The sequence below is a fragment of the Eurosta solidaginis genome, chromosome 1 (genome assembly GCF_040869045.1).
Source record: "Eurosta solidaginis isolate ZX-2024a chromosome 1, ASM4086904v1, whole genome shotgun sequence".
Lineage (NCBI taxonomy): Eukaryota > Metazoa > Arthropoda > Insecta > Diptera > Tephritidae > Eurosta > Eurosta solidaginis.
In genome coordinates, this window is record NC_090319.1 from 378,025,621 (window position 1) to 378,150,591 (window position 124,971).

General features: G+C 36.3%; 2 protein-coding genes across 3 annotated transcripts; one reads left to right on the forward strand and one right to left on the reverse strand.

The window, feature by feature from the left end:
- Positions 1 to 29,170: 29,170 nt before the first annotated feature.
- Positions 29,171 to 83,554, forward strand: LOC137238330 (uncharacterized). 2 transcript variants are annotated; one of them, XM_067763195.1, is made up of 5 exons: positions 29,171 to 29,861; positions 45,330 to 45,614; positions 45,733 to 46,075; positions 69,907 to 70,095; positions 83,190 to 83,554. In XM_067763195.1, exons 1-5 carry the CDS (start codon positions 29,856 to 29,858, stop codon positions 83,207 to 83,209), a joined length of 843 nt encoding a protein of 280 aa, XP_067619296.1. In that variant the 5' UTR covers positions 29,171 to 29,855; the 3' UTR covers positions 83,210 to 83,554. The 2 variants fall into 2 exon arrangements, with proteins under 2 accessions (XP_067619296.1, XP_067619295.1); XM_067763194.1 differs by lacking the exon at positions 83,190 to 83,554 and adding an exon at positions 78,667 to 83,160.
- Positions 83,555 to 93,929: 10,375 nt separating this feature from the next.
- Positions 93,930 to 124,274, reverse strand: Cpr97Ea (cuticular protein 97Ea). Its single transcript, XM_067763196.1, has 5 exons — positions 123,935 to 124,274; positions 95,234 to 95,406; positions 94,895 to 95,165; positions 94,551 to 94,823; positions 93,930 to 94,471 (listed from the first exon to the last, which is right to left on the reverse strand). Exons 1-5 carry the CDS (start codon positions 123,941 to 123,943, stop codon positions 94,124 to 94,126), a joined length of 1,074 nt encoding a protein of 357 aa, XP_067619297.1. The 5' UTR covers positions 123,944 to 124,274; the 3' UTR covers positions 93,930 to 94,123.
- Positions 124,275 to 124,971: the final 697 nt, after the last annotated feature.

Consider the following 124,971-nt stretch of genomic DNA (forward strand, 5'->3'; position numbering starts at 1 on the left):
CAACTGCCATATGTTGCGCATATAAAGGCATATTTTCATTTTTATAGCACGTGGTAAATTTTTAGCTGATCACAAAGATTTTTTTATACAACATAGATCATAATATTGGGTACGTTTATATGTTATTAACTCAAAAGTCATGTTTTTGAGTTATGACACTATTGAAGTAAATGAGCGATATTTGTAAGTATATACCTAGACAGTACATAGCAGATCTATCATTTCGAGTACCTCAGTCAAAAGGGAGGTAGCCAAATATCTGAAATTTCGAAGTTATGAGTACCGGGCTTCCAAACTAAATACCACCGAAATGTATATTCGATTTTTTAAAATCCACGAGCTTGAAGAACTTCCGCTATTTACCTCAGCTAAGTTTCAAGCTGCAGTAAGAAGCTTGAAAAATAATGAGGTACAAAGGCCAGATAGTATCCCAACAAAATGCATTAAAGGAATTGCAAAAATGCGCCCAGAGGTAACGCCACATATGTGACATGGAAAAAGCAGCAGCTTGCGTCAATTGGTAAAGACAATGTAGACCATAACTCGCCATCAGCATACCAGACTTTGCGCATGTTCAAAACAGTCGGAAAAGTGTTTGAAAGGCTCCTAAAACTACATAACGCAGACGCCATTAAGACTTGGGAAATTCTATTTTGGTGCAACTGGAGACGTCTTTACAAGTTATGCCAACTCCAAGCGAGATGTTTTGCTTGCAACCTTAGACGTAAGTCACCCATTCAACAGCGCGAAAAGGATAAACATTCTTGACGCCTCAGAGCAGTGCCTCCAAATACCATGCTTCATACACCTTGACATCCGAAGCTATCTCAGTGATCGGACCCTTATATATCAAACCAGCAGCACAGGGATCGATTCTTGATGCAGACCTACGGAATGTCAGTTATGATACAATTTTTAATATTGGAATGCCTGATGATTTATCTTTAGTTGGATACACTCATAAGAGTGGCTGGACTCGCTCCGACTGGGTAGCAAAAGAATTAATAATCCTAACAAAAAACATATACTGCAAGAAGTTAGCTTTGAAACCTTTACCAGAATTCTAACATCAGAAAAGGCAGTCAATTAGTTAGACGTTATGTCAAACGTCCGATTCACAAGTTCAACATGCGACTGAGAAAGCATACAAACAGGTATCGCTGCTAAGCAGATTGATGACGAACGTCGTAGGACCAACATAAAGTAAAACGAAGCTGCTTATGGACATCACACTATCCATGTTGTTGTTGTTGTTGTAGCAATGCTCGCCCCACCTAATAGCCGCGACCGATCACAAATTGTCATCAATATCCTCTAACGGGAGTCCAAGGAAACTTGCCGTTTCAACAGGGGTGGACCATAAGGAAAGGGGTGTAAGAGGCGTTGGTTCCACATTACAATTAAAGAGATGGTTGGTGTCATGTGGGGACACATTGCAAGCGGGGCATACATTTTGTATGTCGGGGTTGATTCTGGATAGGTAAGAGTTTAACCTGTTACAGTATCCAGAACGAAGTTGAGCAAGAGTAACACGCGTTTCCCTGGGGAGTATGCGTTCCTCTTCCGCGAGTTCTGAATATTTTTCTTCAAGTACTGGATTCACCGGGCAATTCCCGACATAAAGGTCCGACGCCTGTCTATGGAGTTCACCAAGGACCTGCTTGTGTTTTTTCGCTTCATACGGCTGGGTTCTCAGGTGCCGTATTTCCTCAAAATGCTTACGGAGATGACTCCTTAGGCCCCTAGGCGGTGCTGGTTCGTCAATCAGATGTCTGTTGGGATGCCCAGGTTTCTGGGTATTCAACAGAAACCGCTTGATCAGCATCTCATCTGGGGACATAAGAAGACAGCCCGTGGCGATTCTGAGAGCAGTATTTTGGTAGGCCTGTAGTTTCTTCCAGTGGGTAGTTTTTAGGCTTGGCGACCATATGGGTGACGCGTAGCACGTAATCGGCTGGCTAATTGCTTTGTATGTGGTCATGAGCGTTTCTTTATCTTTTCCCCAGGTACTGCCAGCAAGAAATTTGAGGATTTTATTACGGCTCTGAATTCTCGAAACAATTGCGGTTGCGTGCGCACCAAAATGTAGATCCTCATCAAACGTCACACCCAAGATTTTGGGGTGTAGGACAGTCGGTAGCGTAGTGCCATCGACGTGGATGTTCAATATGGTCGACATTTGGGATGTCCATGTTGTAAATAAGGTCGCGGAAGATTTAGTCGGTGACAACGCCAGGTTTCGCGAGGCGAAAAAACTGGAGAGATCAGGGAGATAGCCGTTTATTTTATTGCACAGCTCATCGATCTCTGGGCCTGGGCCTGTGGCCATTATTGTGCAGTCATCGGCGTAGGAAACGATTGTGACCCCTTCCGGTCGTGAAGGTAGCTTAGATATGTAGAAATTAAACAAAAGTAGGGATAGGACACCGAACGAAAATCATACTCTACAAGTCACTTATCGTACCCGTCCTGCTATATGGGGCAGAAGCATGGACCATGACAACAGCAGATGAAGCGGCTTTGGGAGTGTTCGAGAGAAAAGTTCTTCGAAAGATTTATGGACCTCTACGCGTTGGCGATGGCGAGTACCGAAGAAGATTTAATGATGAGCTGTACGAGCTATACGCAGACATCAACATAGTCCAGCGAATTAAAACGCAGCGGCTGCGCTGGCTAGGCCATGTTATGCGAATGAAAGATGATGCTCCGGCCAGGAAAGTGTTTCTATCGGAACCCGCCTATGGAAGCAGAGGTAGAGGGCGGCCCCCACTCCGTTGGAAGGACCAGGTGGAAAACGATTTAAACTCCCTTGGTGTGACCAATTGGCGCCGGTTGGCGGAGCGAAGGAGCGACTGGCGCGCCTTGTTGGACGGCCATAACCGTTTAGACGGTTAAGCGCCAATTAAGTAAGTAAGTAAGGGATAGGACACCACCCTGTGGCACCCCCTGTTTAATTCTCCTTGGTTTTGATGTTTCGTTTCTGAATTGCACCGATGCCTGCCGACCACCCAGATAATTTGCGGTCCACTTTTAAGACATGGGGGAAGGGTAGACCATTCCAGGTCTTGCAGTAACGAGCCATGGTTGACCGTATCAAAGGCTTTTGGTAGGTCTAGCGCTACGAGTACTGTTCTATGGTGGGGGTATTGATTCAAACCGCAATTTATCTGGGTGCTAATGACATTTAGCGCGGAGGTAGTGCTATGGAGTTTTCTGAAGCCATGCTGATGAGGGGCTAGCTGCAAATGTGCTTGGAAATAAGGGAGCAAAATGGCTTCAAGCGTCTTTGCCACTGGCGATAGGAGAGATATCGGACGATATGACTCACCTATGTTAGCTGGTTTCCCAGGCTTTAGTAGCGGGACCACCTTGGCCATTTTCCATTTCTCGGGTATGACAAAGGTGGAAAGAGACAGGTTGAAGACATGCGCTAAATATTTGAAACCCTCTTTCCCTAGGTTTTTAGGCATCGGCATGGCTATGCCGTCTGGGCCCACTGCTTTGGATGGTTTAGCGCGACCAATGGCGTCCTCAACCTCTCTAGCGGTGATGGTGACTGGTGACGCGCTGAATTTGTGTTTATGTGCGTGTCTATTGGCTCTTGTCAACCGTAGGATGCATTATATATTGTCGGCAGAAAGCACTCGCGCATTTTTTCGCATCCGACAGCACCTTATTGCCAAAGGCGATGGAAACTTTGTCTTTGTGCTTAGTCGGATTCGATAGGGACTTTACGGTGGACCAAAGTTTACCTACACCGGTAGAGAGGTTACAACCTCTTAGGTGCTCTTCCCATTTCGCCCGCTTGTGTTCGTCCACAAGCAATCTGATGCGTTGGTTTATATCCCTTATTTGGGGGTCGCCTGGATCAAGCTGTCTTATAAGGTCGCGTTCCCTCGCTAAGCTCGCGGCCTCCGCCGGCTATCCATCTATCCATCTTACTGTACGGTTTCGAACTGTAGGCAAACACACTCCGTCCAACAGCTGTACAACGAACAGCAGCTCAGAGAATACCCTCCATTACTAGAAAAAGTGGGCTAAGTGAAGGAAAAAAGTAGACGAATTAAGTGCGCATGAATGTCTTTACCAAAGAGAGCAGAGAAGGAACCTTAAAAATGTGACAAGAACGATGAACAATAAAAAAAGGGCACACGTACAGTGAAACTAATAACAGATGTTGAAGAATGGAGCACAATAAGCTTTAGCAAGGTAAATTACTATGTTACCTGAATGCTCTCTCTATATGGGTAAACTTACAAAAATACATGTACCGAATAAAAACGCCTAAAGACACTAATTACGTTTACGGCGATGCAGACTAGGATGGATGCACTTTCTTCAATAAAAATAGAAAAATCTGAGCAGCTCAGAAGTTGCCAAATCAATAACTTTATAGAAATTACACTCAGAGCAAAACGGAACAACAGAGGGCCCTTAAAAACGTTAAAGCGTAACCTTAAAGTAATGTGAAAGCGGTCCCGTAGTAGGGGATGGTTTCAAGATGGATGGAAGGTGTTGTGGAATTATGTGTCTTTATAAGGTATCTTTTTAGTTAGTAGTGTAGCTATTAATGAATTCATTACACAGTTAAGTCTGTATTCAAATATGGAACGCTATAAAAGACATAACCTTAAAACTGAACAAATTTTAGTTAGCTGCCTTTCGCTCAATGTGTGCTATAAACGACTTAATCGTCACCTTAGATATTTATGTTAACAGAAATGCAGTTCCATGTATATACATATGTACGTATATATATATACATACTGTGCAGTAATAAATATTTGGCAAAAGTCTAAATACACAAGTGCCATGGCTAAAGCAATAAAGTTTCAATCAAAATAGTACAATAAACTAATAAATGCTAGACAAAAAATAAAACAATCCCTACTTAATGTATTTAGTCAAAAATAGTGACAAATTTGGGATATATTTTAATGTTGTTTCTCTAGTAAATGTAAGTATGGGTTTTGAAACAAACATAGCTAATGTCAAATGAGCAAATGTCAAAGCAACAAGTACGAGTGGGTAACTTTAACACCATTTTGATTTAACCTGCACTTTAATTGAGCACTAAAAAATTAGATTAGTTTGAAGTAGCAGGCGAAATCAGAAATAAGTGCAACTAGGAATGTATGTTAGGTTGTCACTAGCCATAGTTCTCGGAAAGTACGAGTTTAACGTATATAAATAAATACTTGTGCGATTTATCTCCGAGGAAATCTAGATCGAGTTTCTCTTCCAGTTTGCGTTGTGTTCCTTCTGATTTGATCATATCGAATGATCGTTCAGCACTAGCTGTAGTCACAGGAATTGTAAGAAATAACAGTTATGCAGTGCATATTTCCAAAAAACTTTAAGAGATAAAAGCAAGGTATCTAATGCGCGACGATTTTTCTTCGGAAAGTGGGTCGAAAACTGAGAATTTCTCAGGCAAATGATTCAGATATGTCTTTTTTATATATCTCAACAAATTCTAAAGCTTTTTTTTAAGATCAGTGTCATTTAAAACTTTTATAATATATATAATGATGTCCAATACTCCATAAAATATTGTCATTTTGAACAAACTTTCCGGTTTTTGGAGACGCTCACCTTCACAAAGCTCATCAAAAGGGTGTTTTACGCAAAAGCGAGTTTTAGAAATTTCAGTGGTGATGGACCATTTTTCTGATGCACAACTCGCTTCCATTTTTAAATTTTCAAATTCATGCGATACCTTTCTAATTATTCTAGACATATTTTAAAACGTTTTAAGGCATTTGGAAGATCGGTGACTTTAGACTGAAGTGCTTTAGATGCTGCATCGATAGTTAGTAGGATCTTGCAATGAAAAACCAATAACACAACAAAATTGTAGTTTTTGATCTTCTTTTTGAGTGAAACAGCTTTCTTTCATCTAATTTGCAATTGAACAAAATATTTTCGATAGTGCATTTTGGACTTCAACAAACCGAACTTTTAAAGCAAAAACGACATCATAACTTCCTGCCAATCTAGTAGAGTTTTATGTTTTTAATGTTATTGAAGTTGAATACTCACTTTTTTTATACTCAGTTGAGCAGAGCTCACAGAGTATATTAACTTTGATTGGATAACGGTTGGTTGTACAGGTATAAAGGAATCGAGATAGATATAGACTTCCACATATCAAAATCCTCAGTATCGAAAAAAAATTTGATTGAGCCATGTCCGTCCGTCCGTCCGTCCGTCCGTCTGTCCGTTAACACGATAACTTGAGTAAATTTTGAGGTATCTTGATGAAATTTGGTATGTAGATTCCTGGGCACTCATCCCAGATCGCTATTTAAAATGAACGATATCGGACTATAACCACGCCCATTTTTTTGATATCGAAAATTTCGAAAAACCGAAAAAACGCGATAATTCATTGCCAAAGGCGGATAAAGCGATGAAACTTGGTAGATGGGATAACGTTATGACGCAGAATAGAAAATTAGTAAGATTTTGGACAATGGGCGTGGCACCGCCCACTTTTACAAGAAGGTAATTTAAAAGTTTTGCAAGCTGTAATTTGGCAGTCGTTGAAGATATCGTGATGAAATTTGGCAGGAACGTTACTACTATTACTGTATATGTGCTAAATAAAAACTAGCAAAATTGGATGAAGAACACGCCCAAAAATTTTTTTTTTAATTCAAATTTTAACAAAAAATTTAATATCTTTACTGTATATAAGTAAATTAAGTCAAAATTCAACTCCAGTAATGATATGATGCAACAAATACAAAAATAAAAGAAAATTTCAAAATGGACGTGGCTCCGCCCATTTTCATTTAGTTTGTCTAGAATACTTTTAATGCCATAAGTCGAACAAAAATTTACCAATCCTTCTTAAATTTGGTAGGGGCATAGATTCTATGACGGTAACTGTTTTCTGTAAAAATGGGTGAAATCAGTTGAAGCCACGCCCAGTTTTTATACACAGTCCACCGTCTGGCCTTCATCTCGGCTGTTAACACAATAACTTGAGCAAAAACCGATATATCTTTACTAAACTTAGTCCACGTACTTATCTGAACTCACTTTATCTTGGTATAAAATATGGCCGAAATCCGACCATAACCACGCCCACTTTATCGATATCGAAAATTACGAAAAATGAAAAAAGCCATAATTCTATACCAAATACGAAAAAAGGGATGAAACATGGTAATTGGATTGGTTTATTGACGCAAAATATAACTTTGGAAAAAACTTTGTAAAATGGGTGTGACACCTATCATATTAAGTAGAAGAAAATGAAAAAGTTCTACAAGGCGAAATCAACAGCGTTTGGAATATTGGCATGAATACTGTTAGTCGTATTGCATATATAAATAAGTTAGCAGTACCCGACAGATGATTTTCTGGATCACCTGGTCCACATTTTGGTCGATATCGCGAAAACGCCTTCACATATATATCTAAGGGCCACTCGCTTTTAAAACCCTCATTAATACCTTTAATTTGATATCCATATCGTACAAACACATTCTAGAGTCACCCCTGACCCACCCTATTGGCGATATCTCGAACAGGCGTCCACCTATAGACCTAATGCCCCTCCCTCTTAAAATGCTCAGTAACACCTTTCGTTATTTACCCATATCGTACAAACATTCTAGAGTCACCCCTGGCCCACCCTAATGGCGATATCTCAAAAAGGCGTCCACCTATAGACCTAATGCACACTCCCTCTTAAAATGCTCAGTAACACTTTCCTTTGATACCCATATCGTACAAACATTCTAGAGTCACCCCTGGCCCACCCTAATGGCGATATCTCGAAAAGGCGTCCACCTATAGAACTAATGCCCACTCCCTCCTAAAATGCTCAGTAACACCTTTCGTTTGATACCTATATCGTACAAACATTCCAGAGTCACCCCTGGCCCACCCTAATGGCGATATCTCGAAAAGGTGTCCACCTATAGACCTAATGCCTACTCCCTCTTAAAATGCTCAGTAACACCTTTCGTTTGATACCCATATCGTACAAACATTCTAGAGTCACCCCTGGCCCACCCAAATGGCGATATCTCGAAAAGGCGTCCACCTATAGACCTAATGCCCACTCCCTCTTAAAATGCTCAGTAACACCTTTCGTTTGATACCCATATCGTACAAACACATTCTAGAGTCAGCCCTGGCCCACCCTAATGGCGATATCTCGAAAAGGCGTCCACCCATAGACCTAATGCCCACTCCCTCTTAAAATGCTCAGTAACACCTTTCGTTTGATACCCATATCGTACAAACATTCTGGAGTCACCCCTGGTCCACCTTTATGGCGATATCTCGAACTAAGGATTACTCCCTTTTAAAATACACATTACCACCTTTCATTTGATACCCATATCATAAAAACGCATTCTAGAGTCACCCCTGGCCCACCCTAATGGCGATATTTCGAAAAGGCGTCCACCTATAGACCTAATGCCCACTCCCTTTTAAAATGCTCAGTAACACCTTTCGTTTGATACCCATATCGTACAAACATTCTAGAGTCACCCCTGGCCCACCCTAATGGCGACATCTCGAAAAGGCGTCCACCTATAGACCTAATGCCCACTCCCTCTTAAAATGCTCAGTAACACCTTTCATTTGATTCCCATATCGTACAAACACATTCTGGAGTCACCCCTGGTCCACCTTTATGGCGATATCTCGAAACGGCGTCCACCTATGGAACTAAGGATCACTCCCTTTGAAAATACTCATTAACACCTTTCATTTGATACCCATATCGTACAAACATATTCTAGAGTCACCCCTGGTCCACCTTTATGGCGATTTCTCGAAAAGGCGTTCACCTATAGAACTAAAGCCCTTTCCCTTTTAAAATACTCATTACCACCTTTCATTTGATACCCATATCATACAAACACATTCTAGAGTCACCCCTGGCCCACCTTAATGGCGATATCTCGAAAGGGCGTCCACCGATAGACCTAAGGCCCGCTCCCTCTTATAATGCTCAGTAACACCTTTCATTTGATACCCATATCGTACAAACAAATTCTAGAGTCAGCCCTGGTCCACCTTTATGGCGATATCCCTAAATGGCGTCCATCCATAGAACTATGGCCTACTCTCTCTTAAAATACTCTTTAATACCTTCCATTTGATACACATGTCATACAACCACATTCCAGGGTTACCCTAGGTTAATTTTCCTACATGGTGATTTTCCTTATTTTGTCTCCATAGCTCTCAACTGAGTATGTAATGTTCGGTTACACCCGAACTTAGCCTTCCTTACTTTTTTATACTCAGTTGAGCAGAGCATAGCGGCCACCGTGGTGTGATGGTAGCGTGCTCCGCCTGCCACACCGTATGCCCTGGGTTCGCACCCCGGGAAAAGCAACATCAAAATTTTAGAAATAAGATTTTTCAATTAGAAGAAAATTTTTCTAAGCGGGGTCGCCCCTCGGCAGTGTTTGGCAAGGGCTCCGAGTGTATTTCTGCCATGAAAAACTCTCAGTGAAAACTCATCTGCCTTGCAGATGCCGTTCGGAGTCGGAATAAAACATGTAGGTCCCATCCGGCCAATTTGTAGGGAAAATCAAGAGGAGCAGGGCGCAAGTTGGAAGAGAAGCTCGGCCTTAGATCTCTTCGGAGGTTATCGCGCCTTACATTTATTATACTCAATTGAGTAGAGCTCACAGCGTATATTAATTTTGATTGGATAACGGTTGGTTGTACAGGTATAAAGGAATCGAGATTGATATAGACTTCCATATATCAAAATCATCAGTATCGAAAAAAAAATCGATTGAGCCATGTCCGTCCGTCCGTTAACACGATAACTTGAGTAAATTTTGAGGTATCTTGATGATATTTGGTATGTAGATTCCTGGGCACTCATCTCAGAGCGGTATTTAAAATAAACGATATCGGTCTATAACCACACCCACTTTTTTGATATCGAAAATTTTGAAAAATTGAAAAAGTGCGATAATTCATTACCAAATACGGATTAAGCGATGAAACTTGGTAGGTTAGTTGAATTTATGACGCAGAATAGAAAACAAGTAAAATTTTGGAGAATGGGCGTGGCACAGCCCACTTTTAAAAGAACGTAATTTAAAATGTCTGCAAGCTGTAATTTGGAAGTCGTTAAAGATATCATGATGAAATTTGGCAGGAACGTTACTCTTATTACTGTATGTATGCTTAATAAAAATTAGCAAAATCGGAGAACGACCACGCCCACTTTTAAAAAAAAATTTTTTTTAAAGTCAAATTTTAAAAGAAAAGTTAATATCTTTACAGTATATAAGTAAATTATGTCAACATTCAACTCCAGTAATGATATGGTGCAACAAAATACAAAAATAAAGGAAAATTTCAAAATGGGCGTGGCTCCGCCCTTTTTCATTTAATTTGTATAGGATACTTTTAATGCCATAAGTCGAACAAAAATTTACCAATCCTTGTGAAATTTGGTAGAGGCTTTCTGTGAAAAAGGGCGAAATCAGTTGAAGCCACGCCCAGTTTTTATACACAGTCGACAGTCTGTCCTTCCGCTCGGCCGTTAACACGATAACTTGAGCAAAAATCGATATATCTTTACTAAACTCGGTTCACGTACTTATCTGAACTCACTTTATCTCGGTATAAAAAATTGCCGAAATCCGACTATGACCACGCCCACTTTTTCGATATCGAAAATTACGAAAAATGAAAAAAAATGCCATAATTATATACCAAATATGAAAAAAGGGTAATTGTATTGGTCTATTGACGCAAAATATAATTCTAGAAAAAAACTTTGTAAAATGGGTGTGACACCTACCATTTTAAGCAGAAGAAAATGAAAAAGTTTTGCAGGGCGAAATCAAAAGCCCTTGGAATCTCGGAAGGAATACTTTTCGTGGTATTACATATATAAATAAATTAGCGGTACACGACAGATGATGTTCTGGATCACCCTGGTCTACATTTTGGTCGATATCTCGAAAACGCCTTCACATATACAACTAAGAGCCACTCCCTTTTAAAATACTCATTAACACCTTACATTTGATACTCATATCGTACAAACAAATTCTAGAGTCACCCCTGGTCCACCTTTATGGCGATATCCCTAAATGGCGTCCATCTGTAGAACTATGGCCCACTCCCTCTTAAAATACTCTTTAATACCTTCCATTTGATACACATGTCATACAAACACATTCCAGGGTTACCCTCGGTTCATTTTCCTACATTGTTATTTTCCCTTATGTTGTCACCATAGCTCTCAACTGCGTATGTAATGTTCTGCTACACCCGAAATTAACCTTCCTTATTTGTTTATTAAATATAAAACCTGATAAAATATTCCGTCTTTTGATACTATGCCCAAAAAAACTTTAAATTTGTTTAATTGTTTCAAAAAAATATTGCATACCAATAACCTCTCTCATGTGTACATCTTAAAAATGAATTAACACCTTTTTGTTTAGTTTGGTTGAAATGCTCAACTATAGACTTGAAATTGTATTATGGTCTTTATATTTTATATTTTAATGGACGTTGTGGCAGCGCGCTGCCCTCAAGTGGCCCAATGAAATCAGGAACCCAAAAGTTCACTTCCTTCAGAAGGAATGGGCTCAAAATTGATCCATTTAAAAGTTTTGTCATAAATATTAACCCAGCATTTCACTTCGACTAGCAAGAGTTGGAAGATTGATAAGCTTTAATCGTTTAGTATAAAGTGGAATAATAGTTAAAGGGTCCCATTGCAAATTTCTTAACGCAAAAAGTAAAAATTGTTTTTGCATTGATTCGAGACTGACTGCATGGATTCCAAATTACTGAGCCGCATTCTAATATTGGCCTAACTAATGTTGTAAAAAGTGCTTTAGTTAGTTATGTATGTCGGTAAATTCTTTTGATCACCGTTTAACAAATGCAAAAACGCCTTTGCCTTTATTCACTGTAGCATTAATATGAAGATTGAAGCTATGTTTGGAATCCATCATGACTCCCAAGTCAGCAAAATTATTTACAGTTTCTAGACTATAGTTGTTAATTGTATATGAAACTGGTGGCGAAGTTCTCCGAGAAAACACATGAATTTTCAGGTACAATGTAAAATAAATATTTTTGAGCTCACGTCCTCTTGGCTCGGGGACATCTTGGGTCGGGGGCCCGTGGCATTTTTCCAGCCCTGCCATCCTATAGTTACGAAACTGGATGCAGACAGGGGTAGGGCCCGGTATTCAGCACTGCTTGTAGTGACTTTATCAGTAGTACTGGGAAGCAATCTTTTTTAGGCGCGCTGACCTTGCAGATAGAAGGTGTTGCTGATATACTTGAGCGTGGATCGCAGGAAGCCCTTGTTCGAGAACAGCATGTGATACAAAATATTTTTAAAAAATTTGGATAGAGAAAGTTTGGGAAAACCCAGTTCTACCAACTCACGCTGACAGTAATTCGATTGAAATAAATTTATCTTTCTCCGGCAGCCGCAGCAGAGCCACTCCATAAGGCAGGTGCTAATTTGGATGCCTTCACGGAGCAAGACAGCAAGCAACAGTTCAGCTACAAGGAGCTTCTCAGAGGGTTCTCTTAAAGTAGCAGACTTTGGTGGGGATTAAAAAGCCAAGTCACTTCGATATTTGTGAAGAAGGACAATCATCTTCTTAGCCTCAGATCTACTTTTATCTTTTTTCTTAATTTAAAAATATAAACACTCCGTACGCTCTATGAAAACAAATAATGTTCAGCCATAGTTTTTCCCAAAAAAGCCCAATTACCACAAATAGTTTACAGTTATTTTGTAAATGTGAGATTCCAATGAATCTTTCAATTTTAATGCTCACTCATTAATAGGCAAACAATTTTCATAAAAAAGAAAATAAAAATGTAAAAAAATTCAAAATCAAAATATGGAAATTAGTGCAAAAACTTCGAAACTAGTCAATGGAACGTAAAAAAATTGCAAGTCAAAATTACTAGTACAGTCTCGCATATTTCGGTTACTTCCGCAATACTTCCGATTGTCACGTCGTGATTAACAGGATCATGTCAAGAGGTTTCCGTAACAGCGGTAGTCAAAGCGATGTAGTCCGTCAACGAAAGACCAGCTCATTCCCCATTCGCTAACGCAAAGTCGTTAAATCAGCAGCAATAACAAAACTCCACGGAAACAACAAAAATCTTGTCATTTGGGGAAAAAGTTGTGAAGTTGGTTTCCGAATTGGGGAAGTGCAGCGAAGGCGACATTAACAGCCACTTACAATGACACTAAAGCGCACAGCTAACAAAATGTGAACAAATAAAAATTGGCCTGTCTGGCTAAGGGGGTTTATGCGGCTGGCGTGTGACTGTCATATCGCCAAACTAACTGGTTTAATATGAAACGGCGCTTCATGCAACGTACTCTTGCACTTGAGATGAAGTAACCACGTTGGGACATTCACAACTGCTTAGCAGAAAGTTTGTAGTTTTATATAAATAAGGGTGGACCAGAAACAATTTGTAATAAGTCCTACAATCTTGGTACAAGAATTTATATAATCATAAAGTTTTTAAGGCAATGCCAGTTCGATAACATTTCTGCACTAAGTAGAGGTTGTTTCCGGTCTATCGTGGGATTCTTCATACAACTTAAGGCTTTATTTCGTTTCAAGTGGTAAGTCACTGGGCGAATGCCGCTTCGTTTTATTACTAGAGCTATTTAACGATCAAATTTTTTGTATTCTTTTTTTTTTCAAGTAAATTTCGAAATTAGTTTTGTCTTTTGTCACTGCATGTATTGATTTTTTTCTATAAGCGATTTTTACGTTAATAATGACTTCTCTGTAACTTAAGAAGCTTTGTTGAAATGTTACTTTTTTATTTCGGGTTTTTCTTTTTCAACGATGAGTTCTTTTTTCATCTAATACCTTGTTTTATATGAGAGGTTTTGTGAAGCAATTGACTTTCGAAACAAGTAATTTTTTCTGAATCTGTTATTTATCTTAAAATTATCACCAAAGCAATCACGAAAATGTACCAAAAACATATTTGTCTAGACCCTGGAACAAGGTTTTCTAATCTAGTATTTTCAACTAAGTGACTGTTTAATCACTCTTTCTCCTGCCAATTTTTTTGTTTTGCTATGCCTTAAATTTTACCTTTAATAGTTTTGTTGTGACTTTAGACTTTGTGAAACTTTAATCCACCGTGATTTTTTTTAACGGTGCTTTTTGGAATAAGTGATTTTTTTGCAGCCATCACTCTTTTAGCGATTTTTTAGGTGGTGACTTCTTTAGTAGGTGATTTATTCCTAAACTGGTATTTTTTCGGTTTTTTACATTAAAATAACCTGTGTAACCTGTAACTTGTAACCTGTGACTATCTTTTAATGAACAACAACAAAACATGAACTCTGAAACAAATATTTTTTTTTTTGTATGAACGTAGTGACTATTTTATAATCAGAGATTTTCTGTGGTAACTAGTTTCTTTTGGAAACGATGCGTTTTTGATAATAATTTTTTTGCTCCTTACATATTTTAATCGCTTAGGGAGTTTTTAAGCAATTTTTTTTTTTTTTTTATATGAATGATTTATTTTAAAGCTTATTAGCAGTTAGTTATTTAGGGCTTCATTCTGCATTGCGAACGATAGCTGAGACGAACGATTCGCCTCCAAACATTTTCGTCCAGCAATGGTATTCTAAACCATTTTCGTTCGGCTTTTATGTTTCTTACTTTATGTCAAACAAGAAGGTGGAAGCAAGTGTCAAATGATCTACTGCCATCGTTTAGCATAGTGCAAATATACTAGCGATTTGTCTCTGAGGCGAAACGAACGTTCGTTTCGTAATAGCGAATAAGGCCCCTATTCTGAAGTTAGCCTCGAAACAAAAAAATTTTCTATGAAAACCCTTGCCGACGATGAAAGCTTGGCGTTAATGAAATCAGGCGCATGTTCTATCAATTTTCTGGTTTCACAGCTCAGAAGGGCGTCAAGTTTCAGTTGTGTTGTACCACAAGGTGTCATCATTCCTTCTGCATCCTCAAAGTTTGTTCAATACGTTGTAGTCAGGGGCTAAGGATTTATTATCGAAATGTAGATCATAATCGGCAGATCTCTTTATTACGGGTATTTCTATCAACAACAACTTCTCGGTTTTCTCCACACCATGGTCTGAGTATAACCATGTTCAATGAGAATCTCATAATTTAATGGTGAAGTGCGGCCTGCAACTCGACAGAGGTAAGTTAAATTGAAAGATGCAAAGTCTAAATTTGGAAGAGAAGCAATACTAAATTCCAAGCAATATATGGCTCACCCTGTTATCCTAGATAGACTTCACAAAGCGAACCACAGAATGCGGGCTACCGAATTTTCAAAGCTACATACTACCACGTTCGCTTATATGAAGTTCAAGTTGGAAAATTAATGACTACATTCACACATATAAAAAGTGATTGCGCAATATTCCTCCGACAGGAAAGTTTTTGTTGACAAACCATGAGGGTAAATTGAAATAAAATTAAACATGAGGACTATTAAAATTTCATAGTCGAAGTGCAAAATGTTTGTATAGCATATGCTTGACAACAAATAACAGATATGTATACATGTGTACAGCCATACAAACATACGTATGTGTGTGTGACCATATGCACTTGGTAAATGTATGCGGATCACACAATCGACCAATCTCATAAATTATATTTGTTTCAGGAAGTTTTTGGGTGTTTGATATATTTATTTTTAAATATATCTGTTATCCCGTTAACCTAGTCGTAATAACTGAAAAACATTCAAAGACATTGTTTACAAAATTTATATTTAATGTGAAACGATTAATTCTTCCTGAAGTATATGAAAAATGTGTGACTGGATTTGAACTTCGCTTCCTTGAGTTAACGAAGCTGAGCCGGGTACGATACATTGGCGCTCTTAATATTCATACGAAAAATTTTAAACTGTTTAAAGACATAATCCAATACACATTAGGAATGAGAATCCTGTGATACCGGACTTTTGCAGTTCCTAGAAGAGTCGGAATTATTGGTCTGAAGTCCCGGGACTGTTGAAAATAATTTTAAACTTCTTCCATATATATTCCCTTTTTAAAAGTGAAACAAAGAAATGAATATCCTAAATAGATAACATTAAATTAATAATAGTGCCAACTTGCACTATGGCAGGCAGGTCGGGGTCTTATGTCAGTCCGATGACACACTGCTGGGTCTGGAATTCATAAAAGCGCACACCAAGAAATGCCATGTATCAACGGCTCTAAATGTGGGGCTTTTCGCCCCGAGAGATTCAGAGCTTACAAGGATGCACTAGAGGATCACGGGAGGTTTCAAAGCAGCCACCGCTTTAAAAAGTGAAGAATAAAATGGGACCTCAAAAATTAAAGGTAAAGAATCGTATGTAGCATTCACGACAGGATAAATAAAAGCTAAAGTCCCTAAACACAGGCAGGGTGAGTTGCTTTGGACATACAAACAGCCGTATCGACGGAATTCACCCAGAGCGGATAATAACAAGGATTCAGAGGGTTTTTTAGCGCAACCTCTCAAGAGATTGCCAGCGCAATTCATAGCTTAACCAATTTTCAACCTCACCTACCCGGGACTAATCCCTTCCTGGCGAAAAGCAGCCGAGGCCCTGGCCACCTTTATTTGCTCACAGAAAGAAAGGGTTCGTGGACCTAAAAACTTCAATGTAGATCGGTCTAGTACATCAATAGTGTTATTTTCCGGAATGTACAGGAAAAATTTCCTGCAATGGACCACCAACATCGCTTAAGCTTCCCATAACCGTCAGGGAGTCTCCTTATCATTACAAAAAAGAGAAGACCGGTAAGATGAGTACTGCTAGAGGGCAATCTGTTGGTACTGATGCTCGAAGCTGGAGCCGGGAAATTATCTCCCAGCGGGGCTGACTCACAAAAGGGCGTTAAAGTCGTAAACTACGGTAAAAATAAATTACTGAATTATTCAGCTGAAACTATCCACTTCCTCGGCGCTCTCAAGGCAATACTTTCATTTAGGAGATTCCTTTCTTCAGGCTACTGACCCTGTCAACTGTTTCAGTTTGAATGCCGCCTGTAGTAATGGCAGCAGAATCTACATTAAAACTGATTGAAAAACGAAAACAAAAAGCTTAGGACAAACGGCGGTCTCGGTAAACACTTCGATAACTAGAACAAGCGAATATTTGCATGGCTGAGTCGTTATGTACGGGTAGGGATCCCTGAAGATATTTATCTGTGAAGACAGCTCCAATTTTTTGAGGGAAGTCGCTAGTGGATACAGCATCGAACTGGTAACTCGGCGGCTATAGCGACACGAATGCAATAGGTGACAAAAGCAATTATGCTACATTCAGAAATAGAATTAGAGAGGAAGAGAATGACATCACCTTTAGCACAGATTCTTCCATAACCAAAATCGACAACTAAATATAATATAGAATGTAAGTGTGGGCGTATGTACGGCATAGATACGCTATATGAAAGAATATAGAAGATAAGCGGTTTTTTATCGATGAATAATCGATTCTCATCAACGAGTTATCAGTTTTTTATAAGTGTGTTGTCAATGTCGTATAGACAAGCTATCAATTTTTTATTGAAATATTATAAATTTGTTAGCGATAGCAAAGGTCATTAATTAGCTGCCGATTTTTTAGCGACGAGTTATCGGTTTTTTGTGGAATAGCTCCGATTTTTTATCCAACATTTATCGCTTTGTATTGAGAAAGTTTTCGTCAAGTAATCGAAATGTATCGATTTATTTTCGAAAAGTTATCGATTATTTATCGCAAAGTTATCGATATTTTATGACGAGCTAATCGAGAAGTTACTGATGTACTATAAAAAGTTACAGATCAATAGTAAAAAGTGGTAAATTTTTATCGGAGTGTTGCTGATTTGTTATCGACGGCTCACAGGCTTCTTATTGATAATAGATTATTGCAAAATTTGCACATGGTGGTAGTTACACGGATACATTTCTGAATTTCACTTCTTCATTAACTAGCTTTTCGGGTTAGCTGGGTTTCAACTCCAGCTCACCTACATTCATACTGGTATTAAGCTTATTATTCATTCAGCCATTTGATTGCCCCGCTGCACGGCTTGTGTTTTAACAAGCCGATAAAAACACTCTGTTTACCAACCAAAAACTCGACGATAATAATTCGCTATCGCTAATAACAAAAAAAGATTCAAAGCGCGATAAACTCCGAAGAGAATTTAGACCAAGCTTCGCTTCTTATATGCGTCGTACTCCTTTATATTTTTCCTACAAATTAGAGGTACGGGACTTACATATTTTACGCCGAGTCCGAACGGTATCTGCAAGGTCGATGAGTTTTCACTGAGAAGCTATTCATGGCAGAAATGCACTTGGAGTGTTTGGCATACACTGCCGAGGGGCGATCCCGGTAGAAAAACTTCTTTTTAATTGAAAAATGTGATTTCTAAAATTTTAAATGTTGGTTATCTCGGGAATCAAATCCAGGATCTTAGGTGTGGTAGGTGGAGCACGCTAACACCACACAATGGCGACCGCTGATATTAAAACCATAATTTGTCGTTATGTTGTTGTTGCTATTGTAGCGATAAGGACATTCCCCGAAGGCTTTGGGGTGTTATCGATATTGATGGTATTTTGCCGGATAAGTACCGGTTTTTCTGGTAACAAGCACCATTAAAGTACTAGCCCAATTATTTCGGGAACGATTTAATATGACCACTTGAAACCTTCTAGGTCATACCGCCTCCCACCCCCCTAGATCTATGAGGAACTTGCGATCGCCAGAGCCTCAGCTGTTAAGGAAACAAGATTCGCGACGGGTAGGTGAGGTTGACAATTGGGTTGGAGAAGCTACATATTGCGCTAGCAAACCCTTGAAAGGGTTGCGCTACACAACCCCTTGGATCAACTTGGTATTTTAGTCGCCTCTTACGACAGGCATACCTGCCTAATTAGGTAGGAATTAGGTACTTCATTAATTTATGTATATAGTACGGTTTAATACCGGGCTATAAAAAGCCTATCTAAATTTAATACAAACACAATTTCACTCACACATAACATTTCTCATCGTCTATTCATAATAAATAAAAAAATAATAAATAAATACAAAGCTAGATTTTAGGCCAATCTCCTCTTCAAATTTTTCCTATAAATTACCGGGACGGGACCAACTTGTTTTATGCCAACTCCGAACGTCATCTGCAAGCAGATGAGTTTTCACTGAAAATCTTTTTATGGCAGGAATACACGCGGAGTACTTACAAAATCCCTGCCGAGCGGCGACCCCGCTGGGAAAATTTGTTTTCTAATTGAAAAAAACTTTTTTCTAAAATTTTGATGTTGCTTTGCCCGTGAATTGAACTTAGTATCTTCTACGTGGTTGGCGGAACACGACACCAATACGCCATGGCTGTAGTCATCATCTATTTACTTTTCATATTATATTTAATTAATTCAAATCGCATACCAGACAAACCTTATTAAGTACAATACATACGGATTACGTCACATGTTTAGCATAAAAGCTAAAAGCAAACATAATTTAATATACAAAGAAAAACATTAACTAAATGAATTGAATAAAAGTTCAACGACAATGACAAAGTTCATTATCACTGTGTCAGCAGTCACTGAAATCACCAAATAGTGTGGGGCAATAAGTGATTTTTGTATGCTTTGAAATGCACACTAAAATTGGAACAATGTAAAAGCTAATTAAAGAGAAGTTGGAAAAATGTCAAAAGCCAATTGTTCATTTCACATAGTAACATTTACGACACTTCCTGCGTAACCCAAGTAATATGCCACAGCTGAGCTGCAGCTGCACAAAGTCAAGTTGGATTAGTCCAAAAGTGCATTAAAACATGAATGCTGAAGTCAACGGTTTGCCTGTCCACAGCGTTTGCCAAAATGTAAAGTTGAGCAGTCGTATAATGACAATTGCGTTCAATTTTGAAGTTAATGCACATTAGCGCAAACACACATATGGCTATACATATACATATGCACGCTGTTATTTTAGCCAATACAACAGCAAAAGAACGGATTTATATGAATAGCTGGGGCCAGATCTGTGGTCGTGGAGACATACATATGTATGTATGTGGATTGAGGTGGCCCTTGAAAATCAAATAAAACTCATATGTTCAAACGGTTTTTCATTTGCAAACATCTTAGCGGGTGGTATGAGGGAATACAGTAGATGGGCGTACGTCTAGTCACTACGCTATAGCGTAATGTGGGAACAACACAAGGGGTAGAGTTGACATGAGCAAAATCAGATGGGAAATCAGTTAATGTAAATTAGCGGGAGAGAGTGAAACAACAGAGAAAAGAAAGTAAACAGAAAGACGACGAGAAGAAGATGAGGAAGAAAAGTAAAAGTAATTTCGAAAATGACCTCGCTGGTAATCACGAAGCCAATGTAAGATAAGAAAAGGGAGGGACAGGGAAGGAGAGGGAAGGATGGGAAAGAAAGGGAGAGAAAAATAGATACTAGAAATCAGCGACGGTTTGTTATCGATAACATATAGACTTGTTATCCATTTATCAGCGAAATATAGACGAATTATCGATTTTTTTTCGAAGTGTTATAAACTCGCTTTCGATAACAAAGGTTATCGATGAGTTATCGCTTTTTGTCGAGTATTTGTACGTTTGTCATCGAAAAGATATCGTTTTATTATGCAAAACTTGTCGGCAGCTTATCGAAAAGCTATTGTTATGTTATGAAAAAGTTTTAGATTAAAAATTGAAAAGTTATCGATTATTTATCTAAAAGCTACCGAAATTTTTTATTTTTGCTTTCGACATGTTATCGATTTACTATCGAAAAGTCATCTCTTTAACATATTATTTATTTTTTATTTTTATTTTCGATACGTTATCAAACAGCTATCGATAAAATATCGATTAGCTTTCGAAAAGATATAAATTTCACATAGAAAAATAGTCTGTTTACAATCGGAAATCTTAGACTATACATCATAAAGTTACCGTTGGTATCGAAAAGTCATCAATTTGGTATTGTAGTGTTACCAATACGTTATAGGCGTGCTTTGGAGTTGTTATGGTTGATTCAGCGGTTGGGTATGAAACAGTACATATAAAACATCCAAGTAAAATCGATGACCCATCTGCAACCTGTGGATACAAAGCCGATAAGAAACCAATAACTAGGCGACAATTTCACTTTATTAACAAGCCAGTATAAAGCCGACGATGCTCTTTCCGAATAAATCGAAATTGTTGTTTCCTGGTGAAGTTACCTATTTAGTTGAACTTCAACTCCTGCAGAGCGCTCTTCACGAGTACTTACATGGTAATCACATAATACCAAAAATTTATAGTACTATATTCTAACAATCTTATTAAGTTTTTAGAGACCATTAAGTCGTGTTTTCTAAAAGATTGTCTGCTTTTTGATCCAAATGCGAAATGCCTATATTTTTTTTTAATCGAGATGATAATTAAATGTTTACGTTTGTTTTTCTATTTCTTGTCCGTTCCCTTCAATTTATTTCCATTTAACTGCTCGCTATCCTGAATCCATTCTCACCAACTACCGTTTCCAATCCCACTCACACTCCCACCCCCACTCTCATACTCATTCCTGCTCTTACTTTGTTTCCCCTCCCTCATCCTCTCTATATTTATCTTCCTTTCACCCTTCTTTTTCTTTCAGTCTCCAATTACCACACTTTTCTCTTATTTTCCTTTTTCTCTTATTCAGCCTATAGCTTTTACCAACGGATTTTGCTTTCGCTTTTAGAAATAAGTATAACCTATTCGAAAGGCTGCCGCTGTCGTCCTTAGTTCACTTTCCGGAATGAAAAGTTTCTCAAATTTTAACTTGGCCCAGGATATACCCATGCACGGCATTTCAAGAAAATTGCACCTTAAATTAGATTTTTTCGGATAAGTCGATCCTTGGTACACTTTCCGGAAAGAAAAGTTTCGTTCATAAGTTCGTCAAAGAAGTACCCCTGTACCAAATATGAAGGAAACCACCCAACAAGTTTTTGACCGCCCCTGGCTGAATCCCCGAAAAGATAAGAAGGAAAACGGACCCCATTTTAAATCTTAAGCATCTTCATGAACACACATACAAAATTTCATCAAAGTCGCTTAAGAGTTCAGTCACAAACACACGTACAGAAGAAATATATATCCTAAGATATTAAGATATTACCGCTTAAAAATGTGAGACTAGAAAAACTCGCTTATTTAACTTCTAAGCACCACCCTAATGCACACTATACGTTTATCTGCATATGATTGTTTTTTTTTAGCTGCGTGCCGCTAACACCACTCGTTAAAAGCGTATCTGCATCTGACACTACAATAAAATCATGCAAATTTGTGGCGCAACGTAAGATTATGTAATACCCAAAATGAAAACAAAAACAAAAACGACAACAGTGCACTAAGTGAACTGTTTTGCCAAAACTTGAGTGCTAACTCGACCAAAACTAAGAAATTGCATTTTATTCGCATACATCTGTATATCTTTCATGCAGTGACTCGTATTAAATATGTACGAATTTTTTGTTTTTTATGATTTGCTTGATGCACTCATAGCCAAAGACACACCCGGCGGTAATTACACTGTAGATTTAACTACGTATGTAAGTTAATATAACAAGACAAATTACTTATTTATGTATATACATGCACTTTAAAAAATCAATGAACACAAAATCGATAGAATTTTTCTTATAAGTTTTCTTTCCTCAAAATACGAAAATTGGCTTGACCAATTTTGTCAATTGTTTTTTGGGTTTCCTTCTTTATGCTCCAAGTTTCGTTTAGGAAAAAAAATTTGCGAAAGTAGTAGGGAGCACGTTCCTTACTTACTTAATTGGCCCTTAACCGTTTAAACGGTTATGACCCTCCAACAAGGCTCCTTCTCTCCGCCAACCGGCGCCAATTGGTCACACCAAGGGAGTTTAAATCGTTTTCCACCTGGTCCTTCCAACGGAGTGCGGGCCGCGCTCTACCTCTGCTTCCATATGCGGGTTCCGATAGAAACACTTTTTTTTCCGGAGAGTGATCTTTCATTCGCATAACGTGGCCTAGCCAGCGCTGGACTATGTTGATGTCTGCATATAGCTCGTACAGCTCATCATTAAATCTTCTTCGGTTCTCGCCATCGCCAACGCGTAGAGGTCCATAAATCTTTCGAAGAACATTTCTCACGAACACTCCCAAAGCCACTTCATCTGCTGTTGTCATGGTCCATGCTTCTGCCCCGTTCTTCTTGTTTGCCGAGAGAGGACTTTACTTTTCAATTGCCTAACCAGTCCAAAGTAGAATTTATTGGGAAGAGTGATTCTATGCTGTATTTCAGAGCTGATGTTGTTGCTAGTGTTGATGCTGGTTCCCAAATAAATGAAGTCTTTTACTATTTCGAAATTATGTCTGCCAACAGTAGCGTGGTTGCCAAGGCGTACATGCGCTGACTCTCTGCTCAATGACAGCAGGTACCTCGTTTTGTCCTCATCCGCCATCAAACCCATCTTTATCGCTTCTTTTTCCAGCTTGCAGTAAGCAGAAATAACGGCGCGGGTGTTTAGGCCGATAATATCAATGTCATCAGCTTACGCCAGTAATTCCACGCTTTTATAGAATATTATTCCAGAGCGGTTAAGTTCTGCAGGTAGTAAAAGTTTCTCCAGCATAGAATTAAAGAAATCGCACGACTCCCTAGGTCACCTTGTTTGAAACCCCTTTTAGTTTCGAACGGTTCGGAGAGGTCCTTCCCGATTCCGACTGAGCTGATGGTGTTGCTCGACGTCATTTTACACAGCCGTATAATTTTTGCGGGGAAACCAAATTCAGACATAGCGGCATAGAGGCAGCTTCTTTTCGTGCTGTCTAAGGCAGCTTTAAAATCGACGAAGAGGTGATGTGGGTCGATTCTTTTTTCGCGGGTTTTTTCCAAGATTTGGCGCATTGTGAAAATCTGGTCGATGGTAGATTTACCAGGTCTGAAGCCGCACTGATTGATTCACGGTGGGCTTCAATCTTTCGCACCTTATATGCGATACTAAGAAGGCTGATTCAGCGATAGTGGTGGCCAGCGTGGTGTGAAGTTAGCGTGCACCGCCTACCACACCGTATGCACTGGGTTCACACCCCGGGCAAAGCAATATCGAAATTTTTGAAATAAGGTTTTTCAATTAGAAGAAAATTTTTCTAAGCGGGGTCGCCCCTCGGCAGTGTTTGGCAAGGGCTCCGGGTGTATTTCTGCCATGAAAAGCTCTCATTGAAAACTCATCTGCCTTGCAGATTTCGTTCTGAGTCGGCATAAAACATGTAGGTCCCGTCCGGCCAATTTGTAGGGAAAATCAAGAGGAGCACGACGCAAATTGGAAGAGAAGCTCGCCCTTAGTTCTCTTCGGAGGTTATCGCGCCTTATATTTATTTTATTTATTAATTCCGCGATAGTTGGTGCAGTTTGCAGTATCCCTTTTCTTGTGGACTGGGCAAAGAACACTTAGATTCCATTCGTCGGGCATGCACTCGTCCGTCCATATTTTGCTAAGAAGCTGGGAGTAGGAGTTGAAATGAAAGCAATTGTGGGTAAAAGAATAAGAGTGGGAGTGAATGTTGGATACAGAAAAAACCAAAAAGGGGTAAACAAGAAAGACGACAAATGGAAAATAAAAAAAGAGAGAATTGTGTGAAGGGGGGAATCCGAGCCCACATTTTATACTCAGTTGAGCAGAGCTCACAGAGTATAATAACTTTGATTGGATAACGGTTGGTTGTACAGGTATAAAGGAATCGAGATAGATATAGACTTCCATATTTTAAAATCATCAGTATAGAAAAAAAATTTGATTGAGCCATGTCCGCCCGTTAAAACGATAACTTGAGTAAATTTTGAGGTATCTTGATGAAATTTGGTATGTGGGTTCCTGGGCACTCATCTCAGATCGATATTTAAAATGAACGAAATCGGACTTTAACCACGCCCACTTTTTCGATATCGAAAATTTCGAAAAACCGAAAAAGTGCGATAATTCATTAGAAGCGGATAAAGCGATGATACTTGGTAGGTGAGTTGAACTTATGACGCAGAATAGAAAATTAGTAAAATTTTGGACAATGGGCGTGGCAGCGCCCACTTTTAAAAGAAGGTAATTTAAAAGTTTTGCAAGCTGTAATTTGGCAGTCGTTGAAGATATCATGATGAAATTTGGCAGGAACGCTACTCCTATTACTATATGTGTGCTAAATAAAAATTAGCAAACTCGGAGAATGATCACGCCCACTTTTAAAGAAAAAATTTTTTTATGTCAAATTTTAATAAAAAATTTAATATCTTTAGAGTATATAAGTAAATTATGTCAAGATTCAACTCCAGTAATGATATGGTGCAACAAAATACAAAACTAAAAAAAAATTTCAAAATGGGCGTAGCTCCGCCATTTTTCATTTAATTTGTTGAGGATACTTTTAATGCCATAAGTCGAACAAAAATTTACCAATCCTTGTGAAATTTGGTAGGGGCTTAGTTTCTGGGACTGTAACTTATTCCTGTGAAAAAGGGTGACATCGGTTGAAGCCACGCCCACTTTTTATAAACAGTCGACCGCCTGTCCTTCCGCTCGGCAAAAATCGATATATCTTTACTAATCTCATTTCACGTACTTACCTGAACTCTTTTTGTATTGGTATAAGAAATGGCCGAAATCCGACCATGACCACGCCTACTTTTTCGATTTCGAAAATTACGAAAAATTAAAAAAAATGCCATAATTCTATACCAATTGTGATGAATCGTGGCAATTGGATTGGTTTATTGACGCAAAATATAACTTTAGAAAAAAACTTTGTAAAATGGGTGTGACACTTACCATATTAAGTAAAAGAAAATGAAAAAGTTCTGCAGAGCGAAATCAAAAGCCCTTGGAATCATGGCAAGAACACATTTCGTGATATTACATATATAAATAAATTAGCGGTACCCGAAAGATGATGTTCTGGGTCACCCTGGTCCACATTTTGCTCGATATCTGGAAAACGCCTTCACATATACAACTACCACCACTCGCTTTTAAAACCCTCATTAATACCTTTAATTTGATACCCATATCGTACAAACAAATTCTAGAGTCAGCCCTGGTCCAAATGGCGTCCACCTATACAACTATGGCCCACTCCCTCTTAAAATACCCTCTAATACCTTTCATTTGATACACATGTCATACAAACACATTCAAGGGTTACCTTAGGTTCATTTTCCTACATGGTGATTTTCCCTTATATTTTCTCCATAGCTCCCAACTGAGTATGTAATGTTCGGTTACACCCGAACTTAGCCTTCCTTACTTGTTAAATATAGGCAACTCATTTTCGGACAGGACAATGTCTGCAGGGAACCCTTACTAAAACTAAATATTTGTTATTAATAAAAAAACCCTGTGAGTATTTAATTGAAATTTTGCATTGTGAAAAACTACTTCCATTTGCTTTGATTTCAGAAAATTTATTCAAGTGTATATAATGCACAAATATGAATTTTTGTATATAAAAACATGCTGTCAGCTGTCATGGCATATAAAATAATTGCGCAACAAAAAATTATTTTTTTTAATTTTACTTCTTAAAAATAGTTAAGATATTTAATCTTACATGTGTCCTCACATGTGGAATTGCTTCTAATATGGAATTGTGCTGCAGCGTGGAAATTTAAAAATCTTAGACACATTTTTTTTTTACTTTATATATGTATAAGTTTTAATTATTGCTCAAGGACATATCACTGATTAATTCAATTCAAATCAAGCTAGAACTATTAAAATAAACATATACTTGTTGCTGTTTACTTCCGAAGGTCGAGCTTCTCTTCAATTTACGTCGTGCTGTCGATTCGTTATCGCCGCCTCCAACCGCATGTTCAACCATCTTAAACCCCTATGATCAAAAATACACTAATTTTCTGCAAACCCCGGCATCGTCATTCGATACACCGCTAACCGAAATCCGATCACAGATTACAGCAGCAACTGGAAGGTATCTGTGAACCGAGTTACCTATTCCGACCCCTTTCAACCGGTTCCATGAGCAGCCGGACGTTGTCCATTCATCCTATACCTGTGACCCCTTTCATTAAATGGTTGTTTATAACAGGTTCCTTGTGATACTACAACTAGACGCAATTATCCGCAACGGTCCGCTAAAATCAAATACCACCAACAAAGTAAAGCACTATCCCAGCCTTCGATGAAACCCTCCTTACAAAATTGTATTGCATGAACGTTGCTTCGTCATAAATTTTGAACGAAAATTAAAAGTTTTTGTTAAATAATAATTATTTGTCAACGTTAAGTTTTTATTTTTCCTACAATTATTATTTGTCAACGCTTATTTTTTACTTTGCTTCATTATAATTACAATCAAAAACTTATTATTTTCTTAACTCAGCAACAACATGGGGTCTTTCGCGGGCATAGACAAAGGTCGTTAGACTAATGGCAAATGTAATTACAACAAATCGGAAAGCAGCAAACGGAGATGGAAAATTTCACAACCAAATTCATGACTCAACGATCAATCAGTGACAAAATCGATAAAATTATCATAAAAAATTGGCAATACTTCGACAATATTTCTACAAAAAATCGATAACTTATTAGTGCAACATCGATAAATAAGCGTTATATTTCTATAATTAGTTGATAACTTTTGAAAACAAATCAACGACAATTCCATAACTTTTTTATAAAACATCGAAAATTTTCGAAAAAATATCGATAGCTTCTTTACTTCTAGATTACAAATCGATATTTTGCGATTACGAATTGATAACCAGTAAGTCGATAACCTCTCGATAACAAGCGCTTGATAAAAAATCTATAGCTTTTCAATATATTTACCATGTTGATAATAGTAAATTTATAACACCCCGATAAAATATTGATAACAAATCACAAACTTCTAGATGGAAAACGGATAACTCTAAAGTGATAAATATATAACTTCTATTTCAAGTTTATAACTATCGGACAGTTAATGGATAATTTTTCAATAAAAAATCGATAACTTTCTGATTACAAGTTGATAACTATCCGGCAGTAAGTCGATAACCTTTCGTTAACAAGCGGTTGATAAAAAATCGATAACTCATCCATAACCTTTGTTCCAAATAGTAAATAATAAATCTCGCCGATAGCACACCTTTAACATTAGTGCCGATAAATAAGTCATTGATTACAAAAGGCTTCGAATTTGACTTCTAATATTTCCTTTTCTCTCCCCGGCCTTTCTTTTGCTCTTTCCTTGTCTGTATTGGTTTGCTGTGATATTTCGCCTATATCGACTCTACTGTAGTGTAGCGACTTCACTTACGATTACATTTCGTATTCCCCCGTATTACGAGTAAAGTACGTAATCCGTTACTAAGATAATTATCCACTTCCTCAAATTTGTTTCATTTGCAAAATCAACCAGGACACCGCTGCGTAAGCGTTTTAAGTATTGTGTAATTTAAATTGACTTCCAATCACCTACGCAGTTCAAAATTGCTATTGCTGCTGTTATAAAAATCGGGAACTCCATGCAAATGCTTCTCTTATAATCCATAGCAACAACCAATAACGAGTATGTGTCTTAAGTCTTTTGTAATTTTCTCACCAGCTTTAATGCGTTGCATTTAAGTGTTCAAATATCAATGCTTGGGCAAAAACTATAACAAACAATAATAAAAATAGCAACAAATGCAAAACAAAAAAAAAAACACACGCTTCCACTTATACTAAATTGCAACATTCTGATATCAAATGCACAGCTAATATAATAATCGGCACAATTGTGGAGCGTCAAGGAAATGAAGTGAACTCAAAAATTATTTAATTTAATTACACGAAAAGCAACAAAACACATTTTAATGAATTGACTATAGTAGCACAAAAATGAAGAGTACATTATTTTTGAGCAAAGTCATGCATGTGCCGAGCAAACGATTGTAGCAAAGAGTAAAAAAATATATATTTCCATACACGAAGCGCACGCAGGCCACAATAGTTACAAACGATAAATGCCACAGAGATACAAATCTGCAAATTAATAAAAGAGCGCGCTCTTCAAGCTAAAGAAAAATATTGCCAGCTAATGCAGCAACATTTACTTTAAAAGTCAAAGGAGTTACAGTGGCGAACGATAGATTAGTGGAATACGTCGAGATAGCAAGAGCTTAAAGAAAGCGGCGGTGATACCAGTGACCTCACAAAACGAAAACGCGCGGTTGTCGGTGCCAAAGTGCGGTAACAAAAGCGCAAAGCTGAAAAATAGTGTCAACTCAAGCAATGCAATAAATTACATAAATAAATAAAATGAAATAACGAAGAAGTGCCTGAATACAAAAACAAAAAGCAGCCAAAAAATTCACCAAAAGTGAAAAGAAAGTTATGTGAAACGAACCACAGAAAACGCAAAGTAAACGAAGAAACAAATAGCGCACTTTCAGTGAAAAGCAAAACAAGAAAAATAATAAATTGTTAATTTACAACAACAACATATAGATATTATGAATATTGTACAAAGTTGTTTTTAGCGCATTTTCGGTTTGACTTTTACGGTGTACATTTAATCAATACAAAGAGCTGTCGCAAGTAAAAGTGATTTCATTATTGAACACAACGAACGTCGCCAAGCGTCTTCTCTATTAGTGCCAAAGTTTTTCGCAGTTTTGTTACACTTTTATTTATTTTAACGGATTTTTGACACGCAACAGCGCATAGCTTCGCCAAACGAATTGGATATTGGTCAAGGCAACTCGATTTGAAATAGCTCCCGTATTTGGACAAAATATTCAAAATTAAAAACTAGTCGCACGCCAGGCTTTTCTCCAACAACAAAATGAAGGTAAGTGGATCTAAAGTTATATTGATTAAATGAGAGTAAGAGTATGACATTATTTGCTATTATTAAATACTAAAAACCGCAAAAGTGCAATCAGCAATAATGACGCAAATATATTTAAAGCGCATGCGTATTGCATTCGAAGCATGATGTCAAAGATATTTAATAAAATATATTTGCGCTTATGCTGAAATCAAGTCTGAATGACAGTGAAAGTGTTAAGTCAAATATAACGGGAATTGAACGTAATGAATCGAGAAAAATATCACTATCTTAAACAAGCCATATTCAGCATCAAAATCAGCTGTCGTCAAATAAGTTGAAAGAAGAAAAAATTGCAACACCGCATTTGTTTGCATTAAGAGAAAGGCTCAGCGAGTTCATTCACGCATGCGCTCAATTTTATTCATCTCTCTATCAGCAGATGCTGAAGTGTGGAAATTTTCTTTAATTTGTAGATATCAAATCAAAAGCCACTAGATAATAAAATATGTTGGTGCTGGGGATTTCGTGTAGTCGGTTTCTTGCCGGATTTTTCTGTATAAAATTTTGCCCTAAGTAAATTTGTTCTAAGTAGTACAATTTTAACACGCCTCTGAGTATAAGTAAGGGTCTATATCTTGCGGACCCACTACATGACCGGCATTGTGGCGGAATGCAAAAATATATAGGCATAGTTAGGGAGCACTTGATCCTAAGATCTCTTCGGACGTTATCGCGCCTTACATTTATCATTTATTTTAAGACACATTTTTGTCTGCTTTGGTCCATTTATTAATGATAGTTTTTACACTTTTTTGTTGTATGGAAATGTATGGCCAAAAAGGGCCTGAATACTCACTGGCCTTTATTCGCTACACTCTTCACTAAATAAAAAAATTAGCGTTTTTTTTAAAACGTTACAAATGCAGTTCCGCTATTTATTTAAAAATTAATTATTTCAGTTTGTATATAAAAGGATATTCAAGTGCACCACTACAACTTGTATGATAACAAACGTTATGTTCGCGAGCGTGTTCGCGATTGCCGGCTAATGATATTAGACTGCTGGTTGCGATGTATAGTTGAGGACGATGATAGTGTATGAGCGTTGGTGCCTTTCCACTCGCCGCGCACGGCTGCGCATAAGAATCTCGCCGCCGTCCAAATATTGATGAAGGTGTCTTTAGCAGGCCCCTTATCAACCAAGCATTAATGCACGTGATAGGATCTCGTCTTCTACAGAGGCCATATGAACAAAAGCGCAATTTTGAACCAAGGAGCTGGTTTTGTGGTGGGAAAAAAGCTTCTTCGTCAAGAACTGCCGCTAATAGCTGTGATACACCGTCTTGTCGCGATCCTTATCAGTGGGAAGTTTTTCAATATAACATGCACCAAAAAACGATGCGTACGGCAAGGAAACTCATTCTATGAGAAACTTAAAAAGATATACCATGAATGACCCCGATATGATATTAAAATAAGGCATGCACATTTGACAGCAGGGTGAGGCAGGAATGGCTCCTTGGTCCCAACAGTCCGAAAACTTAGCCTCCAACATTTAACAACCCCAACGTTTTGCAGCTGATTTACTTCGGCGCGGCTCGAAATATAGCCGTCTGCTCTACCAGGTACCAGCACACAAAACTATACATCGAGCTACTTAGCTGTCGCCTGGTTGAGGAACATGCAAGGAAGTAGCTCACATAATGATCAATAGCACGCATAATTCCAGTGTCCTAGATGTGCGCGCTTTGCGAGATCCTAACATTAACTTGAACCACTTCAGTGTGGCAGCCAAGTTACTTACACCCCTCTTTGCAGCGGACAAAATGCGCGCATCTTCACAAGAAAACAGACAGTTGATGATTATTCTACTCAGACGTACAGAAAGTGATTAAGTTGTGAAATAAGCATTCCCTTCATTGCTAGCTAGCGAGGAATAAGACGAACCTATAATTCTATGCACAATATGGTCGGACCAGCGCATGCCTCTGGATTGGAATTCAAACGTGTTCTGTCTAATCCATAAGAAAGGTGAACCGTAAGGTTGTACCTAGCGTACTGTGTGAAAGAGAGAAGCCTAAAGTCAACAAACTGATTGGATCTTATCAGTGCGGCTTCAGACCTGGTTAATCTACACTCAGAAAAAAATTTCTCCCGATTGAAGAAAAATGGGAATGAAATGGCACTTAAGAAATTTTTTCCATATTCGCATGGCCAAATTTCTTCAAAATGAGGAAAAGATCTTCAAATTGAGGATTTTTTCCTCATTTTGAAGAAATTTTGGCCATGCGAAGAGGAAAAAATTTTTTAAGTGCCATTTCATTCAAGGTTTTTCTGAGTGTTCTATTGATCAGATCTTCGCGACGCACCAGATCCTGAAGAAGGCTAACGATAAGAGAATCGAAACTCTCTCTCTATTTGCTCACCTGCCGAATCCCTTCAAAGTTAATAAAGCTCTGCTAAATAAGGTTGAGCAACACCGCCAGCTGCGTTAAGATAGGTTAAGACCTCTGCGAGTCATACGAAACCAAACGCGACCTTAGAGAAGGCGATTTCCTTTGGTGCAATTCCTTAGCCAACTGTTAGAAAAGACAATTCTTGCAGCTGAGCTAAACCGTGATGCCACTATCTACTATAAGAGCGTACAATGACTGACGTATGCTGATGATCATGATATTATTGGCCTTTACAAACGCGGCGTAAATTCTGTCTTTTCTGGATTAGATATAGAGGAAAGAAGTGGGTGTTTTGGTAAGATCCTAAACAATGTCAGATGAATAACCAAATGGGTAATAGCCCTTGCCTAGAAATGCTTCTTCGGACTGGGGAGGCTATTGAAAAGTAAAGTTCTATCGGAAAAAATCACGCCCTACAACTCGCTCTCTATTATTGTTCTGATGTATGGCCTGGAATCGTGGACGGTGTCAAGAGAAAATAAACTGGCTTTTGGAGTCATCTAGAAAAAAATGTCTCCGAAAGATTTTTGGTCCTTTCAGTGATGCTGACGACGATTATTCCAGGAAGTATAATAATGAGCTTTACATATATATGAAGAAAGTGCAGCGTATAAAGAAGAAACTTCACCGACATTTAAACATTTCATAAAGTGGTTGAGAACTGCCTGTACATGTACTATAATCTGGCAACACCATGGACATACGTAAGGTCTTTACTAAGTGATCAAGTCAACCGAACCTAAGCTCACACAAAATTTCATTTCATTCTGAGCGGCCAACTGATAAAACGTTCACAAATTCACTTAAATCTTTTTTGATCAAAAGTACGTTTACTATAATTTTTTGGTGTCTCATTCGTATATCATATATTTGAAATTGTGAAATTCCTACAGGGTGCAGTACTGGTCTTACCTTATTTGATAAATATTTCCTCAAATATAACCGAAACTAATCAACTATAAGTTTTTAATTTCTTTGCATTACAACAATAGCCGTTGCGAATGTATTTAATTTAAAATTTTTCAAAAACTCTCGGCACTCTACTAACGAACAAAGCAATGTTTGCGCAAGCATTCGCGCATGCGCCAAGTGCAACGCAAATTGGCAACAAGTTCAAGTGCATGCAGAGTATTTCATTCGCTTTTCTTAAAAATTTCTTTCTTTCAATTTACTTACGTTTTTATTGCATTTTATCTTTACACAAAGTCTGTTTTATGCTGGAAAAATTGTTTAATTTTGTTTGCGTTTTTTTTTATGATCGCATCTCGATTTCAAGTAAAAGTGAAAGAGAAATGTGCAAAGATTTCGTGGTCGTCGGCATTTTCTGCAAGCTTAAATCGGTTTTATTTGCATTTGTGTTTACGAATGATGGCTTCAGCATTTGTTTGTTTTTTTTTTTTCTTTTATTTGCTTTGTTTATAATTCACTTAGTGCTGTTAGTGCATTTTATTTTATTAACTCTTCCGCTTTTCTCGCTTTGCCTTTTCCTTTTGTTGGGGGTTTACTCTTTTGGTGTGCACAACGTAAGAAAGTTTATTTGCCGATGTTATGTCATGTTGTTGTTGCCATAGTATATATTGTTGTTGTTTTATTGCATGTTCGTGCTAGTTTATGTTATTATATAATATTTTATAGTGTTCGTATAATCTATACGATTCATTTTCGTTTGAAGTCAACTACCTGTCTGTTGATGGTAGTAATAGATAATGAACTCGTCGATTTTGCCTTAAATTTGTTGTGGTGTTATAGCTGAATAGAAAAATTACAGACAATTTTTCAATAAATTAATTTAAAATTAATTAACAAATATTTCTTTGTATGAACAAATCCAATTCTTCACACTTCACTATTAGGAAAGCCTGATTAATTGGATGTAATTAAATTAAAAGACTCACGTATTAATCATCTAATAGTTTTAATCTTTTTCAAGGTCAATTATGTAAGATAGTTAACAAATAGTACTAAAACAAAAACACCTTCTTAGTCGCCACAAAAAGATCAAGTTCGCTTCTTAAGTATTTCATTTCTTTTGTTCGCTTGTTAGATAATGAAAAGTTGCTTTTCCACATTAACTTCACTAAATATTCCAGATCAATTTGATAAATTTCCAAAAACTTCTTGTTTATCTATGGGTGCTTTCATAAAAAACACAACTGTTGATCAACCGTCGAGTGATCACTTTGAACGCACCCTGGATTATATTTGATCCACTCAACCATTTCGGGTTTCCTTCAAATCATATGTTTTTCATTACATTCACTCAATGGGTTGCGGTCTGGTGTGTGGAAGTTATTTGACATTTTTAAGTGTTGGCTATATTAACAATAAAATTTTTCCTTTTAATTATTAAAGTGGAGTGTGAAAAAAGACGTGAGTACAAAATATTCGTGAATTTATATATTGTGACAAATATTATGATCACTAAGCCGATACAAAGCAATATGTACGTAAAAAATCAATCATCATGTACACACATACATAAAAGGTAGCAGAGAGATACTCTCAAACGCATGTCATTGTCAGCCGAGGTAGTATGTGAGTATATGGATACATATTACAAATATGCATGTGTATAGCTGGTAAACAAGCATAAAGTTCACGACATTACTAGACCTCAGGAGAAATGGGTGAACGAGGCAACAGAGAGTATAAAAGCAGCGAAAGCTGAGTAGTCTGAATCAGTCTGATTTAAACATGCTATCAGTTGTGAAGTGAAGTTTAATTGTGAAGTATAATTTTACTACTCCCAACGTAGTCTAATAAAGACCATTTTCTATTACTGAATATTGGAGTTATTTATTCAACAGTTTAGCGATTCGAACGTTAGCAGAAGGTTTGAAATAAGCGGAATTTCCCTAAATTCGTTATAATTGGCGTCAGAAGAAGAATTGTTGAATAAATTCCGAAGATTTCGAATACAAAAAGAACGTGGCAAAGTGGAGTGAATTGAAGATCCAGCAACTGAAGAAGGAGTTGGGGAGCCATGGATTGAATACAATCAGCAATAAACTCGAACTTCAGGCACGACTGCGAGAGGCAATGGAAGCAAAAAAATTAACGTGGAAGGGTATGTCTTTCATCTTGATGGCGACGAGACAACAACACAAATTGAAGAGAAAAGCGAAACATCGCAGACAGTTACGAGCACAGACTTGAACATGATTTTGGCTGCAATATCTCCTCAAAGATCGAGAGTAACATTCAAAATGGAAGCACATGAGGCACGCATTTCAGAAATGTCATCGCAAATGTCATCTCAACGAGAAGAACAGAAAACATATATTACATCTCAGTTGGATGAGCAGCTGAAAGCACAAGAGGCCCGCATATCTTCGCAGCTGGAGGGACAGGAAGCAAAGGCATCATCAAAACTTGAATCGTAGGATGCAAAAATTGCACAATTTCAGGCAGAAGTCGGTGATTTAAAAGGTCGTATGAAGCAATTACAACGAAATGGCCCGGCTGTTCTAGCGAGCAATCCGAAGGTAAGAACTCCATCTTTTGACGGTTCTGTTCCTTTTCAGGCCTTTAAGCTAGAGTTTGAAAATAACGCAGCCGTGAACAACTCGAAAGCTGAAAATAAAGTTGTAGCTCTATTCGTAGCATTGAAGGGGCCAGCAGCCGAGAGCGGAACAATTATGAAGCATTGATGGCTGCTGTAGAACGACGATACGAGAGCGAACACTGGAAGAAGATTTATCAAATTGATTTGCAAAACTGCTACCAAAAAGCCAATGAGACTCTGCAGCAGTTTGCGTCAGATGTTGAAAGACTGACCCATCTAGCAAATGCGGACGCACCCGTGGAATATACCAAGAGGGTAAAAATACAGAACTTCATAAATGGCATACGAGACGAGGAAACAAAGCGAGCTACATACGCAAACCTAAAGCCAACATTTTCAGAAACGGTATCACATGCATGGACTCGGGACACTGCCTCGCTATTGAGTAAACCAGCATACAAAGCTCATCGTGTGGAAGTAGAAAGACCAGAGTGGGTTTATGCAATTTTCGAAGCTTCAAAGGGAACGCAATAGAAGAATAGTTATGCAATCAAATGCTTTAAGTGTGGGAAGTCAGGGCATATTGCACGTTATTGTAGCACCAACTCCAATAGTTCCAACTTGGCTGGTCGTAAACGCAAAGCTGGAGGAGATAAGTCAGATATAAAAATCGAAAACTTGCCCCCGCTATTGAATGTACTGTGATATCTATCTCGCAAATTGGAAGAAAAGCGAGCAGTCTTACCGTCAGAGGGAATGTGGATGGCAAGGAGCGTGTACTGCCTGTAGATACAGACGCATCTCATTCCTTAATCCGAGCTGATTTGGTCAATAGGAGAGTAAAGCCATTACCTGGAGCAAGGTTGCGGCGGTCACTGGCGACTATAACCAAGTTCAGGAGAAGTGATATGTGAAGTGTTAATTGAGAAGGTCACGGTTCTACACAAATTCGTTGTGGCGGAGATCGTTGATGAAGTCATATTGGGAGTGGACTTCTTAGTTGACCATGAGATCAGGATCGATATACAGAAAAGGATTATGCAGTATAAGAACAAAGAAGTACCACATAACTACAGTTTAGAGAATGGGTTCAGCAGTAAGCGGGTGCTGGTGGAGGAGACTCTACAAAGACCACGAAAATCGGAGACAGAAAGCCGGACAAAGACATGTGGAACGAATGGGTCAAACAAACCAAAACCGAAGGTACCGGCGAGAGAAACAATGGCATTGACAAACCTTAATGGAAGCATTAAAACAAAGGAAAAATTTCCCAGAAAGAATGCAAGGGTGGTTTCAAGCCAGGTGACACTACTGTTGTGAACCGTCTAGACGATACTGATGTTGCAAAGTAAATTCGATAAGATCAAGCTCTGCGAAGTAGTTCCTTGGCCAAACAACAGAGTTTGAGGGAACGGTCCAGGATAATGAATAGTAGGATGAAACACAGGTACGACAAGAACAATAATTCGGAAGGTGTCCGGGAGGGAAATTTGGTACTGCTATACAACTCTCACCGGCAGAAAGGTGTTCTATCCAAATTTTGGTGCAGTTGGGAAGGCCCGTGCAAATTTTTGAAGAAGATAAGTGATACATACCGCACACAAACCATTGTGAAACCACGAAATAGAAGGGTGGTTCATTTGGAGAGGCTATCAGATCAAGAGATTTGTGTGATCGGGACGATCAGACATAGATGGAGGGAAGTGTGACGAATATTATGATCACTAAGAGATACTACAATCACTAAGCCGATACTAAGCAATATGCACGAAAACAAATCAATCATCATATACAAACATACATACAAGGTAACAGAGAGATACTCACAGACGCATGTCATCATCAGCCGAAGTAGTACTCACTTACACACACGCATATGAATACAACCAACAAATATACATGTGTATATCTGGTAAATAAGCTTAAAGTTCACGAAATATCTAAACCTTAGGAGAAATTGGTGAACGAGGCAACAGAGAGTATAAAAGCAGCGAAAGCTTAGTAGTCAGAATCAGTCTGATTTAAACACACTATCTGTTGCGAAGTGAAGTTTAATATCATATTTATATTTCATATTTATTTATTCAGTCTATGATTTACAATTATCTTACAGACTAGAATAACAAAAATTTCTTATATATAAGTAGAAAGTGTTAAAAAATTAACATAATATAGAGAATAACATATTTTTAACCCAAAAGCGTGATACGTAAAAATCAATACAATGATCATTGTTTAATGAGTTGATGGCAATTAGAGCGCGTATGATCGGCCCATTTAGAGCATAATTAGACTTAAACTGATCAACAGAAAACATGTTATGTTGCCGCAAATTCCGTGATGGAACGTAAAAGTTCAAAGACTCCAAAAGCATGGGACAATCGATATTGCCATTAATAATGTCGTAGATAAATAATTGTGAAGTAAAAGATATAATGAGTACTACTCCCAACGTAGTCTATAAAAAGACGATTTTGCATTACTGAATATTGGAGTTATTTATTCAACAGTTTAGCGATTCGAACGTTAGCAGAAATTTCAAATAAGCGGAATTTCCATAAATTCGTTACAATATGTAAACATACAGCTGTAGTTCTTGAAATGTAATGTTCTTAAATTAACTAAAGTTTGCCAACGGGTTTGAAGTTAAACTACAACATATTGAGCTTTACTTGATACAGGAATATGCATTTAAAATTTATATGGATTAATAAGTGCATAACTTTATCTACACTTATGAAATTGTTGCGCATAAAATTAGTACTAAAAAGTGTGTGTCTCCACTATTCTCCACTTTAAATTTTGATATGCGTAATACACTGTGCTGAAAAGGTTTGTGTCGTAAATATAAAAAAACACAGCAGCTATCAGCTTATTATCGAATGCGAATTTTTATTCTCGAGTTATCCGTTTTTTGTCAACGAATTACCTGGTTGAGGATATCGATTCCATACTGAAGTCTTGTTTCTCTCTGTTTCACAGCGAAGTTTTGAGTTGCTGATGGCAAATCGATAGCACGCCGATAAAAATTGTTAAAGCTTCTATAAAACTTCAAACATTTTTCGACATCAAATTGATAGTTTTTTGATTAAAACTCGATAACTTTTCAATAAATTCTTTTGATAAAAATAGGTAGAAACTTTGCGACAACATATCGATTATTGTTCGATAAATAGTTGATAGCAATTTTATAGCATATCTACAACTTTTTAATACTGCATCGATAAATTTTCTATAACGAATCTATAAAAATCTATAACATTTTGATAACCACCAATTATTTGATATTAAATTATCGGCTATCTCTTCCGGATATCTTTTCATCGGTCACCGACTGGGATTCAAGGGGTTGATAAAGGCGATACAAAGCTACCTCAAAACTCGAGTGGAATGTAGCATACATATTTAGGGGGCGAGGCCCTGGCGATCCAAAGTTCCTCATTGCACTAGAGTATTAGGAGGGCTGTATGGCCTCGAAGGTTTAATGTGGTCATACAAATCTTTCCCGATATGGTCGGGATAGTACCTTATGGATGCTTTGTTAATGGAACGTACCGGATCTATATCCGGCAAAGGACCATCAAAATCGATAACATTCCCCAAAACTTTCGGGGAGAGTCTTTATATATAATACAACAACAACATCGGTTTACTGGCCTGCCGATAACCAATCAACGTGTTTTAGGATACCGCTTCACCTTCCATCGAACTATAGGTAGTTTTGGTACCATCCAACGGTTGCTTGCTCACTATTTAAGGATTCACCAGTTATGTAATATCAACTCATAGATTACCTAGTTATTACGGATACCGGATACTAGTTTGTCGATCACCGATCCGTGTTTTGAAATTTGTTAGCGGACCCACCATACCTTTTAACAGCGCAAACTCAAGAAGTTCAGGGGTATAATACCAACACAGTTCTTATCTATAGAGGTGTTCTGTTTTCTTCTACAAATTGTACAGAAAACTTAAAATTTTGTTTGTACATAAATGCGACCTACTCAAAAAATCGTTATAATTCGAGTAATTGAGTAATGAGCATTATGAATTTGTTCGGGTATTTTTCTGTCATACTATATACTTGCTGAGTATAAAATTTAAGCTTTTTTCTATTCCTGAATAAAGTAAAATAACTTTTCAAAGTAAACAGATCCAACGATTTTTAAATATCGGAAATATTAAAACCAAATATACGCCTATTAATAGCTAACTGTCATAGACAAAATGGTAGAGTTACTTAAAATATGTTGATTAGTGACCTTAAATAGTTGAATTTATCTTTATTATACATGTAACATATATATACATATAGTTTAAGGTCAATTACGGCTATATCAACGGTTAGTTTTATGACCACTTGGCATTTGTCGTTTAGTTCAGCGAAGAAGCGACTGGTGCGATTTATTAGACATCGAAAATCGTTTCGTTTATTAAGCGCCAATTAATAAAATAAGGAAAGATTAGACCAAACCAAAGCTCTCTATCAGAGTAGAGTATGCATTGAATGCTAATAGCCTCTTCCATATAATTGAATAAATTATCAGCTAGCAGCTTGATGCAATCAACGAGTTAAATTAAGATTCAGATATGATACAAATGCATTTCAATTAGAACAACACACTATTAGTAAAGAAAAATGTAGGTTAAATTGAAAAACGCTCGAATCACTTAATCAGTGAAACAGATCTATTCGTCTTACGTCTAATGTCAGGTTCCAAGTGTGAATAGTTATAAGCGCATGCGCGTCACTGTCTTATTAATGGGGAAAACTAAGAAGAAGTATCAAACTAAAAAATATACCCATACGTTTACCATTTTCTCCTGATCCTTTATGTACTACTCCTTCGTTCGCCTATCAGTTATTTTACTTCACCATTACTTCAGCTACTTTTTCGCACAAATGTTATCGATTTGTCTCTGCCCTTTTAGCTTTTACTTTATCTATCTTGCTCACCATTTATTCGCTTGCTCGTTTGTCAAATCACTTTCACTTATTTGGGGTGTCTTAACATGATGTTGCAATATTTTTAGATATTATGTACTAACAACAAAAAATATAAAACTAATATTGAAAATAGGTTTAGCGTAGTTTTATAGTCGAATCACATGCGGTTGTAAAGTGGCATTAACTACAAGTTCAGAGCGAAAGATTTATTTTTGTATGATCAAACACCTTCGCTCACGAAATGGGGGAATCTAAAGTGTAAGCGGTAGGTAGGTGTGAGTATAAGCGTATTGTTTGGAAGTGGATAGTGCGACTGTAGAGTATGTAGTGTAAGTAATTGTAAGGCAAGTGTAAGGGTGGAATGGGATGCAGCTGGAGGGTTATTGCAAGCGTAATATGTGCAAGTGATCGGAAGAAATGAAAGGGAAAGAAAACAGAAAAAAGGGGGAGGAAAGACAAGATGTATCGACGGGATATATGCGTTTTCCTTTTCCTTGAGGTGTTGTCGGTTTGTCATTCGTTTGCGGTCGGTTTGTTATCGAAATATTATAAATTTGTTATCGAGCACAAACGCTGTTTTTTATTGACGGTTTATTGATTTTTTCTTATTTGGTGCCGATTTTTTATCGACTAACTATTGAAAAATATCGACTAGTTAGAGCTTTATATTTGTTATCGGAAGGTTAATGATTTTTTCTTGAAGAGTTTGAACAAGTTATTGGTTTGTATTAAAAACATCAAAACAAATCTATAATAAATTATTCTAGAAAATAGTTTTTAGCATATCGGTTTAGATCAAGTACCCGCAGGCATGATGGACTATAAGTCATGTCCAACTTGTTTTATTGAAGAGACTTTTATGGTTACTGAGCATTTGAAGATTGGCGTAGTGAGTTGCCTTAACACGTATCCAAAGTAGTCCTGAAATCACCCCGTTGAAGCCCCGAAAACAATTTCTTTTTGATTCGAAATGATCTCAAAATACTATTCCTGAAGAAAATGCCGATATGATTACAAAATATTCAAATGGAAAATACTGCTGTACCCAATTGATGCCATGATAGTGTCGAATTTATCTAAAAAGTTATTTTTAATTTATTTGCAAACTTTAAATTTTCCCAAAATAGCACAATTCCGTAACCATCAAAAGAAAAGATAATGTCAAATTAATAATATAGATCATAATAGCTGACCTGAAGGTATCTCTGGCACACCAACATAATTTTTGAGAGTCTATTAAGTTCGATAAGGGCGCGGAATATTGGATTAAATTGCTTTTAATTGGCCCGACTAGCAGACAAATAAAACAGTAGGAATGACTCCAGAGGTCTTTGGGGCACATTAAACGGTATATTGCGAAGAAAAGCTGGACATCCAGACAGCCTGTAATGAGGTCATTGACAAACTTGACGAGCTGCACAGTTCTCCTTGTTTTAAGTGATTGCAAAGTGATAAGTTTTCAAAAAGAAGAATAAGATGGCAGCGGATCATGAAAATTTATAGAGCATAAGGCAAAGAGAACAAACTTTCTTTGAACTCTTTCTACTCTGGTCGAATGGCTATTATAGATTGGGTTCCAAATAATGGAAGCATATTCTAATTTAGAGCGCACCAAAGAATTGTATAGGGCTTTCTTGGTATAAGGATCTCTAAAGCCTTTAGGATATGTGCGAAGGAAATCTAGATTTATGTAGGCCTTTGAAAGGACACATCAGATATGAAGGTGAAGTTGGTATCAAAGACAACACCTAGTTCTACATATTCGTTAACTGACGCCAGTTAGCCGGCTCAAATGCCATAGGATGAGGAGGGGGAGCGGTATGGTTTCGAGAGTGATATGTTGAAGCATTCTTGGGGAAATATTGTTCGGCACGACACCAGTCAACTAGATCATTAATGTCGTTTTGAAGAAGGAAACTAGAGTTTTTGAAGCAGAAACCAATGGCATTATTAAAAAGCACAAATAGTATGGGACCAAGAATACTACCCTGCGGTACTCCAGATATTGCGACATAGAGGCGAGACTTAAATCATTTTCAATTTCAATGCACATGAGCCTATACGTTATGTAGGATTCTAGCCTAAATAAGAACACAGAATGGAAGCCGGTACACTCATGCTTATATAAGGGGATATGGTGGCATACTTTGTCAAAAGCATGCGAGAAGTCAGTGCATAGAGTATCAACTTCAGAGCTGTCCTTGAATGCGGAGATAGAAAAATCAGAAAAGGAGGTCAAGTTAGTAACAGTAGAGCGTTCAGCAATATTTATATGTTTATTTGGTTCAACGGTGCTCTTAACGATAAAAGAAAATTTCTCCTTTATAACTTTTACGAAAAGTTTCGAGAAAGCAGTAAGCTTTGCTTTAATTTGAAACATCATTTTTGTGTCAGTTTTAGAAATCGGTGTTATAGAACTGAATTCCATCTATCAAAAAAGATACCAGAATACGAAGCTAAATAAAAGATATACTATAAAAGGACACATAAAAAAAAATTGCAATGCTTCAGCACAAAAGCATAGACACCATCACTGACGTATTCCACTAACGGCTCTAGTGTGAACATGTCATTACTTACATCGAGTGCGAAGATCGATAGAGATAAAAAGTCTAATCGTTGAAAAACACCAGGCAGCAGATTCGGAACAGCAGTAAGGTCTTCACAGTTGGATTTAAAGAAATCGGCAGAAAACTCAACTGAGTCGTCCAGAGACTGGGGGATTTTGCCGTAAAAATTCATGCAAGTGGGTATATTAGTGGAACCAAGTTAGCTCCTACTCATATATCTATTGTACAGAAATAATTCAAGGTTCGATTCGAGCTCAAGGCCAGAACAATAATTTTTTTCTAATGATAATTAATGTTATTTTTAAAATTTTCTAAATTTGATTGCTGTGGTTAGCACAGCGTGCCTAAAGCGTACTGATGATGAAGGCTTAGCACCCTTCGAAACGGACCTATCTACACAGCTATGACAGATTGTCTGAAAAATTGTCTACTTACTATTCCAAAAACAAAATACAATTTTTCAAATTAAGAAAAATTAAAAAATAACAATAATTATCATCAGAAAAAAATTATTGTTTTGGCCTTGAGCTCGAATCGAACCTTGAATCATGTGGTATAGGCCGGTAAAAACAAAAACTATTGTACAAAATTTGCAGAGCACATTAAATTATTTGACACTATTTATATACTGTCAAATTTCGAAATTTATGTACCATGCATATTATATATGAAATTATTTAATTTTCGAAAGAGGTAATCTCGGGCACTTCTGCATGGGTTGGGATGAAATATTATATATATAAAAAAAATTCTTATACTTCTAAATCTACAGAGACACCTACTTAAAATAAAAATGAGCTCATTTACTTATTTCTAATATATTAAAGAATTAAGTTTTAAAATTGTTTACACTATGCACAGCGTTGCTATTAACGCATTCAATTTAAGTGCTACAGCGGAAATATGAGTAATGGTGTGAGTAGTAAATCAACTACACTTCGTTTTTTCGGCTAACAAATTGCTTTGCCGTGTTTGTTATTCACGTTCATAATAATTTCACCAAACAGTGAGCGCATTAAACTTTTTTTTTTGTACTGTCTCAGAACTGTTTTAAGATCATATCGGGGCTATAGGTAGGAGCTCCATATGTGTCTCCGAAAAATAATTTTTCGATACTAAAATTGATGATTTGCGCGCTCTATTACAAAAACCGGGCAGTTTGCAGGTTAAGCGAATTGGCAAAAAGTAAGTTAAACGAAATCGGGCGTGAAATTTGGGACAACTTTTATACTAGATATGTAAATAATTGTGTGATTATTTAATAATAATAAAAATTTATAAAATAACAATACGAAAAAAAGGTAAAACAAAAAAAGGTAAAAATAAGAAAAAATTACCCAAGTGTAAACAACGATTACCAAATAAAAATAATATTACATTATTATTATGAAATTCTATAAATAAGGGGAAAAGTAATAAAAACCTGTAAAGACATGACTACAAATTGTTAAATCGTATGTGATGCATTTTAAGTATGTACTAAAACTTTTTTAATACACGCATTTACAGTTTGTTATTTAGAGAATTACGTGCGCAAGTCTAAATTTACTTGCAGAAAATTTCTATTTTCTTTTAATGCTTGCTAATTGTTAATAAAAACTTGATTCGCTGCTTGCAGCAAAACTTTGGCGTTCATATGCAACGCTGAATGCATGAGCAACTGGTGACACTTTCGCATTATTGCGCCATATGTAATATGCACGCTGCAAATTTGCACCTCCACGAATAATATTTTCCGATTATATCACAATTGAAGTGATGCAATGTTCATTTTGATTTAAATTTTTGTAGAAAAATGTGTCATGCGCATAACATTTAATGTTGCGCATGCGCGCACACATCTAATGCTGTAACTTGTTAACGACACAAACAATTAATATTGCACAGCTCAGCGCATTAACAGCTTTTGGGTGATATTTGTCAATAGCTCTGTTAATAACAAATCTTTATTTAATATACAAGCTGTCTTATATCACATAGTTACTGTGTTTTCTTTCTACTTTTCAGCTATTCTATGCTCTGCTGCTCACATTACCTCTACTCAGTCACAGCTATCCTGCACAAAGTGAAGATAAAGCTACTTCATTAGAAGATGTTGAGCTGCAAGATAGTGATAATGCTGCATCAGATAGTCAGTCGCAAATACAAAAACGCTCAGGCAGTTTTGATTATGTTGCGCATATAAAATCTGGTTTACTAGCGAGCATCGGTCAAGCTTCAGCGTCCATAGCATCGGGCAGCTCAGGCGGCAGCAGCGGTGTCGAGAGTTACAAGTCATACGAATCGGCGCATGTACATACATAAATAAATATATTAACTTTATATGCCATTAATTAAAAATCAATTGCAAAATATAAATATTTTAAATCTCGTTTTTTTCTACTTTTTTCTGTTAATTTCAACAATTTAGGGCAACTCCGTTGAATATAATCCGTGGTCGTTTAAGAAATCAATACTCAACACCATTTTTCAAGCGGTAAAAGCAATTACTGGTGGCGTGACAGCGCTCAAGGGTCAATTGATTAAAGGCAGTGGATATGCTTTGAGTGCTAGCGGCAATTTGGTTGCTGCATCTGGTGATAAAGTGACTGATGTTGGCAAATCCATCATCAATTCGGCGCAAATTAACACACACAGTTATGGACCAAGTGTTTCTGTGCATCCATTCGCTAAATACAGTTCATTATCTGGCGCTTCGTCTGGTGGTAGCAGCAGCAGTGGTGGCAAGCCGGGTCCTGTTGTGCATACAGAAAGTGAGTGAATTAATAATGTTAAAATTTAATTTAGTATCGCGGAAATTTTTTTAATTAAAGCATATCAACTTGTGAATGTAAATGGGTCAGAGATTATAAAATTTGAACTTGTTTATCTGCTTTTAAAATTTGAATGCGAATACTTTTTAACGGCTTGTGATGCACTTCAAAGCAGCCCTCAATACCAAGTTTAAGAAATTTGTCCAATCTATTAGGTATAAGGGTGGGCCAATAAGAAAATAATTTTTGTTCCCATTTTGGTATATTTAAAATATTGTTCAGGACATCCAAAAACATATCATGTAAAACTACCAGCTTTTTTGTTTTAATGTTTAGAGGTGCCTTAACGCAACTTTAGTTTTTCAAAGGTTTAACCTTTCGTACCCAAACCACTAACTATACACATCCTTGTAGGGAATTGAACAGGTCTACGAAACAGGTTCAAAATGATTTTTGTGAACTTGCCTCGTTTAGTACTTTTACGAATTCAAAATTCACCTCAAATCAGCAAAAAAAAAAATAGAAGCTTTTACAGGCTACCTTTTTGGATGACCTGAACAATATTTTTAACATACCAAAAGGAAAAGAAACATTTTTTAGACCCACCCTATAAAGTTTGTACCACTCTGATTTAAATCAACTTTTTTATGTGTCAAAATGTAATAGCTTTCGTTAACAAAGCGATTGACAGCGGTTCAGTCGATTTGGAGTAGACAATTTTGACTACCGAAAGGTGGCGCTGAGATCTGACTATTTCATGTTTAGGCTGTGTGCGAGTTGACCTAAATATTTACCTAAATAGAGGAAAAACCTAAATCAATGGAAACTGTCGGCAAGCAGTGCAAAATAAAAATTTAGAATTTGAAAAGTATTTCAAACTAAATTCAAATGTCATATTTCAAAAACAAAAATATTGATTTTTCAATATTGTATATGCAAATAAATGGCTCTTGTCCATTCAATTCAAGTAAATCATAGATCATACAGCTATGATCCCTGCTGATATTAAGGTCCGATCGATTGTATGTGATGGTGAGCTCAATTTTGTTAAAGCTGATGTTGGCGACACAAAAATTGGATCCTTCCCAAATATGGACCGCAATCTGAACATATGTATGTACATATTTGGCAGCCAAGTGCACTAATTGGCCTAAAGAAGTTATTGGAGGTGTACCCACATCAAGGTATTGAATTCGAGATTATAGAAAAGGTCATTGTGTACGTACTCCACTGTGCCCCAAAAAAAGCCTTGTAAAACGGAGCCACTGCATTTTCCTGAACTGCCATCTTGGGATAGGTACTTACCGCGGACCCTATTTGACCTCTGTTCTTTTAAGTGTGAAAACGCATCAAAAATACCAAATTTCCTGTATTGTTATTATTTTCTTACCAGAAATAAACAATTTAGGTTTTCAAATCAACTCGCACAGTTTTGACAGCCTTTTCCTAAATTATTGCAGTGCTGGAAAGTTCCAGTGGAATATTAGTTTAGGTACCTAAAATTTAGGTCAACTCGCACCCAGCCTTAATATAATTTAATATAAGGCATGCAAAGCCTCAAATAAGAATATTTGAATGTATTTGTGGAAAACACAGAATATGGGAAAGGAGAGCGGGGTGAAGAGAAGGGATGAAGAAATAGCGCAAAGAAAAATGACGAAGGCAAGAGAAACTGTTATAGAGGGAGATCGGAGAAAAACAGCGGAGAAAGTTTAGTGCATGGAAGAAAGTATAAAACAGACAAAGTGATAGGTACAGACGAATATGCGGCCATTTTGTGGAAACCATAAGATACGAACAAAAGGATTACAATTGTTTCTTGAAATATGCATTGCGGTCATTAAGATTGCGTTATCCAGTTCGTTCATAAAATTCACATCTATTGTAAACTCATCTAAATTCCTTGGAAAAAACAAGCGCACCTTTCTCTCTTTCCTATTTACATATATTTTCAATACTCGCTTAAATAATATTTCCGGACCGAAATTTTCTGGAGCTTTAATGGATGTAGATATTAATTAAAAGATAGCCGGTCAATTATGTGTGAAACAGCAGTATAAATAGGCTTTTTGACCATTATTTGCTTAGTGAGTGTAGATATTGTTCAACATCACACTGCACAACCGTATACATTTCGAAGAACACCAAAACTCAGACCTAGCGGCATAAGATCACCTCATTTTCGTGCTATGGAACTTGGCTTCTCGTATGAACTCGTGCAGCCACGTTTTGCCTAGAATTTTTTTTTTTGTGGATGTACAGATTTTTGTGTCACTTGTTTTTAGTTTTGGTATATTCCCGCCATCATTTTTTCCCAACTTGTTATATGGAATATATATTCACAGGAGCGGGAAAATCGATTTTCCGAATCATTTGCCATTTCTTTGAATTCACATAAAAATATGAGCAAATCGTGCTCGAAAGTTCTCTTCTACATCTCAAAATCGGTCTATGAAACCAAAGTAATTCAAAATCGGTTTAAAATAAGGTTCTGCAAATATTAATGAAACAAAATATTCAGTAAGTACCCAATTTGCGGTGGCACCATACCGTAAAGGTAAAGAGAAGGAGGCGAGGATGTGATGGCGAGGAGCACAAAGAGAAACAGGATGGTAAATTCCTGAAATTGAGAAAGGGATGTAGAGATGTGGGAAAATAATAAAGCAGTTAAAGAGATAGCGAACAAAAATAGGTAGAGAGGAAAAGAGAAAAAAAGAGAGGAAAGGAAATTCAAAAGTGAGCGGAAGAGAACGAAAAAGAACGAAGCAGATGGCCGTTTTTATTTTAGACGTTTAACCCAACGTTTTGAGTTGCTCAGAATATACTCGCGAAAGAAGCCACTAATATCCACAGACCCGAAGATACGAGAGGAATAAAAATTGTTCGCGAGGCAGTCAAGCTGGTAGCAAAATATGAGAATAAGGTTAAGATAGTTGTCAAAAACGCATGATATTATTTGTTACTTGAGCTGTATGTTTCGAATTGTTTATAAGGGTCGGCTTAGATTGCTCGTACAGACTTTTTAGTTTCGTGCTTTTACTCTTACTAAATTTTCTCTATTTATCACGCTTTTTGGATGCTTTTTATACTCAGTTGAGCAAAGCTCACAGAGTATATTAACTTTGATTGGATAACGGTTGGTTGTACAGGTATAAAGGAATCGAGATAGATATAGACTTCCATATATCAAAATCATCAGGATCGAAAAAAAATTTGATTGAGCCATGTCCGTCCGTCCGTCCGTCCGCTAATACGATAACTTGAGTAAATTTTGAGGTATCTTGATGAAATTTGGTATGTAGGTTCCTGAGCACTCATCTCAGATCGCTATTTAAGATGAACGATATCGGACTATACCCACTTTTTCGATATCGAAAATTTCGAAAAACCGAAAAAGTGCGATAATTCATTACCAAAGCGATGAAACTTGGTAGGTGAGTTGAACTTATAACGCAGAATAGAAAATTAGTAAAATTTTGGAAAATGGGCGTGGCACTTTTAAAAGAAGGTAATTTAAAATGTTTGCGAGCTGAAATTTGGCAGTCGTTGAAGATATCATGATGAAATTTGGCAGGAACGTTACTCCTATTACTGTATGTATGCTTAATAAAAATTTGCAAAATCGGAGAACGACCACGCCCACTTTAAAAAAAAATTTTTTAAGTCAAATTTTAACAAAAAATGTAATATCTTTACAGTATATAAGTAAATTATGTCAACATTAAACTCCAGTAATGATACGGTGCAAGAAAATAGAAAAATAAAAGAAAATTTTAAAATGGGCGTGGCTCCGCCCTTTTTCATTTAATTTGTCTAGGGTACTTTTAATGCCATAAGTCGAACAAAAATTTACCAATCCTTGTGAAATTTGGTAGGGGCTTAGATTCTAGGACGATAAAAAGGGCAAAATCGGTTGAAACCACACCCAGTTTTATACACAGTCAACCGTCTGTCCTTCCGCTCGGCCGTTAACACGATAACTTGAGCAAAAATCGATATATCTTTACTAATCTCAGTTCACGTACTTATCTGTACTCATTTGCATTGGTATAAAAAATGTCCGAAATCCGACTATGACCACGCCCACTTTTTCGATATCGAAAATTACGAAAAATGAAAAAAATGCCATAATTCTATACCAAATACGAAAAAAAGGATGAAACATGGTAATTGGATTGGTTTATTGACGCAAAATATAACTTTAGAAAAAAACTTTGTAAAATGGGTGTGACGCCTACCATATTAAGTAGAAGAAAATGAAAAAGTTCTGCAGGGTGAAATCAAAAGCCCTTGGAATCTTGGCAGGAATACTGTTCGTGGTATTACATATATAAATAAATTAGCGGTATCCAACAGATGATGTTCTGGGTCACCCCGGTACACATTTTGGTCGATATCTTCAAAACGCCTTCACATATACAACTACCACCACTCCCTTTTAAAACCCTCATTAATGCCTTTAATTTGATACCCATATCGTACAAACAAATTCTGGAGTCACCCCTGGTCCACCTTTATGGCGATATCTCGAAAAAGCGTCCACCTATAGAACTAAGCGCCGCCCTTTTAAAATACTCATTAACACCTTTCATTTGATACCGATATCGTACAAACAAATTCTAGACTACCCTGATCACCTTTATGGCGATTTCCCTAAATGGCGTCCACCTATAGAACTATGGCCCACTCCCTCATAAAATACTCTTTAATACCTTTCATTTGATACACATATCATACAAACACATTCCAGGGTTACCCTCGGTTCATTTTCCTTCATGGTTATTTTCCCTTATGTTGTCACCGAACTTAACCTTCCTTACTTGTTAACAATAAAGTTACTCACGAAAATACACAAAGACGTGGACCCAAGCGTGGGGCTGGAAAGTGTCTAAGATCATGTGTAGGTCTTACAAGCTTAGTTCAACAAAGTTACTCCTATCATTAAAAAGAGAGGACTGTAGATTCATAACAGGTATTCTGACTGGATACTGCCTTGTGGCGTCTCATGCCTTTAATTTAGGCTTGGTCAGTGATAGTAGATGTAGGAAAAGGTTGGAGGAGGAATCGATTGAGCACGTTTTGTGCTAGTGCCCTGCGCTGGCCTGGCTAAGTGTCTAGCTGTTTGGAGTGATACGGCTGTCAAATCGAGAAGCAGAAAGTGGTATAGGTCCAAGAAAATGTCCAGTATTTTCTAAGAGAATAGAGCTATTTTGTAACAATAGCCCTGGTTTTTATGGGGTTTTTCAGTTTAGTAGCAGGACAAGCTTCTAGTAACACTACGAACTCATGCAGTTTACTAAGGGCCCTCATGGACTCTCAGTTCAACCTTACCTAACCTCGTAGATTTCGCAAAGCTATATGGTACCTCTTGAGGTTCTAAATCTCAGCTTTTATGTCAGTTTCTTTTGTTCTGCTTTTTCCGTACAACACGGTACGACTTGCATATTTTATGCAAACTCCGCAGGGCATAAGGATTGGTCTTGTTGTTGTTGTGGTTGAAGCAGTGCTTCGCCCTATCTAATAGATGCGACCGATCGCAAATTGCCATCATTATCCTCTAACGGAGTCCAAGAAAACTTGCTGTTTCAACCTATTTCAACAGGGGTGGACCATAATGAGAGGGGTGTTAAAGACGTTGGTTCCAGAATACAGTTAAAGAGATGGTTGCTGTCATGTGGGGACACACTGCAAGCAGGATATATGTTTTGTATGTCGCGTTTGATTCTGGATAGGTAAGTGTTTAACCTGTTACAATATCCAGATCGAGGTTGAGCTAGAGTGACTCGCGTTTCCCTAGGGAGAGTGCGTTGTTCTTCTGCTAGTTTTGGGTATTGCTCTTTGAGTACAAGATTCACCGGGCAATATTTCATTTGTTTCATTAGCCATTAAGTACGCTTGTAGTTCGCAGCTGCGGGACTTTTCAAAGCAAAATAAGGTGGCTCAACTCGCAGCCAATACCCTAGAGACCCCAGTGTGCGCCCCCAATGAATACATACAAGGTGTAACAGGTTATTAGCATCCTCTGTTCTTCTACAAGAGAAACAAATAAAATAAAAATTTAGAATAACATACAGTACACTAAAATAACAAATAAAACAATTATAAAAAAAAAAAAATTATTCGCCCGCCGAATCACCATAGCTTATGCACTCATTCATGTTTAACAAACTTTCATGGCTCCAACATAGGTATATTCATGAAAATTTTACAATGTTCTTAAAATATTCTCTAAAACTCAAAATTTCAAATAAAACTTTTTCAAACGCAAGGGCAATCAATGCCCTCTTGCATCTAAGTTAAATGGAAATACAAAATTGCGGCAATAAATCAACGTTAATGCTGTAAGTCACAGAAAATAAATATGAACATTATATACTCAGCTGAGAGCTTTGGAGACAAAATAAGGGAAAATCAAAATGTAGGAAAATGCACCTAGGGTAACCCTGGAATGTGTTTGTATGACATGGGTTTCAAATAGAAGGTATTAAAGAGTATTTTAAAAGGAAGTGGGCCATAGTTCTATAGGTGGACGCCATTTCGGGATATCGCCATAAAGGTGGACCAGGGGTGACCCTAGAATGTGTTTGTACGATATGGGTATCACATTAAAGTATTAATTAGGGTTTCAAAAGGGAGTGGCCCTTAGTTGTATATGTGAAGGCGTTTTCGAGATATAGACCAAAATGTGGACCAGGGTGACCCAGAACATCATCTGTCGGGTACCGCTAATTTATTTACATATATAATACCACGAACAGTATTCCCGCCAAGATTCCAAGGGCTTTTGATCTCGCCCTGCAGAACTTTTTCGTTTCCTTCAATTTTTCAATTTTTCGAAATTTTCGATATCGAAAAAGTGGGCGTGGTTATAGTCCGATATCGTCCATTTTAAATAGCGATCTGAGATGAGTGCCCTGGAACCATACCAAATTTCATCAAGATACCTCAATATTTACTCAAGTTATCGTGTTAACGGACGGACGGACGGACGGACAGACGGACATGGCTAAATGAATTTCTTTTTTCGCCCAGATCGTTTTGATATATATAGAAGTCGACATCTATCTCGATTAGTTTATGCCGTTACGGATTACCGTAATGCGAACAAAGTTAATATACTCTGCTAGCTATGCTCAGCTGAGTATAAAGAGAAACAACAAAGTACAAATGTTAGTACATAAGTACCTATTTATAATAAATGCCAAACTAACAATTGAGTTTTCAGCGGCAACCGCACCTGCTGTCTCAGCATATTTCATTGCGGCTGCTCTTCCATCTTGCCGCCTACTCTAAACCTTTTAATTTTATTTTCTGCATTTGTATGGCATCTTGTGTGCATGAAATCATGCATACAAAGGTACATGTGTGTGGGTGGACATGATATTAGATGTACATTTATTAATATGTTTTGGCTTTGCGATACGTTTTTTATGCACTTCTTTTATTACTTTTTTCTCTAAAGGCAATGCATCTTACATGCACCTACATACATAAATACACAGCTGTTGATAAGACTTGCCCTAAATTCAGTAGCCACTACATCGATTCAAAGGGCAGCTGGTCGACAAGCACCGAGAAATCCCCGTAATTTCTAATATACACCAATTTTCCAGGTGTTGCAGTTACGCACGAACCTTTCGGTATATCGCAACAATTGTCTGCTCTAAATCAATGTCTGTCATCCCTCCCCCCTGGTGGAAAACTAGAACTTTTGAATGGCTTAAACTCTCGCAAAACAGATACCTGTGCAAATTCAATGAAATCGTCATTTTAGTGCTCGCACTTCAATCAGCGGGAATGGATATATGGTGGAAGGAGCGCTGTCATAGCGCGGGTCGCTCTTCACCTAGATAAGGACGACAGCTACTTTCCTCATCCGCCTTGATGTTGAGAGTCCGCTACCTCTGTGACCAGATAACCAACTATCGCTTCAGCCATAAGCCGGCCCATTTGAGTGAAGTGGAATCGTTCTGAACAAACCTCTACCGCTCAAGCGGACTGGCATACCCGCTTAAGCTGGCGTAACGCTACTTCCAAGTCGATACAAATAAGGTAGCGGGCAATTCCTAGAGATTGCGTTGCCTAGCGACGAAGCACTTTTGGTCGGGTATATTTAACTGCTCCTGCTAGCTATCTGCTAATAACCGGAGTCTGTTCGTGGTGCGAGTCATCCCTCTTCTTGCATAGATGACTGGGCGAATGCATTCAAGCTCCCCGAGTCGTGTCCGCCCACGGGCAAGTCTACGGAATTTCGATTGGGAAACCCCGCCCTTCATTGGTACATTTTATATAGCGTGCTGAGCTGAAGCCGGGGTGTTCAGCCGCCCACGACTACCGTTGGTTTTGTCACTGTGACTACTGAGCAAGATGAAGCTTAAAGAGATTCCGCCATCACTTCGCCACCATCGACGATCCTGTCCCTTCAGTTCCGCCCGTGGAACACGCCCCCACACCTACTGCCGTTATTGACCGCACCGCTATCTGACTGGTGGTCCTGTTGTCATACCATCATCTGTCAGTTGCCATTTTGACGCGCTATTCGGGCCGCTATCCAACTGTTACCGTCGCTTATCTCTTGCCATTATGATGCGCTCCATCGCTTACTTCCACTATCCGACGGTTGCCACCGCTGCCACATCGTAGACCATCTGTTGTTGTCAGGACACCCATTACAACGGCCGTTGCCCGCCTGCTTCAATACTGCCGTTCAGTCGTTTCCGCGCTGATTATTCGCTACCGTTCCGCCGTTTAGCCGTTGGCATGCTAATACATCCCTCAAGCCTTTGTCAAAACTTTTGGCCGACTGCACATAATATTAGCGTAGGTGAATCTTCAATATCATTTGCTCTCGATTACTTCATCTACTTCATACCACTCCCACTAACTTGGTCCGAAAAGCTGCTATCCCAACCAATTAAGCCATATGCATGTGTGAAAAGCCGTCCTGAGCACACAAACACTTTTTTTGTTTTTATTAAGTGGGGGTTTGTGAAACCTCTACTGTATACTGGATTGACTGAGTGCTATTTCGCTCTCCGAAGAAATCTACCTCTTAGTTTTCGAAAATAATGAATTTTCCAATAGACCTATAATGGGCGGTTTCTATCGAATTTAACTTTCATTACTTGTTACGTTACCTCATGTAACTTAAGTATACCAAAAAATATTTGTACATCACTGATCAGCAAGCACCACTTAAAGTGCAAACGCTTTATTCGTCCATTGACCCAAAGCTAAACGATCGAATAAATGGAACCAACCGCAGCAACAGGGCCATGGCGGCTAAGGCAGCATACGATAAATGGTCCGATTTTATGGTTGAATGCTTAAAGAGATGACATTTTTTTTTTTTGCTTGTTGTTGCCTTTGTTTTTTGTTGCATAGCTGGTTTACTACATTAGTTTTTGTTAAATACCTTTCTTGCCATGTTCAAACGTCAACTTTCGATTTCAGTTGGACTATTTTTAATCGTAGTTTGTAATCATAGCAATAAAATAATAATCTGTGCATGGATTGTAAAAGATTTGTGAACAAATAGCAAAATCAAAAAATGTATCACTTATTTTCAAATGAAACCAGAGCAACCAGTTTCCCAATTGGTTTTTATGCCAACGCCACATGGCCATTGATCCTCTTTGCATTGCCGATCAACCTGCAGCTGTGCTCTCATTGTGGTTACGCGGTGTATGTCTACATATGTGTGTCTAAGGCCCGGTTTATAGTAGTTGGTTAAGCTAAGCTTAAACTAAGTTTGCTTAAACTCTAGTCAAATTTAAACTCCAGTTAAACTACTCAGCAATTTTTCAGTCAATGTTTAAGGCTGCCTTTGGGATAGGTTTTTTGTGCGGCAGCTACATTGGTTTTTTTATTATCTAGATAATTTGCAGATATGGAAACAGCTGGATTTTGTTTACTTAACAAACATGGAAAAAAATTTTCTCCAGCGAAATATTTACCTAGTTCCCGAGGAGATATCCAAAATCATTATTTAATTATTTTTAAACCAGATAGTTCTCGAGTTCATATCGAACTTCATTCTCGAATCACTACCTTTCACAAATTTTTTAAAATTTAGAGTTTTTGAGTTGATCTCTAATGTCATTAATATTTTCCAATTATTATCCAACTTTCAAGAGATTTTGAGTAATGTACAGTCCTCGAATGAATATTCAAGACATTTCTCCAGTTGATATCTACTGTATATCGAGTCCAGGTGAGTTGAAAAAAATCCCCAAGGTGGTACCATCAAAACTAAGAGCAGTTTATTGTGGGAAAAAAACACCTGGTTGATAGCAGTAATGAAGCGAGTGTACTCAATCAAAAATAAATCATATATAAAAATACTATAGTATAGAAATTTTACATTTGAGTCCAGTTAGCGAACCCCACGTTGTTAATAAGATTTTTTCAACTTAAGTAATAGCGCTTTTTGCTTTATAAAAAATTCCATCTTTTACTGAGTACGCTATGATTCTCAAGTTGAGCCACTACTTCGAAACAACTTCTGAGATTTTAGAAATACGCCTAGTTATGAACAATAAGTCTAATTCTACTAAAGCCCAAATGGTTGTTGGGTATATTCGACGCCATTTCTAACGAATGCAAATAACTGGTAGGTTAGCTAGAGTTTAATCCTGCCAGATCGGTCGCTTAAGCTTAGCTTAAATTTCAGTTAAAATAGACTGAACAACTGCATAATAAGTTTAAGCGTAGTTTAACTGACAAACAGAGTTGAACTTGTACTGAAAATCGGGCCTAAATACGCATTGGATAAATAAAAATTAACACGCTTACGCTCAAATTTATAGTGAATTCATGTTTACCTAATGAGGTGTCTATGCATTTTCATTATATTAAAATTTCATCAATGGGACTCGTGTACTGGTTTTTTGTACGCTGGGAGCTATCATACATTTGAAGATATTTATTACGATAGGTTGTTTATTTTGTGCAATCGTAAATAATTAAATTTTACGCATTACACTGTCATTTAATTTTGATACATTCTCACAAAAATTTCACAAATTGCATATCTAGAGGACTATGAATGAAATAATTGTTTATTTTTTTTTTATACGTCAATGAGTTGACGAAATGGCGCCCAATAAATCTTCATTTATGGACATGTCACACAAAATAGCCAAACCTAACAAATTAATACTTTAGTCGTATTGACCCTACCGCACCCCAACCTCACGTACACTACACATTTCATTTATAAATCAAAATAAGAAGCAAAATAATAAAATGTCGTTAATGAGGTTTTGATTTATGTCTGCAAAAACAGTCATAACATTTTTATTATAATTTTGCACGACGGATACTTCTCAATTGGAAAATCATTGTCAAAAATCTGTACACCCGAAAGCATTGTGTAGAAGGCAAGTGTGATATCTTATCTGTCAGCTGTCTGTTCAAGATGGCTCCCCCTTAGCGTTTTGGCAGCGTTTATACAGAATGTTTAATATGGTGGCGCATACGACGGGTTATCTTCAGTGGGTTAGAGAAAAGAGACGCATGAGACCACGATAGTATCTTTCAAAATTAAGTAACTGTTTCTATTTGTAATTTTGACCTATATGCTTAAGAAAACACTTATCCACAATGCCCGAAAGCCCAACATGCAGCAGCGAACAGATTAATATAAATATAGTTTAAAAATAACTAAATTTAAAAAATCGCAAATATGGTTCCGTTTTAGTATCTACAATCCACTTAGATATCTGATGTTCATACCACCACCAATAATTGCCGCTAGATGGGTCTAACTCTCCTTTGCCCGCCTAGCCTAGAGAGTTACAAACAAGCACACATACAAGTGAAGCTAATATAAGCGTGTTAAAAATATCAATTTTTTTAAATAACGTCTTTTCTTTTTTTTTAAACTCTTCTTTTTTATTTTCGATATTTTAGGAAAAATTCCCATGAATTTTGTAACTGAAACTATGCGAACCAATTTCAAAACATTTATGAAAAAATTCGATAATATCTAGAAAACTTTACAAAAATTTTAAACTATTTATTTGGTGTTATTTAAATTGTTTGAATACGCTGAAGCCCAAACAGTTCTAGTCCATCAAAGTACAAGTTATAGGTCTATTGTTGTTGGAGTTGTAGCAATTAAGGTACCCCCCCCCCCCCAAAGTTATGTTGTTGTTGTTGTTGTAGCGATAAGGTTGCTCCCCGAAGGCTTTGGGGAGTGTTATCGATGTGATGGTCCTTTGCCGGATACAGATCCGGTACGCTCCGGTACCACAGCACCATTAAGGTGCTAGCCCGACCATTTCGGGAACGATTTATGTGGCCACATTAAACCTTCAGGCCATTCTCTCCCTCTCCACCTCCAAGTTCCATGAGGAGCTTGGGGTCGCCAGAGACTCTTCTCTTAGTGAAACAGGATTCGCTGCGGATAGGTGAGGTTGACAATTTGGTTTGGAGAAGCTATATATTGCGCTGGCAACCTGAAGGGTTGCGCTACCCAGCCCCTTGAATCTGGTATTTTAGTCGCCTCTTACGACAGGCATATCTACCGCGGGTATTTTCTGATCCCCTAACCCGCTGGGGGCCACAAAGCTATAGGGTGTGCTAGTTTCATGATCTTTTGCCGGATATAGATCCGGTACATTTCGGTATCTGAATAAAGTACAAGAACGATTTAATATGACCATATTTAACCTTCTAGGCCATCTTGCATCCACTCCTTAATTTCATGAGTAATTTGGGGTTGCCAGAATCTCGACTGCGAAAAACAAGATTAGCCGCGGGTGTAAATGGGGTTGGCAAATAAGTTGGAGAAGCTATAAATTACGCTAGCAAACTCTTGGAAGGATTGGGCTTACACAACTCCTTCCTCCATTTGGGCACTTTAGATGTCTATTACGATATGCACACCTGTCGTGGGTATATTCTAAGCCCCCTAATCCGCTGGTGTTAAGTCTCTCAAAACTCGCATTGCTTTTTGACATTTTTTTTTCTGGAAGTGTGTTTCAGATTTGCTTCCATATAAAAGAAACAGGATGAACTTCGTGAGGAGAAAATCTAAAAAAAAATCCTGCGGAAAAAACATTGTTGAAATCAATGCGAGTTTTGAGAAACCTATAAATTTTACTTTGTGGGGGAACTTAATTGATTTGGCTAGAAAACACCATTCTTTAAAAAATTTAGAAAACTCCTCATTGCTTTAGTAAAATTTTCTCAAGTTTTCGATCTTTTTTATTTTAAACAGTTTCATTTCAAGGCGAATAGAAGTTTTTTCGTAAAATGTTGAAGAATTTAATTGATGAAACTCTCACTGCTATATTTATGTGCGTAGCTGTACGAATATTTGGTGCTCTATGTACATTTTGATGCTAAAAAAAATCGAATGCGTTATGTTTTTGTGAAGCATTTTGGGAATGATTACGATGCTCCAACTACCACACCGATGGTCCTGACTTCAAGTCCCAGGCAAAGCAGCACCGAAAATTTAGAAAAAAGTTGGTTCAATTAGAAAAGAGTTTTTCTAACTGGGCAGTGACTTGACAGTAACTTGGCAAAAACTCCGAGTGTACATATTTCTGTAATGAAAAGCTTCTAAGTGTACATTCGTTTGCTTTGCAGTTGCCATTCCGAGTCGGCATGGAGCATGTAGGTATCGTCCCGCTAATATGTAGAGAAAATTAAAAAAGGTACAACGCAAATGGGAAGGGAAGCTCGGCCTAAATCGGAGGTAAATAGTCCCAAGATTTTTTTGTTTTTCATCCGTTGTCAATTTGTCAACATCACTGAAATGTATTCGAGTTCATTTGGGAGTTATTTTTACACTCCAAAAAATATTTCCGAAAACGAGGAAAGTAGCTTTAAGAATAAGAAAAAATGTTTGCGATATTTCGTCATAGCAATGCTTCCCTACATCTCGGCAAGTAATTTTCTTAAAAGCTAAACCTTTTTTTCATTGCTTGTAAGAATAATTTTCTTAACAATAGAGAAAATCAAAAAAAAAAAAAAAAAAAGATTACAAAATATCGTCGCCGTGAATTTCTAGTCGATGTGCTCAACTATACAGTCAAGTGCTTTTATTTACTGTGCGAACTCGTGCTTGTATGTAAATACTGTGAGAAATATTCAAACAAATGTTCTTGATTGAAAAAATAAAAAAAATTGTCTGAGATAAATTAAAAGTATTCTACAAGGACTAGAAATTCTTACCCATAAAATTTAAACTTTCCTCAATTTAAAGATTTTTTTTCTTTTTGTAATGTTTACTTCGTTTAAGGATAATCTGTTTTTCTGAGTGTAGAATTGTTAGGGTAGGATAGGATAGGTTAGGTGGTAGCTGCCCTGATAAGGATAGCTCACTTGGACAACACGAAAGTCCGTTGTGATGCCACATACACCAAAAATAACGGTGACTTAGATCTAGCTACTTAGAGAATCGTTGGGTAGCAACGATAAAGCTCCGAATGATACCGATCTCAACTTTGGATAAATCCTCGGGAGATTCATGGGAGTCGTGACCGAAGTACTTTCGCCTAGTTATGGCAAAAGCTGAGCAATCAAGCATGAAGTGATTTGGTGATTCCACCTCATCATCCTCCATACAGCTACAGCAGGATGGAGTTTCCAGTATATTGAGACGTACCGCATGGATACCCATAGGATAGTGCTCTGTCAAAACCCCAATGACCATTGATAGGTGAGCTTTAGTGAACCCAATTATTTCAACAGACCTCCTGCCAATTGTTAGGGTACTTTTCAAGAAAATTATTTTGGAAGAATTTTTTGTCATATCTGAATTTTTTTGTGATTATTTAAGAACAGCTGAGGAGCTGCATATCAAAACGCTAAATTGCTATTCTCCTTTCCAAGATATCAACTGAAAATTATAGTCTAACTTACTTAAAATTCACTTTAAAAAATTTAATTTGTACTAAGAATATAGATTATTTGATTATATTTTCTCACTTTTCTCCAACCTGTTCAATTGTAATAATTGCATTTTGATTTGGGGCTGCTCAATTAAAAATTCACATTTAAATTTAATTTATTTTCCGATATAAAAATATAGTTTCTTGGTTCTTGGTAAATCTTTAGAAAAATGGCCAAAATAATCCCAAGTTAATAACGAATCAAGAATACGTGATTGAATATTTTTCAAAATATTTACATGTACAAGTTAGCTTAATGAATAAGTGCACTTGACTGTAAAATTGAGCACCTCGACTATAAATCCAAAAGTGTGAGTTGGGCTAGCATGCCAACATTAAGGGCCAGATTATGTATGACGCCGTAACACTTTGCGTCGCAGTCACATAATTTGCACCTAAATTAACTGTCTTTATTGCCTACGAATTTTTCAATTTCCGCGAAATATTAATGGAACGCATACTTATGCAAATATAGCAGTAGGCAAATATATTACGGCTAAAAATAAATCTATATTTTTTTTTTAATTAATGCTCGTGTTGTCAAGTACAGCAGATTAAATTAAGATTTGATGGGTTGCACAGAATTTGTTTAAAAGGTTATGTAATATAATACACCAATTCTCAAAAATATTGCCAGAATATATTTCGTAGCACTCAAAGTTTGATTATTTTTGCTTAACTGACTTAAATAGTACGTTATTAGAAATGCATTTGAATAGTCAAATTGCAATGCATTTTAAATCTGATATAATTTTCACACAGTTAGGCATTTAAAGGCAGTAATTAATGTAAATGAAAATAGTTGAAAAATTTATACACATAAAATTTCTTTTTGAAAATTGTTAAATTTAGTCCCGGTTTAAGTAGTAGGTTAAGCTAAGCTTAAAGTAAGTTTGCTTAAACTCTAGTCAAATTTAAACTCCAGTTAAACTACTCAGCAGTTTTTCAGTCAATGTTTAAAACTGCCTTTGGGATAAGTTTTTTTGCGCCAGCTACATTGGTTTTTTTATTAACTAGATAATTTGTAGATATGGAAACAGCTGGATTTTTTTTACTTAACAAACATGGAAAAAATTTTTCTCCAGCGAAATATTTACCTAGTTCCAGAGGAGATATCCAAAATCATTATTTAATTATTTTTAAACCCGATAGTTTTCTAGTTGATATCCAATTTTATTCTCCAATCACTCCCAACCTCTGAGAAATTTTGTAAAATTAAGAGTTTTCGAGTTGATCTCCTACGTCATTCATATTTTCCAATTATTATCCAACTTACGAGAGATTTTGTAATGAATATTCAACACATGTCCCCAGTTGATATCCTACATTGGATATCGAGTTGAGGTGAAATTGGTAAAAATCTAAAAGGTGGTAACACAAAAACTAACAGCTGTTTATTGTGAGAAGTAAACACCTCGTTGATAGCAGTACTGAAGTGTAATTAATCAAAAATAAATTATATAAATTTTATTTTATTTTCGTGAAAATACTTTAGTATGGAATTTTACATTTGTGTCCAGTTAGCGAACGAAAGGTGTTAATTAAATTTTTTTTACTTCAGTAATACCATTTTTTGCTTTATAAAAAAATCCCTCTTTTGCTCTATGATTCCCGAGTTGAGTCACTATTTCCAAGCAATTCCTGAGATTTTAGAAGTATGCCTAGCTATCATCTTGAGCTCTAGTGGTACTCAAGCCCAAATGCTTGTTGGGTATATCCGACGCCATAAATTACAAACTGAGTTGAACTTGTACTGAAAAACCGGGTCAAATCAAATATAAACTGCTTCACACAAATATTTCGTTCATCTTTATGAAACATGCGCGGCATTGTGCCATCTTCAGTGACATTATTTCATTTCGGTCTGTCTACGCCTAATGTACAACATTTAGCTACCGCGTGGAATGATTTCTTCGAAAATGAAAAGTATGCGAATCGTTCTCTTACTCAATTGTTTTCCCTTATAAACATCTGAAACAAATCGTTCCTTTGTTAAGCAACATTGTTAATCAAATTGTCGTGGGAAATTAAAAAAAAAATTGATTTGAATTGACAAGAAAAACTTGAATATGTGTATGTATGTATGTAAATCTCGTCTTATTCTTAAAGCACCGAATACTGAAATGATGTAAAATTGCAAATTCAACATAATTTGCCGTATTATAATATTTCCGTTTAAAGGAAATAGGATTGCGATAAATTGTAAAAAAGTACCTACTTTTTCTACGCTATTCAGTTGAAATTAAATAATCGTTGAAATAATGCAGCACTAATAGAAAATGCTGACTTGTGTGTTGATATATATCCCGCAAAAAATGCGATTAGTCTAGGACGAATCGCGGATGAGTCGCAAAGGAGTACGCGACCATTGCCATTTTTGATCTCTTTGTATGTTGAATGAGTTGAGCTGTTTCCTTTCGTTTGAGCATGTCCTTTGGAGAGACTAATTGTACCCCGTTATACCCGAAACTGACCTATAGGACCAATCCCATTTGTACTCATATGGGAACATATGAAGAGTAGTCCCTTTTGGTTTCAATAAGTACTCAAATAGAGAACAGTCGCATTTTTCACCCCTATGGTAGTAAAATGATACTCACCGATGTAATCCATTTTAAAATAAAACAATAATTAAAATTGTTTTAATGGTAATTTCCGATCAGTTTTATTAATTTATATGTAGTTTTTCAGCTTTACTGATCTATTAGGGTCAAGTGCAAATAACAAATGTTTAACCATATTAGAGTTCTGCTTAAAAGAAAATAACTATTTCATGTACAATAACAATATTTACCAACAAACTTTTGGAATGCCGATGGGTAACCCACTTTCCCCCACCATAGCGGACATTGTGATGGACGACCTTATACACAATATGTACTCTGAGCTGAACCAACAACAAAACACTGGTATCAAATTTCTTGTCAAATACGTAGACGACGTATTTGCAATAACAAAACGAAGCGACACGGAAATTATCTTAAGTACACTGAACAAATACCACAATAGACTGCAATTTACCATTGAAATGGAAAAAAACAACAACATCCCCTTCTTAGACACCCGCATATATAGAGCTAACAATAAAATTATACTTGACTGGTACACAAAACCTACATCGTCTGGTCGCCTAATAAATTTCTTTTCATCACAACCCTTTAAGTATAAATTAAATACCGCCAAAAATTTTATACATAAAGTACTGACCATCAGCAATCAATGTTTTCATAACGCTAATATAGAAAAAATCAAAATGACGCTAAGAAGTAACAATTATCCCAATAAATTAATATGTAATCTAATTGACCGTAAACAACAAGAATTAATAAATATTCCCACACAAACCACAACGAAAGAGTCGCCGAATGAACCAAAACAATATTTTAGTACGACCTATATTCCCAGGCTCTCAGAAAATCTAGCACAACACATAACAAAAAACCCAAAAGTAACACTGGCTTACAAATCAAACCACACTCTATCAACATTCTTTACAAAAACAAAAAGCCCGATCGACATACAACAACAAAGTAACGTGGTATACCAAATAGAGTGCAAAGGAAATGAAACTGAACATTGCAACAAAATATATATTGGCACTACGAAGAGGGCGCTAAACACACGACTTGCAGAGCACCAAGCCGATATCAACAAAGAACAAGTAAGGAAGGCTAAGTTCGGGTGTAACCGAACATTACATACTCAGTTGAGAGCTATGGAGACAAAATAAGGAAAATCACCATGTAGGAAAATGAACCTAGGGTAACCCTGGAATGTGGTTGTATGACATGTGTATCAAATGGAAGGTATTAAAGAGTATTTTAAGATGGATGGACGCCATTTAGGGATATCGCCATAAAGGTGGACCAGGGATGACTCTAGAATTTGTTTGTACGATATGGGTATCAAATGAAAGGTGTTACTGAGCATTTTAAGAGGGAGCGGGCCTTAGGTCTATCGGTGGACGCCTTTTCGAGATATCGCCATTAAGGTGGGCCAGGGGTGACTCTAGAATGTGTTTGTACGATATGGGTATCAAATGAAAGGTGGTAATGAGTATTTTAAAAGGGAATGGGCTTTAGTTCTATAGGTGAACGCCTTTTCGAGAAATCGCCATAAAGGTGGACCAGGGGTGACTCTAGAATATGTTTGTACGATATGGGTATCAAATGAAAGGTGTTAATGATTATTTTCAAAGGGAGTGATCCTTAGTTCCATAGGTGGACGCCGTTTCGAGATATCGCCATAAAGGTGGACCAGGGGTGACTCCAGAATGTGTTTGTACGATATGTGAATCAAATGAAAGGTGTTACTGAGCATTTTAAGAGGGAGTGGGCATTAGGTCTATGGGTGGACGCCTTTTCGAGATGTCGCCATTAGGGTGGGCCAGGGGTGACTCTACAATGTTTGTACGATATAGGTATCAAACGAAAGGTGTTACTGAGCATTTTAAAAGGGAGTGGGCATTAGGTCTATAGGTGGATGCCTTTTCGAAATATCGCCATTAGGGTGGGCCAGGGGTGACTCTAGAATGTGTTTGTACGATATGGGTATCAAATGAAAGGTGTTACTGAGTATTTTAAAAGGGAGTAATCCTTAGTTCTATAGGTGGAAGCCTTTTCGACATATCGCCATAAAGGTGGACCAGGGGTGACTCTAGAATGTTTGTACGATATGGGTATAAAACGAAAGGTGTTACTGAGCATTTTAAGAGGGAGTGGGCATTAGGTCTATGGGTGGACGCCTTTTCGAGATATAGCCATTAGGGTGGACCAGGGGTGACTCTAGAATGTGTTTGTACGATATAGGTATCAAACGAAAGGTGTTACTGAGAATTTTAAGAGGGAGTGGGCATTAGGTCTATAGGTGGACGCTTTTTCGAGATATCGCCATTAGGGTGGGCCAGGGGTGACTCTAGAATGTTTGTACGATATGGGTATCAAACGAAAGGTGTTACTGAGCATTTTAAGAGGGAGTGGGCATTAGGTCTATAGGTGGACGCCTTGTCGAGATATCGCCATTAGGGTGAGCCAGGGGTGACTCTAGAATGTTTGTACGATATGGGTATCAAACGAAAGGTGTTACTGAGCATTTTAAGTGGGAGTAGGCATTAGGTCTATAGGTGAACACCTTTTCGAGATATCACCATTAGGGTGGGCCAGGGGTGACTCTAGAATGTTTGTACGATATGGGTATCAAACGAAAGGTGTTACTGAGCATTTTAGGAGGGAGTGGGCATTAGGTCTATAGGTGGACGCCTTTTCGAGATATCGCCATTAGGGAGGGCCAGGGGTGACTCCAGAATGTTTGTACGATATGGGTATCAAACGAAAGGTGTTACTGATCATTTTAAGAGGGAGTGGGCATTAGGTCTATAGGTGGACGCCTTTTTGAGATATCGCCATTAGGGTGGGCCAGGGGTGACTCTATAATGTTTGTACGATATGGGTAAATAACGAAAGGTGTTACTGAGCATTTTAAGAGGGAGTGGGCATTAGGTCTATAGGTGGACGCCTTTTCGATATATCGCCATTAGGGTGGGGCAGGGGTGACTCTAGAATGTGTTTGTACGATATGGATATCAAATTAAAGGTATTAATGAGGGTTTTAAAAGCAAGTGGCCCTTAGATGTATATGTGAAGGCGTTTTCGCGATATCGACCAAAATGTGGACCAGGTGATCCAGAAAATCATCTGTCGGGTACTGCTAATTTATTTATATATGCAATACCACTAACAGTATTCCTGCCAAGATTCCAAACGCTGTTGATTTCGCCTTGTAGAACTTTTTCATTTTCTTCTACATTACCTACACCCATTTTACAAAGTTTTTTCCAAAGTTATATTTTTCGTCAATAAACCAATCCAATTACCATGTTTCATCCCTTTTTTCGTATTTGGTATAGAATTATGGCATTTTTTTCATTTTTGGTAATTTTCGATAAAGTGGGCGTGGTTATGGTCGGATTTCGGCCATTTTTTATACCAAGATAAAGTGAGTTCACATAAGTACGTGGACTAAGTTTAATAAAGATATATCGGTTTGTGCTCAAGTTATTGTGTTAACGGCCGAGAGGAAGGCCAGACGGTGGACTGTGTATAAAAACTGGGCGTGGCTTCCACCGATTTCGCCCATTTTCACAGAATCATAGAATCTATGCCCCTACCAAATTTGAGAAGGATTGGTAAATTTTTGTTCGACTTATGGCATTAAAAGCATTCTAGACAAACTAAAGGAAAATGGGCGGAGCCACGCCCATTTTGAAATTTTCTTTTATTTTTGTATTTTGTTGCATCATATCATTACTGGAGTTGAATTTTGACTTAATTTACTTATATACAGTAAAGATATTAAATTTTTTGTTAAAATTTGAATTTAAAAAATTTTTTTTTAAAAAGTGGGCGTGTTCTTCATCCAATTTTGCTAATTTTTATTTAGCACATATATAGTAACAGTAGTAACGTTCGTGCCTAATTTCATCATGATATCTTCAACGACTGCCAAATTACAGCTTGCAAAACTTTTAAATTACCTTCTTGTAAAAGTGGGCGGTGCCACGCCCATTGTCCAAAATCTTACTAATTTTCTATTCTGCGTCATAACGTCAACCCATCTACCAAGTTTCATTGCTTTAACCTCCTTTGGCAATGAATTATCGCATTTTTTCGGTTTTTCGAAATTTTCGATATCGAAAAAGTGGGCGTGGTTATAGTCCGATATCGTTCATTTTAAATAGCGATCTGAGATGGGTCCTCAGGAACCTACATACCAAATTTCATCAAGATACCTCAAAATTTACTCAAGTTATCGTGTTAACGGACGGACGGACGGACATGGCTCAATCAAATTTTTTTTCGATCCTGATTATTTTGATATATGGAAGTCTATATCTATCTCGATTCCTTTATATATGTACAACCAACCGTTATCCAATCAAACTTAATATACTCTGTGAGCTCTGCTCAACTGAGTATAAAAACACAGCACGGCGTTATCACAACACGCGGTAAACAACAAACACACAGTAGATTTCACAACAACAAAAATAATTGACAAAGAGACGAGAGAAAGAACAAGGTACACACTCGAGAGCCTAAGAATAATGCAAAACAGAGAAAAGGCAATGAACAAGAAAGAAGATACACAAGACATAGCCGCGACTTACTTATTATGCCTATGACACAGATAATTAGTTTTAGTTTGACAAGTTTACCATATAGTGATGGTAGCATTTAATTAATTTTTTTGTAAAGTAATAATAAAATCGTTTTTTAAATACCAATGTGAGTGAATATAAATAATTGTTTGTGAAGTAATATTTCATGTAAAATTCAAATTTATAATTGTGAAAAACTTTGTTTGAAACTATGTAATTTAGATCGTTTAATTTTATTTCTAATGTTGTTTTTGTCTTTTGTATTTTGTTATAAACAAATATAGACCGCCCCTGAAGAAGATAAGGATAATTATCGAAACGTTGGGCTAAATGGTGGAATAAATAACATTTTATTTGCACTTGACCCTAATAGATCAGTAAAGCTGAAAAACTACATATAAAATTGTTTTAGCTTCATTTCCGGTTTATATTGAAATAAGCAATTGCTAAGGCAGTTAACTTTTTTGCTGCTGTTTGCCAATCCACCAAATCTATTTGGTGTAAGCTGTTCGCCCGCTTTTCAAAAAGGAATAAAATATATTCTCCGAAAATTTAAACCTAACTCCGCCGTTAAGTCCTAGTAATTTAGGTTCGGTATAGGGCCCCGCATTTTTCTTTAATAATTCGATTCAATCACTTGTAATCTTCTTTATTTTACTCATTTCGTTGCAATTTTTTTTAATATTCCTTAAAATGAACTACATAGATTTCAGAGTGACTAATCGCAACTGTACCCGAAAGGAACTAAAGGTAATCAATTATACCCAAATGTAGACAAAAGAGATCAATAGAAGATCAATCTCTTTAGGGATTAATGCCTTTATTTATTGCAGGGTATGTACTTCAGACCAACTTCATTATTAGTGTAGTGCTTAAGTATGGCTGAGTATTTATATAATCGATTTTGTCCATACCGTTATTGAGGAGGTATATATTGAAATACCAGTAATTCATTTATTCTCAATAATAATACCATACAGCACCCGGTGGTCAAACAAATCACTCCCGGATAAACCGCGCTTGTATCGAATTCATATCCTAAACCTTTTTGCTGATAGTACGATCTTACATTACGGTACACGATCAGTCAATCTAATAAAAATTTGGAGAAAAAAATGTTTCTGCAAATGCAAGAATGTATGTTGAATGTAAACTTACAGACCTTTCCCTGAAAACCTCACCAATGAAACTATGGACTATCGATAGGAAAAAACGTTGGCTCTTGAAAAACAAAATTATCGATACAATCGTTAGTGCCATCTATAGGTTTTGCTGCTCTACTGTACATTGAAGATATTAAAGAAAACATTATATCAGTGCTCATTATTAGACCCACATAACCCAGTCGTAATATTTGGGCGCGAAGACATCTAAAGATTTTCCTTCAAATAAATTGCATGTTTTTTACAAAAGATAGGAAAATTTTACTTATTCCACAGAACATTTTTTTAATTCATAAAAACTTGTGCAGGATATATTTTACTCATTGAAATCATGTGTTTTTTTTTCTGAGTGGATGATTTCATACCTTAGAAAGCCTTTCTTCGATTATTGCAGCAAGATTATAGTTAATCAGATCTGTGCATCCCTGGCGCCATAAAACTCGATAAATATTACATAACAAATGTGGCTATATCTATGACGTTAACCACTTAACAAATTTTGCATAACTTCATTACATTCACATATCAAGTTTAATGCCTACGCATTTTAATATCAACCGCATTTATTATTATTAAATTTTTAATATTTTTTATACATTTCTACAGCCATCACCACATACGAAATACCGCCCGGCCACTATGGTCCGCCCTCGAAACCGCCAAGCTACAGCTCAGCAACGCATCAGTACTTGCCACCAGCGTCGGGCGGTTACACTGGCGGTGGTGCACCGTTTAGCAGCGGACATGCGGCATTCGAAGCACCGGCAAGCAATTATCTGCCTAGCGGTTATGACGGTGCGTACTTACAAACAAATGAAACTTAAAAAAAAATATTTTCAAAAAATATAAAAAGTTATATCCCAACAAGTTTTGCTGCATTAAGCAAATTGCACGTCCATTTGTATATATGTAAATAGCACATATTTATAATAATAATTATTATGTGATGCACTTGTGCAGCAAATGTAATAAAAAGTTAAATACAAATATGTAACGATTTGTATATGTGTACAGGGTGCTTATGTAAATATGTAAATTGTATTCCTTTGGTGTCGGTTATTGAATGTTATTTGGTTTTTCCGGTATTGTGAAAATATTTGTAATCAAATATCGATCTACTAACTTGCTTGTTATACACAGAGTATATTAACTTTGATTGGATAAAGGTTGGTTGTACAGGTATAAAGGAATCGAGATAGATATAGAGTTCCATATATCAAAATCATCAGTGTCGAAAACAAATTTGATTGAGCCATGTCCGTCTGTCCGTCCATCTGTCCGTTAAAACCATAACTTGAGTAAATATTGAGATATATTCACCAAATTTGGTACACTAGCTTATCTGGACCCAGAATAGATTGGTATTGAAAATGAGCGAAATCGCATGATAACCAAGCCCACTTTTTATATATATAACATTTTGGACAACACAAAAAACCTGATTATTTAGTAATTAGTACACCTAGAATTTTAAAATTTGACGTGTGGACTGATATTTAGACTCTTGATAAAAATTTGAAAATTTTGTTTAAAATGGGCATGACACCGCCCACCTGTGATCAAATCTATTTTAAAAATATTATTAATCATAAATCAAAAATCGTTAAACCCATCGTAACAAAATTCGGCAGAGAGGTTTCCTTTACTATAAAGAATGCTTTGAAGAAAAATTTACGAAATCGGTTAAGACCACGCCAACTTTTATATAAAAGATTTTTAAAAGGGTCGCAGACGAAAATAATAAGCTATATCTTTGCAAAAAAAGAGCTTTATATCAATATAATTTTACTTTCTAAATTGAATTATAACATTAAATTGGAAAACACAAAAATTTTTGAAAATGGGTGTGGCACCGCCCCTTTTATGACTAGGCAATTTTCTATGTTTCGGGAGACATAACTCGAAGAACAATTAACGGATCTTAATAAAATTGGCTACACAAATTTTCCCTATAGTAGAAAATATTTCTAGTAAAAACGGACGGGATCGGTTAAAGATCACGGCAAATTAGATACAAAACAAGTTTAAAAGGGTTGTAGATTAGAATAATAAGCTATAAATTAGCAAAAAATAGTTTTGAATCAATGATATTGAACTTATCAAGTTTTATTGTAAGAGGAAATGGGGAGAAATGTTTTTTAAACGGGCGGTGCCACGTCTTATGTAGAAAAGTAATTTATCTGAAATGAAATGTGCAATTGAAGCTCACGCTGAGTATATAATGTTCGGTTACACCCGAACTTAGACACCTTTACTTGTTTTATTTACTTTTATATCTCATTTTATCTTTTCAACTCCTCCCCTACTAACACATACCTACATATGTTTTTGTTATAACTGTTAATGCACCTTTTTCAGTCTTGTGGTTTTATCATAAAATCCGCTGTGGCTTCTTGCAAATTCACATGTTAATCATACGCTCCGCTGCAACTCTTACAATATTTAGTTTGACGGGTGATAGTTGTTATTATTGTTGCAATTTTGTTGATGTACATATATCTCTTATTTAGCGTTTTTTGTGACGTGTGTGGGCAATCGTTAATAACATTACGCGCTTTCCATTGGAAAAATTTCAAAGCAAACGACATAACTAAACTGACACTTCCGCGTGGAAGGAAGTAATTTTCGATCTTACGGTCGGTCAATAGTTAAAAAATTTTATTTTTGGTGTTTTATGTTAGCAAATGTGTATGTGTAAAATTCAGTCATGGGTGATCTACGTTTTATTTGCGTGAACACGTGAAGTGCACTTATTTATTAATAAAATTTTCGCTGAAGGTGAAAGCGTTATTTCGACGAGCCCGTACACCCATTTTATGCTGTGAGACTAGATTTAAATATTTCAAAACTATTAAGGACCATTGACAACACAATAAATGGATAAGATAAAACATAGTCAGCTAGGAATGTGGAAGAGGGGCAGCATTTCATACGACATCTATAATGTAACTGTATCTGAAAATTGGTGTTTTTGCCAGCCACTTTAACTTGAATTTTTGGGCGGGTGTGTGCCTCATAGTATGGTTGTAACAAAAGTGATTTAACCAGAACCGGAATCGGAAGTGGAACTTCAAAATTGGTTTAGTCTGAATCGGAATCCGAGCTGCAATCAAGAGAAAAACATTGTAATTTGCACTGCCAAACTTCTTGCAGATCTTTGTTACTATTTCTCTCTTTCATTGCACAAATATCATTGTCATATTTTTGACCACAAATCACAGTTTGTGGATACACTGAAAAAAAAAAACCAAATGAAACTGTATTCTTGTTGTTTTATTAACGATAAAGGCACACCCCGAAAGCTTTGGGGAGTGTTACCGATTTTGATGATCTTTTGCCGGATATAGATCACGAACGTTTATTTGACCATATTAAACCTGCTAGGCCATACCGCCCTCCCCACCCCTAGTTCCATGAGGAACTTGGGGTCGCCAGAGCCTCGGCTGTTTATGAAACAGGATTCGCCATGGCTGAGTGAGGTTGAAAATTCGGTTGGAGAAGCTAAATATTACGCTGGCAACCACTTGAGAGGATTGCGCTATACAACCCCTTGAATCAATTTGGTATTTTACACTAAAAAAAATGGTGCTAGTAAAATTAACAAATCGGTTCTGTTGTTCTTGACTTAACGGAGATTCGGTGAAATTGATCGAATTTTGGTTAACTCGACCGAGTTCTTTGTCAAGCGAACAAATTAGTTTAGTAATTTCAACAGAAGAGAAATTGTCGCTCTTAAGTTAACAAAATTATGTTAAATTTGACAGATTCCTTATCAATCTAACTGATTTTTTTGTTAACACAACTGATCTCACTGGTCATTTCAACAGCGATCAACACTCAATACATGAGCAAATTTCAAAGAGCATTTAACGCTCACTGCGCTCTCTACTTTGTACTTATGTATGCTGTGGACTATATGTATGCACATATTTGCGTATATACATGGCGGCCGCCGTGGGGTGATGGTAGCGTGCTCCGCCTACCACAACGAAGACCCTGGGTTCACACCCTTGCCAAAGCAACATAAAAATTTTAGAAATAAAGTTTTTAAATTAGAAGAAAATTTTCTAAGCGGGGTCACCCGTCGGCACTGTTCGGTAAGCTTCCCGAGTGTATTTATGCCATTAAAAGATTTCAGTGAAAACACATCTGCCTTGCAAATGCCGCAACATAGGTACTTTCGTACAAAGCTGTCGCAACAACTCTTTTTGTTCATTTGACTACTAAAACGGTCAATTACGAATCGACGATTTGTGCGCAGTTGATTCGACATCTTCTTGCGATGGATACAAATTTACCAGTCTTTTTCTTTCAGTGTAGTCGCCTCTTAAGACATGCATACCTAGAAACTATGTTCTTTTCCATATATATAATTTATTTCACATTTAAGGCTTTTAGATTTAACAAGTTATATGAGCTTCTCTCAGACTAGTCGCAATAGACGCTACATGAACCCATGATATCAGTGTCGGAGCACGACGCAAGGGCAGGGTAGTATAACTTTTGCTGTGGACGCTAGTCGTCAACTAATTGCTCAAATTTGGAAAAATGATAAATACAAATAATTGCAAGGCACGATAACCACCGAAGATATTTGAGGACGAGATTCCCTTCTAATTTGCATCGTGCTTCTTTTAATTTTAACTACGAATTGGCTTGATGGGCCCTACATGTATTACGCCGACTCCGAAGGGCAACTGCAAGGAAGATGAGTTTTCGCTGAGAAGCTTTTCAAGGCAGAAATATACTCGAGGTGCTTGCCAAATCACTACCGAGGGACGATACCACCTAGAAAAATTGTTTATATGAATAAACTCTTTTCTGAATTTCTGATGTTGCTTTGTCTGGGACTTGAACCCAGGATCTTCGATGTGATAGAGTAGCACGCTACCACCACACCTCTCGGCGGACGCCAGGCAAAATTGCAAATGCTGGCTAATAATTAGACAGATCGTACACTTCGGGCATTAGATGCCTGGGCATCTGGCGTCAGATTAACCGTCAATGCGGGAAAGGCCGATAGCAGGTAACGACACTGTACGCTTGTCAGAACTGCTGGTGTTTATGTAGTGCCTATCGACCTTCCTCTTTCATGTGCGCTTGTGAAATCTATCTTTTACAATTTAGTTGCTTTTTGAGGGAAAAGACATTCTTACTTACTTACTGGTGCTTCAGCGTTTAAACGATTATGACCCTCCAACGTCTTCGCTAACTGGCACAAATTGGACACTTCCTCTGATTCCATAGGCGGGATTCATTAAAAATACTTTCTTAGCTGGAGCATCATCTCTCATTCGCATAGCCTAGCTAGCCTAGCCGCTGCATTTTAAATCGCAGGACTATGTCATATGCTTATAAATAAAGCCTCATCAGAGATAACAGAAACGGATCAGCGCATTCTGTGTTCATTCCTCATACTCGGCAGCTTAAGGCTACAATTATTAAATTCAATACATAGATATCAAAGCTCGAAACTGCAAGAAGGATAGGTTATAAAAGTTTCTTGTATTTGGCCTTGTGGCGGATTTATATTTATCATCCTAGTCCTTAATAAGGTTTTTTAATTTGGTACCCGAAGAAACTTCTGGAACACTTTACACACATTCAGTCCATGTGAGGGCTTTACGGGAGTGTCTGTTCAAACAAACCCAACCCATGCAAATCGGTAACTCTACACTCAGTATTTTTCCGATTTTGCTGATACTTGCTTCTACAATCGGGACTTCCGACTTATTGGAACCGGAATCGAAGCTCTGTTACATCCCTACTTCATAGGTGTTTACTTACCTATTTATTTTAAATATCTTCCCAAAAGTATCAGTATGTGCCTTCAAAATCACCAGAATATGGGTTCAATGAGTTTAGTCTTAGTATGTGCATTTATATGTGTAGCTTCTGCGGTTACAGCGATGTAACGTTAGAAATTCTACAAACGAATTTTTCAGAAATACTGTGATATCGTGGGCGTGGCTCTCCACCGATTGCTCACATTTTGACAGCAAGCTTTTAGTGCCAAAAAAGTAAAATTTGTTACAAAATTCGTTGTGATGCGTACGACTTATTATCATAAGTAGAATAACAATCTGAGATACCATAGATTTAAAATTTCACTTTATTATATAAGCTTTAGATACTTTTCAGTTATGTATGTATATTTTTAAGACAGCTGCTAATATACTAAATAGTCTTGTATATAATTAGTAATTTATGTGAATAAATGAAATGTGTTTAACTTCTTACCACATTGTATAAATAAACACATACATATATACATTAGTATAAAGAGTGTTCCATATAGTGGTTTTCTTCTGCAAATCAAAAAACAAAAAAATAATAACACTAAAATCAAATTTTTCTTGGACGGAAATAAAATTTTTCATCAGAAAAGTTTTATGTATAAAATGGTGTAAAAAAAGGTGGGGCATAAATGTTACTTGCCATTGCCAATTTCACACAGAGGCTTCATGAAATAATTAGACTAGTTTTCTGCACTCAAATTTTCGCAGGTGGAAAGTGGCCTCCAACGATTAATTCCTTGATGGATCGGGCGTTTCGTGATATAAAAACATGGGCATCTAATGTCGGGCTTTGAGCCAACGCAGAGAAGACGGTTAAGGTTTTGCTTACTAATAGATGCAAGGTGCCGAATCGGACCAGGCCTAACTTAGAGGGCGTGACCCTGCAGGAGAAACCTTACACAAAACAACTAGGAATTATCCTAGATAGTATATTGTCGTGGAACCTCAACGTGGAGTAAAGAATGAAGAAGGCCTCGACGGCACATATGCATGTAAAAGAATGCTGGAGTGTACGTAGTGCTTATCATCCTCTCTCTCTCTAATTGGCTATTTACTGAGACTGTTAAGCCTAGCCTCTACTGTGGAGTTCTTGTTGGGGTAGCCACACATAAAAGAACCTTTCCCAAAAATTAGAGGGGGTATACAGACTATCAATGCTTGGCATTACGGGAGCCATAAGAACAACCCCGCCGTCTGCATTGTATGCAATTTGAATGCAATGCACATTGCACGTGTAGACCTGGTGGCAAAGCAAATAGCGTTGAGCACTGCAACGAGTCTTAGTGCCTCGGGGCAGATTGAGCGCAGACCATATCGTCAAAGTAGAATTGCACCATCAATAGCAGGACTACCAGACTGCCTGATCCCGCTTCTGCGCTTCGAAGGGGCTCTTAGAGCCACAATAAAAGTCGATGGTTTGTGCAAGAATGTCCAAATAGCGGACGAAGCTATACACGTGTACACCGATGGTTATAAATTACTGGAAGGGGTAGGGTGTGCAGTATGCTGTGCTTATCTGGAAATAAACAGGTCCTACAAGCTGCAGATCACTGTAGCGTTATTCAGGCGGAAGTTGTAGCCATAACCAAAACAATAGGAACACTGGAAGAGTATACCTTAAACTGCACCCGTGTAAAATTTTTTATTGACTGCCAAGCAGCAATTCAGGCAATAATCTCGCGTACCGCTGCATCTAAAAGTGTGTTAGAAGGTAAGCAATCTCTGAATCGGGACAGGGGAGCATACATCTATATTGGGTACCAGAGCATATGGGAATAGATACGAATGAAAAAGCGGATAAGCTAGCTAAATAGGGCGCATCCCATGAAATTTGCTCCCTAGATGGCCCAATTAGATCGAGCGAGATTAACAGAAGCCGAGAGGTGCACATTATCGACCAAGCGGGAAAGATGTGGAGCCTAGCGTGGAGCTATAAAGTGTCGAAGATTATGTGTAGTTCTTGCAACCTTAGACTAACAAAGTTATTCTTATCATTAAAAAGAGAGGAGTTTAGACTGATGACGAGTATTCTGACTGGACCCTGCATGGCATATGTAGGTACTGCGACTTGTAGAAAGAATCGATCGAGCACATTCTGTGCTCGTGTCTTGCGCTTGCCATGTTAAAACTACAGTTATTAGGAGTGATACAGCTATCAGTTCTAGAAGCACCAAGTGTTAAAGGTGCTAAAAAGCGTCTAGCATTTACCAAGAGGACGGAGTTTTTTTAGAACATAGGTCCTGGATAGGGATTTTCAGTTTGGTCACTAAGCAAACTTCTGGTAATTCTACGGACTCATTCAATCTATGTGAGGTAGTCATGGACCGGCCAGCTCAACCTAACTAACTTCTGCACTAAAGCCCTTACTGAACCGAATCTTCCATATAAAATACAAGTTCTTAATTATCTCATTATTGCTTTATTGAAAGCCTAATGAACTTAAAAATTTAGTCTGTCTTGTTTTGTGATTCGGGTTTATTAGTCAATGTGAAAATCAAAAATAAATTATTTTCAATAACAAAGACCGACAAATTTTAGACGCAGAAATGAGCCAATACTATTCTAGGGGTTTTATGATGTTTTTTCCATAAAATTTTACAATTTTAATTATAATTTTAGGCCTTCAGTTAATTTAAAAACGAAAGTAGACGTAGAATAAATTTACAATTTTAAATATATAAAACAAAACATTTAACATAAAAAAAAGCTATGCATATCGACTATTTCATCTGCCACACAACCCCAACACTAATATAAGAAAGTCTGCCTGTAAGTTTGCTACACATTTTGCTTTTACAGCAATCGAGGGCGTAAAGTACAAAATCATCCTAGTAAAAAGTTTTGTTAAAAAGGATGTATCTCTGCGAGGTCTTTAATAAAATCGTATCTCAGAAGATCGCTTAAAAAGGTTTTAGCAGTCGCTTTTTGTTTAGTTTTCCGCCCCGCTTGGTTACATGATTCGTCACCTGAAAAGATGCTATAAATACGTTTATTGAATCTCGCGACTTTTTCAAGTTGATTGTGGAGCTATCTTTCACAACTCTGTACAAAATTATATCAAAATAGTTTTCCCATAGTAACCCGTTAGGTTATTATTCAAATCAAAGATGGTTAATCAAGTTTTCCCGATAGAGTTTTTCCGGTAAAAGAAAGGTGCGATGTGGAGAACATTGATGTGCTGTTTTTAAAAAGAAGACACACTACATGGAACACCCTATTTTACACAAACGCGTTTATAAATATAACACAAATAAGTAATAAGCAAAAACAAGCATTCATAGACGCTATCACTTCATTCAATATCCTTTTTTCATGTACAAATGTAAACTTACAAAACTAAATTTCTGCAATTACTCAAAACAATGCCTAATCAAGCGCGCATTGTAAATATATTAACACATATTACATACATACATGCACACATACAATATGAATTTATAATTAATAATTTTCATTTTTCATATCATTACACAAACAATCAAAAAAAACCAACCAACACACGCACAACGTCTTAACGTCCCACACGCTTTACGCACACACTCACACCGGCGTGTTTTCAACTACACAGGACATGATGACTTCAATATTTACGGCCGTCATCAGCCACTAAGCGAAGCACAAGCACGAAAGGCTGCCGCACAATTACAGGAAATACTCAGCCTGCTGCCAATTGGCAAAACCGAATTCACCGCATCAAAAACTGTGGTCTTAGATACCAACAACAACAATCAATTGCCACATACTGCAACAGGCGCTGATTTGAATAATGAAAGCGCCGATCTACAAACATATGGTTTGCCGAATAATTTGGGACCCTTAGAATCGCTCTCTCATACCGAATCGATAACAGCCGCTTACAAACAAAGGCCAGAAAATCCCTGGGATATTTATCGTCAAATGGCCAAAAAGCAAACAGCAGAAGAAATTTATTTACAAAAACATCCAAATGAAAGTTATGATTATAGGCCAACAAGTCCGACTACGAGCACGAATGATCATCAACAAAATGTTGCTTACAAATATAATAATTATCATGCAGCAAGTAATGCTTTAAAAGATTTAACTCCAATTATAGCAGCGTTAGAGGTAGCCAAGAGGCGTGGCACGGCGCCAAGCGGTCTGGGCGTAAGTAAACATTTTACCGTGGAAAAGAGCGTTTACAAAGTTCCAGCATCACAGCACACTGCTTCGAAATCAAGCAATCAATTCAAGTATTTGTCACCAACAATACAAAAGACAAAACACATTTATTTTGATCCAGCGCAAAATAAAGTTGATAACGAATATAGACCAACCTATGTGCCAACGCCATCGACAGCGGCACCACCAGCACCAGCGCAACAGCATAAAGTACGACGTCAAGTGCCGAATGATTCGGTGGGAATGATTAAGGTGCACACCAAACCGGGACCATATTTCAAACATCTCGACTACGAGATCCACGATCCGCTAATGTTCAATCGCATGTTGACGTTCTAGATTGGTTGATTGTAAACAATTTTCGTCGCAACAGTTGGATGGTGTCATCATGGATGGCGTCATGAATGCATTTCTTAATATAAGTTTATTTATTATGCATACTTATTGTTATTATTTATTACATTGTATGGTATTATTTAAGTTTGTAAGTTTTCCTAAAAAATTTATACCAAAATAGGCTATAGAGAAGGATTCAAACGTGGCTCAACTGAATTTTTATTTTTTATTTTTTATTATTTTTTAAACATTTATAGGTTTGCGAAAACTTATATTTTGAATTGCTGGTACTTTCAAGATTTTAGCACAGTTAACTTTTTTTAAAACTTCAGAAAGCATAGCTCCCCAACTAATTGCAAACTCCTGTTAAATCTTTTTTCCCAAGAAAGAAATTTCCCCTTAGTTTTGGTGCCGGTTACTATTTTAGAGTCCGGTCGCTTTTTGTGCAACTTTTTGGAAGCGTCTTCTTTTATAGAGCCGGCTTCATTTTTTGAAACCAGTTACCGTTCCTGTGGCGGCTACTCTGTAAATATATACCTTTACTGAATAAGTTACCTTTTTCGAGTTACTTTTCTGTTCGTTTAACATTTTGGAATCGGTTACTTTTACTGAGCCGATCATTTTCTTGAAACTGGTTTTTTGTTAAACTTTTTATGAAACCGGTTACTTTTTCTACGTGTTACTTTATTTTGTGAGCCGGTGGACCTTTACCTTTTAACGGTTACCTTTAAACCAGGTTTTTTTTTAAATCTGCTTTTTTGAACCGGTATTTTTTCGCTACTGCTTCCTTTGTTTTTGGAACCGGTTACCATATTTTTGGAACCGGTTACTTTTTCGAACCGCTTAGGTTTTTAATAGAAACCGTTAACTTTTTTGCTATCGGTAACTTTTTTGGAATCGGTGGACTTTCGTATCTGGTTACTTTTTGGATCCGTCTACAATTCGAACCAGGTTACCTTTTAACAAGTAAGGAAGGCTTAGTTGGGGTGTAACCGAACATTGCATACTCAGCTGAGAGATTTGGAGACAAAATAAGGGACAATCACCATGCAGGAAAATGAACCTAGGGTAACCCTGCAATGTAGTTGTATGACATGGGTATCAAATGTAAGGTATTAAAGAGTATTTTAAAAGGGTAGTTCAATAGGTGGACGGTTTTCGAGAAATCGCCATAAAGGTGGACCACGGGTGACTCTAAAATGTGTTTGTACGATATGGGTATGAAATTAAAGGTATGAATGAGGGTATTCGAAGGGAGTGGCCCTTAGTGGTTACGAAGCCCTTTTCGAGATATCGAAATCGATATCGCCCTGCAGAACATTTTACAAAGTTTTTTCTAAAGTTATATTGTGCGTCAAAAAACCAATCCAATTAACATGTTTCATTCCTTTTTTCGTATTTGGTATAGAATTATGGCATTTTTTTATTTTTCAAAATTTTCGATATCGAAAAAGTGGGCGTGGTCATAGTTCGATTTCACCCATTTTTAACACCAAGATAAAGTGAGTTCAGATAAGTACGTGAACTGAGTTTAGTAAAGATATATCGATTTTTGCTGAATTTATCGTGTTAACGGCCGAGCGGAAGGACAGACGGCCGACTGTGTATAAAAACTGGGCGTGGCTTCAACCTATTTCACCCATTTTCCTAAAAAACAGTTACCATCGTAGACGCTATGCCCCTACCAAATTTCACAAGGATTGGTAAATTTTTGTTCGACTTATGACATTAAACGTATTCTAGATACATTAAATGAAAAAGGGCGGAGCCACGCCCATTTTGAAATTGTCTTTTATTTTTGTATTTTGTTGCACCATATCATTACTAGAGTTGAATGTTGACACAATTTACTTATATACTGTAAAGATATTCAATTTTTTGTTAAAATTTGACTTAAAAAAAATTTTTTTTAAGGGCGTGTTCGTCATCCGATTTTGTTAATTTTTATTTATCGTACATATAGTACTAAGGGTAACGTTCCTTCCAAATTTCATCATGATATCTTCAACGATTGCCAAAGCTTGCAAATCTTTTAAATTACCTTCTTTTAAAAGTGGGCGGTGCCACGCCCGTAGCCCAAAGTTTTATTCATTTTCTATTCCGCGTCATAAGGTCAACCCATCTACAAAGTTTCATCGCTTTATCCGTCTTTGGTAATGAATTATCGCACTTTTTCGGTTTTTCGAAATTTTCGATATCGAAAATGTGGACATGGTTATAGTCCGATTTCGTTCATTTTAAATAGCGATCTGAGATGAATGCCCAGGAACTTGAATACCAAGTTTCATTAAGATACCTCAAAATTTACTCAAGTTATCGTGTTTACGGGCAGAAGTACGGACGGACGGACATGGCTAAATGAATTTATTTTTTTCGCCCAGTTCATTTTTATATATGTATATACGAGAGTTGCAAATTTCTTAACAGTCTCACACAACTATTTTTCTTAGAAAAATGTTACGTAAGTGCAGTGTTATTTCAATACATGAACTTGATACTTTAAATGTTTGAGTAACCTTAGTTTTTATACCCTGCAAAACTTTGGATCAGAAAGCAGTCCCAACTTGGAGCTTTTACGCTTATTATGACTTCATTTAGATGTCCGAAGTGAGTGTAGTCCGTCTCCGCAATGTTCGTCAAATATGAGTTCAAATAACTTCATCATATGAGTCCGATGTGACTCCTAATAGACTCACAAACAGCTCATATTTTGCTTCTTATATGCCTCTATTGAGACATTTCCAAAGTCGTTTATGAGCCTCATTGGCCTAATATGCTTCTTTTTTATATTAATGTGTTACTTGGTCAGGAGGGTGATGGATACATATCAGAAGAAAAGAATGTTAACATGGAACATTTGGAAGGACATGCATAGTTATTACACTACACGCCAAACAAACCATCCTGCGGCTACCATATAGCAATATTGCACAGACACAAAGACCGGGAAAAGGGTGGTTTAAAATGTAAAACGAATAAACAGAGCAGAAAAAGTGCCAAAAATATATATAAAATCTGGTTTTAATTTTGGCTTTTTTTAATATGCACTCTTGGCATTGGCGCAACTTTCGCATCATATTGGAGTCAAATAGGGCGTTTTATGCTAAAATTTTTATAAATTCTAAAACTTCAATTTCTAACATAGTTTAGACTCCTATCGGACTCATAATTATGAGCGCTCTGAAAATATTAACATATATATCTCAATGTACATGTATTTATTTATTGTTACCTAAACAGACAAGTCATTAGTTATAAGTACAAACAAAAAATATGAAATATTTGCAAAATTTCAAAAAAAAAATATTTTAAAGAAAAATGTTATTAAATCGATGTTAACAATTAAACGAATAATCTAAATAAAATGCATAATTAAATTGTTTTTTATTCTCTTGCATCCCAATTTTTCTCCGCTTGATTCCATAAGTCCTCTGGTAAACGTATTTAGCTCCGTAACTTCACATTCCCATACAAATTTCCAGCACTGTAGTTTAGTGGTTGTTCCTGCCTCCTACCATTTCCCTTCACTTATCAAATACCTTCCGCAATGTAAAAACATTTAATATATTACAGAAATAATTTTAATAATATTTCAAATTCACATCTTCTTTCCAGGGTACTATTATCAGTTCTAGTGTTCTTCAGCTACAGCCTCTTACCATATGTCTGTTAGCAATGCTTTTGGGTCAAGTATACGCCATGGATGTTCTTTGTACTCTCATTGACTTGCAATTCTCTGTTAGTTGATGAGTACAGCGCTTGGTTGCCGCAGCTCGATTATGTAATTTTCACTTCAACTGGTTAATATGAGGCTTAACTCTTCATTATTGCTTAATTTTTCGTATCTTCATGATTTCTTCTTTTGTTTTTGTAAGGCTGGTTAATTTCACTTCTATTTACATATGTACGTATATGTATATATATTTTTATATTGGTTTAAGTATTTATTATTTTAACACATATGGCATTTATTGGTACTTAATTGTTTGTAAATACAATAAATGAAAAATAAATTGTGTCTGAAATCGACGTTAATTTTGTTTTATTTTTTTTTTCAGCCTAAAAGTAGGCAGCACATTTCTTATGAAATGTACAGTGATGTCGATATCGGAATTACAGTGACTGTTTGAAAAGCAGTGTAGGCTTAATTTATAAAGAGATTTGTGCTTTCAGCTTGCGTTAGCCACGGTTGCCATCTTTTGTAATTAGTTACCAAATTGTGTAATTAGTTACCAAATTGTGCTAATTAAAAGAACGAAATTCATTTGCAATTATCCGAGTAATGTATAGAATGAATGCACCTTATATACCTCAGTACAATTCGCCAAGTAAGGAAGTTAATAGTAAAATGTGGGATTTGTCCTCAATAATGGTCTCTTATGCCTGCAATCGCTTCCTTTATCATATATGGCATATTTGTCAAAGGCTGCGAAATTAAAGCTTCTAAAATTTCGTAATGAAATCCTGTTGCTACCATCCCTGTCCGTATACATATGTGTGGAGGATATTAATACCACCTGCCGGACGAAAAGTAATGAATCGCATTATAGAGAGAGCGGTTCATATAAGTGGAGTATATGAAAATGTTGGACATTCAAGTTGAGCTCATCAGAATATTAAATTGTCTGCTGTTGATTAAGCTTTGGTCTTAAAAGCTACCATAGCTATTACCAATTCTATTATCAAACCCTTTAACTATGTTGTGGAAAGCTTGTTGTAGGATGTTACGGGTGATATTCAAATTATCATTGACTAGACCATTAAATAACCCATGACTATTTCGAACATGCACGTTAGATCTTAGTAATTTTCCTAAGCACTACACCCCGGTACATCGTGCCACGTGAAAATTTCTGGTAATGAAGCAACTGACCGCTAAGCCAGCATGTGCTCTGAGCAGGCAATCACTGGATGACTGTACCGTAGCTTATAAAATTGTATACAATTTGTTAAGTCATAATTTCGTCAATCTCAGAAACGTTTGGCCAGTTACGGAAGCAGGACCTTTTAAGCCATTTTTTTTTTTAATTTGGTTTGGCCCTTACATCTCGAAGGACTAATTACTTGGCGGAGCTATAGGTATTGACTAACGTCATTTGGAATATACGTATGAATGGTTCAGGGAAACCATGCATAGTAGTTTAAAAGCAGCTCCTTATGAACTATAAAACATGCTTTGACATCAAGTACAGGATTTGACATATTATATGATTGATAAAAGACCTAACAAGTGTGGTCTTGCAGTGCTAAGATCCAATCTAACCAGGATTACCTCTTTGTCAACAGGCATTCAACTCCTTTTCCGAGAGCGCTAGTATTTCACGTGCCAGTTGGTCTTATGATGTCGCTGGAACCTTATAAAGTCATCATAAATGAAATGACGTAATGTATGCATTAGAGATATATGCCGCCGAATGTCAAAAATATCGGCGCGGCGGCGGCGGCGTCTGGCACGTTACTATATTTTCTACTCATTTAAGACAGTTTAGGCCATTTATTGTTCATGCGAAAATTGGTCGGATATGGTTGGAAGTGATATCAACGGCTGCGCAACACTACCAGTTATAAGAAACTAAATGCGAAATTTAACTCTTTCTAACTGTTCAAAAGCTAGATAAAACAAATTAATAAGGCTAAGTCCGGGTGTAACCGAGCAGTACATACTCAGCTGAGAGCTTTGGAGACAAAATAAGGGAAAATCACCATGCAGGAAAATGAAGCTAGGGTAACCCTGGAATGTGTTTGTATGACATGGGTATCAAATGTAAGGTATTAAAGAGTATTTTAGAAGTGAGTAGCCATAGTTCTATAGGTGTACGCCATTTCGGGATATCGCCATATAGGTGGACCAGGGGTGACTCTAGAATTTGCTTGTACGAAATGGGTATCAAATGAAAGGTGTTAATGAGTATTTTAGAAGGTAGCGGGATATCTATTTTACAAAGTTTTTTCTAAAGTTATATTTTGCGTCAAAAAACCAATCCAATTACCATGTTTCATCTCATTTTTCGTATTCGGTAGAGAATTATGGAATTTTTTTCATTTTTCGTAATTTTCGATATCGAAAAAGTGGGCGTGGTCATAGTCGGATTTCGGCCATTTTTTATACCAAGATAAACTGAGTTCATATAAGTACGTGAACTAAGTTTAGTAAAGATATATCGATTTTTGCTCAAGTTATCGTGTTAACGGCCAGCGGAAGGACAGACCGTCGACTGTGTATAAAAACTGGGCATGGCTTCAACCGATTTCGCCCATTTTCACAGAAAACAGTCATAGCGTCTCTTCCCCTACCAAATTTCACAAGGATTGGTAAATTTTTGTTCGACTTATGGCATTAAAAGCATCTTAGACAAATTAAATGAAAAAGGGCGGAGCCACACCCATTTTGAAATTTTCTTTAATTTTTGTATTTTGTTGCACCATATCGTTACTGGAGTTGAATGTTTTACTTATATACTGGAAAGATATTAAATTTTTTGTTAAAATTTGACTTTTAAAAAAAAATTTTTTTTTAAGTGGGCGTGTTCTTGATTTTACTAATTTTTATTTAGCACATATATAGTAATAGTTGTAACGTTCCTGCCAAATTTCATCTTCAACGACTTCCAAATTACAGTTTGCAAAACATTTAAATTACCCTCTTTTAAAAGTAGGCGGTGCCATGCCCGTTTACCAAGATTTTACTAATTTTCTATTCTGCGTCATAAGGTCAACCCACCTACCAAGTTTCATCTCTTTAGCCGTCTTTGGTAATGAATTATCGCATTTTTTCGGTTTTTCGAAATTTTCGATACCGAAAAAGTAGGCGTGGTTATAGTCCGATATCGTTCATTTTAAATAGCGATCTGACATGAGTGCCTAGGACACCAGCATGTTAGGGGATCAGAATATACCCGCGGTAGGTAAGAGGCGACTAAAATATCAGATTCAAGGGGCTGTGTAGCACAACCTTTCAGGTTGCCAGCGCAATATATAGCTTCTCCAAACCCAATTGTCGACCTCACCTATCTGCGGCGAATCCTGTTTCACTAACGAGGCTCTGACGAGGCTCTGGCGACCTCAAGCTCTTCATGGAACTTGGGGGTAGGGAGGGAGGGAATGACCTGAAGGTTTAACGTGGCCACATAAATCGTTCCCGAGATGGTCGGGCTAGCACCTTAATGGTGCTATGGTACCGGAGCGTACCGGATTTGTATCCGGCAAAGGACCATCACATCGATAACACTCCCCAAAGCCTTCGGGGAGCAACCTTATCGCTACAACAACAACAACAACATGAGTGCCTAGGAACCTACGTACCGAATTTCATCAAGATACCTCAAAATTTACTCAAATTATCGTGTTAACGGACAGTCCGGTAACATTCTCTAAGGCCGGGAGTGTCCCGTGGTCTTGCGATTTCATTGCATTTTTATTACTCATATATATGTGTTGACTAGCGCTCGGAAATTCTTCTTAATATAACTTCTGAAAGGCCGAAAATAAAAATAAAAACAACAGCAGTTAACATCTTTCAACTTAAAATCGGTCGACTTTGATTGTAAAATATCTATTTGTTTTAACGAAGACTATTGAAATCAATGTTGTGAACACAAACGTCTGCAAACTTTGGTCTATATTTTAAAAATTTTATCCAGGGTCCTTGTAAAATTTTAATTATGTAGATGCGCTGAGGATTATACGATTTTCAACCATGACTTACGCAATGACATAAACTTAGAGTGCTTATGATTTCGAGGGCGGCATCCTTGGCCGAATAGTCACTCCCTAACGTTTCAAGGTGTTTCTCTGGTATAGCTCGGCAGCATTGCGCGACAAACGCATCCGTTAGAAAGTCTTCGGAGCTACACCTAGAGCTTCTAGGAAAGTGACGTCGACGAAGGTGCATATGAGGTAGCGACTGGTGGTAAGGATTGCTACGGTTCGCACATCGAGAATTGTAGCTCTTAATAACTGGGAATTGTAGCTTGAAGAAACTGAATGCGCCCTGTGCCATGATAGTCATGAGTACTAATAGACCAAGTCGCCTTTGCGCGTGACCGCCAAGGAGCCACAAATGATTTAAAGAAATTGTGTTCGCGACGATTATTAGGAATTAACCCCAGGTGAAACTACACTTTGCACGAGATATACAGACAAAAGTGTGACCATTTTATGTATCTTTATTCCTTTTCAGCAGATGTAGCATTACCAATTCCCAAGACCGGGGTAAGGTTCTAAGCCTCTCTGGAGTAAGTGAGCGAGCGGCAGTACCTCCGCAAAGAGCTAATCGTGAAAATGTTTTAACGATCTGCGAGATTTTGAAGCAAAACGTTCATTTCCTTAATAACATACAAACAAAACCTTTCCTAATTTTTATTCTTTAATAGAAAAATCAGGCTTTTTAAAGTAAGAACACCGGCGTACGCCGTCGCGCCTCCCACGCCTCCGCCGATAAAGTGATCGGCGTAAAACTTTAGTATGCACCCGCTATATGGCTACATAGTTAGTTCAAATATTGCTTCCAGAATGCAGGCGTTGAGGCCGAATATAATGTGGCCAAACTTTGCATAGAAGGTTCAATGTGGTCATATTAAATCTTTCATCTAAAGGCAATAATACTCGACACCAAATTAAACTCCATATGGAATTCAGTTGATATGATCTACAATATTAGATGTCATTGCTGAAGGTCGTGCGACCATTATTGGGTTTATTTTCAGAAAAATAATTTAATAATATTTCAAATTCACATCTTCTTTCCAGGGTACTATTATCAGTTCTAGTGTTCTTCAGCTACAGCCTCTTACCATATGTCTGTTAGCAATGCTTTTGGGTCAAGTATACGCCATGGATGTTCTTTGTACTCTCATTGACTTGCAATTCTCTGTTAGTTGATGAGTACAGCGCTTGGTTGCCGCAGCTCGATTATGTAATTTTCACTTCAACTGGTTAATATGAGGCTTAACTCTTCATTATTGCTTAATTTTTCGTATCTTCATGATTTCTTCTTTTGTTTTTGTAAGGCTGGTTAATTTCACTTCTATTTACATATGTACGTATATGTATATATATTTTTATATTGGTTTAAGTATTTATTATTTTAACACATATGGCATTTATTGGTACTTAATTGTTTGTAAATACAATAAATGAAAAATAAATTGTGTCTGAAATCGACGTTAATTTTGTTTTATTTTTTTTTTCAGCCTAAAAGTAGGCAGCACATTTCTTATGAAATGTACAGTGATGTCGATATCGGAATTACAGTGACTGTTTGAAAAGCAGTGTAGGCTTAATTTATAAAGAGATTTGTGCTTTCAGCTTGCGTTAGCCACGGTTGCCATCTTTTGTAATTAGTTACCAAATTGTGTAATTAGTTACCAAATTGTGCTAATTAAAAGAACGAAATTCATTTGCAATTATCCGAGTAATGTATAGAATGAATGCACCTTATATACCTCAGTACAATTCGCCAAGTAAGGAAGTTAATAGTAAAATGTGGGATTTGTCCTCAATAATGGTCTCTTATGCCTGCAATCGCTTCCTTTATCATATATGGCATATTTGTCAAAGGCTGCGAAATTAAAGCTTCTAAAATTTCGTAATGAAATCCTGTTGCTACCATCCCTGTCCGTATACATATGTGTGGAGGATATTAATACCACCTGCCGGACGAAAAGTAATGAATCGCATTATAGAGAGAGCGGTTCATATAAGTGGAGTATATGAAAATGTTGGACATTCAAGTTGAGCTCATCAGAATATTAAATTGTCTGCTGTTGATTAAGCTTTGGTCTTAAAAGCTACCATAGCTATTACCAATTCTATTATCAAACCCTTTAACTATGTTGTGGAAAGCTTGTTGTAGGATGTTACGGGTGATATTCAAATTATCATTGACTAGACCATTAAATAACCCATGACTATTTCGAACATGCACGTTAGATCTTAGTAATTTTCCTAAGCACTACACCCCGGTACATCGTGCCACGTGAAAATTTCTGGTAATGAAGCAACTGACCGCTAAGCCAGCATGTGCTCTGAGCAGGCAATCACTGGATGACTGTACCGTAGCTTATAAAATTGTATACAATTTGTTAAGTCATAATTTCGTCAATCTCAGAAACGTTTGGCCAGTTACGGAAGCAGGACCTTTTAAGCCATTTTTTTTTTTAATTTGGTTTGGCCCTTACATCTCGAAGGACTAATTACTTGGCGGAGCTATAGGTATTGACTAACGTCATTTGGAATATACGTATGAATGGTTCAGGGAAACCATGCATAGTAGTTTAAAAGCAGCTCCTTATGAACTATAAAACATGCTTTGACATCAAGTACAGGATTTGACATATTATATGATTGATAAAAGACCTAACAAGTGTGGTCTTGCAGTGCTAAGATCCAATCTAACCAGGATTACCTCTTTGTCAACAGGCATTCAACTCCTTTTCCGAGAGCGCTAGTATTTCACGTGCCAGTTGGTCTTATGATGTCGCTGGAACCTTATAAAGTCATCATAAATGAAATGACGTAATGTATGCATTAGAGATATATGCCGCCGAATGTCAAAAATATCGGCGCGGCGGCGGCGGCGTCTGGCACGTTACTATATTTTCTACTCATTTAAGACAGTTTAGGCCATTTATTGTTCATGCGAAAATTGTTCGGATATGGTTGGAAGTGATATCAACGGCTGCGCAACACTACCAGTTATAAGAAACTAAATGCGAAATTTAACTCTTTCTAACTGTTCAAAAGCTAGATAAAACAAATTAATAAGGCTAAGTCCGGGTGTAACCGAGCAGTACATACTCAGCTGAGAGCTTTGGAGACAAAATAAGGGAAAATCACCATGCAGGAAAATGAAGCTAGGGTAACCCTGGAATGTGTTTGTATGACATGGGTATCAAATGTAAGGTATTAAAGAGTATTTTAGAAGTGAGTAGCCATAGTTCTATAGGTGTACGCCATTTCGGGATATCGCCATATAGGTGGACCAGGGGTGACTCTAGAATTTGCTTGTACGAAATGGGTATCAAATGAAAGGTGTTAATGAGTATTTTAGAAGGTAGCGGGATATCTATTTTACAAAGTTTTTTCTAAAGTTATATTTTGCGTCAAAAAACCAATCCAATTACCATGTTTCATCTCATTTTTCGTATTCGGTAGAGAATTATGGAATTTTTTTCATTTTTCGTAATTTTCGATATCGAAAAAGTGGGCGTGGTCATAGTCGGATTTCGGCCATTTTTTATACCAAGATAAACTGAGTTCATATAAGTACGTGAACTAAGTTTAGTAAAGATATATCGATTTTTGCTCAAGTTATCGTGTTAACGGCCAGCGGAAGGACAGACCGTCGACTGTGTATAAAAACTGGGCATGGCTTCAACCGATTTCGCCCATTTTCACAGAAAACAGTCATAGCGTCTCTTCCCCTACCAAATTTCACAAGGATTGGTAAATTTTTGTTCGACTTATGGCATTAAAAGCATCTTAGACAAATTAAATGAAAAAGGGCGGAGCCACACCCATTTTGAAATTTTCTTTAATTTTTGTATTTTGTTGCACCATATCGTTACTGGAGTTGAATGTTTTACTTATATACTGGAAAGATATTAAATTTTTTGTTAAAATTTGACTTTTAAAAAAAAATTTTTTTTTAAGTGGGCGTGTTCTTGATTTTACTAATTTTTATTTAGCACATATATAGTAATAGTTGTAACGTTCCTGCCAAATTTCATCTTCAACGACTTCCAAATTACAGTTTGCAAAACATTTAAATTACCCTCTTTTAAAAGTAGGCGGTGCCATGCCCGTTTACCAAGATTTTACTAATTTTCTATTCTGCGTCATAAGGTCAACCCACCTACCAAGTTTCATCTCTTTAGCCGTCTTTGGTAATGAATTATCGCATTTTTTCGGTTTTTCGAAATTTTCGATACCGAAAAAGTAGGCGTGGTTATAGTCCGATATCGTTCATTTTAAATAGCGATCTGACATGAGTGCCTAGGACACCAGCATGTTAGGGGATCAGAATATACCCGCGGTAGGTAAGAGGCGACTAAAATATCAGATTCAAGGGGCTGTGTAGCACAACCTTTCAGGTTGCCAGCGCAATATATAGCTTCTCCAAACCCAATTGTCGACCTCACCTATCTGCGGCGAATCCTGTTTCACTAACGAGGCTCTGACGAGGCTCTGGCGACCTCAAGCTCTTCATGGAACTTGGGGGTAGGGAGGGAGGGAATGACCTGAAGGTTTAACGTGGCCACATAAATCGTTCCCGAGATGGTCGGGCTAGCACCTTAATGGTGCTATGGTACCGGAGCGTACCGGATTTGTATCCGGCAAAGGACCATCACATCGATAACACTCCCCAAAGCCTTCGGGGAGCAACCTTATCGCTACAACAACAACAACAACATGAGTGCCTAGGAACCTACGTACCGAATTTCATCAAGATACCTCAAAATTTACTCAAATTATCGTGTTAACGGACAGTCCGGTAACATTCTCTAAGGCCGGGAGTGTCCCGTGGTCTTGCGATTTCATTGCATTTTTATTACTCATATATATGTGTTGACTAGCGCTCGGAAATTCTTCTTAATATAACTTCTGAAAGGCCGAAAATAAAAATAAAAACAACAGCAGTTAACATCTTTCAACTTAAAATCGGTCGACTTTGATTGTAAAATATCTATTTGTTTTAACGAAGACTATTGAAATCAATGTTGTGAACACAAACGTCTGCAAACTTTGGTCTATATTTTAAAAATTTTATCCAGGGTCCTTGTAAAATTTTAATTATGTAGATGCGCTGAGGATTATACGATTTTCACCCATGACTTACGCAATGACATAAACTTAGACTGCTTATGATTTCGAGGGCGGCATCCTTGGCCGAATAGTCACTCCCTAACGCTTCAAGGTGTTTCTCTGGTATAGCTCGGCAGCATTGCGCGACAAAAGCATCCGTTAGAAAGTCTTCGGAGCTACACCTAGAGCTTCTAGGAAAGTGACGTCGACGAAGGTGCATATGAGGTAGCGACTGGTGGTAAGGATTGCTACGGTTCGCACATCGAGAATTGTAGCTCTTAATAATCGGGAATTATAGCTCGAAGGAACTGAATGCACCCTGTGCCATGATAGTCATGAGTACTAATGGACCAAGTCGCCTTTGTGCGTGACCGCCAAGGAGCCACAAATGATTTAAAGAAATTGAACCATGTGTGACCATTTTATGTATATTTATTCCTTTTCAGCAGATTAAGCATTACCAATTCCAAAGACCGGGGTAAGGTTCGAAGCCTCTCTGGTGTATGTGAACGAGGGGCAGTACCTCCGCAAAGAGCTAATCGTGAAAATGTTTTAACGATCTGCGAGATTTTGAAGCAAAACGTTCATTTCCTTAATAACATACAAACAAAAACTTTCCTAAAATTTATTCTTTAATAGAAAAATCAGGCTTTTTAAAGTAAGAACACCGGCGTACGCCGTAGCGCCGCCAACGCCGCCGCCGATAAAGTGATCGGCGTAAAACTTTAGTATGCACCCGCTATAAGGTTACATAGTTAGTTCAAATATTGCTTCCAGAATGCAGGCGTTGAGGCCGAATATAATGTGGCCAAACTTTGCATAGAAGGTTCAATGTGGTCATATTAAATCTTTCATCTAAAGGCAATAATACTCGACACCAAATTAAACTCCATATGGAATTCAGTTGATATGATCTACAATATTAGATGTCATTGCTGAAGGCCGTGCGACCATTATTGGGTTTATTTTCAGAAAAATAATTGCTATATACCAAAAGAGAACGAGCTTGGAGTGGACCAACCGGGATGATTGTCTGGTTTCAAAGTTCTAATGTAATTATTTGGATAGCAAAGGAACGAGCTTCCTTTTCAAACCTAACAAATTAGCACCAATAGTACTTACGTGTGCAATTACGGGTCACTGCGCTACAATGTATATACGATCTACGTCTCAAACCTAGAGCACAGACGGCACTGAGGAATGTGTGACAAGAGTTTTTAACATTAATAAAATGAGCCGGTCTAAGATAAGCGCATGCTTCCCTCATGTACTTTAACCATTGCACTGCTTATAAAGCGAGTATTGCAGAGATCTCTCACTGAAACTACATATCCTTCAACAACAGCTCTTTGCGACAGACGGGGTGTGTCTCGCTTATGAATTTATCACATTACACAAACACATCGAACGAGTACGCCAGAGTTAGTATAGAGCTTGGGAGCACAACTCTAGGTACACCCCATACTCTTTATGCTCCACTAAAATTTAATGCGCACTCTTCCCCGTACCATGCAATTATACATCGTCTTTATCTTTGATTTGAAACAAACATTTTTTAAAAACCTTTCCTACTAATTTTATTTACATATTATCTTGAATTTATTTTTTGATCTTTTCTGTTTACATTTCGCCGAAAATAAACTTAAGTAAATTATAAATTATCATTTTACGCCAAAAAAATTGGCAACTCTACAAAAGTTCTACAATTTTTACGCAACTTCGCCACAGCCACGTTGACTGCGCGCTTAATAGTAACCAAATGAAATGTCATGTAGGGGTTGAGAATTACTCTGTGGCAGAGCATAATCTCGCGCTAATTGATCCAATAAACTGCTGCCACCACCGGAACGTCCCTGCAGCTGGGGTTGATGACTTATTTGTGGCTGATAGCGTGGTAGAGGCTCTGGTGCAGCCTGTTGTACGGGCCTTGTTTGTGGTGGTGGTCCAAATTGTATGGGTTCAAGTAGAGGACGATTACCAGCTGGTGGACCCAGAAAGTTATTTGCCCTTGCGCTGGATGGTGCAGGTTGAGATGGTGGCGGAGCATAGATGGGACGAGAGACCCGCACATTTGAAGGACCTTCACCAAAGTTCTGAATGTGAGATAACCAATTTAAAAAAAAAAATTAATAATAAAAGAGGAGCGCTAAAAAATATTATCGACACGCCTACCTGTGACTGCGAGTAATCTGGTTCGGGGCGCGCGGGACGTTGTTGTGGTGAATATAAAACATCAGTGGTGCGTTGTGCTCCTGGTATTTGTAATCGTGGTGGCGCTGGTGCAGCTGAAGCTTGTGGTGGTGGTGCATATTGTATACGTCGTGGTGGCTCTGGTTCAGGCTCTTGTTCATATTGGAAATATTGTGGTTGTGGTTGTGGCTGCGGTTGTGGACGTGGCGCCGGCGCTGGTTGTGGGCGAGATAATTGTTGTGGGCGTTGGGGACGCTAAATAGGTATAAGAAGTTGATTTTAAATTGAGTATGTAGGTAGAAAAAGTTTGCGAGAAATGCACTTACATAAGCTTTTTGTGGACGCACAGGCTCGTCTTCATAATCTGGTTCTTCTTTTATTGATTCATCAACCAGTGTTGGTGGTGCAACCGTGATGCCTTCACCAGATGGCTGGAAACCAAATTTGTTGGCGCCATATTCCACCACGCGCACTTTACCCGTCTCATCAACGTAGCCATATTTGCCTTTTACCTCACCGGTTGCTAGTTTTGTTTCGATTTTAAATGAACCATCTGCACCCTCATACCCATAAGTATAGGAACCATCTTCATTGTGTCTGGAAAATAAATATTTTATTAGTAAAAATTATAATTAAATTATATCGGCTTCTTTGATGAGTATTACTTATTAATTTGCTTTAGAATTGGTACTGGTGTAGGCCGCGGTGAATCCGCCGCCAAACCAGAGCTGGGGCGTAATCTTAGTGGTGCAGGACGCGGGGTATTCTCTTGGTAGTCCTGATAGTCCTGTGCTCTAGCAAGGCCATATAGCAATGTGAAAAGTAATAAATATACCAACTGCAAGTAAGAGAATAAAAAGATTATATGAGTAAATAATTAGAAAAAGCAAATTAAAATCCGGACTGACCCGGCATCAGAGATAAAATAGTTATCAAATGTGATTATGACATAATTTTTTTTTTAAGATTTTAAAAAGCTTCGATAAACATAACCCGGTTTGATATGTTGGGCATCTTTTCGTCTGTCATAAATAAAAATGTAATGAGAAGAAACCTACAAGATCATTTGCAATAAAAACTTCAAGGTTATCATCACAATTTCTTCTTTTTACCTTTTTATTCTGCTTGTAGCGAAAAGGAAACTTCACCAAGGTTTGTGGACTTTTGTGGCCATTCGAGTTAGTCTAAAGTCAATTGACGTTAAGGCCGTTGACCTCATGTCACCCCTCTGTTTTTTTTTTTTTTATATATCCCGCCTCTCTTTGTGCAAAAATGATATAACAGCCTGCAGTCAACCATAATAAACCTCGCAAGCCTAAAAAGTACAGATTTACCTAACCACACCATGACCATTGAAATATGAATATCCAACAAACTCTGGTGTTTTCATTGAAATATTGGCCTTAACTTTTTTTAAGAAATGATATAATCATTAATACCCAGCGCCATCATTATAGTAATAGCAAATATCAGGTCATACAATAGAGTTTCATTGAACCAAGACTACTCAATACTCAATATTTTTAGGCATATACATTAGGGTGGGCCAAAAAAAATTAAGCATTATTGCTAAAATGTACTCACCACAAAGTTGAAAGTTTTAGTTTAAACCTTAAACTTTTAAGTCTACATACATGAGCAACCTTTATTGGTTTTTAATGCAGACCTTGCAAACTCTAAAAAGAAATGAGCTCATACGACGTGTTTTGAATTGAAAAATTTTTGTTTAAAATTAAGCCCAGAAAACTTCCACTTTCAAATTTCTGGACTAAAATTTAAACCCAAATATATTAAAAATAAGATTGATTCTCTCACAGATTATGATGTAGACCGAACAAGTTTAAAAAAGCGGAGCGGGTAAGACTTTTTGGTTTTAGTTTAACATTTTTCATCGAAAATTATATTTTTGCGGTATCTGGTCTAAAATAAAGATCAAGATATTTTATAAATTGTCTAAAACGACTTAGAGGTTTTTAAAGTAGTAGTTTAAAAAAGCTTAAAATTAGCAACAAACTTTCATAGGTCTAAAAAAATAAACTAAAATTTTTGACCGGGCATATATGTTTTTCTATAATTAACGGGAAGAGTATGCTCATCAGTGTTTGGTCATATTAGGAAAAGAAAACTCTTTAGATTTTTATACCTTTCATGAAAATGAAATGGTATATTAATTTCGTCACGAAACCGAAAATTGTAAGTCCTTAAAGGAGAATAGATAGACCCACCATTAAGTATACCGAAATAATCAGGTTGAAGAGCTGAGTTGATTTAGCCATGTCCGTCTGTCCGTCTGTCTGTTTGTATGCAAACTAGTCCCTCAATTTTTGAGATATCTTGATAAAATTTGGTGAGCGGGTGTATTTGTGTGTCCGATTAGACATTTGTCGGAACCGACCGGATCGGACCACTATAGCATATATCCTCCATACAACCGATTTTTCAGAAAAAGAGGGTTTTTGTAATATCTTACCCAATTTAACAGATTGAAGCTTCAAACTTCACCGTATACTTTATTATATTGCACATATTGTTGCCTGAAAAAATTGATGAGATCGGTCGCATATATAGTATATATCCCCCACAACCGATTGTTCAGATAAGGAACTTTTCGTAATTACTGCCCTATTTTAAGAGCTAGAGGCTTCAAATTTCAACGAATGCTTACGTATATAGCATATATTGTTGTCTGAAAAAATCATAAATATCGGTGGTATATATAGTATATATATGGTGGTATATATAGTATATATATATATATATTTTCGCAAATTTTAGCCCCATTTTAACAGCTAGAAGCTTCAAATTTCACCGATTGCTTACGTATATAGCAAATTACTGTTGCCTGGAAAAATCATAGAGATCGGTTGTATATATAGTATATATCTCATACAACCGATTGTTCAGATAAGAAACTTTTCGCTATTTCTACCCCATTTTAACAGCTATACGCTTCAAATTTCACCTATTGCTTACGTATATAGCATACATTGTTGTCTGAAAAAATCATAGAGATCGGTTGTATATATAGTATATATCTCATACAACCGATTGTTCAGATAAGAAACTTTTCGCAATTTCTACCCCATTTTAACAGCTATAAGCTTCAAATTTCACCGATTGCTTACGTATATAGCATATATTATTGTCTGAAAAAATCATAGAGATCGGTTGTATATATAGTATATATCTCATACAACCGATTTTTCAGATAAGAAACTTTTCGCAATTTCTACCCCATTTTAACAGCTATAAGCTTCAAATTTCACCAAATGCTTACGTGTATAGCATATATTGATGTCTGAAAAAATCATTGAGACCGTCTGTCTGTTTGAACGCAAACTAGTCCCTCAAATTTTGAGATATCTCAATGAAATTTGGCACAAGGATGTATTTTTTAATTATATTAGACATTTGTCGGATCCGGCAGGATCGGACCACTATAACATATAAGAAAGTATAAACGTGAAACTTGGTTATATATATTCTAATATATCATAGAAGATATTCTGAAAAAATCACTTTGATCGGAGCTATATATAGTATATATCCCATTCAACCGGTCGTTCAAATAGAAAGATTTTTGGCAATTGCTCCCTTAATTTCCAATTTAAAAACGTTAAAGTTGGTTATGTTTATTCTAATATATCATAGAAGATTTCCTGAAAAAATTGCTTTTACCGGAGCTATATATAATATATATCCCATACAACCGATCATTCAGATAGAAAGATTTTTGCCATTTCTCCCTTAATTTTCAATATAAAAACGTGAAAATTGGTGATAGATATTCTAATATATCATAGAAGATTTCCTGTAAAAATCATTTCGATCGGAGCTATATATAATATATATCCCATACAACCGATCATTGGTGTTTTGCCATTTTTTATTTTATATTTATCTTAAAAATCGTTTAGGTATGTACATCTGCTCACTAATATTTCTTATCTTATACATCCGATTATTTATTGTTCAGCCCCATTCATGAAAGGTATGAAGTCTTCGGCAGAGTCGAAGAGAGTCCCGTCCTTACTTGTTTTAATTTATGAAAGTTAAAAAATTTTATATGCAATTTTTTTTTAATTTTTAAAAATTTTTGAATACCCTGTTTTGAAGCCCATTAAGATTGATTTTTCGATGCACAAGCTTGAAGGTGTTAAGGGATATCGTTAAATTTGGTGCTTTTTTTTTTTTTTTGTGGGGCGAAGTGGCTATATTTAAACGATTTTATTTAGCTTGACTTGACAGGCAAGCCGCACGGCCGCATGCACGGCCGTTGTGAACGAATTTTATAATTGAAATTTAAGTAACTTCCCGATAAGCTACAAGCTTGAAACTTGGAATATAGTTCAGAAGCCAGTGATAATGCAATAATAAGAAAAAAAGTTGACGCTAGGTGGCGCAAGGATAGAGATATTCACAAAAATCGTATTTGTGGTCCGATTTGGCTCATATTTGGAACACATAATACATACAAGAATATAAAGCGACCAATGAAAAAAACGCCGCTAGGTGGCGCAAGGATAGTGGTATTCATAAAAATCGTATTTGTAGTCCGATTTGGCGCATATTTGGAACACATAATACATACAAGAATATAAAGCGACCAATGAAAAAACGCCGCTAGGTGGCGCAAGGATCGAGATATTCACAAAAATCGTATTTGTGGTCCGATTTGGCTCATATTTGGAACACATAATACATGCAAGAATAGAAAGCGGCCTATGAAAAAAATCGCCACTACGTGGCGCAAGGATCAAGATATTAACAAAAATCGTATTTGTGGTCCGATTTGGCTCATATTTGGAACATATAATACATACAATAATAGAAAGCGACCTATGAAAAAAATCGCCGCTAGGTGGCGCAAAGATCGAGATATTCAAAAAAATCACATTTGGGGTCCGATTTGGTCCATATTTGGAACAAATAATACATACATGAATAGAAAGCGACCTATGATGTCCGATTTGTTCATATTTGGAACAAATATTACATACAGTCCGGTAGAAGTGACATCAAAATATTTTGGAGTTGGAGGAGGGACACGCATACGTGGCGCAGAGTCGAGTAAAGTCTTTGGAATGATTATGTATTGGGGACTTAGATTGTAACAAATTGTTAGGAAAGAATATTTGTAATAATGATTCGCTAAATGAACTAAATAGAATGAGAGATAATAAGCAATTAAATAAAGACTAAAAACTTGGAAATAAAACAATTAAAAAAATGTTTAAGTTAAACGGTTTTATTGAAAACAATACTTATATGAAGCAATAATAATCCTAAAAGCTATAAAATTATTAGGTAGGTCCTAGGTACTAGTTATCACACTCCTCATCAATATTGGGCGTTGATCAGAAAATTAAATAAAAGCGTTGGACGCGTCAAATTTATATTGATAGTCATATATAAGACCATCTGAACCTTAATCAGGTTATGCTACGCCTCACATTTTTAGAAATTTCACGCTTCCAACGCTTTTATTTAATTGTCTGATCAACGCCTTAGATTGATGAGGAGTGTGATGACTAGTACCTAGGACCTACCTAATTATTCTCTAGCTTTTTGTATTATTATTACTTCATGTAAGTATTGTTTTCAATAAAACCGTTTAACTTAAAAATTTTTTTATTATTTTATTTCCATTTAAAACACATCTCGTTTATTCATTGTATCGATTATTGAAAATAAGCAAGATATACGATTGGAATGTTTTCCCATTAATATTAATAGCCATACTTACGAAATTATATTCTAGAGGTACCAAGTTTTTTTTTTGGCCCATACCAGAAAAATATGTGTCGTAATTTTTTTTGGTGCACCCTAATGTAGATAGTATTGTATTTCCAAAACAATTCATAAGTCAATTTTACTTAGCCACTTGAAGGCCTTTTTGCGTGAAATCCCTTTAACATTATTTTGTGCTTAATAAATAAGAGCACACCAAACTAATATTTATTACAGCAACCGGATATGGGTTGGCTAGAAATAACCAATTAACAAGAAGTGCCAAAGCTAATTACAGCATATTTCATATATACTGAAGTATCACACAAACGTTTCTATGTATGATTGTGAAATTAGTACACCTTCTTTTGAATATATTAGAAGAGGCAAAGGTCAGTTCTAATAATTGTTGAGATGCCCTATAAGTATTTCTGAAGTTCGATCAGTTAAGCACCATAATGGTGAAATTCATAGTTGATGACACTTCGACACTCTCTAAAGCAATAAGTGAGCTTTTATATAATTCCAACTTTTTATAATTCCCATGAGGTGTTTGTAGTACACTTTAATTAAATATTGTCCCATATATTGTTAAACATATCGTTTGATATTTCTGGAGAACTAAGCAAGGCTCAAGGAATTCTGTAGGTAAAAATTGTTTTGTTGATTGTTTGGTCTAAAGTAACATTTTTTTATAAAAAGTAAATTGTTTCCACTGTAAAATATCTGAACATAAACCAACTACTTTTAGGTTAGGTTGAAGTGGCTTCTCCGTGAGGACCTCACATAGAAGGAATGAGTCCGTAGTGGTACCAGAAATTCGTTGAACGACCAAATTGAAAACCCCTATCAAAAACCAGGACCTAAATTATTAAATAACTCTGTTCTTTGGACAAATACTAGAAGCTTCCTAGGAACTATTTCACTTGGTGCTTCTAGATCTGACAGGTGTATCACTCCTAATAGCTATAGTCTTAGCCTGGCAAGCGCAAAGCACAAGTACGTAACGTGCTCGATCATTTCCTCCTCCAACCCGCACTGATATTTGCCACAGTATTGGCAAACTATGAATGTCATAGATAGTTTGCGATACTTTGTAGTTGACTATCGATAGTGTGAGCACTTCAGGAAAAGCAAAATAATGTACCAAGAACGAAAAACACATTCAGAAGGTCGAGTTTGAACTACACGTTACATTTATGGTTGTAGGTGACTGATAAAACCGATGGAATAAAGTTGAAAACCAAAACGCCATTAATAGTTCAGCGCTCTAGCAACGCTAGAGGCCCAGATTGAAATACCGCTTTCTTGAGATACAACAGTTGTCGCAAATATAAGAAAACATTTCCAGAACGACGAGATCGTACAATATATAAAGCAGAAGTTTTATTCGTCGGTTTATAGACAGACCCGGTGTATAATTAATGTGTTCATCTCCTATCGCAGATAACACGGTCTGTCGCTGGAGATCCTGGTACAATCTTAGCTGATTTGTATACTGTGGCTTGGTTACCATGCTCAAACACAAACCAATACAGCTGCCAGGCAATCTGAATTATCATGCCAATTCGACGAATCATGCCTCGCTTTAAATGAATTAGCACATTAATCTGAAATTTTGATGCTAAATAGAATAAATCCACAAAATAAAGTAAAGCAACTGGGAACAATACCAGAAAAAAATTAAACAAAATTCATCAACAAAATAAAATCGAAAGACACATTTACATAAACACTTTGGTTGCGTTGATCCGTTTCGACAGCCCCATAACATAACAAGGAAACAACTTGCCGTTTTCTTTCCTTTAAAGTAACCGAAGCGTTTATGTTAATCTACCTTTACGAATATAAATCTTTATGGATTAAAAATAAAAAACTTTTGACAAGCGCACAAAAATATCGATGGCAACGATAGTATCAGACTGTCGATAGTTTGCTAAGAATATTTGCGATTAAATTTCCCGCGAATTTGTTTTCCAAAATTTTTCATGCACAGTGGTATTTCTGGCATTACTTCGCTATTATAAAGAGAATTAATGTTAATGACATTTATTCCCACATGATTCTGACATTAATTCTCTTTCGGGTTACGAAGTTGTGTCACTGACATTTTTCGCATTTAATATAGAAATAACAATGTCAATTGACGTGAATTCCATTGATATAATTGCATGTCACCAGAAAAACCACTGAATAGAAATTTAAACGTAAAAAAATGCATTAATTTCCGAGGTAATAGGTCAACTATTTTTTATGAAAAACGCATCTGAAATCCTTCCAAACTCGGTTAGTCATTACAGAATGTAGTATTTTAATTTTTTTCACACTGTGAGCCAGAACGATATTAGGCTCTGCTGCTAAAACTTAACAATTCAGTTCAGTTCTTTCTGGGCTTAGTCGATGTTACTTTTTTTTAATTGTGCTCTTAATTCGGTTCTACCCTCGACGTTAAACTTACCCGATAAATATATAATTAATGAAGTCATTGCCTTAGTAAGTGTTAATTGCTCTATTAGCACGTCAAAACTTTGTGCTTCAGACAAGTGTGGGATAGTGAACAAATGTTTGAAATAAATATCTTCATTTTAGTTAATATTTCCAATTTTTGTACACTAACTAAAAGCTACTGGTTAACACATGGACTTGCGCAAAATTTTGAAAAATAAAATTCCCAAATACCCAAATTTTAAGATCGATAAAAACACTATATTTGTTTGATCAGAAATGATGATTTATTACCTTTGTTCTGTGATCAGGATTTAAAAATATGTATCAGATGATTGGACTGTGCTAATGGATACACTCTCACCTGTAATACACAATGATTGATTAAATTTTTATCATTGCTACTCTATCCAAAAATATAGAAAACTAGCTGTGGATATAGGTGAAATCTAAAAGAAATATCAAGTGAGGGGCAAGTAATGCGAAGACCATTTATGGAAATGGAATAAGATATGAAAAAGATTTAATTTGCAATTGCTGTAGTTTGTTAAGGTTTGTGACGTTTCGGAAAAACATCAATATTATTTGCAGTGAGCTTTTTTTATACTTTTTATGAAGATGAAATGGTATATTAAGATTGTCACGAATCTCAAAATTTTAAGTCCTTAAGGAGAAGAGATAGGCCTACCAATAAGAACACTGAAATAATCAGGATGACGAGCTGAGTTGATTTAGCCGTGTCCCTCAATTTTTAAGATATCTTGATGAAATTTAGTGAGATGGTATATTTGGGTGTCCGATTTATTATTTGTCGGAACTGACCGGATCGGACTACCATATCACTATACATACATATATTGTTGTTTGAAAAAAGTTATGAGGTCTCACTCCCCTCCTCACTTGTTTTCGTTTCACAGATTTTTATCTTTAGTATCAACACTAAATATTATTTATTATTATTATTTATTTCTATATTCTCATAAGTATATGTACATATATCGATAGCTTAATTTTACTTGTCTACAATTACTTAGAGAATAGTTAGTGACATCTTTATTTTATATAATAAAAATAGTGTTGTATGTCACATCATGTTTTAACAAATTCAATTATATAAATTGTAGTAGTGGGGTGAACAAAAAAGAATACAAGATATATATAATAAAATTTATTTAAAATGAGAATAAAATATTTCAAAAATAAATTGACTAAATATAGTCATGAAACAATTTGAAGAAAGAAGATAAAAGCTAAGTTTACACAATTCCTCATACGAAAACAGAAAAAAGAAAATTCAAAACTATACAATGCTTATATAAAAGTAAAGACTATATGGGGTATTCCATCCCATTTCGACCAATTTTGAACCCAACCCCTTTAGAATTAACTGAAAGTTTTTCTTCTTTTTCTAGCTTACGAAAGACGTTTTTCAGAAGTTTTTCAAATTTTTCATCCAACTCAAAAAAAGTTATGAATTTAAAAAAAAACACCGTTTTTGTTTTCAAAATGCTATAACTTTTTCAAAAATTGAACCGTTTGGGATTTTTTTTTTTAATTTGTTTTTAAATGTACTTTTCGGAAAAAATACAAAAAAATGTTTAGTTTTTTTTTTTGTAATTTTTCAGTTTTTCGAGATTTTTCGAATTTCGCCCTTTTTTTTTCTTTTCTCATTAAGAACTTCAATCAATTCTGCAATCATCCCCACTAATCCCGGAGCGGGCCGAGAATTTTTTTTTTATTTAATTGAAATAAAAAACTTTAAAATTTTTTTTTTTGTATTTTTTTCGAAAAGTACATTTAAAAACATATTTAAAAAAAAAAATGATCCCAAACGGTCAATTTTTGAAAAATTTATAGCATTTTGAAAACAAAAACGGTGTTTTTTTTTTTAAATTCATAACTTTTTTTGAGTTAGTGAAAAAATTTGGTAAACTTCTGAAAAACGCCTTTCGTAAGCTAGAAAAAGAAGAAAAAATGTCAGCCAATTCTAAAGGGGTCGGGTTCAAAATTGGTCGAAATGGGATGGAATAACCCATATGTAGCTGTATTATACAACGTAGTGCATCAAAATTTCTATCTGGTTGGCATCAAACTCAAGAAGCCAAGTTTTTATTTTTTTTTTTAAACAGATCTGGATCTAATGTCTCGTATGTTTTCTGGAAGGGAATTAAAAAGTTTGCAGGATAAGACAGTGTAGGAATTTCTAAACAATGTTGTTCGAAAAACTGCCAAAGACACAAGTGTGCTATGGTTACTACGCAGGCTGTACATACCTCGTGTTGGATTGTGCAAATAGCCACCTCTCATGTAAAAAAATTTTAAAACTTTGTAATAGAAAAATGCCGAACTCGGGATATATTTGATCTTCTAAATAATTCAAAGGAGTCAGTCCGACGTGGACAATTAAATATTTTTCTTACCGCACATTTTTGCAATACAGTTAATTGATTGATTTTATTGGAGTGAGCATCACCCCAGCAACTTATTCCATATTCTAATTTTGAATGAAATATACCACAATAAACTATTTTCAGTGTATGGTTTGAAATGTATTTTCTAAGACGGTAAAGTATACGATTGGATGAAGGTAAGTATTTTCTTAGAGTTGCGATTTGCTCATTCCAGTTTAGATTACAGTTAATTGTGACTCTTAGATATTTGAAACTATTCATTTTTTCAATTTCAAAGCAGTTAGAGTCACATGCTGTGTTATTATGAAAAGAACACTCATAACGATGGTTGGAGCACTTACAACTATATAGGATATTACGTTTGCATATTGCACTGTGAAAAGTTATATTAAGATCTTGTGCTTCTTGATGTTTTGGACTAAAGCACATTAATTTGGTTTTATTGCTGGCAACCAGTTTATGTTCCGCAAACCATGACCGAAGTATGTGTATATCGCGGTTAAGATCCGCAATCAAACTTAAAGGATCCGTTGATTTATATGTAATTCCTAGGTCATACGCAAATGCTTCGACTTTGCCCTTAAAATGTTGAATAAATAGTGAGTTCACATAGATAAGGAATAATATGGGATCAAGAACCGATCTTTGTGGTACATCAGAGTTTACGACTTTGGTCTCACCAAGAGTGTTGCCTATTTTCATTCTTTGGGTTCGACTTCCTATTTCCTGTTTTCTTTTCTCAAATATGGTGGCAATTGTAAATTTCTTTTGGACAATATCGGCCCATATTATATGCACAACATTTGGTATCTTCACTACGTTACTTATAATTATGTTAAAAGAATGGCCTGGTGCTTATGTACAGTTGTACAGTTTGTTTAGTTATATATGTATTGGGTACACATATTGAAATATGTGTAGGTGTTAACTCGACATAAATATGTGTCCAAAATGTCACATAAACAATCCGCTTTCACAGAATAAAAATTTTGTTTCAAGAATGTAACATATTAATTCATTTAGCAATATATTCTTGGTTCAGATAAACTAATATACCTAATTTCGTTAAAGATAAACGATCCGGGCGAAAAAAGAAATTCATTTAGCCTTGTCCGTCCGTCCGTCTGCCCGTAAAGACGATAACTTGAGTAAATTTTGAGGTATCTTAATAAAATTTAGTATGTGAGTTCCTGCGAACTCATCTCAGATCGCTACTTAAAATTAACAAAATCGGACTATAAGCACGCCCACTTTTTCGATATCAAAAAATTTCGAAAGACCAAAAAAGTGCGATAATTTATTACCAAAGACGGATAAAGCGATGAAACTTGGTAGGTAGGTTGATCTTATGACGGAAAATAGAAAATTAGTAAAATTTTGGACAATAGGTGTGGCACCGCTCACTTTTTAAAGAAGGTAATTTAAAAGTTTTGCAAGCTGTAATTTGACAGTCGTTGAAGAAATCATGATGAAATTTTGCAGGAACGTTACCCCTATTACTATATGTGTTCTAAATAAAAATTAGCAAAGTTGGATGACGAACATGCCCACTTTAAAAAAAATAAAGAATATTTAATATCTTTAGAGTATATAAGTAAATTATGTCAACATTCTACTCCAGCATTTGTTTCCAAAGCTCTCAGCAGAGTATGTTATGTTCAGTTACACCCGAATTTAGCCTTCCTTACTTGCTTTATCTTAAATATTTCCCATTACTGAAATTCTTCGATATTTTGGTAACCAATGAAGCTATCATCATCAAATTTGGAACTTGGGCTGTATATATAAAGGCTGCTCAATACGCATTCAATTTTTGGCGGGATTCGGTAGTGATGTCTTGAGAATGGTTAAAGATATAATAATGAATATTGTCTACATTGTAAAAATCTAACGTTGGACTAAAATAAAAGCCTGATTGTATTAATGCTTTCCTTTTTTCGTATTTACACTTCTTGGGGCTCTCGCTTTTTAAAAAAAAGCTAAAAATACGATCGCAATCAATTTGAAAGTAAATTTCTTCAATCTCTCTAACCGTTGGTCGATATCTGCCAACATGTAATGTTCATTCTATCGATAGATTGGTCCCACCTGAGTAGGCGTTGATACGGCCCTTTTTAGATTTGGGTACTTTAGACCGTCCTAACGAGATTTTAACCCCAAAATTTTAGGGTGGTAGCTTTTACGCGGGTACTCTCACTAAATTATTTGAAATCTCATAATACGACTGACATCTACCAGGTTACCCGGTATAACCAAAAAATATGGCATAAATTAATAATAGAAGCTAAATGTTAATTTTAAGTTCTATATTTAGACAATACTAAAGATGTAATATACTTAAGTAAAAGGCAATTTTCATGTTGACCAGTGCTATCAATTTTGAACTAGTTAGCACACAACATTTATCACATTAGAGTACTGCACGCTTTTCCAACAAACACACAAAACATTATCTACATCATACATATCGTTAGCTTAATTTGAAAATGTGCTCAATGTCAACTTTTACGAATTTTACAGTAGACGAAAAAAACTGAATAGTTTTTGAAATACCCTTCTTTTTTCAAAACTGTGAATTAGGGTATTGCAATGCTTTTGAGTGTAGAAGCTTTGAAAAAGATAAATAAAAATCATGTATGCCAACCCAGCAGCTATTTTATGACTTAGCACAATTTCCGCACTCAAAACAAATTTTTTCTCCTGACTTAGCACTTTTTACTCAATATGTTTTCCCATCACTCCTCCCCTTTAATGATTGAAATATAACACTAAAACTATATATTTGACAAAAAATATTATTTATTTGTCAAACTATTTATAACAGTCCTGATCTAGACTCTTTTGGCGGATGGTGCGCAGAAAATAATATATTTTTAAATTCAAACAAATGCTGTGTTGTGTCTTACTCAAAAAAAAAAAAAACTGCCACATACTTTATCTACAAACTAAATGCTAAATCTCTTAATCGTTGTCAAGAGAGTAAACACTTGGGTGTAATTTTTGACTCCAAACTCTCTTTTTCTAGTCACATTGACATCATTGTTTCAAAATTTGTTGCAATGGTTGGGAACTATGACGTTGAAACCACCACTACCAGCATGAAAATTTCAAAATGCGATATCTCAGCGAAAGAAAAATATTTGAGCAAACTCAACGCCATTTGAAAGAAGAAGACTTGTACTTGAAGATGCCATCCTTTAATTTTGGTGAAAGAAAACATCTGAAAGGATACATAACCTCAAATATGGGCTAAAACGGTTTATCTCAAAAACCAGAGCTGATAGAGCAAGGCCAGATTTGGATTCAGCTCATCAACAACCTTCGGAAATATATAGTCTGGTTTCTGGGTCTGAATAATAGTTGAATTTTGTCGGCCTGTGTTATTTATCGAAATAACTCATAAAACGAATTATGCTATGAATGCACCTATAACTAGGACTATACATCTACATAGCAAATAGATTCAGTAGTGTTATTAATTTTAATAAGAGCTTATATAATTTTAAGCTTGAATTATTTTCTATTTTTAACTAGTCTGTAAGAAAGCATGTAGTTATCGACATGTAAAAATTGAAGTAGATAAAAGTCAGCGCAAAGCATTTATCATACACCAAAGGCATGTCTGGATTGGGTGAATCCAATTTCGAGGGGTTGCCAGCGCAATATATAGCTTCTCCAACCCAATTGTCAACCTCACCTACCCGTGGCGAATCATGCTTCATTGACAGCCGAGGCTCTGGCGATCCCAAGTTCCTCATGGAGCCGGGGGGTGAGGAGGGCGGGATGACCTGGAAGGTTTAAAGTGGTCATATAAATCGTTCCCGAGATGGTGGGGCTAGTACTTTAATAGTGCTTTGTTACCTGAACATACCGGATCTATATCGGTCCAAAGCCTTCGGGGAGTGTCTTTATCGTTAATACAACAACAACAATAAAGCATGTACCTTTAGACTGAATGATTTAAATAAGTAAATAAAATGCGCGCACAAAGAAATGGCTAGTAATTCAGATTGATATTATTAACAGGTTGACTTAGCACATTTTTTTGAACAGCTGACGACTTAGCACATCTACACATCATTGCACACAGCATGTAAAAATTAAAAATTAAATTATTTTTTTTAGTGATCGGTGTATTTTGAATTCAGTTTTAAAACTGCATTAAAATACAATTTTTCAAAAAAAAAGTGTCTTAGCACATTTTCACATTAAGCTAACGATATGTATTTATGTACTTCTTATGAGAATTTCATTTTTCTTTTGTTAAATAATTTTGTGCTTAAGTGGGATTTTTTTTTTTTTTTTTCAATAAATTCATATCGATGGAACAATTTTATAGGTACTTATTCGTTTGTATATACATACATACGTATGTATGCAGTTAGCGGAACCTTTCACTTAACCGACAGCTGCTGAATTTGTTGGATCACTGGTGTGGCTGCTAACAAACAACATTCAATGGCGGTAAGTCGCTTAAAATTGCAATGCATTAAAGGCCTTGGTTATAAGTTGGTCTGGCCTGCAAGCTACATTTATGAACTGACCAAATACTTGAGGTTGACCAGTTAGCAAGTCATGCAATTGAAGCTGAACAACGTGGTGTAAATACCGGATAATGTTTAGTTAGTGGTAGCCAACGTTAATTCTAGACACATAATATAATTATCTATATAAATATGTACATACACAAAGGAAATGGGTGGGTATAAAAATACATAGGTGCTCCTGTATTCAGGAAAAAGTAGTATATACCTATTTCAATACATAACTCATAATATTTGCTTAATTTGATCAAATGTTTTCAAAATACATATGTTTATGGAATCTAAGGATATTGGATTCATGGAACAATTGCTATTGTAAAAAAAACTTAGAAACTATCGACAAAACCATGGATAGTGTACAGCTGCCCATGTTTAGAAAACTACTCCATCTTTCATTGGATTAGTTTCGAAGTATTCGTGAACATAGTGTGCTAAATGGAGAATTTACATTATTACTTAAAGGTAGCGATCTCATTACTTACCATATATGTCTGGCCCGAAAATTCACTGTTTTAAGAAGCGAGTGAGTCTATCCTTTATGGCCGCGGCACAATAAAATTTGTCATATAGATGCATTCAATACAATCTTATGCATTTCAGTAACATCGCCACAATCAACCAAGATGTTGCGTTTGTAAATATAAAGGTACTTCAGACTTGGCAATTGAAGTTTATTTTGCCTTGCTCATTTACATACAAAATTTCGCGAAGCACTCTTATAAACATACTCGCTATACAAGAATAGAATATTTGCTAACATATTTTGTGTTCTATTCATTTGTTCAATTGCAGTTCTTTTAACTGTGAAAAGTTTTAGAAAAGTACCAACGAGAGAGAAAAATAATTTCGTTTGCAAAGATTGAAAGCACCCTTAGTCAAATCAAATGTCAAATTCTTCTTCTTATGCTTTACTTGCGAAGATGGCTACTCTTTCATGTCAGATGGCGCTAGTGTCGCTCGATTAAGCATAAGTTCGTTAAGGTTGAATGGCAGCTACTTCGATAGATGAAGCTGACTTCGAAAGCTTGGAGGCCTGTTGTGATACCACAAAATATAAGATTGTCGTAGTGGTACCTACCAAGAGAATCCGTTCTTAAGAACGACATAGTTCAGACAAAAGCTTGACTGCCAAAAATGAAGTGATTCGACGATTCTTATTACCTCATTATCCTCCCGCAGACTACTCCTTTGCTTAGCGCACTGATGGTTTGAGGCATAAACGCCTTTTCTTCCTTGGTGAATACCATCGTGTATATCTTCAAACGTAGCGCATGGACTTCCAATGGACATTGGCCCAAAAGACCTCGAATCACCATTAATAACTTAGTCTTGGTAAGATCAAAATTCTCAACAGACTACCCTGCATCCACTTCAGGCCAGAAGGATATCCTCACGCTTTAAGATGTATTGTGCGCCCAGTGCTTGTTAAGAAATGACGCAAAGAATTGACAAGTTTACCTATGACCCGTTTCGTCAAGTTACCTGCGTTCACATCAGCTCTGCATCCACTTGATTCTAGCTTCACCATAAGCTCGTTTATAAACACAATTCGGAGTAGAAGAGACAGAACACGGCCCTGTTTCATGCTCTATTTGAGATATGGTCAAATGAAATTGAGTAAACGGTAAATGTATTCGAGAAATGGACAATTGATTTTGGAATAGGGCAAATGCATTTGAGAATTGGGTAAATGAATTTGAGAAAAGGGCAGATATATTTGCGAAATGGGCAAGTGGATTGGCGAAAAGGGCGAATCTATGTATTTAAGAGATGGCACAATTGAATTTGAGAAAACTACGAACTTATTTGAGAAAAGTATTTTAGTAATATTTTAGCTTTTTTCCATTTCTCAAATAATACTCAAGTGTAGTTGAAAAGTTGAAGAGTCTGATTGGTCTGAAGCTGTGAAACGATTCGCGAGGGGAAGGTCTCAAAGAATTAATTATGACTAACTGTATATATTTGAGAAACTTTCCACTAAGCAAAAATGGACTGTGGCAAACTCACTATGCCCAACTATGATCTACAGATCAAGCACAATAGGTATGTATTTATTGTTGTGTTGTTGTATTTTTCATTGTCAAGGTCAAGGTCAAATTTCGAACAAATGCACCATTTAAACTGTTAAGCGCCAATTAAATCAGTTATTATAATGGGGGTGCGTAACTGGAGTAAAATCGTCCTTTTGAAGACTAAAGTGTGGTATGCTTCAAGGCACTACATACATAATATATTGGGTGTAAACTTCGAGTAGGGATTACTTTCTTTTGTTTTATTTTTAACACTCTTACGCTAGCTCCACTTGCAATTAACTTTTTTATGCCAAAAAAAACACGTTACGTATACGCACGAATACCGTCTTTTCATTTGGCACGAAAATTTAATTTGTTGGTTTTTAATAGAACAACGAATCTAGACCTCAAATTCCATATTGAAACTTGCTTGACTTGATCTAGAGGTGTTTAAGCCTTCATTAAATGATGGTCAAAAAAACTTAATGACGCTAACGTCACAAAATCACTCTCTACTGTGACAAACTAGTATCAGTACAAAACCAATTCCAGCTTTTTGCGTTGAGTCATTTATCGTGGGATCTGACAAGAAATCTGCCATCCCACAATAGCCGGCCGAAGCTTATAAGCTAACCTTCGCTTGAAAGCCGCAGGGAAATGTTGTGTGTGCTGTTCTTGGTGAAATTATTGAGAAGGATTGTTACTTAACGATAAAAACAAAAACAATTGTTAATAAGCCAAGAGCACATGGAAATGTCAATAAAATAAAAAAAAAAACTTTTAAAAATAAGCGTTTATTGTTGGTTAATAAAATTAACTAAAAATTAAAAAATAAATTGACTTTAAAAAAATATAACATTTTCAGTTCAAGTTCATTGTAACATTTAACGATAATTAGGTTTCTACGTGTGCGACAAAAAAATTCCATATTGTACATAATTATATATTTCATACAATCGATTTTTCAGAAAAGAGGATTTTTATCATATCTTCCTCAATTTATCAGATTGAAGCTTCAAACTTCACCATAAGTTTTCGTATAGTGCACGTATTGTTTTTTGAAACAATGGATGAGTTCGGTCGTTTATATAGCATATACCCCCACAACCGATTCTTCCGATAAGAAGCTTTTCGTAATTACTGCTCCATTTTAAAAGCTAGAGGCTTCAAGTTTCGTCGAATGCTTACGTATGGACAATTCATTGCTGTCTGACAAAATTTTTACATCGGTTGTATATATAGTATATATTCCATACAACAGATTTTTCTGATAAGAAACTTTTCTTAATTTCTGCCCCATTTCAACAGCTAGAAGCTTCAGATTTCACAAAATGCTTACGTATATAGTACACGATTTTGTCTGAAAAAATCATAGAGATCGGTCGTATATATGGCATATATCCCATACAACCGATTGTTCAGATCAGAACTTTCGTAATTTCTGCCCCATTTTAACAGCTAGAACCTTCACATTTCACCATATATATTTCATATCTTATACACCCTATTATTTGGATATTACGAATGGGATAATATTATTGTTCACCCCATTCATGAAAGTTATAAAGTCTTCGGCATATCCGAAAACAGTCCCGTCCTTACTTGTTTGCTTGTGAGTTGTGTGTATATATTGTAACGAATTTACTGAAATTCCGCTTATTTCAACTCTTCTACTAAGGTTCGAATCACCAAACTGTTGAATAAATAACTCCACTATTCAATAATGCAAAATGGCCTTTATTAAAGTTCTTCACAATAACACTTATACTTCGCTTACTGATAGCTTGCTTAACTCAAACTAACTCTCGCGCCTCTACTGTTGGTGATTTTATACTCTGTGATTTCCTCGTTGCATCTTTTAGGCGCTTCCAGAATTTACTTAGTTACTGCCATATAATTATAACTACATAGCTTCTCATATGCGCGTGTATTTGTGAGCGACACTTCCACAATTACAATTGCATACTTTTGGGACCATCTCAGATAAGATATCTGCATGTGTTTGTGCGTTGCTTCTACGCTGCATGTACGTACATATGTGTAGACATAATGATTGATTCGTTTATGTAGATACATAATGATTGATTTATGGATGTGCATACAAGTCACTCTTAGCATCGGCTTAGAGATGACAGTACGCCTTATTGTTGCTAACATTCGTAACAATATTTTTATAATCTTATAGTCGACAATTATATTTTTGTTGTCGACTTTAATTAAATAAATAAAAATAAAAGTGAAAAAACCATATTTCACAAGTAAATCAAACTATTCACTTTCTCAAATAATTCTTTCTAAATAAAAGTCTACACAACTCCATTAAAATGTGTTACGTATCATGCTATTAGACACAATTAACAAACTTGTAACTGGTTTCCTTATAAAAACATCCATAAATGCTCTATTATTAGATTTTAAATTGCAGTTGACGCTTTCATAAATTCATAATACTAATTCTCAGCATATACATACATACATATACGAGTATACAGAAACTAAGTACACTGTCATACAGGTTGTGGTCATAAACTAATCACTGTAAGTGCAACTTTTGTCTTCTCATACTAAAATTCGTACATTCCAACAAGCCAATGAACTATGCCAGCTGGTGATCAAATAAATGGCCAAAGCTCTAAACAAACACTGTATTTTGGATTTAGTTAATAGAATAACATCCACTTCTACTTTAGTTTATGATTGCACGACATATACGTGGGGAGCATTTGAATTTTTGCGACTTACATTAAAAGAATGATGGTTTGTTAATCAAAATTTGATTTTGAAAGAATGAGTAGTAAGTAAGTAACAAGTTATCTGCTTCCAACTAGGTTATCTGTGGGTCGTTTCATTATGTCTTATAACTTTTACGTTTAATTAGACGGCAGATCGCATATTTATAGGTCGGATTAACACTTACATTTTTTTTTTTTAGATAAATTAACGCATAATATAAAAATGACTAAGCCGTCCGTCTTGAAATTAAAATACAAATTTTCGTCTTTGTTTGATGTTTTTCTTCATTACACAATATTCTAGACCATGATTCAATACTAAAAGTTTGTTCTCCAATTATGACAGAGTTTTGACACTCCCAAATTGAAAAATCAGCGAAAATTGTTGTAGAAAAGTTCCTTTAGTAGTATATTTGTAGTGATAATAAATTTGTAAATTCCAACAGGTTTTGGGGGAAATATTTCATTTTCTAGTTAATATTTTGTAAATTGATAATGAGTTTTGTTGATTTGGTCACACTTTCAGAATTTGTTTGAAGATTGCCGTACGTTAGAATTTTATTCAAAAATACGCTATCTCAGAATGTGTTTCAACATCTCCCTAAATGAGCATAAGTTCAATGCATTCTGAGATAAGAGGGAGTTAATGAAAAGCATTCTGAGATAAGGCGTTCTTCAACCTGATTCTAATATAGGGCGTTTTTGTAACAAATGGGACATTTTTGAAAAATATTTTGAGATAGGACGATTTCGAACTGGCGGCGGAATGGGTGATACTCTACTGTGCAGCCATAATGAACTGACAATAAAAAATATAAAAGAAAATGGTTAATTGTCTTAGTACTTTATATTCCGGCCTTGACTTTGACAAAAGAGTTAAGCTTTTGTGAGGTCGTGCTACCAAGGGGGTTATTACTATTTTATTCTGAAATTTCGGAAAGCTCTTTTCCGTTAAGTATTAATGGAAGTGTGCCTGATAAACCGTTAATTTAGAATACTCGAGATAGTTTCGTTTTATACTACCTCACTAGGTACGAATATATCAAACAAGTATTTACATAATATTCCAAGTATAAACCGATTTCACAAATTCTTAAATGGAGATGAATGTTCCAAAAATACGGAATGAATAAGTTAACATGCTCAATGAGTACATTTCGTTATGGCATCTCCATTATTTAGTTATGACATATTTAAATGAATCGATTTACTAGTAGAGTTTTTGACATTGCACGATGAATTTTGAATTGGTTTAGGTTTCGTATGTTCATAGGTTTACGAAAGTGCACGATTCCTTTATGTCCGTACGTTTGGAAAAATTAGCTATATTCAGCCACACTAATAGATCATAGCATAGTTAATAAATTCATCATAAAATAAAAAAATATTCCAAGGATTTATGAGTTCAGTACTTATCGGGTATTTGTAAACTAAGTTCTTTCCTATTTCTTCTACTGATATTTTTTGAAGAATCGCAGGAAATACCACAGTTAACGGATGTGAATTCGATTTGGAAGAAAAATGGCTGCAATTGTCAAAAAATTTGTCGGCCGAGCAAATCTCTTGTGATTGAATCATGATTCTAGACTATGGAAATATTTTTGTTTCGCCCCTTCGTATGTCTCAACAAAACGTGAGACAACTCTATTGATTTTTTTTATCTTCTAGCACTACACAGCTTTCTTTGTAATATAACACAACATGGCATACCATAACATAACATAAAGCAAAATAACATAAATTTCTATAACATAATATAACATAGCATAACATAACATAACAACATAACATAACATAACATAACAGAGCAGACCAGAACATCAAATAACATAGCATAACTTAACATGAAAAAGATGGCATAACAAAATACTTAATGGAAGGACAATAGTTTAAAATGTAAGAATAAGTCATAACTGCTCATAGACTTTAATGTAAAGTTACCTAATACACTTTTGATTAGCAATTAATCCCCAACCGAAATTTCCGATAAGCTCTTTTCCACTTATCTGGCAGATCTGTTTCACCACAGCATTGGATTCACCACATTTTTGAGGCGGTGGTGGGTGTTATGATATATGAGAATGATAATGCCAGTAAGAAGCTCAACTCCCCTGACAATTTAGCAAGTGTTATTTCAAACTAAAGGGCCAATATTATTTATTTTATGTCATCGAATTTATATTGAAGTTTAATCAGTAGTTTATAAGAAACAATGAGTGGTCGATAACACACCGATAACAAGAAGTCGATAACGAATCGATATCCCGCCAATGGCAAATTGGTAACACTCCGATAACGAATCTAGAAAATCGATAAAAAATCTATAACTTTAAGATTAATAACCGATATCTCAAACATTTTAAACCGCGATATACAGTAAAATCGAGAACACGCAAATAGAAAACTGGTAACACTCCGATAAGACCTCAAAAACTTTCCAAATACAAATGGATAAGAAAAGAAAACGGAAAAAGAGCTATAATTTGTAGATATGACATTTTTATTTATTGATAACCTTTGTTATCGATATCAAGATTCTGGAAACTGGCGATATAAAGCCGATAACTATCTATAAAAAATTGATAACACGCTAAACGATTTCAATTTCGACATCAGTTTTGGCTTCTCATCCCTCTTCCCTGATTTTCTTTACTTTACTTTACTTTCCTTGACTTGCACTGTCTCGACTTGATTTGCTGTCTAATTTCGCTCATATTTACTCTACTTACGTTTTGTATGCCCTGATACAGCATTAACATACAACACATTAGGCCTATACTTACAGCCAATGTTGCCCATATAACATACTATTTGAAAGACTATGCTCACTCTTACACCTACCCTATGGTGAGCAAAAATGTTTACATGTCACTAATAAAAAATTACAAGACCTCAACAGAATTAAAATCAAGAATTGTATAATGGAAAAGCAGACTAAGCGATCAATATTGCTAATGCTCGAAATTTAAAAGCCATCCCACGTATCAAAGTTACAAGCGCAATTGCATGCCAGTTGGTAAAGTGGTTGAAAAAAAAAAACTGTAGAAATTCATGTGACGGTGGTCCGAATTTCTGTGTAACGAAATTTTTGCATGCGATAAATGCAAATAATCTAACGGGTTGCCGTATTCAAAACAAATGCAGACGGGTCCACACACACAATCATACCAAGGGAAGCATGCAGGTCAACAATTTGGTATATGCGGAATATAAAGTGCATACAATTATAAGTTACATACATAAGTACATCCATGCTTTAGATTTAATTAGACGTGTTTTTTCGATGCTGACCATGCGGGAAAGTCAATAAAAAGCCAAATAAATGCCTCTAAAGGCAAACAAGTAGTAGATCGCCAAAACGAAACTACATGAAACTATGTAGCAAGTAGAGCCCCATAAGTTCCAAAGGAAGTTTTTTTATAAGGCTTTTCAAGTTTTATTTGAAAAAGTATCCACTTCCTATGCCAAAGATTTTATGGAACCCTAATATTGGTTATTTTTTAAGTTAATAAAATTCATTATTTTCCCAACTAGGTATATACAAAGTTATAACTACACATCTATATAAGCCGTATATTGAATCAGCTTGGCACTTTTGCAAATTTGCATAGAAAATTATAGCTTATGTTAGGTAGTGATGAGAGACAAAATTCAATGGCTTTACGAGTAAATATATTTACAACAAGAAGAATAATAGTTTATGTTGTGTTGTAATAAGCGTAGATATGTTAGTATGAACGAATGTATATGTGGCAACATTTATATATGCAAACAGATTTATGTGCACTTCGGTAGGTGGGAAGATTTTCCCACAGATATATAGCAATGTAATTTCAATATATTTTTTTTAATAAATAGGTATGTAAAGTAAGTATAAATCATTTCATTGATGATTTTGCATAATGTTGTTAGTAGCTTTTTTTTGTAATAAACATGGCATCTCATTAAAGAAAGAAGCAGCACACATTTTATCAACTGTGTCAGTTGTGCTGTTAATATATAGTTTTTCGGTGTACATATTAACAAGTTGACATGAACTCCTAACCTTAGCAAATACTAGAAGTATTCCAGGACCTAGCTTATTTGCTGCTGGCCCTTCAAAGCTGGAGCCTTGACCTGCGAGCGTATTACACGAACATAGAGTGTGCTCAGCCGTTTGTTCCTGCAGCTCCCACTTTCTACATCTGTTGTTACTGATAAGGCCTTACTTGAAAGCATATCTGTGGCAATTTGAAAAAACAACCTATTTCGAGTTAGGATAAAAGTCATATTCTGGCTTCATAACAGAAATTCGTTACAGATCTCCCTGCGTTCATTACTCATAGCCCTAGCGCCAAATGGCTGCTACAAAATATAGGAAGTTACAATGGTGAATTGCGGCTAGCTTTTCTAATATAGGTCTATGTATTGCCATTATACTAACTCGACATAGGATGTTTTTTTCAAATTGCCTTAGACATGACGCCAGAAGGCAGTGTCCAGCTAGTATGCCCATAGTAAGCATTAAGTATTCTGTCTTCAGAGATATGAGTCACTTTAAGCCCAGTTCTGCGCATTAATTTTCGCAGAAACCTGTATACTCGAAATTTTGAACAAAAAAGTTTAAAACTTAGGCACTGCTATGTACACATTTTCGTTATAAGAGGCTCCTACATTATTACTACCAGTGTTAACAGTTTTTTTTGCCTACATCTGAAAGATGTCCAAAGCGATCTTGGGTACGATCGAAAAAATTATAACGTCAGTCAGTACATTTTATTATTACTTTTGCTATCATATGAAAATATATTTATTTATTAAATAAAAAATACTGTCAGAAGCGTTCAAAAAATATAAAATTTACGAATTTGTGGAAGATAGACGGATGATCAATTCTAAGAACATAAGAAAGGCGTGAGTACCAAGAACTCCCATGTACACGTGTGCGCCTAGAAAACCAATCCTTCTGAGCTAACAAGAGCTCGCCAAAAGATTGAAGCTAGACCACAACATAAGTAAGTCTACCAGAAACGAATAGTGTCGGTCTTCAGTGATATCGACAAGTTATTATTTTAATATAGGTTTATTGTGAATAGCAAAATTTTTATCTTTGAATTATGAGTTTGTAGTAGGCTTCTAAAAGCCGACTAATCGGCTTTTTGTTGGTTTCTTATCAGCTTGATATCGGCGGGTTATAGATTTGTCATCGATACCAAATCGATATCTTTGTGATAACAAATCGATAGCTCTTCGATATATTTTTGATAACAAATCAATTACAAATCGTAAATTCCTCGATAGTAAAATTTTGTTAGTTTATCGGTAAAAAACCAACAATCTGTGGATAAATACTCCATAACTCATCGATAACCTTTATCAACAATATCAATTTCATAACAATTAAAAATAGCAAATCCATAACTTCCTAATGCCTCCTCGATAACACACCAATTATTATCTTTAAGGGTCTGCAACTAGAACTTGCATTGATCAACTGATTTGAATGCGCTCAATTCAATTAAAAATTGTTAGCACAAATGGATTGCAATTAACGCTTAAAATTGTATACATCAGTAATATAATTCATCAGTCAAAGCAATATTTGCATTCAAAGTTCAAAAATAATGAACCCAATCACATCTTTTCATTGGTCATTAAATTTGATTGCACTTAAATCAACTTAAAATTGCTAGTAACTAATATTTAAAATTATTTCACATCAATCAAAGCAGTGATTGCATTCAAAGTAATAAAATAATTAACATAAGCAGAATTTTGTATGCCAACTAATTTGATTGCATTAATTTCAATTAAAAGTTACCAGCAATCAAATTGATTGCAATTGATATTCAAAATAACCCAAATCCATTATAAAATGAATAATTAAAAGCATTGATTGCATTCAAATTAGTAAAATAATTTACCCAAATACTACTAAAAAAATATATTTGACGCAAATTAGTTCGGTGGATATTTAGGCCTAGCTTTTCTTCCAATTTGCATCGTGCTCCATCTTAATTTGGTCTATACTAAATTGGCTAGACAGCTGCAAGGCAGTTACATTTTCATTTACAAACTCTTATTAGCAAAAACCGCTAGGGGTATTTTGCAAACCACTGTTGAGGGCCAACACCCTTTAAAAAAACTTTGATAGGCGAAGCATGCTATCACCACACAAAGGTGACCGCCTTAGAAAGGTTTAATTCAAGAGCCACACAAATCTTGATAAATGTACTTAACTAAAGTACATTTTTTAATTAGAAATGGCAGATTGTAAAATTTTTGAGGAACAACGTCATCTGTAACCCTCGGTGGCAGCGACTTTTTTGGGACAGTGACAGGAAAGTCATAGCAGTACAATTAGATACGACATTATACATAAATGAATGAATCAGTGAATTTAATGGCTTTTTATTACTAGGTGCAGCAGACAGTAAGGTGTCAGCTAGTGCATTTGCTTAGGTAACTATGCCCACTGTCAGTTCACAGTGACATCTACTACTACATAGTCGCACTCAAATCAACACTCACAGCTCCACATCTAATTGTTCCTGTAATGAAATCTGTGATTGAGTCTGGGATTAGCATTACTGATAAGCGCGGTTGCCAAAGAGATGCAGATTCAGTCACCGCGACTTCTTCGAAGCTGTTGCTGTGACTTACTGCGATCTATCAGTCACTGTGACAAAACCACAAAATTTTAATTTTCTTCACCATAGAGTACGAAAATTGGTTATCACATACTTATTTTCTGATATAAAATGTTTTTATGTTTCACTTTTTGTTGTTCAAAAAGTCTGCGCTTCACTGTACTCGTTCATAGTTGCCTAGAAATCGCATGCAATTTCACCTTTAACCTTATCGTAATTGTTAGTAAAATAAACATGAGTTAAGATCAAAGTTGTACTGAGATGCGGACAATGAGTGCGTGAGCTTTAAGTATTTTAATAAGAGTTTTTAAGGCTAGAAAAGGTGTTAACTATTTTGCAGGAGTCGGGTTTCAAGCTGGCAAAAGGCAAATGTTCATTTTTAAATTCTTCATTGTGTTATTTGGGCCATATTATCGACCAAAATGGTTTACACACGAACCCTGAAAAGGTTAAGGCTATTGACGGTATGGGCAATCCGTCCAACGTCAAAGAAATCCAAGCATTTTTGGGAGTAGTAAACTTCTATAGGAAATTTATCCCTAATATGTCAGCTGTAGCTAGCCCATTGTACGAGCTGCTTAAAAATAACAAAAAGTTTATTTGGACAACAGAATGCTCAAAATCGATTAGTGCGCTTAAGGAAGCCTTAAAGTCCGACAGGTGCTTAGGTCAGTTTAGTCCGAAATTGAAGACAAGGCTAACCGTAGATGCAAGTCCGATTGGATTAGGAGCAGTTTTTTCGCAAATCCATCCTAGTGGAATTGAACGGCCGATCGAATATGCGTCTAGGAAGTTGTCAAACGCGGAACAGAAGTATTCGCAGTTGGACAAGGAAGCGGCAGCAATTTTGTTTGGGGTGAAAAAATTTCACCATTATTTGTACGGTAGATCCTTCGATCTGGTGACGGATAATAAACCCTTACATTATATTTTGGGGCCAAAAAAAGGTATTCCGCGGACTGCGGCCAATAGGTTGCAAAGGATAACGCTGACATTGTCAGCATACGATTTTAATATTAGTTGTGTTAAATCTGAGGAAAACGTTGCTGATTTCTTTTCAAGGTACCCTAGTGAAACTGTTTGCGAAAATTTTATGTTGCAAGAAATGCAAAACGGTGTTTACATGAATTATGTCTCTGAACGAGGTATTCCGGTATTAGACTTTAACATCATCCAGAAAGATACTATGTCGGATCCAATCTTAAAAAGAGTTAAAGAATACATCAATTCGCAATGGCCAAATAAATGCAGTTAGGTAGAGTTAAATCCATATTTCCTTCGTAGGTTCGAGCTCTCAGAGGAAAATGGGTGTTGGTATTGGGGTTATAGAATTATAGTTCCTCATTCGCTACAAAGTAAAATAGTAAAGTATTTGCATAGTTCTCACATGGGTATAAGTAAAACCAAGTCAATAGCCAGAGAGTGTTGTTGGTGGCCTTGCCAAACTGTCGACATTGAAAAAGAAATTAAATCTTGCCTAATGACACGTTCAAACCCCCCGAAGCAAAATTTGATTCCCTGGGACTGGCCAGAAAAACCCTGGGATAGAATCCATATAGACTTTTTTGGGCCAATGATGAGTCGTTGGTGTTTGGTAGTGGTGGATAGTCACAGCAAGTGGGTCGAGTGTGTAGATATGGGCACAAACACAACTAGTAGCAACACAATAACAAAATTGCGAGATATTTTTGCTCGCTTCGGTCTTCCACGAACGGTTGTCTCGGATAACGGCACAGCGTTTGTGTCCAGAGAATTTCAAGATTTTTTAACAAATAATGGTATTAAGCATGTCACAACCCCTGTAGGCTATACGGCTACCAATGGACAGGCGGAAAATATGGGAAAAGTATAAAAAATGCGCTAAGGAGAATTTTGTTTGGAAAAAGTTGCGTACGATTCAATGAAGCATTAGCACGATATCTTTTTGACTACCGCAATACAAAGCACATCACAACGGGTTCGTCACCTGCTGAATTGATGTTTGGTAGGCAGCTACGAAATAGATTTGACCTAATTAATCCCAAGAAGAAGACTTGTAAAAAAGAGTTAAGACAAATAGATAAAAAGGTAAAGAAACAACAGAAAGATCAGCAGCACTATTACAAGGGGAAAAAGAATTATGATTTTGAGCTAAACGTAGTGTAGTAGTGTTAACAAAGGGCTACTCAGTCGATGGGCGCGTTTGTTGGGTGAGAGCGAAAGTAGTAAAAAAAATTGTTAAACAAACGTACTATGTTCAGTTAGAAGAAAAAAATAAAACGTGGAAGCGGCATGCCAATCAAATGTTAAAAATTGTTGATAGAACTAATGAAGAGTTTGAAGAGGAGGGATACGTTCCAACTACATTAAAGAACACAGAAAGATTAAAATTCTCAAATGAAAAAGAAATTGCCGCAGAGCCTGAAATTGTAGAGAATAATGAGAATAGGCAAAAGGAAAATTCTGTAACTAACGATGACACTAGAGCGCATAGCTATAATTTAAGAAGCAACCCTAATAGAACTAAGTCATAAATTTTGTAAAGATTAAACGACTAAAAACTAAGAGGGGGATAGTTGTGGTAACTTGCATTAAAGCCGATGAGAGATTTCTCTTATATACATACAACGGTTTCTATGCGCTATGTACACACTGTAGACTGCAGCTTCAATGCACTGTCACTGTACTTCAGTCGTTCATTCTCCTTCGCCTTGTCGGTACCTGTTTGCTTAAATAAATACAATCCACTATATAACGCGTGTTTTAATTATAACAATTTCACTATAACTTTTGAATGAAATTAATTTACGAACTTAATATTTTGTATGCTGTAATTACAGCTTGTAGATAGCACCTCTGCTTATATTTTATCATTGTTACCTACCACATTCATTGCTGCACAATATTTTTTTGATTCAATAGGAACAAACTAAAATTTATGGCTGATTTATTTGCAGATATTTTTTCAATATTCGATATTTTGCAGCGCTATTTTACTTTTGTTATTCCAAACCACCCACTATAATTTATTTGCACGTTTTTTTTTTGTTTTTTTTTTTATTCTCAACCGTTCTAATGTTGCTGCACACACAAATTTAACCTAATACAAACAGTAATTGTTGCTGGTCCATATGTATGTACATATGTATTACGATCGATATTGACCGTGCCCTGTTTGGTTATTGTCTTTATTTGTATTAAGCGCCTATTTCAACTGAACTGCTACAAAGTGGTTTTGGCCTTTTTATACCAACCACCAACCCCAATGACTACAAACAGCAAAAGAAGCAAACGCGCGGAAAGACGTAATTTGGGAAAAACGAGGTGGAGACGTCCGAGGGGTAGTCGAGGCTGGTAGAGTTGAACAAATTTTAGAGCTGAATGGCTGAAAGCTTCTTTAAGTTTTGTTGCAAGCAGTTTTGTGTAGTTGCAGCAAATAAATAAATAGTAAAGAGAGCGAGAATGCAAAAGCAATTAATGCACGCGTTTGAGCATGCGCAATTTATTTAAAGTTAAACTGCAATTGCCAATGTTGCCAACTTTTTAACTTATGCATTCACTGCCAAATTTTCAAACTTTTACATTTGACCAGACACGTATACCTGTCTAGAAGTATTTCGACTTAGCGAAAACAAATCTGAGATCCATTAACTCCAAATCCCTTCTTATTTCTACTTAGATGCTAAAAGTCACTACAAACTATTGGAAATCACTATTTTCTCAAAACTTAGTGGTTGAAGGAGCTAAATAGAGATCAGATCCGGACTAAGCCCGTTGAAATATATGTCGCCAGCCCAGTTCAGTAAAATACCACAATTTTTCTAAAATCAGGGATTCGCAAGTAAGCGCCAGCAAAAGCTTATAAGCTCAGTAGGATGCTGGCATAAGATGGTCGAGAAGTCGAGCTGAGGTGATGTCTAC

Excerpts from the sequence above, each read along its gene's own strand:
- LOC137238330 (XM_067763194.1), top strand. Across the intron at positions 46,076-69,906 it reads TCCTGTTGTGCATACAGAAA|CCATCACCACATACGAAATA; the intron begins GTGAGTGAATTA and ends ACATTTCTACAG. Across the intron at positions 70,096-78,666 it reads TCTGCCTAGCGGTTATGACG|GACATGATGACTTCAATATT; the intron begins GTGCGTACTTAC and ends TCAACTACACAG.
- Cpr97Ea (XM_067763196.1), bottom strand. Across the intron at positions 94,824-94,894 it reads TGCGTCCACAAAAAGCTTAT|CGTCCCCAACGCCCACAACA; the intron begins GTAAGTGCATTT and ends ATACCTATTTAG. Across the intron at positions 94,472-94,550 it reads CAGATTACTCGCAGTCACAG|AACTTTGGTGAAGGTCCTTC; the intron begins GTAGGCGTGTCG and ends TCTCACATTCAG.